Below are 142622 nucleotides of genomic sequence, written 5' to 3' on the forward strand. Positions count from 1 at the left end.
AAATGTTTAACATTATTATTTTTCATACAAACATAGCTCTGCTGTCGGGAAAACACCTAACTCCAAAATTTATTTTTTTCATGAAATGTTTTAGCAGACAGTTTGAGGGTCCAATGGAGTTAAGAGGTTTTGTCCGAATAACTTTTACTTTTCATTAGTTCAATATAATTTTAACCAACACACAGACGTAAAGGGTGTTCAATAGCATTGATATAATAATAATCAAAAACCTCAAAAATGGAGTTAGGTGGTTTCTCCACGACACCAAGGAATGCATTTTTGTAAATAAAAACACCCATCAATCAATTAGTGTTCGCAGGAATGAATCAGATCTGTAAGGCCTTTACGACAACACTGTTGCTAAAAGATTATAAACACATACTAGTAGTTAAGAATCATACAGGAGTGGGGCACGCCCGTGGGAGAACTACTACACAAGAAGAAAATAAACTATTGCAGTCAAATTGGATACGGTACAAGGACAATTTAAATCACAACTCGCATACACAAAATGATTAGGTCTTTAATACAAGCAACTCAACGACAACTTATTTCTACGCTGCCTCCCTCTCGTCTCGATTTCAAAGGATGCAGAGCAGTTCAATGTTCTTTCACTGACAGTTACTTCTCGCATGAAAATGGATTTCTTTAGAAATCTACTTATAAGGAACAGAGATTGTACAGAGATGATTCTTCTAGACTTATTGATCAGGGGGGCGTGAAAAAGCCTGATATCTCTGGACGGTGTGAAATCGATATTGCTAAGCCATCTCATATTGCTCCAGTATAATGCCTCCGGTTATCCAATCCTTCCAGTTTAGAGGTCAAGTTAAGAGTTGGCCGACTCTCCAAACAATTTAGCTGTACAATCCGGCGCCATCTTACATTTTATGACTATAGATGCTTCATAAGAAGGGAAGCACGTATAACGTACAGCAGGCAGGCCCCAACCCCCCTGCCAGTATGGCCGGGGGGTTGGGGGTTATTGATTAGGCCAAATTGAAAGACAGATAAGTTCTGCCTCCTGGCTGAATCAGAAAAAAAGGCTTGACATTATTTGAGCGGAAAAGCATTTCTCTAGCCTGATTATCAGACTGTAGCTTTCTTGAAGCTTCAGTCTGACATTGTCTCCTGTCTGAGCGATTTCAAGGGGGAGGGGATTAGAATTTCCCTCAACCAGTAGCCATTGGTGTTGTTTTTCCCTCCTTCCTCTGTGTGTTGCGCTGCGTGATGACGCTGAAAACGGGACTCGGCGCTGATTGGTTGTTTGTTAGACCCACCCCCACCACCGATTCTCATTGGATAATACATTTTTGTACCGCAGAAATTATAGGTTCACAGTGCAACACCAGACCAAGAGACTCAGTCCACTCAGAGGAGCTTGGGCTGGATCCAGGCTAGCATTTCTCTGCACTGCAGCAAACTTCACATAAACCAAGCAAAAACAAAAACTGAAAATACATATCCTTTTTGTTTATGTTTTCTTTCGGTCACCTATTCCTGTTTAGAGGTCAGTTGGGCCCACTAACAATGTAGCTACAATTCCACACAGATTGTGTTTTATAACTGCTAATAATAGATTTTTTTGTCAGGTGAAACCTGACATAACAGCTCATGACATGTAAGCGACCTAGTCATCAATGGGAGTCTGCCCCCATGCTCTGAAACGCCGCCTAAGCCAATGGGAGTCTGACCCCATACTCTGAAACGCCGCCAGAAACGCCACCAGCCAAACGCGTAGTTAGTCATGATTGGCTGCCTCCTAAGCTATGACATATGCGCACCGTGGAAGTCTTCTGCACCCAGACCACACTCTGCAACCATAGACATATACAGTATAAACACCACAGTGCGGAGCGGAGATGCACAACAGACACAGCGCTCGTTTCACCTGACAAATATGACTGTCATAATTTCTTGTATATTAACTACTTTCCACCTAACCTACTTTCAAAGTAAAAAAGGTCAATAATAGCCTACAAGCTCACAGTAGATCAGCTATTTTTAAATGTTCTATTGTTCTATTGTTTCTCAATTGCTTAGTGTTAAATTTCATCGACGGGCTAAGACTCGAGAAATTAGGATGGGACCAACAGATCTGGACCAGTCTGGGCTCCACAGCAAATGGAATGGTTTGTTAATTAGGCAAATCCATTAGGCAAGGCACTGCAGGGAAAACAGGCATGGTCCCACAGTGTGAGATTATTGACAGGGTGGTAATTGAAAGGGGGGGAGTGAGTTCTGGGACATCTGTGTTTGCGTAAAAGACTCTCGAGTCTCTCGCTGATCCAACCAACAGAGGACAGACAGCTATATTGTCCGTCCACCAGATGTCCGCCAGTTGCTTTTCCATGGTTTTGTGTGCGGGGGGATTATCGCCGCAGGGCCTGGCGTCCCACGGCACGCAGGACTCGGCGGGTGATGAGCAGTGTTTGTGATGTGTGCCGCAGGGGGCCCGGGAGACGGCCCCACCCCCGATCCAGGCAGAACTAATGAAGCACGGGACCCCCGACAGACCAGAAGATGCGCAGTGCTCCGATTCTAATGCAGTCTTCAGCTCGCTATACCTTATTACCTTTTATACATGGGTGATGCCTTTCGATGAGGCTTCAACGTGATTTTTGGGAGCACTTAATCTCGCATTTCCTTTTGGTTTCTCATTCTGGAAATGATGATAATCAGGCAAATTCACAAAAATCACCGTCCTAAAGCGTTGATATCCTCACAAGTAGGGCTATATAGAAATACGTGTGTGTGTGTGTGTGTGTGTGTGTGTGTGTGTGTGTGTGTGTGTGTGTGTGTGTGTGTGTGTGTGTGTGTTCGTACGCTGTTAGGGCATGGTTTATGCAAATGATATATATAGTTCACCAAAAGGCTCTTAATCCAGCAGTGCATCATACGAATGTGATCTTTGAGCTTGCATGCACCGCTGCTCTCATTGGTCTTTCGCCTCCCGCAGTTGCAGTCAATCTGTGCTGTGCACTCATGCTAAGGAGACTGCTGTGGCGTGAGCCCTGCTGCACCTGCTTGCACCTAGAACACTCACGACAGGATTTCCCTTTAACCCATTTAGACCTTAAAAATTTTAAGTTATTATTTCTAAATCCTAATAGAGAGTATGCGCATGCTTAAAGTGAATGGCACATCGAGTGGCAAATCGAGTGGCAAAGCAACAGGCAAAGTGAGTTTAACATCGTTTAATGTTGTTTAATGCAATCAGATATGACTTTTCTGTGTGGATGTATGGGCTGTCGAGGCCAGAAAGTAGTTTTTTGCCACTCAGTAGGCGTTCCTGCATAACTTCCTGGTTTGATGATGATGTCACGCGCATACCCTCTATAGTTTTCTGAAAAACTATTGCTATATATATCGTCAGTCATAAACCACCTCCATATTTTAACTTTTTGTGCGTTATTTATTTTTTAGTAAATTAACAGCCAAAAAGCATCTCAAGTAGCAGATCTGCAAGCTCGAAACATGGTGCGAAGCAGTTTTGGAAATAACCACCCGACAGACGATATTCAACAAAACTTATAAATGACACTGACGCTTTCCCGGTTTTAACGGGTTAAGAAAATAAGTCCCTCGTTGGCTTTTGTCTGCCAACCTTCTGAATACATATATCGGCTTAATTTCATGCTTGACCTGGTTTGTCATATATGGAAATGGCAAAAGGAGCAATACGTTTCGCCAGGAAGTTCAAAAAGGGTTCAGTCTCTTGGCCTCATTCTGAATAAACAACATTTGTTTAGGTTACGGTTTGCCAATGGGATTCTCAGGTTGGGTTACGGTTGTTTCAAACTATGTGGAAATATGGATCATTAAAAATATATACAATAATAAAAGAACATTCTGTTCATAACATCAACATTGCCGCGGTCAGGCAGGAACCTTGCAACTAATATAATGCAAGTAAATAATGAATGCCCTCTTTCGTCACAAAGAGTGGCAAAAGTTGAGGAAAATATCCTATCTACAACATGTCAGCATCTGCTATTTTCATTATATTTGGATAGTGAAATTGTGAAACAAGTTTTATTTCCTGAAAAGTAACTGTTTTGGACATAAAAGGCATAAAGCAACAATATGCAGTAGACTATTCTTTCAAAAGCAGTGAAGTGAATTCTCTGCTGCACTTTCCGATTGTATCCTTTAGTTGACCCCTTCAAAACAGCTAGAAACAAATTAAAGATGTTATCGTTGCTAAGATTATCGACAGGAGCCCCACTAACAAACATTAGGCCCGTTTACAACCATAGACACCCCCAACACGAGGCTCATTCAAATTCCCGTTGCACATAGGACATGCAAATGCACTCGCTGGGAGTTACAGCAACAGTAGTGCAATAAACAAAGTAATTGGATTAAGTGAATTACCGTTTGTAATGTCAGTTCAATATCAACTGCAAGGCAATGTTCTGATCTGACGGGCATCAAGGAGCGCTAACTGGCCAACGTTAGTGGGGTGGAGAAAGCAAATGCCCTAAACGATCTTTCCCCGGGATCAAGTATCACCTGCCTTGGAGCGCAAATACTAAAATATTCATCAATTGCATTCTTAAGTTATATTACAAAATATGTCTTGCATTGGATCTGTCCAGGCACCGGCAATTAAATGGGCAATAATGTCACTGGGTGTTTTGATTGAATTCTGTAAGTGAGACATCACAGATAAACAGATGCAGTGAGAAGCGGTACTATAATAACAAAAAGAAATTAAAAACATCTCACAGTCACACATTTGTGAAACAACATAAAAGGAGCCCCCCACATTAGCATTCAGGTTCCAAAACTATTAGCAAAATGTACAAAATGATGATGTTTTGGATTACCATTCAAAACGTACAGTACGTATGTACTGTACCTGCTGCTCTACCAGTTGAAGAATTCACAGATTAAGACTTTTATGTATTATACTGTACGAGACCATTAGGGATTTACAGGAGATGCTTCTAGAATCTAGAACATTGTATTCTATTGCTATTTTTGACAAATTCAAATACTCTTACATCTTAACCACGCCCCCTCCCTCACTTCCTTCAAAAGCACACTCAAAACCCAGCTCATCAGGATAGCCTTTCCCAGTTAGTTGAGGTCTAGTTAAGTTAGGATGGATTCCCAACCCATGCTTAACTTTTGATCGATTTTAATCGAATGTATTTTAGTTTTTTCTTATTCAAATAAATTGGTTCCTCCTTATGTAAAGAGATTTTTTTGAACAGCCAATCGACAAGCTTACATAAGCTTGTTGATCTGCTCTTTTCCGGGAAAGCTTTCCCAAAAATGTGGATCCTAGGGTTTAAGTGGTTGAAGTTACAAGCCAAGAGAATGGCATGCTGGGTTCTATGGAATTCAAACACGACTGAAATCAATCATCATGGCGACGTTTTAATCCATGCGTTATGAAGAGCAAATGTGACAAGAAATGGTGTTTCACTGGAGCATGAGGAGGAGAGCTGAGGCAACCAGAGGCAACAGCAGTCCTGAGGACACCTTACTGGTCCCGGACGTCAGATCAGAGCCAAACTGCTCTAAGATCTGGAGGGCCACACCGTTCGTCCAACCGAAGCCCAGCTGAAACACAGCCCACACAGACAGTACATAGCACAGGCTAGAGGTCAGTGGGGGGGGGGGGGGGGGGGGGGGGGGCACTCAACTATTGATTATTGCAGTCATTCGCAAACTCTTTGCGAATGACTCCCAGTTACGCATTAGGCCAAGGACCCCCATTTGATAACATTTTCTATCTATGGCGCATCAATATACATTATAAAACCCTAACTCTGAGAGATACTTAATTACACGACAGTGTCGCATAAATTAAGGGATGATTCAGACACATGAGACCAAACTCCAGGCAAGTAATTAGCACATCAGATTCATCAACCAGAGAAGATGGGAATGAATTTGCCAAATTACCTAGTGTGATTATTACAATGGAAACCTGAACAAACACACAGCTCTCTGTGGTAAGTATGCACGGTACTTGGATATGATTGCAGGTGTGCAACTAGGGTTGCCAACCATCCCTTGAAATAAGGAATTGTCTCTAATTAAGGACACTAAGACGTGTCCTTCTTGAACTGATTAGGGCCACACTTCAATATATGGCACACATATTACAATTAAGTTCAAAATACTCATATACTGTATACCGTATACTATAATACAGGTTGTACTTGTAACTACTTAAATCTCTTTGCCAAAACTAGCCGATCTACAATTATGTTGATTGGCTATGTTTTGGCTAATGTTTCCCCCAGAACATGGACGCTGGGGTTCAAGTGGTTAATATAACATACACAAGCTATACAGTGAGCTTGTCTTTTTCTTGGACAGTCGTAGTAGGAAGTAGTGCAGGTAGGCCTGAATTTCACATAGTTGGCAACCTTAGGTGCAATCTTTTGTTGCACATTTTGTTCATGAAAAATATAGAAAATATCAGATCCACAAGGTGTTGTGAGCAGATCAGCAGATCTGCTATATCTGCTATGTTTGCAAGACACTGTATGATGAGGAAGTATGAAATAATCAAAAAAGGAGCTGCAAGATCATTCTGTTAGATGAAAAGAATCAGCGATAGAATAACCAAAGAAAATTGAGTGATTGGCGTGGATGATTATTTGCATACAAATAGAAGAGAGCGATTTTGGCCGATCGATCAATGCATGTTTTTAATAGAAACATACCTGAACTTCATACTCCCCTCCCCCACCGGGCTTACCATCTCCATTCACATCATACTGTCGAAGAAACAAACTCATAAGGCTCATTGCAGTTTCCTTTGTCAAGCGACCACAAAGTACTTATTTTAATTATTTATTTTAATTACTTATTAAACAACTTAGTTCCGACCAAGCAATATGATTGGCTGAAATACTCTCCAGCTCTGTGTGTGTGTGTGTGTGTGTGTGTGTGTGTGTGTGTGTGTGTGTGTGTGTGTGCGCGCGTGCGTGTGCGTGTCTACCTTTTCAAACATGGCTTCATATTTGGCGAACGCCCGCCAGTTTGTCCTGATCCACTTCTGAGCTAAGTCCAATGCCATCCGTTTGGTCTCATCTGACGGCAGTTTGGACAAACCTGCAAATAAAAACAAGAAACAATGATTTCTCCTCCACATACACATGTCTTAGAACCCTGACAGACAGACAGACAGACAGACAGACAGACAGACAGACAGATAAAATTACTGTGACGCTGTAATGCATTTAGCTGGGGACCCCCTGGAATCCCCCTCCCCTGGGGCTCACTTTGAGAACCACTGCTCTACCCATTCAGCTATGGCTGCCTTACAATCATTTTCAAAATGTTCAAAATCGTCCAAACATTTTTTAAATTAGCTGATCTACAAGCTCACGGCTGAGCACTTTTGAATACTAGTCATTCTTATACGTTCCCTAAATACTAATAGTGAACTTATACTGAGAAAAAGAGGAACTAACCAGGTGCTCAACGGAGATAGCAAAACGTGATAAGTGAACAGTGAACTTATACTGTTCCTTATTTTGCTGGGGACCCTCTGGAACCCACTCACGGCCCCCTGGGCGTCCACAGATCACACTTTTAGAGTTCTCAACCTTTTTGGCTGGGGCACCCCGGAAATGCTTTAGCTATGTCTCGTGACGTTCAATCAGAAGTGTGACAAGCTGAACTCCACTGCCAACGGAGAAGAATTATCCATTCTGGATACTGTATCAGGATACAGCCTACAATTGCAGCTGGAAGGCTATTACAAACAGTTTCATTACTGCAATGTCCTAACCCCTTCAGAATTCATGAAATCATTGGGCAGCGCTTTGGCATTAGTAATCCATTATTAATTAAAAATGAACATGGACACTGGTCGCCCTGGCTACTGAAGAGCCCTTACTAGGCCTGCTGTCACAATTATTACACAATCAGCTCATCACGATTACGTGTGCCAATTATTTTTGCTTTCATCTGTATAAAAATAGCTGGATGAAATTAACAGAAATTCTGTACTTCAACCACTATTTTGTCATTGGCGTCCAGCAGAAACCTTGCATATTTAACCTTTTTATATTTTCCAATAAATTAAACCCCTACTTCGTCATACAAGAGTGTCGCACAAAAGTAGTGAGAAATGTCAGTATTTTTAAAACCATAATAACAGCGACGATGTCCATGTTTTGCGTCCATGATCTTTCAACCTGCCTATTTCGGGTATTTAGGTGATATTAAAAACGTTTTGAAAAATGTTCAGAAATAGCAAAGATATCTCGATGTTAATTAAATGTCAATTTTTTATTTATTTTTTACTTTTTGAAATTATACAATGATTAAGATCATTAAGATGTGACCTATATTTTCATTACGGGTCATTGTCAGTCACTTCTTTGTTGCCATCCATAGCCTAAGTGTGCAGACTGTGCACACAATGTTTTAATGTTGTTACATTAAGGCTATTGAGTTCCATTACCTGCCACCGCATGACAGCCTCTCAACTTTCGCTACTCACCAATACAAAGAGAATGTGATGAAAAAAAGCTTACTTTCTCCGGTGGACACATTCTGAGTCCCCCACCACACGTATAAAATGCACTTTGGCCAGAAAATGATTTTCTTTCAAGTGATTTTTGATTACCTGACTTTTACTTGTAACTGTGAGTGTTTCTACATTGATTGCAGTATTGATACTTTTACCCAAGTAAAAAGTAGTGGTGGGCATAGATTAATGTTTTAATCCAGATCCTGGAGTTAATATAGATTAAAATGGCTCATTTGAACTCCGCTGAAGGCGTTCAAAATATGTGTGCGCTACCTAAATAATGACCAGACTTTGACCCAGTCTTTGAAAATGGGTTTCTCAGGCCAGGTGGCCCATTATAGACCAAGAGCCCCAATTATGGATACCGTATAGTAGCCCGGGCTGTTAATATGCAAAATCGATTCGGACCCCGTGCGTTTAAAAGGAACCAACTAATTTCTAGTCATGGTGCAGTGGGGGAGAGGAGAGCGGGCTTATAGTGGCTGTCCCAGTGGCCGTATAGGGCTAGTCTCCCATTGGCGCGTTTTGACCTTTCTAGCGATGAAAAAAGCGCATCGGCGCGTTTTGACCTTTCTAGCGATGAAAAAAGCGCATCGGCGCGTTTTGACCATTCTAGCGATGAAAAAAGCGCATCGTCGCGTTTTGACCTTTCTAGCGATGAAAAAAGCTTTTGACCTTTCTAGCGATGAAAAAAGCGCATCGTCGCGTTTTGACCATTCTAGCGATGAAAAAAGCGCATCGTCGCGTTTTGACCTTTCTAGCGATGAAAAAAGCTTTTGACCTTTCTAGCGATGAAAAAAGCGCATCGGCGCGTTTTGACCTTTCTAGCGATGAAAAAAGCGCATCGTGGCGTTTTGACCTTTCTAGCGATGAAAAAAGCGCATCGTCGCGTTTTGACCTTTCTAGCGATGAAAAAAGCGCATCGTGGCGTTTTGACCTTTCTAGCGATGAAAAAAGCGCATCGTCGCGTTTTGACCTTTCTAGCGATGAAAAAAGCGCATCGTCGCCTATTGACCTTTCTAGCGATGAAAAAAGCGCATCGTGGCGTTTTGACCTTTCTAGCGATGAAAAAAGCGCATCGTGGCGTTTTGACCTTTCTAGCGATGAAAAAAGCGCATCGTGGCGTTTTGACCTTTCTAGCGATGAAAAAAGCGCATCGTGGCGTTTTGACCTTTCTAGCGATGAAAAAAGCGCATCGTGGCGTTTTGACCTTTCTAGCGATGAAAAAAGCGCATCGTGGCGCTTTGACCTTTCTAGCGATGAAAAAAGCGCATCGTGGCGTTTTGACCATTCTAGCGATGAAAAAAGCGCATCGTCGCGTTTTGACCTTTCTAGCGATGAAAAAAGCGCATCGTGGCGTTTCGACCTTTCTAGCGATGAAAAAAGCGCATCGTGGCGTTTTGACCTTTCTAGCGATGAAAAAAGCGCATCGTGGCGTATTGACCTTTCTAGCGATGAAAAAAGCGCATCGTGGGGTTTTGACCTTTCTAGCGATGAAAAAAGCGCATCGTGGCGTTTTGACCTTTCTAGCGATGAAAAAAGCGCATCGTGGCGTTTTGACCTTTCTAGCGAAAAATGATGAAAAAAGCGCATCGTGGCGTTTTGACCTTTCTAGCGAAAAATGATGAAAAAAGCGCATTGTGGCGTTTTGACCTTTCTAGCGAAAAATGATGAAAAAAGCGCATCGTGGCGTTTTGACCTTTCTAGCGAAAAATGATGAAAAAAGCGCATCGTGGCGTTTTGACCTTTCTAGCGAAAAATGATGAAAAAGGCGCATCGTGGCGTTTTGACCTTTCTAGCGAAAAATGATGAAAAAAGCGCATCGTGGCGTTTTGACCTTTCTAGCGAAAAATGATGAAAAAAGCGCATCGTGGCGTTTTGACCTTTCTAGCGAAAAATGATGAAAAAGGCGCATCGTGGCGTTTTGACCTTTCTAGCGAAAAATGATGAAAAAAGCGCATCGTGGCGTTTTGACCTTTCTAGCGAAAAATGATGAAAAATGCGCATCGTGGCGTTTTGACCTTTCTAGCGAAAAATTATGAAAAAAGCGCATCGTGGCGTTTTGACCTTTCTAGCGATGAAAAAAGCGCATCGTGGCGTATTGACCTTTCTAGCGATGAAAAAAGCGCATCGTGGGGTTTTGACCTTTCTAGCGATGAAAAAAGCGCATCGTGGCGTTTTGACCTTTCTAGCGATGAAAAAAGCGCATCGTGGCGTTTTGACCTTTCTAGCGAAAAATGATGAAAAAAGCGCATCGTGGCGTTTTGACCTTTCTAGCGAAAAATGATGAAAAAAGCGCATCGTGGCGTTTTGACCTTTCTAGCGAAAAATGATGAAAAAAGCGCATCGTGGCGTTTTGACCTTTCTAGCGAAAAATGATGAAAAAAGCGCATCGTGGCGTTTTGACCTTTCTAGCGAAAAATGATGAAAAAAGCGCATCGTGGCATTTTGACCTTTCTAGCGAAAAATGATGAAAAAAGCGCATCGTGGCGTTTTGACCTTTCTAGCGAAAAATGATGAAAACAGTTTTGACCTTTCTAGCGATGAAAGGTCAAAGGTCAAAAGGTGAAAGGTCAAAAGGTAAAAGGTCAAAAGGTGAAAGGTCAAAAGGTCAAAGGTCAAAAGGTGAAAAAAGCGCATCGTGGCGTTTTGACCTTTCTAGCGATGAAAAAAGCGCATCGTGGCGTTTTGACCTTTCTAGCGAAAAATTATGAAAAAAGCGCATCGTGGCGTTTTGACCTTTCTAGCGAAAAATGATGAAAAAAGCGCATCGTGGCGTTTTGACCTTTCTAGCGAAAAATGATGAAAAAAGCGCATCGTGGCGTTTTGACCTTTCTAGCGAAAAATGATGAAAAAGGCGCATCGTGGCGTTTTGACCTTTCTAGCGAAAAATGATGAAAAAAGCGCATCGTGGCGTTTTGACCTTTCTAGCGAAAAATGATGAAAAAAGCGCATCGTGGCATTTTGACCTTTCTAGCGAAAAATGATGAAAAAAGCGCATCGTGGCGTTTTGACCTTTCTAGCGAAAAATTATGAAAAAAGCGCATCGTGGCGTTTTGACCTTTCTAGCGAAAAATGATGAAAAAAGCGCATCGTGGCGTTTTGACCTTTCTAGCGAAAAATGATGAAAAAAGCGCATCGTGGTGTTTTGACCTTTCTAGCGAAAAATGATGAAAAAGGCGCATCGTGGCGTTTTGACCTTTCTAGCGAAAAATGATGAAAAAAGCGCATCGTGGCGTTTTGACCTTTCTAGCGAAAAATGATGAAAAAAGCGCATCGTGGCATTTTGACCTTTCTAGCGAAAAATGATGAAAAAAGCGCATCGTGGCGTTTTGACCTTTCTAGCGAAAAATGATGAAAACAGTTTTGACCTTTCTAGCGATGAAAGGTCAAAGGTCAAAAGGTGAAAGGTCAAAAGGTCAAAAGGTGAAAGGTCAAAAGGTCAAAGGTCAAAAGGTGAAAAAAGCGCATCGTGGCGTTTTGACCTTTCTAGCGATGAAAAAAGCGCATCGTGGCGTTTTGACCTTTCTAGCGAAAAATGATGAAAAAAGCGCATCGTGGCGTTTTGACCTTTCTAGCGAAAAATGATGAAAAAAGCGCATCGTGGCGTTTTGACCTTTCTAGCGAAAAATGATGAAAAAAGCGCATCGTGGCGTTTTGACCTTTCTAGCGAAAAATGATGAAAAAAGCGCATCGTGGCGTTTTGACCTTTCTAGCGAAAAATGATGAAAAAAGCGCATCGTGGCGTTTTGACCTTTCTAGCGAAAAATGATGAAAACAGTTTTGACCTTTCTAGCGATGAAAGGTCAAAGGTCAAAAGGTCAAAGGTCAAAAGGTGAAAGGTCAAAAGGTCAAAGGTCAAAAGGTGAAAGGTCAAAGGTCAAAAGGTGAAAAAGCGCATCGTGGCGTTTTGACCTTTCGAGCGATGAAAAAAGCGCATCGTGGCGTTTTGACCTTTCTAGCGAAAAATGATGAAAAAAGCGCATCGTGGCGTTTTGACCTTTCTAGCGAAAAATGATGAAAAAAGCGCATCGTGGCGTTTTGACCTTTCTAGCGAAAAATGATGAAAAATGCGCATCGTGGCGTTTTGACCTTTCTAGCGAAAAATTATGAAAAAAGCGCATCGTGGCGTTTTGACCTTTCTAGCGATGAAAAAAGCGCATCGTGGCGTATTGACCTTTCTAGCGATGAAAAAAGCGCATCGTGGGGTTTTGACCTTTCTAGCGATGAAAAAAGCGCATCGTGGCGTTTTGACCTTTCTAGCGATGAAAAAAGCGCATCGTGGCGTTTTGACCTTTCTAGCGAAAAATGATGAAAAAAGCGCATCGTGGCGTTTTGACCTTTCTAGCGAAAAATTATGAAAAAAGCGCATCGTGGCGTTTTGACCTTTCTAGCGAAAAATGATGAAAAAAGCGCATCGTGGCGTTTTGACCTTTCTAGCGAAAAATGATGAAAACAGTTTTGACCTTTCTAGCGATGAAAGGTCAAAGGTCAAAAGGTGAAAGGTCAAAAGGTCAAAGGTCAAAAGGTCAAAAGGTCAAAGGTCAAGGTGAAAAAAAGCGCATCGTGGCGTTTTGACCTTTCTAGCGAAAAATGATGAAAAAAGCGCATCGTGGCGTTTTGACCTTTCTAGCGAAAAATGATGAAAAAAGCGCATCGTGGCGTTTTGACCTTTCTAGCGAAAAATGATGAAAAAAGCGCATCGTGGCGTTTTGACCTTTCTAGCGAAAAATGTTGAAAAATGCGCATCGTGGCGTTTTGACCTTTCTAGCGATGAAAAAAGCGCATCGTGGCGTATTGACCTTTCTAGCGATGAAAAAAGCGCATCGTGGGGTTTTGACCTTTCTAGCGATGAAAAAAGCGCATCGTGGCGTTTTGACCTTTCTAGCGATGAAAAAAGCGCATCGTGGCGTTTTGACCTTTCTAGCGATGAAAAAAGCGCATCGTGGCGTTTTGACCTTTCTAGCGAAAAATGATGAAAAAAGCGCATCGTGGCGTTTTGACCTTTCTAGCGAAAAATGATGAAAAAAGCGCATCGTGGCGTTTTGACCTTTCTAGCGAAAAATGATGAAAAAAGCGCATCGTGGCGTTTTGACCTTTCTAGCGAAAAATGATGAAAAAAGCGCATCGTGGCGTTTTGACCTTTCTAGCGAAAAATGATGAAAAAAGCACATTGTGGCGTTTTGACCTTTCTAGCGAAAAATGATGAAAAAAGCGCATCGTGGCGTTTTGACCTTTCTAGCGAAAAATGTTGAAAAATGTGCATCGTGGCGTTTTGACCTTTCTAGCGAAAAATGATGAAAAAAGCGCATCGTGGCGTTTTGACCTTTCTAGCGATGAAAAAAGCGCATCGTGGCGTATTGACCTTTCTAGCGATGAAAAAAGCGCATCGTGGGGTTTTGACCTTTCTAGCGATGAAAAAAGCGCATCGTGGCGTTTTGACCTTTCTAGCGATGAAAAAAGCGCATCGTGGCGTTTTGACCTTTCTAGCGAAAAATGATGAAAAAAGCGCATCGTGGCGTTTTGACCTTTCTAGCGAAAAATGATGAAAAAAGCGCATCGTGGCGTTTTGACCTTTCTAGCGAAAAATGATGAAAAAAGCGCATCGTGGCGTTTTGACCTTTCTAGCGAAAAATGATGAAAAAAGCGCATCGTGGCGTTTTGACCTTTCTAGCGAAAAATTATGAAAAAAGCGCATCGTGGCGTTTTGACCTTTCTAGCGAAAAATGATGAAAAAAGCGCATCGTGGCGTTTTGACCTTTCTAGCGAAAAATGATGAAAAAAGCGCATTGTGGCGTTTTGACCTTTCTAGCGAAAAATGATGAAAAAAGCGCATCGTGGCGTTTTGACCTTTCTAGCGAAAAATGTTGAAAAATGCGCATCGTGGCGTTTTGACCTTTCTAGCGAAAAATGATGAAAACAGTTTTGACCTTTCTAGCGATGAAAGGTCAAAGGTCAAAAGGTGAAAGGTCAAAAGGTCAAAGGTCAAAAGGTGAAAGGTCAAAAGGTCAAAGGTCAAAAGGTGAAAAAAGCGCATCGTGGCGTATTGACCTTTCTAGCGATGAAAAAAGCGCATCGTGGGGTTTTGACCTTTCTAGCGATGAAAAAAGCGCATCGTGGCGTTTTGACCTTTCTAGCGATGAAAAAAGCGCATCGTGGCGTTTTGACCTTTCTAGCGAAAAATGATGAAAAAAGCGCATCGTGGCGTTTTGACCTTTCTAGCGAAAAATTATGAAAAAAGCGCATCGTGGCGTTTTGACCTTTCTAGCGAAAAATGATGAAAAAAGCGCATCGTGGCGTTTTGACCTTTCTAGCGAAAAATGATGAAAACAGTTTTGACCTTTCTAGCGATGAAAGGTCAAAGGTCAAAAGGTGAAAGGTCAAAAGGTCAAAGGTCAAAAGGTCAAAAGGTCAAAGGTCAAGGTGAAAAAAAGCGCATCGTGGCGTTTTGACCTTTCTAGCGAAAAATGATGAAAAAAGCGCATCGTGGCGTTTTGACCTTTCTAGCGAAAAATGATGAAAAAAGCGCATCGTGGCGTTTTGACCTTTCTAGCGAAAAATGATGAAAAAAGCGCATCGTGGCGTTTTGACCTTTCTAGCGAAAAATGTTGAAAAATGCGCATCGTGGCGTTTTGACCTTTCTAGCGATGAAAAAAGCGCATCGTGGCGTATTGACCTTTCTAGCGATGAAAAAAGCGCATCGTGGGGTTTTGACCTTTCTAGCGATGAAAAAAGCGCATCGTGGCGTTTTGACCTTTCTAGCGATGAAAAAAGCGCATCGTGGCGTTTTGACCTTTCTAGCGATGAAAAAAGCGCATCGTGGCGTTTTGACCTTTCTAGCGAAAAATGATGAAAAAAGCGCATCGTGGCGTTTTGACCTTTCTAGCGAAAAATGATGAAAAAAGCGCATCGTGGCGTTTTGACCTTTCTAGCGAAAAATGATGAAAAAAGCGCATCGTGGCGTTTTGACCTTTCTAGCGAAAAATGATGAAAAAAGCGCATCGTGGCGTTTTGACCTTTCTAGCGAAAAATGATGAAAAAAGCACATTGTGGCGTTTTGACCTTTCTAGCGAAAAATGATGAAAAAAGCGCATCGTGGCGTTTTGACCTTTCTAGCGAAAAATGTTGAAAAATGTGCATCGTGGCGTTTTGACCTTTCTAGCGAAAAATGATGAAAAAAGCGCATCGTGGCGTTTTGACCTTTCTAGCGATGAAAAAAGCGCATCGTGGCGTATTGACCTTTCTAGCGATGAAAAAAGCGCATCGTGGGGTTTTGACCTTTCTAGCGATGAAAAAAGCGCATCGTGGCGTTTTGACCTTTCTAGCGATGAAAAAAGCGCATCGTGGCGTTTTGACCTTTCTAGCGAAAAATGATGAAAAAAGCGCATCGTGGCGTTTTGACCTTTCTAGCGAAAAATGATGAAAAAAGCGCATCGTGGCGTTTTGACCTTTCTAGCGAAAAATGATGAAAAAAGCGCATCGTGGCGTTTTGACCTTTCTAGCGAAAAATGATGAAAAAAGCGCATCGTGGCGTTTTGACCTTTCTAGCGAAAAATTATGAAAAAAGCGCATCGTGGCGTTTTGACCTTTCTAGCGAAAAATGATGAAAAAAGCGCATCGTGGCGTTTTGACCTTTCTAGCGAAAAATGATGAAAAAAGCGCATTGTGGCGTTTTGACCTTTCTAGCGAAAAATGATGAAAAAAGCGCATCGTGGCGTTTTGACCTTTCTAGCGAAAAATGTTGAAAAATGCGCATCGTGGCGTTTTGACCTTTCTAGCGAAAAATGATGAAAACAGTTTTGACCTTTCTAGCGATGAAAGGTCAAAGGTCAAAAGGTGAAAGGTCAAAAGGTCAAAGGTCAAAAGGTGAAAGGTCAAAAGGTCAAAGGTCAAAAGGTGAAAAAAGCGCATCGTGGCCTATTGACCTTTCTAGCGATGAAAAAAGCGCATCGTGGCGTTTTGACCTTTCTAGCGAAAAATGATGAAAAAAGCGCATCGTGGCGTTTTGACCTTTCTAGCGAAAAATGATGAAAAAAGCGTATCGTGGCGTTTTGACCTTTCTAGCGAAAAATGATGAAAAAAGCGCATCGTGGCGTTTTGACCTTTCTAGCGAAAAATGATGAAAAAAGCGCATCGTGGCGTTTTGACCTTTCTAGCGAAAAATGATGAAAAAAAGCGCATCGTGGCGTTTTGACCTTTCTAGCGATGAAAAAAGCGCATCGTGGCGTTTTGACCTTTCTAGCGAAAAATGATGAAAAAAGCGCATCGTGGCGTTTTGACCTTTCTAGCGAGAAATGATGAAAAAAGCGCATCGTGGCGTTTTGACCTTTCTAGCGAAAAATGATGAAAAAAGCGCATCGTGGCGTTTTGACCTTTCTAGCGAAAAATGATGAAAAAAGCGCATCGTGGCGTTTTGACCTTTCTAGCGAAAAATGATGAAAAAAGCGCATCGTGGCGTTTTGACCTTTCTAGCGAAAAATGATGAAAAAAGCGCATCGTGGCGTTTTGACCTTTCTAGCGAAAAATGATGAAAAAAGCGCATCGTGGCGTTTTGACCTTTCTAGCGAAAAATGATGAAAAAAGCGCATCGTGGCGTTTTGACCTTTCTAGCGAAAAATGATGAAAAAAGCGCATCGTGGCGTTTTGACCTTTCTAGCGAAAAATTATGAAAAAAGCGCATCGTGGCGTTTTGACCTTTCTAGCGAAAAATGATGAAAAAAGCGCATCGTGGCGTTTTGACCTTTCTAGCGAAAAATGATGAAAAAAGCGCATCGTGGCGTTTTGACCTTTCTAGCGAAAAATTATGAAAAAAGCGCATCGTGGCGTTTTGACCTTTCTAGCGAAAAATGATGAAAACAGTTTTGACCTTTCTAGCGATGAAAGGTCAAAGGTCAAAAGGTGAAAGGTCAAAAGGTCAAAGGTCAAAAGGTGAAAGGTCAAAAGGTCAAAGGTCAAAAGGTGAAAAAAGCGCATCGTGGCCTATTGACCTTTCTAGCGATGAAAAAAGCGCATCGTGGCGTTTTGACCTTTCTAGCGAAAAATGATGAAAAAAGCGCATCGTGGCGTTTTGACCTTTCTAGCGAAAAATGATGAAAAAAGCGCATCGTGGCGTTTTGACCTTTCTAGCGAAAAATGATGAAAAAAGCGCATCGTGGCGTTTTGACCTTTCTAGCGAAAAATGATGAAAAAAGCGCATCGTGGCGTTTTGACCTTTCTAGCGAAAAATGATGAAAAAAGCGCATCGTGGCGTTTTGACCTTTCTAGCGAAAAATGATGAAAAAAGCGCATCGTGGCGTTTTGACCTTTCTAGCGAAAAATGATGAAAAATGCGCATCGTGGCGTTTTGACCTTTCTAGCGAAAAATTATGAAAAAAGCGCATCGTGGCGTTTTGACCTTTCTAGCGATGAAAAAAGCGCATCGTGGCGTATTGACCTTTCTAGCGATGAAAAAAGCGCATCGTGGGGTTTTGACCTTTCTAGCGATGAAAAAAGCGCATCGTGGCGTTTTGACCTTTCTAGCGATGAAAAAAGCGCATCGTGGCGTTTTGACCTTTCTAGCGAAAAATGATGAAAAAAGCGCATCGTGGCGTTTTGACCTTTCTAGCGAAAAATTATGAAAAAAGCGCATCGTGGCGTTTTGACCTTTCTAGCGAAAAATTATGAAAAAAGCGCATCGTGGCGTTTTGACCTTTCTAGCGAAAAATGATGAAAAAAGCGCATCGTGGCGTTTTGACCTTTCTAGCGAAAAATGATGAAAAAAGCGCATCGTGGCGTTTTGACCTTTCTAGCGAAAAATGATGAAAAAAGCGCATCGTGGCGTTTTGACCTTTCTAGCGAAAAATGATGAAAAAAGCGCATCGTGGCGTTTTGACCTTTCTAGCGAAAAATGATGAAAAAAGCGCATCGTGGCGTTTTGACCTTTCTAGCGAAAAATGTTGAAAAATGCGCATCGTGGCGTTTTGACCTTTCTAGCGAAAAATGATGAAAAAAGCGCATCGTGGCGTTTTGACCTTTCTAGCGATGAAAAAAGCGCATCGTGGCGTATTGACCTTTCTAGCGATGAAAAAAGCGCATCGTGGGGTTTTGACCTTTCTAGCGATGAAAAAAGCGCATCGTGGCGTTTTGACCTTTCTAGCGATGAAAAAAGCGCATCGTGGCGTTTTGACCTTTCTAGCGAAAAATTATGAAAAAAGCGCATCGTGGCGTTTTGACCTTTCTAGCGAAAAATGATGAAAAAAGCGCATCGTGGCGTTTTGACCTTTCTAGCGAAAAATGATGAAAAAAGCGCATCGTGGCGTTTTGACCTTTCTAGCGAAAAATTATGAAAAAAGCGCATCGTGGCGTTTTGACCTTTCTAGCGAAAAATTATGAAAAAAGCGCATCGTGGCGTTTTGACCTTTCTAGCGAAAAATGATGAAAACAGTTTTGACCTTTCTAGCGATGAAAGGTCAAAGGTCAAAAGGTGAAAGGTCAAAAGGTCAAAGGTCAAAAGGTCAAAGGTCAAAAGGTGAAAAAAGCGCATCGTGGCCTATTGACCTTTTTCTAGCGATGAAAAAAGCGCATCGTGGCGTTTTGACCTTTCTAGCGAAAAATGATGAAAAAAGCGCATCGTGGCGTTTTGACCTTTCTAGCGAAAAATGATGAAAAAAGCGCATCGTGGCGTTTTGACCTTTCTAGCGAAAAATGATGAAAAAAGCGCATCGTGGCGTTTTGACCTTTCTAGCGAAAAATGATGAAAAAAGCGCATCGTGGCGTTTTGACCTTTCTAGCGAAAAATGATGAAAAAAGCGCATCGTGGCGTTTTGACCTTTCTAGCGAAAAATGATGAAAAAAGCGCATCGTGGCATTTTGACCTTTCTAGCGAAAAATGATGAAAAAAGCGCATCGTGGCGTTTTGACCTTTCTAGCGAAAAATGATGAAAAAAGCGCATCGTGGCGTTTTGACCTTTCTAGCGAAAAATGATGAAAAAAGCGCATTGTGGCGTTTTGACCTTTCTAGCGAAAAATGATGAAAAAAGCGCATCGTGGCGTTTTGACCTTTCTAGCGAAAAATGATGAAAAAAGCGCATCGTGGCGTTTTGACCTTTCTAGCGAAAAATGATGAAAAAAGCGCATCGTGGCGTTTTGACCTTTCTAGCGAAAAATGATGAAAAAAGCGCATCGTGGCGTTTTGACCTTTCTAGCGAAAAATGATGAAAAAAGCGCATCGTGGCGTTTTGACCTTTCTAGCGAAAAATGATGAAAAAAGCGCATTGTGGCGTTTTGACCTTTCTAGCGAAAAATGATGAAAAAAGCGCATCGTGGCGTTTTGACCTTTCTAGCGAAAAATGATGAAAAAAGCGCATCGTGGCGTTTTGACCTTTCTAGCGAAAAATGATGAAAAAAGCGCATCGTGGCGTTTTGACCTTTCTAGCGAAAAATTATGAAAACAGTTTTGACCTTTCTAGCGATGAAAGGTCAAAGGTCAAAAGGTGAAAGGTCAAAAGGTCAAAGGTCAAAAGGTGAAAGGTCAAAAGGTCAAAGGTCAAAAGGTGAAAAAAGCGCATCGTGGCGTATTGACCTTTCTAGCGATGAAAAAAGCGCATCGTGGGGTTTTGACCTTTCTAGCGATGAAAGAAGCGCATCGTGGCGTTTTGACCTTTCTAGCGATGAAAAAAGCGCATCGTGGCGTTTTGACCTTTCTAGCGAAAAATTATGAAAAAAGCGCATCGTGGCGTTTTGACCTTTCTAGCGAAAAATGATGAAAAAAGCGCATCGTGGCGTTTTGACCTTTCTAGCGAAAAATGATGAAAAAGCGCATCGTGGCGTTTTGACCTTTCTAGCGAAAAATGATGAAAAAAGCGCATTGTGGCGTTTTGACCTTTCTAGCGAAAAATGATGAAAAAAGCGCATCGTGGCGTTTTGACCTTTCTAGCGAAAAATGTTGAAAAAAGCGCATCGTGGCGTTTTGACCTTTCTAGCGAAAAATGATGAAAACAGTTTTGACCTTTCTAGCGATGAAAGGTCAAAGGTCAAAAGGTGAAAGGTCAAAAGGTCAAAGGTCAAAAGGTGAAAGGTCAAAAGGTCAAAGGTCAAAAGGTGAAAAAAGCGCATCGTGGCCTATTGACCTTTCTAGCGATGAAAAAAGCGCATCGTGGCGTTTTGACCTTTCTAGCGAAAAATGATGAAAAAAGCGTATCGTGGCGTTTTGACCTTTCTAGCGAAAAATTATGAAAAAAGCGCATCGTGGCGTTTTGACCTTTCTAGCGAAAAATGATGAAAAAAGCGCATCGTGGCGTTTTGACCTTTCTAGCGAAAAATGATGAAAAAAGCGCATCGTGGCGTTTTGACCTTTCTAGCGAAAAATGATGAAAAAAAGCGCATCGTGGCGTTTTGACCTTTCTAGCGATGAAAAAAGCGCATCGTGGCGTATTGACCTTTCTAGCGATGAAAAAAGCGCATCGTGGGGTTTTGACCTTTCTAGCGATGAAAAAAGCGCATCGTGGCGTTTTGACCTTTCTAGCGAAAAATGATGAAAAAAGCGCATCGTGGCGTTTTGACCTTTCTAGCGAAAAATGATGAAAAAAGCGCATCGTGGCGTTTTGACCTTTCTAGCGAAAAATGATGAAAAAAGCGCATCGTGGCGTTTTGACCTTTCTAGCGAAAAATGATGAAAAAAGCGCATCGTGGCGTTTTGACCTTTCTAGCGAAAAATGATGAAAAAAGCGCATCGTGGCGTTTTGACCTTTCTAGCGAAAAATGATGAAAAAAGCGCATCGTGGCGTTTTGACCTTTCTAGCGAAAAATGATGAAAAAAGCGCATCGTGGCGTTTTGACCTTTCTAGCGAAAAATGATGAAAAAAGCGCATTGTGGCGTTTTGACCTTTCTAGCGAAAAATGATGAAAAAAGCGCATCGTGGCGTTTTGACCTTTCTAGCGAAAAATGTTGAAAAATGCGCATCGTGGCGTTTTGACCTTTCTCGCGAAAAATGATGAAAAAAGCGCATCGTGGCGTTTTGACCTTTCTAGCGATGAAAAAAGCGCATCGTGGCGTATTGACCTTTCTAGCGATGAAAAAAGCGCATCGTGGGGTTTTGACCTTTCTAGCGATGAAAAAAGCGCATCGTGGCGTTTTGACCTTTCTAGCGATGAAAAAAGCGCATCGTGGCGTTTTGACCTTTCTAGCGATGAAAAAAGCGCATCGTGGCGTTTTGACCTTTCTAGCGAAAAATTATGAAAAAAGCGCATCGTGGCGTTTTGACCTTTCTAGCGAAAAATGATGAAAAAAGCGCATCGTGGCGTTTTGACCTTTCTAGCGAAAAATGATGAAAAAAGCGCATCGTGGCGTTTTGACCTTTCTAGCGAAAAATGATGAAAACAGTTTTGACCTTTCTAGCGATGAAAGGTCAAAGGTCAAAAGGTGAAAGGTCAAAAGGTCAAAAGGTCAAAGGTCAAAAGGTGAAAGGTCAAAAGGTCAAAGGTCAAAAGGTGAAAAAAGCGCATCGTGGCGTTTTGACCTTTCTAGCGATGAAAAAAGCGCATCGTGGCGTTTTGACCTTTCTAGCGAAAAATTATGAAAAAAGCGCATCGTGGCGTTTTGACCTTTCTAGCGAAAAATGATGAAAAAAGCGCATCGTGGCGTTTTGACCTTTCTAGCGAAAAATGATGAAAAAAGCGCATCGTGGCGTTTTGACCTTTCTAGCGAAAAATGATGAAAAAAGCGCATCGTGGCGTTTTGACCTTTCTAGCGAAAAATTATGAAAAAAGCGCATCGTGGCGTTTTGACCTTTCTAGCGAAAAATGATGAAAACAGTTTTGACCTTTCTAGCGATGAAAGGTCAAAGGTCAAAAGGTGAAAGGTCAAAAGGTCAAAGGTCAAAAGGTGAAAGGTCAAAAGGTCAAAGGTCAAAAGGTGAAAAAAGCGCATCGTGGCCTATTGACCTTTCTAGCGATGAAAAAAGCGCATCGTGGCGTTTTGACCTTTCTAGCGAAAAATGATGAAAAAAGCGCATCGTGGCGTTTTGACCTTTCTAGCGAAAAATGATGAAAAAAGCGTATCGTGGCGTTTTGACCTTTCTAGCGAAAAATGATGAAAAAAGCGCATCGTGGCGTTTTTACCTTTCTAGCGAAAAATGATGAAAAAAGCGCATCGTGGCGTTTTGACCTTTCTAGCGAAAAATGATGAAAAAAGCGCATCGTGGCGTTTTGACCTTTCTAGCGAAAAATTATGAAAAAAGCGCATCGTGGCGTTTTGACCTTTCTAGCGATGAAAAAAGCGCATCGTGGCGTATTGACCTTTCTAGCGATGAAAAAAGCGCATCGTGGGGTTTTGACCTTTCTAGCGATGAAAAAAGCGCATCGTGGCGTTTTGACCTTTCTAGCGAAAAATGATGAAAAAAGCGCATCGTGGCGTTTTGACCTTTCTAGCGAAAAATGATGAAAAAAGCGCATCGTGGCGTTTTGACCTTTCTAGCGAAAAATGATGAAAAAAGCGCATCGTGGCGTTTTGACCTTTCTAGCGAAAAATGATGAAAAAAGCGCATCGTGGCGTTTTGACCTTTCTAGCGAAAAATGATGAAAAAAGCGCATCGTGGCGTTTTGACCTTTCTAGCGAAAAATGATGAAAAAAGCACATCGTGGCGTTTTGACCTTTCTAGCGAAAAATGATGAAAAAAGCGCATCGTGGCGTTTTGACCTTTCTAGCGAAAAATGATGAAAAAAGCGCATCGTGGCGTTTTGACCTTTCTAGCGAAAATTGATGAAAAAAGCGCATTGTGGCGTTTTGACCTTTCTAGCGAAAAATGATGAAAAAAGCGCATCGTGGCGTTTTGACCTTTCTAGCGAAAAATGATGAAAAAAGCGCATCGTGGCGTTTTGACCTTTCTAGCGAAAAATGATGAAAAAAGCGCATCGTGGCGTTTTGACCTTTCTAGCGAAAAATTATGAAAACAGTTTTGACCTTTCTAGCGATGAAAGGTCAAAGGTCAAAAGGTGAAAGGTCAAAAGGTCAAAGGTCAAAAGGTGAAAGGTCAAAAGGTCAAAGGTCAAAAGGTGAAAAAAGCGCATCGTGGCGTTTTGACCTTTCTAGCGATGAAAAAAGCGCATCGTGGCGTATTGACCTTTCTAGCGATGAAAAAAGCGCATCGTGGGGTTTTGACCTTTCTAGCGATGAAAGAAGCGCATCGTGGCGTTTTGACCTTTCTAGCGATGAAAAAAGCGCATCGTGGCGTTTTGACCTTTCTAGCGAAAAATTATGAAAAAAGCGCATCGTGGCGTTTTGACCTTTCTAGCGAAAAATGATGAAAAAAGCGCATCGTGGCGTTTTGACCTTTCTAGCGAAAAATGATGAAAAAGCGCATCGTGGCGTTTTGACCTTTCTAGCGAAAAATGATGAAAAAAGCGCATTGTGGCGTTTTGACCTTTCTAGCGAAAAATGATGAAAAAAGCGCATCGTGGCGTTTTGACCTTTCTAGCGAAAAATGTTGAAAAAAGCGCATCGTGGCGTTTTGACCTTTCTAGCGAAAAATGATGAAAACAGTTTTGACCTTTCTAGCGATGAAAGGTCAAAGGTCAAAAGGTGAAAGGTCAAAAGGTCAAAGGTCAAAAGGTGAAAGGTCAAAAGGTCAAAGGTCAAAAGGTGAAAAAAGCGCATCGTGGCCTATTGACCTTTCTAGCGATGAAAAAAGCGCATCGTGGCGTTTTGACCTTTCTAGCGAAAAATGATGAAAAAAGCGTATCGTGGCGTTTTGACCTTTCTAGCGAAAAATTATGAAAAAAGCGCATCGTGGCGTTTTGACCTTTCTAGCGAAAAATGATGAAAAAAGCGCATCGTGGCGTTTTGACCTTTCTAGCGAAAAATGATGAAAAAAGCGCATCGTGGCGTTTTGACCTTTCTAGCGAAAAATGATGAAAAAAGCGCATCGTGGCGTTTTGACCTTTCTAGCGAAAAATGATGAAAAAAAGCGCATCGTGGCGTTTTGACCTTTCTAGCGATGAAAAAAGCGCATCGTGGCGTATTGACCTTTCTAGCGATGAAAAAAGCGCATCGTGGGGTTTTGACCTTTCTAGCGATGAAAAAAGCGCATCGTGGCGTTTTGACCTTTCTAGCGAAAAATGATGAAAAAAGCGCATCGTGGCGTTTTGACCTTTCTAGCGAAAAATGATGAAAAAAGCGCATCGTGGCGTTTTGACCTTTCTAGCGAAAAATGATGAAAAAAGCGCATCGTGGCGTTTTGACCTTTCTAGCGAAAAATGATGAAAAAAGCGCATCGTGGCGTTTTGACCTTTCTAGCGAAAAATGATGAAAAAAGCGCATCGTGGCGTTTTGACCTTTCTAGCGAAAAATGATGAAAAAAGCGCATCGTGGCGTTTTGACCTTTCTAGCGAAAAATGATGAAAAAAGCGCATCGTGGCGTTTTGACCTTTCTAGCGAAAAATGATGAAAAAAAGCGCATCGTGGCGTTTTGACCTTTCTAGCGATGAAAAAAGCGCATCGTGGCGTATTGACCTTTCTAGCGATGAAAAAAGCGCATCGTGGGGTTTTGACCTTTCTAGCGATGAAAAAAGCGCATCGTGGCGTTTTGACCTTTCTAGCGAAAAATGATGAAAAAAGCGCATCGTGGCGTTTTGACCTTTCTAGCGAAAAATGATGAAAAAAGCGCATCGTGGCGTTTTGACCTTTCTAGCGAAAAATGATGAAAAAAGCGCATCGTGGCGTTTTGACCTTTCTAGCGAAAAATGATGAAAAAAGCGCATCGTGGCGTTTTGACCTTTCTAGCGAAAAATGATGAAAAAAAGCGCATCGTGGCGTTTTGACCTTTCTAGCGATGAAAAAAGCGCATCGTGGCGTATTGACCTTTCTAGCGATGAAAAAAGCGCATCGTGGGGTTTTGACCTTTCTAGCGATGAAAAAAGCGCATCGTGGCGTTTTGACCTTTCTAGCGAAAAATGATGAAAAAAGCGCATCGTGGCGTTTTGACCTTTCTAGCGAAAAATGATGAAAAAAGCGCATCGTGGCGTTTTGACCTTTCTAGCGAAAAATGATGAAAAAAGCGCATCGTGGCGTTTTGACCTTTCTAGCGAAAAATGATGAAAAAAGCGCATCGTGGCGTTTTGACCTTTCTAGCGAAAAATGATGAAAAAAGCGCATCGTGGCGTTTTGACCTTTCTAGCGAAAAATGATGAAAAAAGCGCATCGTGGCGTTTTGACCTTTCTAGCGAAAAATGATGAAAAAAGCGCATCGTGGCGTTTTGACCTTTCTAGCGAAAAATGATGAAAAAAGCGCATCGTGGCGTTTTGACCTTTCTAGCGAAAAATGATGAAAAAAGCGCATCGTGGCGTTTTGACCTTTCTAGCGAAAAATGATGAAAAAAGCGCATTGTGGCGTTTTGACCTTTCTAGCGAAAAATGATGAAAAAAGCGCATCGTGGCGTTTTGACCTTTCTAGCGAAAAATGTTGAAAAATGCGCATCGTGGCGTTTTGACCTTTCTCGCGAAAAATGATGAAAAAAGCGCATCGTGGCGTTTTGACCTTTCTAGCGATGAAAAAAGCGCATCGTGGCGTATTGACCTTTCTAGCGATGAAAAAAGCGCATCGTGGGGTTTTGACCTTTCTAGCGATGAAAAAAGCGCATCGTGGCGTTTTGACCTTTCTAGCGATGAAAAAAGCGCATCGTGGCGTTTTGACCTTTCTAGCGATGAAAAAAGCGCATCGTGGCGTTTTGACCTTTCTAGCGAAAAATTATGAAAAAAGCGCATCGTGGCGTTTTGACCTTTCTAGCGAAAAATGATGAAAAAAGCGCATCGTGGCGTTTTGACCTTTCTAGCGAAAAATGATGAAAAAAGCGCATCGTGGCGTTTTGACCTTTCTAGCGAAAAATTATGAAAACAGTTTTGACCTTTCTAGCGATGAAAGGTCAAAGGTCAAAAGGTGAAAGGTCAAAAGGTCAAAAGGTCAAAGGTCAAAAGGTGAAAGGTCAAAAGGTCAAAGGTCAAAAGGTGAAAAAAGCGCATCGTGGCGTTTTGACCTTTCTAGCGATGAAAAAAGCGCATCGTGGCGTTTTGACCTTTCTAGCGAAAAATTATGAAAAAAGCGCATCGTGGCGTTTTGACCTTTCTAGCGAAAAATGATGAAAACAGTTTTGACCTTTCTAGCGATGAAAGGTCAAAGGTCAAAAGGTGAAAGGTCAAAAGGTCAAAGGTCAAAAGGTCAAAGGTCAAGGTGAAAAAAAGCGCATCGTGGCGTTTTGACCTTTCTAGCGAAAAATGATGAAAAAAGCGCATCGTGGCGTTTTGACCTTTCTAGCGAAAAATGATGAAAAAAGCGCATCGTGGCGTTTTGACCTTTCTAGCGAAAAATGATGAAAAAAGCGCATCGTGGCGTTTTGACCTTTCTAGCGAAAAATGTTGAAAAATGCGCATCGTGGCGTTTTGACCTTTCTAGCGATGAAAAAAGCGCATCGTGGCGTATTGACCTTTCTAGCGATGAAAAAAGCGCATTGTGGGGTTTTGACCTTTCTAGCGATGAAAAAAGCGCATCGTGGCGTTTTGACCTTTCTAGCGATGAAAAAAGCGCATCGTGGCGTTTTGACCTTTCTAGCGATGAAAAAAGCGCATCGTGGCGTTTTGACCTTTCTAGCGAAAAATGATGAAAAAAGCGCATCGTGGCGTTTTGACCTTTCTAGCGAAAAATGATGAAAAAAGCGCATCGTGGCGTTTTGACCTTTCTAGCGAAAAATGATGAAAAAAGCGCATCGTGGCGTTTTGACCTTTCTAGCGAAAAATGATGAAAAAAGCGCATCGTGGCGTTTTGACCTTTCTAGCGAAAAATGATGAAAAAAGCGCATTGTGGCGTTTTGACCTTTCTAGCGAAAAATGATGAAAAAAGCGCATCGTGGCGTTTTGACCTTTCTAGCGAAAAATGTTGAAAAATGCGCATCGTGGCGTTTTGACCTTTCTAGCGAAAAATGATGAAAAAAGCGCATCGTGGCATTTTGACCTTTCTAGCGATGAAAAAAGCGCATCGTGGCGTATTGACCTTTCTAGCGATGAAAAAAGCGCATCGTGGGGTTTTGACCTTTCTAGCGATGAAAAAAGCGCATCGTGGCGTTTTGACCTTTCTAGCGATGAAAAAAGCGCATCGTGGCGTTTTGACCTTTCTAGCGAAAAATGATGAAAAAAGCGCATCGTGGCGTTTTGACCTTTCTAGCGAAAAATGATGAAAAAAGCGCATCGTGGCGTTTTGACCTTTCTAGCGAAAAATGATGAAAAAAGCGCATCGTGGCGTTTTGACCTTTCTAGCGAAAAATGATGAAAAAAGCGCATCGTGGCGTTTTGACCTTTCTAGCGAAAAATGATGAAAAAAGCGCATTGTGGCGTTTTGACCTTTCTAGCGAAAAATTATGAAAAAAGCGCATCGTGGCGTTTTGACCTTTCTAGCGAAAAATGTTGAAAAATGTGCATCGTGGCGTTTTGACCTTTCTAGCGAAAAATGATGAAAAAAGCGCATCGTGGCGTTTTGACCTTTCTAGCGATGAAAAAAGCGCATCGTGGCGTATTGACCTTTCTAGCGATAAAAAAAGCGCATCGTGGGGTTTTGACCTTTCTAGCGATGAAAAAAGCGCATCGTGGCGTTTTGACCTTTCTAGCGATGAAAAAAGCGCATCGTGGCGTTTTGACCTTTCTAGCGAAAAATGATGAAAAAAGCGCATCGTGGCGTTTTGACCTTTCTAGCGAAAAATGATGAAAAAAGCGCATCGTGGCGTTTTGACCTTTCTAGCGAAAAATGATGAAAAAAGCGCATCGTGGCGTTTTGACCTTTCTAGCGAAAAATGATGAAAAAAGCGCATCGTGGCGTTTTGACCTTTCTAGCGAAAAATGATGAAAAAAGCGCATCGTGGCGTTTTGACCTTTCTAGCGAAAAATGTTGAAAAATGCGCATCGTGGCGTTTTGACCTTTCTAGCGATGAAAAAAGCGCATCGTGGCGTATTGACCTTTCTAGCGATGAAAAAAGCGCATCGTGGGGTTTTGACCTTTCTAGCGATGAAAAAAGCGCATCGTGGCGTTTTGACCTTTCTAGCGATGAAAAAAGCGCATCGTGGCGTTTTGACCTTTCTAGCGATGAAAAAAGCGCATCGTGGCGTTTTGACCTTTCTAGCGAAAAATGATGAAAAAAGCGCATCGTGGCGTTTTGACCTTTCTAGCGAAAAATGATGAAAAAAGCGCATCGTGGCGTTTTGACCTTTCTAGCGAAAAATGATGAAAAAAGCGCATCGTGGCGTTTTGACCTTTCTAGCGAAAAATGATGAAAAAAGCGCATCGTGGCGTTTTGACCTTTCTAGCGAAAAATGATGAAAAAAGCGCATCGTGGCGTTTTGACCTTTCTAGCGAAAAATGTTGAAAAATGTGCATCGTGGCGTTTTGACCTTTCTAGCGAAAAATGATGAAAAAAGCGCATCGTGGCGTTTTGACCTTTCTAGCGATGAAAAAAGCGCATCGTGGCGTATTGACCTTTCTAGCGATGAAAAAAGCGCATCGTGGGGTTTTGACCTTTCTAGCGATGAAAAAAGCGCATCGTGGCGTTTTGACCTTTCTAGCGATGAAAAAAGCGCATCGTGGCGTTTTGACCTTTCTAGCGAAAAATGATGAAAAAAGCGCATCGTGGCGTTTTGACCTTTCTAGCGAAAAATGATGAAAAAAGCGCATCGTGGCGTTTTGACCTTTCTAGCGAAAAATGATGAAAAAAGCGCATCGTGGCGTTTTGACCTTTCTAGCGAAAAATGATGAAAAAAGCGCATCGTGGCGTTTTGACCTTTCTAGCGAAAAATTATGAAAAAAGCGCATCGTGGCGTTTTGACCTTTCTAGCGAAAAATGATGAAAAAAGCGCATTGTGGCGTTTTGACCTTTCTAGCGAAAAATGATGAAAAAAGCGCATCGTGGCGTTTTGACCTTTCTAGCGAAAAATGTTGAAAAATGCGCATCGTGGCGTTTTGACCTTTCTAGCGAAAAATGATGAAAAAAGCGCATCGTGGCGTTTTGACCTTTCTAGCGATGAAAAAAGCGCATCGTGGCGTATTGACCTTTCTAGAGATGAAAAAAGCGCATCGTGGGGTTTTGACCTTTCTAGCGATGAAAAAAGCGCATCGTGGCGTTTTGACCTTTCTAGCGATGAAAAAAGCGCATCGTGGCGTTTTGACCTTTCTAGCGAAAAATTATGAAAAAAGCGCATCGTGGCGTTTTGACCTTTCTAGCGAAAAATGATGAAAAAAGCGCATCGTGGCGTTTTGACCTTTCTAGCGAAAAATGATGAAAAAAGCGCATCGTGGCGTTTTGACCTTTCTAGCGAAAAATGATGAAAAAAGCGCATCGTGGCGTTTTGACCTTTCTAGCGAAAAATTATGAAAAAAGCGCATCGTGGCGTTTTGACCTTTCTAGCGAAAAATGATGAAAACAGTTTTGACCTTTCTAGCGATGAAAGGTCAAAGGTCAAAAGGTGAAAGGTCAAAAGGTCAAAGGTCAAAAGGTGAAAGGTCAAAAGGTCAAAGGTCAAAAGGTGAAAAAAGCGCATCGTGGCCTATTGACCTTTCTAGCGATGAAAAAAGCGCATCGTGGCGTTTTGACCTTTCTAGCGAAAAATGATGAAAAAAGCGCATCGTGGCGTTTTGACCTTTCTAGCGAAAAATGATGAAAAAAGCGTATCGTGGCGTTTTGACCTTTCTAGCGAAAAATGATGAAAAAAGCGCATCATGGCGTTTTTACCTTTCTAGCGAAAAATGATGAAAAAAGCGCATCGTGGCGTTTTGACCTTTCTAGCGAAAAATGATGAAAAAAGCGCATCGTGGCGTTTTGACCTTTCTAGCGAAAAATGATGAAAAAAGCGCATCGTGGCGTTTTGACCTTTCTAGCGAAAAATGATGAAAAAAAGCGCATCGTGGCGTTTTGACCTTTCTAGCGATGAAAAAAGCGCATCGTGGCGTATTGACCTTTCTAGCGATGAAAAAAGCGCATCGTGGGGTTTTGACCTTTCTAGCGATGAAAAAAGCGCATCGTGGCGTTTTGACCTTTCTAGCGAAAAATGATGAAAAAAGCGCATCGTGGCGTTTTGACCTTTCTAGCGAAAAATGATGAAAAAAGCGCATCGTGGCGTTTTGACCTTTCTAGCGAAAAATGATGAAAAAAGCGCATCGTGGCGTTTTGACCTTTCTAGCGAAAAATGATGAAAAAAGCGCATCGTGGCGTTTTGACCTTTCTAGCGAAAAATGATGAAAAAAGCGCATCGTGGCGTTTTGACCTTTCTAGCGAAAAATGATGAAAAAAGCGCATCGTGGCGTTTTGACCTTTCTAGCGAAAAATGATGAAAAAAGCACATCGTGGCGTTTTGACCTTTCTAGCGAAAAATGATGAAAAAAGCGCATCGTGGCGTTTTGACCTTTCTAGCGAAAAATGATGAAAAAAGCGCATCGTGGCGTTTTGACCTTTCTAGCGAAAAATGATGAAAAAAGCGCATTGTGGCGTTTTGACCTTTCTAGCGAAAAATGATGAAAAAAGCGCATCGTGGCGTTTTGACCTTTCTAGCGAAAAATGATGAAAAAAGCGCATCGTGGCGTTTTGACCTTTCTAGCGAAAAATGATGAAAAAAGCGCATCGTGGCGTTTTGACCTTTCTAGCGAAAAATGATGAAAAAAGCGCATCGTGGCGTTTTGACCTTTCTAGCGAAAAATGATGAAAAAAGCGCATTGTGGCGTTTTGACCTTTCTAGCGAAAAATGATGAAAAAAGCGCATCGTGGCGTTTTGACCTTTCTAGCGATGAAAAAAGCGCATCGTGGCGTTTTGACCTTTCTAGCGAAAAATGATGAAAAAAGCGCATCGTGGCGTTTTGACCTTTCTAGCGAAAAATGATGAAAAAAGCGCATCGTGGCGTTTTGACCTTTCTAGCGAAAAATGATGAAAAAAGCGCATCGTGGCGTTTTGACCTTTCTAGCGAAAAATGATGAAAAAAGCGCATCGTGGCGTTTTGACCTTTCTAGCGAAAAATGATGAAAAAAGCGCATCGTGGCGTTTTGACCTTTCTAGCGAAAAATGATGAAAAAAGCGCATCGTGGCGTTTTGACCTTTCTAGCGAAAAATGATGAAAAAAGCGCATCGTGGCGTTTTGACCTTTCTAGCGAAAAATGATGAAAAAAGCGCATTGTGGCGTTTTGACCTTTCTAGCGAAAAATGATGAAAAAAGCGCATCGTGGCGTTTTGACCTTTCTAGCGAAAAATGATGAAAAAAGCGCATTGTGGCGTTTTGACCTTTCTAGCGAAAAATGATGAAAAAAGCGCATCGTGGCGTTTTGACCTTTCTAGCGAAAAATGATGAAAAAAGCGCATCGTGGCGTTTTGACCTTTCTAGCGAAAAATGATGAAAAAAGCGCATCGTGGCGTTTTGACCTTTCTAGCGAAAAATGATGAAAAAAGCGCATCGTGGCGTTTTGACCTTTCTAGCGAAAAATGATGAAAAAAGCGCATTGTGGCGTTTTGACCTTTCTAGCGAAAAATGATGAAAAAAGCGCATCGTGGCGTTTTGACCTTTCTAGCGAAAAATGTTGAAAAATGCGCATCGTGGCGTTTTGACCTTTCTAGCGAAAAATGATGAAAAAAGCGCATCGTGGCGTTTTGACCTTTCTAGCGATGAAAAAAGCGCATCGTGGCGTATTGACCTTTCTAGCGATGAAAAAAGCGCATCGTGGGGTTTTGACCTTTCTAGCGATGAAAAAAGCGCATCGTGGCGTTTTGACCTTTCTAGCGATGAAAAAAGCGCATCGTGGCGTTTTGACCTTTCTAGCGAAAAATGATGAAAAAAGCGCATCGTGGCGTTTTGACCTTTCTAGCGAAAAATGATGAAAAAAGCGCATCGTGGCGTTTTGACCTTTCTAGCGAAAAATGATGAAAAAAGCGCATCGTGGCGTTTTGACCTTTCTAGCGAAAAATGATGAAAAAAAGCGCATCGTGGCGTTTTGACCTTTCTAGCGATGAAAAAAGCGCATCGTGGCGTATTGACCTTTCTAGCGATGAAAAAAGCGCATCGTGGGGTTTTGACCTTTCTAGCGATGAAAAAAGCGCATCGTGGCGTTTTGACCTTTCTAGCGAAAAATGATGAAAAAAGCGCATCGTGGCGTTTTGACCTTTCTAGCGAAAAATGATGAAAAAAGCGCATCGTGGCGTTTTGACCTTTCTAGCGAAAAATGATGAAAAAAGCGCATCGTGGCGTTTTGACCTTTCTAGCGAAAAATGATGAAAAAAGCGCATCGTGGCGTTTTGACCTTTCTAGCGAAAAATGATGAAAAAAGCGCATCGTGGCGTTTTGACCTTTCTAGCGAAAAATGATGAAAAAAGCGCATCGTGGCGTTTTGACCTTTCTAGCGAAAAATGATGAAAAAAGCGCATCGTGGCGTTTTGACCTTTCTAGCGAAAAATGATGAAAAAAAGCGCATCGTGGCGTTTTGACCTTTCTAGCGAAAAATGATGAAAAAAAGCGCATCGTGGCGTTTTGACCTTTCTAGCGATGAAAAAAGCGCATCGTGGCGTATTGACCTTTCTAGCGATGAAAAAAGCGCATCGTGGGGTTTTGACCTTTCTAGTGATGAAAAAAGCGCATCGTGGCGTTTTGACCTTTCTAGCGAAAAATTATGAAAAAAGCGCATCGTGGCGTTTTGACCTTTCTAGCGAAAAATGATGAAAAAAGCGCATCGTGGCGTTTTGACCTTTCTAGCGAAAAATGATGAAAAAAGCGCATCGTGGCGTTTTGACCTTTCTAGCGAAAAATGATGAAAAAAGCGCATCGTGGCGTTTTGACCTTTCTAGCGAAAAATTATGAAAAAAGCGCATCGTGGCGTTTTGACCTTTCTAGCGAAAAATGATGAAAAAAGCGCATCGTGGCGTTTTGACCTTTCTAGCGAAAAATGATGAAAAAAGCGCATCGTGGCGTTTTGACCTTTCTAGCGAAAAATGATGAAAAAAGCGCATTGTGGCGTTTTGACCTTTCTAGCGAAAAATGATGAAAAAAGCGCATCGTGGCGTTTTGACCTTTCTAGCGAAAAATGATGAAAAAAGCGCATCGTGGCGTTTTGACCTTTCTAGCGAAAAATGATGAAAAAAGCGCATCGTGGCGTTTTGACCTTTCTAGCGAAAAATGATGAAAAAAGCGCATCGTGGCGTTTTGACCTTTCTAGCGAAAAATGATGAAAAAAGCGCATTGTGGCGTTTTGACCTTTCTAGCGAAAAATGATGAAAAAAGCGCATCGTGGCGTTTTGACCTTTCTAGCGAAAAATGTTGAAAAATGCGCATCGTGGCGTTTTGACCTTTCTAGCGAAAAATGATGAAAAAAGCGCATCGTGGCGTTTTGACCTTTCTAGCGATGAAAAAAGCGCATCGTGGCGTATTGACCTTTCTAGCGATGAAAAAAGCGCATCGTGGGGTTTTGACCTTTCTAGCGATGAAAAAAGCGCATCGTGGCGTTTTGACCTTTCTAGCGATGAAAAAAGCGCATCGTGGCGTTTTGACCTTTCTAGCGAAAAATGATGAAAAAAGCGCATCGTGGCGTTTTGACCTTTCTAGCGAAAAATGATGAAAAAAGCGCATCGTGGCGTTTTGACCTTTCTAGCGAAAAATGATGAAAAAAGCGCATCGTGGCGTTTTGACCTTTCTAGCGAAAAATGATGAAAAAAGCGCATCGTGGCGTTTTGACCTTTCTAGCGAAAAATGATGAAAAAAGCGCATTGTGGCGTTTTGACCTTTCTAGCGAAAAATGATGAAAAAAGCGCATCGTGGCGTTTTGACCTTTCTAGCGAAAAATGTTGAAAAATGCGCATCGTGGCGTTTTGACCTTTCTAGCGAAAAATGATGAAAAAAGCGCATCGTGGCGTTTTGACCTTTCTAGCGATGAAAAAAGCGCATCGTGGCGTATTGACCTTTCTAGCGATGAAAAAAGCGCATCGTGGGGTTTTGACCTTTCTAGCGATGAAAAAAGCGCATCGTGGCGTTTTGACCTTTCTAGCGATGAAAAAAGCGCATCGTGGCGTTTTGACCTTTCTAGCGAAAAATGATGAAAAAAGCGCATCGTGGCGTTTTGACCTTTCTAGCGAAAAATGATGAAAAAAGCGCATCGTGGCGTTTTGACCTTTCTAGCGAAAAATGATGAAAAAAGCGCATCGTGGCGTTTTGACCTTTCTAGCGAAAAATGATGAAAAAAGCGCATCGTGGCGTTTTGACCTTTCTAGCGAAAAATTATGAAAAAAGCGCATCGTGGCGTTTTGACCTTTCTAGCGAAAAATGATGAAAAAAGCGCATCGTGGCGTTTTGACCTTTCTAGCGAAAAATGATGAAAAAAGCGCATTGTGGCGTTTTGACCTTTCTAGCGAAAAATGATGAAAAAAGCGCATCGTGGCGTTTTGACCTTTCTAGCGAAAAATGTTGAAAAATGCGCATCGTGGCGTTTTGACCTTTCTAGCGAAAAATGATGAAAAAAGCGCATCGTGGCGTTTTGACCTTTCTAGCGATGAAAAAAGCGCATCGTGGCGTATTGACCTTTCTAGCGATGAAAAAAGCGCATCGTGGGGTTTTGACCTTTCTAGCGATGAAAAAAGCGCATCGTGGCGTTTTGACCTTTCTAGCGATGAAAAAAGCGCATCGTGGCGTTTTGACCTTTCTAGCGAAAAATGATGAAAAAAGCGCATCGTGGCGTTTTGACCTTTCTAGCGAAAAATGATGAAAAAAGCGCATCGTGGCGTTTTGACCTTTCTAGCGAAAAATGATGAAAAAAGCGCATCGTGGCGTTTTGACCTTTCTAGCGAAAAATGATGAAAAAAGCGCATCGTGGCGTTTTGACCTTTCTAGCGAAAAATGATGAAAAAAGCGCATCGTGGCGTTTTGACCTTTCTAGCGAAAAATGATGAAAAAAGCGCATCGTGGCGTTTTGACCTTTCTAGCGAAAAATGATGAAAAAAGCGCATCGTGGCGTTTTGACCTTTCTAGCGAAAAATGATGAAAAAAGCGCATTGTGGCGTTTTGACCTTTCTAGCGAAAAATGATGAAAAAAGCGCATCGTGGCGTTTTGACCTTTCTAGCGAAAAATGATGAAAAAAGCGCATCGTGGCGTTTTGACCTTTCTAGCGAAAAATGATGAAAAAAGCGCATCGTGGCGTTTTGACCTTTCTAGCGAAAAATGATGAAAAAAGCGCATCGTGGCGTTTTGACCTTTCTAGCGAAAAATGATGAAAAAAGCGCATTGTGGCGTTTTGACCTTTCTAGCGAAAAATGATGAAAAAAGCGCATCGTGGCGTTTTGACCTTTCTAGCGAAAAATGTTGAAAAATGCGCATCGTGGCGTTTTGACCTTTCTAGCGAAAAATGATGAAAAAAGCGCATCGTGGCGTTTTGACCTTTCTAGCGATGAAAAAAGCGCATCGTGGCGTATTGACCTTTCTAGCGATGAAAAAAGCGCATCGTGGGGTTTTGACCTTTCTAGCGATGAAAAAAGCGCATCGTGGCGTTTTGACCTTTCTAGCGATGAAAAAAGCGCATCGTGGCGTTTTGACCTTTCTAGCGAAAAATGATGAAAAAAGCGCATCGTGGCGTTTTGACCTTTCTAGCGAAAAATGATGAAAAAAGCGCATCGTGGCGTTTTGACCTTTCTAGCGAAAAATGATGAAAAAAGCGCATCGTGGCGTTTTGACCTTTCTAGCGAAAAATGATGAAAAAAGCGCATCGTGGCGTTTTGACCTTTCTAGCGAAAAATGATGAAAAAAGCGCATCGTGGCGTTTTGACCTTTCTAGCGAAAAATGATGAAAAAAGCGCATCGTGGCGTTTTGACGTTTCTAGCGAAAAATGATGAAAAAAGCGCATCGTGGCGTTTTGACCTTTCTAGCGAAAAATGATGAAAAAAAGCGCATCGTGGCGTTTTGACCTTTCTAGCGATGAAAAAAGCGCATCGTGGCGTATTGACCTTTCTAGCGATGAAAAAAGCGCATCGTGGGGTTTTGACCTTTCTAGCGAAAAATTATGAAAAAAGCGCATCGTGGCGTTTTGACCTTTCTAGCGAAAAATGATGAAAAAAGCGCATCGTGGCGTTTTGACCTTTCTAGCGAAAAATGATGAAAAAAGCGCATCGTGGCGTTTTGACCTTTCTAGCGAAAAATGATGAAAAAAGCGCATCGTGGCGTTTTGACCTTTCTAGCGAAAAATGATGAAAAAAGCGCATCGTGGCGTTTTGACCTTTCTAGCGAAAAATGATGAAAAAAGCGCATCGTGGCGTTTTGACCTTTCTAGCGAAAAATGATGAAAAAAGCGCATCGTGGCGTTTTGACCTTTCTAGCGAAAAATGATGAAAAAAGCGCATCGTGGCGTTTTGACCTTTCTAGCGAAAAATGATGAAAAAAGCGCATCGTGGCGTTTTGACCTTTCTAGCGAAAAATGATGAAAAAAGCGCATTGTGGCGTTTTGACCTTTCTAGCGAAAAATGATGAAAAAAGCGCATCGTGGCGTTTTGACCTTTCTAGCGAAAAATGTTGAAAAATGCGCATCGTGGCGTTTTGACCTTTCTAGCGAAAAATGATGAAAAAAGCGCATCGTGGCATTTTGACCTTTCTAGCGATGAAAAAAGCGCATCGTGGCGTATTGACCTTTCTAGCGATGAAAAAAGCGCATCGTGGGGTTTTGACCTTTCTAGCGATGAAAAAAGCGCATCGTGGCGTTTTGACCTTTCTAGCGATGAAAAAAGCGCATCGTGGCGTTTTGACCTTTCTAGCGAAAAATGATGAAAAAAGCGCATCGTGGCGTTTTGACCTTTCTAGCGAAAAATGATGAAAAAAGCGCATCGTGGCGTTTTGACCTTTCTAGCGAAAAATGATGAAAAAAGCGCATCGTGGCGTTTTGACCTTTCTAGCGAAAAATGATGAAAAAAGCGCATCGTGGCGTTTTGACCTTTCTAGCGAAAAATGATGAAAAAAGCGCATCGTGGCGTTTTGACCTTTCTAGCGAAAAATTATGAAAAAAGCGCATCGTGGCGTTTTGACCTTTCTAGCGAAAAATTATGAAAAAAGCGCATCGTGGCGTTTTGACCTTTCTAGCGAAAAATGATGAAAAAAGCGCATCGTGGCGTTTTGACCTTTCTAGCGAAAAATGATGAAAAAAGCGCATCGTGGCGTTTTGACCTTTCTAGCGAAAAATGATGAAAAAAGCGCATCGTGGCGTTTTGACCTTTCTAGCGAAAAATTATGAAAAAAGCGCATCGTGGCGTTTTGACCTTTCTAGCGAAAAATGATGAAAACAGTTTTGACCTTTCTAGCGATGAAAGGTCAAAGGTCAAAAGGTGAAAGGTCAAAAGGTCAAAGGTCAAAAGGTGAAAGGTCAAAAGGTCAAAGGTCAAAAGGTGAAAAAAGCGCATCGTGGCCTATTGACCTTTCTAGCGATGAAAAAAGCGCATCGTGGCGTTTTGACCTTTCTAGCGAAAAATGATGAAAAAAGCGCATCGTGGCGTTTTGACCTTTCTAGCGAAAAATGATGAAAAAAGCGCATCGTGGCGTTTTGACCTTTCTAGCGAAAAATGATGAAAAAAGCGCATCGTGGCGTTTTGACCTTTCTAGCGAAAAATGATGAAAAAAGCGCATCGTGGCGTTTTGACCTTTCTAGCGAAAAATGATGAAAAAAGCGCATCGTGGCGTTTTGACCTTTCTAGCGAAAAATGATGAAAAAAGCGCATCGTGGCGTTTTGACCTTTCTAGCGAAAAATGATGAAAAATGCGCATCGTGGCGTTTTGACCTTTCTAGCGAAAAATTATGAAAAAAGCGCATCGTGGCGTTTTGACCTTTCTAGCGATGAAAAAAGCGCATCGTGGCGTATTGACCTTTCTAGCGATGAAAAAAGCGCATCGTGGGGTTTTGACCTTTCTAGCGATGAAAAAAGCGCATCGTGGCGTTTTGACCTTTCTAGCGATGAAAAAAGCGCATCGTGGCGTTTTGACCTTTCTAGCGAAAAATGATGAAAAAAGCGCATCGTGGCGTTTTGACCTTTCTAGCGAAAAATGATGAAAAAAGCGCATCGTGGCGTTTTGACCTTTCTAGCGAAAAATGATGAAAAAAGCGCATCGTGGCGTTTTGACCTTTCTAGCGAAAAATGATGAAAAAAGCGCATCGTGGCGTTTTGACGTTTCTAGCGAAAAATGATGAAAAAAGCGCATCGTGGCGTTTTGACCTTTCTAGCGAAAAATGATGAAAAAAAGCGCATCGTGGCGTTTTGACCTTTCTAGCGATGAAAAAAGCGCATCGTGGCGTATTGACCTTTCTAGCGATGAAAAAAGCGCATCGTGGGGTTTTGACCTTTCTAGCGAAAAATTATGAAAAAAGCGCATCGTGGCGTTTTGACCTTTCTAGCGAAAAATGATGAAAAAAGCGCATCGTGGCGTTTTGACCTTTCTAGCGAAAAATGATGAAAAAAGCGCATCGTGGCGTTTTGACCTTTCTAGCGAAAAATGATGAAAAAAGCGCATCGTGGCGTTTTGACCTTTCTAGCGAAAAATGATGAAAAAAGCGCATCGTGGCGTTTTGACCTTTCTAGCGAAAAATGATGAAAAAAGCGCATCGTGGCGTTTTGACCTTTCTAGCGAAAAATGATGAAAAAAGCGCATCGTGGCGTTTTGACCTTTCTAGCGAAAAATGATGAAAAAAGCGCATCGTGGCGTTTTGACCTTTCTAGCGAAAAATGATGAAAAAAGCGCATCGTGGCGTTTTGACCTTTCTAGCGAAAAATGATGAAAAAAGCGCATTGTGGCGTTTTGACCTTTCTAGCGAAAAATGATGAAAAAAGCGCATCGTGGCGTTTTGACCTTTCTAGCGAAAAATGTTGAAAAATGCGCATCGTGGCGTTTTGACCTTTCTAGCGAAAAATGATGAAAAAAGCGCATCGTGGCATTTTGACCTTTCTAGCGATGAAAAAAGCGCATCGTGGCGTATTGACCTTTCTAGCGATGAAAAAAGCGCATCGTGGGGTTTTGACCTTTCTAGCGATGAAAAAAGCGCATCGTGGCGTTTTGACCTTTCTAGCGATGAAAAAAGCGCATCGTGGCGTTTTGACCTTTCTAGCGAAAAATGATGAAAAAAGCGCATCGTGGCGTTTTGACCTTTCTAGCGAAAAATGATGAAAAAAGCGCATCGTGGCGTTTTGACCTTTCTAGCGAAAAATGATGAAAAAAGCGCATCGTGGCGTTTTGACCTTTCTAGCGAAAAATGATGAAAAAAGCGCATCGTGGCGTTTTGACCTTTCTAGCGAAAAATGATGAAAAAAGCGCATCGTGGCGTTTTGACCTTTCTAGCGATGAAAAAAGCGCATCGTGGCGTTTTGACCTTTCTAGCGAAAAATTATGAAAAAAGCGCATCGTGGCGTTTTGACCTTTCTAGCGAAAAATGATGAAAAAAGCGCATCGTGGCGTTTTGACCTTTCTAGCGAAAAATGATGAAAAAAGCGCATCGTGGCGTTTTGACCTTTCTAGCGAAAAATGATGAAAAAAGCGCATCGTGGCGTTTTGACCTTTCTAGCGAAAAATTATGAAAAAAGCGCATCGTGGCGTTTTGACCTTTCTAGCGAAAAATGATGAAAACAGTTTTGACCTTTCTAGCGATGAAAGGTCAAAGGTCAAAAGGTGAAAGGTCAAAAGGTCAAAGGTCAAAAGGTGAAAGGTCAAAAGGTCAAAGGTCAAAAGGTGAAAAAAGCGCATCGTGGCCTATTGACCTTTCTAGCGATGAAAAAAGCGCATCGTGGCGTTTTGACCTTTCTAGCGAAAAATGATGAAAAAAGCGCATCGTGGCGTTTTGACCTTTCTAGCGAAAAATGATGAAAAAAGCGCATCGTGGCGTTTTGACCTTTCTAGCGAAAAATGATGAAAAAAGCGCATCGTGGCGTTTTGACCTTTCTAGCGAAAAATGATGAAAAAAGCGCATCGTGGCGTTTTGACCTTTCTAGCGAAAAATGATGAAAAAAGCGCATCGTGGCGTTTTGACCTTTCTAGCGAAAAATGATGAAAAAAGCGCATCGTGGCGTTTTGACCTTTCTAGCGAAAAATGATGAAAAATGCGCATCGTGGCGTTTTGACCTTTCTAGCGAAAAATTATGAAAAAAGCGCATCGTGGCGTTTTGACCTTTCTAGCGATGAAAAAAGCGCATCGTGGCGTATTGACCTTTCTAGCGATGAAAAAAGCGCATCGTGGGGTTTTGACCTTTCTAGCGATGAAAAAAGCGCATCGTGGCGTTTTGACCTTTCTAGCGATGAAAAAAGCGCATCGTGGCGTTTTGACCTTTCTAGCGAAAAATGATGAAAAAAGCGCATCGTGGCGTTTTGACCTTTCTAGCGAAAAATGATGAAAAAAGCGCATCGTGGCGTTTTGACCTTTCTAGCGAAAAATGATGAAAAAAGCGCATCGTGGCGTTTTGACCTTTCTAGCGAAAAATGATGAAAAAAGCGCATCGTGGCGTTTTGACCTTTCTAGCGAAAAATGATGAAAAAAGCGCATCGTGGCGTTTTGACCTTTCTAGCGAAAAATGATGAAAAAAGCGCATCGTGGCGTTTTGACCTTTCTAGCGAAAAATGATGAAAAAAGCGCATCGTGGCGTTTTGACCTTTCTAGCGAAAAATGATGAAAAAAGCGCATCGTGGCGTTTTGACCTTTCTAGCGAAAAATGTTGAAAAATGCGCATCGTGGCGTTTTGACCTTTCTAGCGAAAAATGATGAAAAAAGCGCATCGTGGCGTTTTGACCTTTCTAGCGATGAAAAAAGCGCATCGTGGCGTATTGACCTTTCTAGCGATGAAAAAAGCGCATCGTGGGGTTTTGACCTTTCTAGCGATGAAAAAAGCGCATCGTGGCGTTTTGACCTTTCTAGCGATGAAAAAAGCGCATCGTGGCGTTTTGACCTTTCTAGCGAAAAATTATGAAAAAAGCGCATCGTGGCGTTTTGACCTTTCTAGCGAAAAATGATGAAAAAAGCGCATCGTGGCGTTTTGACCTTTCTAGCGAAAAATGATGAAAAAAGCGCATCGTGGCGTTTTGACCTTTCTAGCGAAAAATGATGAAAAAAGCGCATCGTGGCGTTTTGACCTTTCTAGCGAAAAATTATGAAAAAAGCGCATCGTGGCGTTTTGACCTTTCTAGCGAAAAATGATGAAAACAGTTTTGACCTTTCTAGCGATGAAAGGTCAAAGGTCAAAAGGTGAAAGGTCAAAAGGTCAAAGGTCAAAAGGTCAAAGGTCAAAAGGTGAAAAAAGCGCATCGTGGCCTATTGACCTTTCTAGCGATGAAAAAAGCGCATCGTGGCGTTTTGACCTTTCTAGCGAAAAATGATGAAAAAAGCGCATCGTGGCGTTTTGACCTTTCTAGCGAAAAATGATGAAAAAAGCGCATCGTGGCGTTTTGACCTTTCTAGCGAAAAATGATGAAAAAAGCGCATCGTGGCGTTTTGACCTTTCTAGCGAAAAATGATGAAAAAAGCGCATCGTGGCGTTTTGACCTTTCTAGCGAAAAATGATGAAAAAAGCGCATCGTGGCGTTTTGACCTTTCTAGCGAAAAATTATGAAAAAAGCGCATCGTGGCGTTTTGACCTTTCTAGCGAAAAATGATGAAAAAAGCGCATCGTGGCGTTTTGACCTTTCTAGCGAAAAATGATGAAAAAAGCGCATCGTGGCGTTTTGACCTTTCTAGCGAAAAATGATGAAAAAAGCGCATCGTGGCGTTTTGACCTTTCTAGCGAAAAATGATGAAAAAAGCGCATCGTGGCGTTTTGACCTTTCTAGCGAAAAATGATGAAAAAAGCGCATCGTGGCGTTTTGACCTTTCTAGCGAAAAATGATGAAAAAAGCGCATCGTGGCGTTTTGACCTTTCTAGCGAAAAATGATGAAAAAAGCGCATCGTGGCGTTTTGACCTTTCTAGCGAAAAATTATGAAAAAAGCGCATCGTGGCGTTTTGACCTTTCTAGCGAAAAATGATGAAAAAAGCGCATCGTGGCGTTTTGACCTTTCTAGCGAAAAATGATGAAAAAAGCGCATCGTGGCGTTTTGACCTTTCTAGCGAAAAATGATGAAAAAAGCGCATCGTGGCGTTTTGACCTTTCTAGCGAAAAATGATGAAAAAAGCGCATCGTGGCGTTTTGACCTTTCTAGCGAAAAATGATGAAAAAAGCGCATCGTGGCGTTTTGACCTTTCTAGCGAAAAATGTTGAAAAATGTGCATCGTGGCGTTTTGACCTTTCTAGCGAAAAATGATGAAAAAAGCGCATCGTGGCGTTTTGACCTTTCTAGCGATGAAAAAAGCGCATCGTGGCGTATTGACCTTTCTAGCGATGAAAAAAGCGCATCGTGGCGTTTTGACCTTTCTAGCGATGAAAAAAGCGCATCGTGGCGTATTGACCTTTCTAGAGATGAAAAAAGCGCATCGTGGGGTTTTGACCTTTCTAGCGATGAAAAAAGCGCATCGTGGCGTTTTGACCTTTCTAGCGATGAAAAAAGCGCATCGTGGCGTTTTGACCTTTCTAGCGAAAAATTATGAAAAAAGCGCATCGTGGCGTTTTGACCTTTCTAGCGAAAAATGATGAAAAAAGCGCATCGTGGCGTTTTGACCTTTCTAGCGAAAAATGATGAAAAAAGCGCATCGTGGCGTTTTGACCTTTCTAGCGAAAAATGATGAAAAAAGCGCATCGTGGCGTTTTGACCTTTCTAGCGATGAAAAAAGCGCATCGTGGGGTTTTGACCTTTCTAGCGATGAAAAAAGCGCATCGTGGCGTTTTGACCTTTCTAGCGATGAAAAAAGCGCATCGTGGCGTTTTGACCTTTCTAGCGATGAAAAAAGCGCATCGTGGCGTTTTGACCTTTCTAGCGAAAAATGATGAAAAAAGCGCATCGTGGCGTTTTGACCTTTCTAGCGAAAAATTATGAAAACAGTTTTGACCTTTCTAGCGATGAAAGGTCAAAGGTCAAAAGGTGAAAGGTCAAAAGGTCAAAGGTCAAAAGGTGAAAGGTCAAAAGGTCAAAGGTCAAAAGGTGAAAAAAGCGCATCGTGGCGTTTTGACCTTTCTAGCGATGAAAAAAGCGCATCGTGGCGTATTGACCTTTCTAGCGATGAAAAAAGCGCATCGTGGGGTTTTGACCTTTCTAGCGATGAAAGAAGCGCATCGTGGCGTTTTGACCTTTCTAGCGATGAAAAAAGCGCATCGTGGCGTTTTGACCTTTCTAGCGAAAAATTATGAAAAAAGCGCATCGTGGCGTTTTGACCTTTCTAGCGAAAAATGATGAAAAAAGCGCATCGTGGCGTTTTGACCTTTCTAGCGAAAAATGATGAAAAAGCGCATCGTGGCGTTTTGACCTTTCTAGCGAAAAATGATGAAAAAAGCGCATCGTGGCGTTTTGACCTTTCTAGCGAAAAATGATGAAAAAAAGCGCATCGTGGCGTTTTGACCTTTCTAGCGATGAAAAAAGCGCATCGTGGGGTTTTGACCTTTCTAGCGATGAAAAAAGCGCATCGTGGCGTATTGACCTTTCTAGCGATGAAAAAAGCGCATCGTGGGGTTTTGACCTTTCTAGCGATGAAAAAAGCGCATCGTGGCGTTTTGACCTTTCTAGCGAAAAATGATGAAAAAAGCGCATCGTGGCGTTTTGACCTTTCTAGCGAAAAATGATGAAAAAAGCGCATCGTGGCGTTTTGACCTTTCTAGCGAAAAATGATGAAAAAAGCGCATCGTGGCGTTTTGACCTTTCTAGCGAAAAATGATGAAAAAAGCGCATCGTGGCGTTTTGACCTTTCTAGCGAAAAATGATGAAAAAAGCGCATCGTGGCGTTTTGACCTTTCTAGCGAAAAATGATGAAAAAAGCGCATCGTGGCGTTTTGACCTTTCTAGCGAAAAATGATGAAAAAAGCGCATCGTGGCGTTTTGACCTTTCTAGCGAAAAATGATGAAAAAAGCGCATCGTGGCGTTTTGACCTTTCTAGCGAAAAATGATGAAAAAAGCGCATCGTGGCGTTTTGACCTTTCTAGCGAAAAATGAAAAAAGCGCATTGTGGCGTTTTGACCTTTCTAGCGAAAAATGATGAAAAAAGCGCATCGTGGCGTTTTGACCTTTCTAGCGAAAAATGTTGAAAAATGCGCATCGTGGCGTTTTGACCTTTCTCGCGAAAAATGATGAAAAAAGCGCATCGTGGCGTTTTGACCTTTCTAGCGAAAAATGTTGAAAAATGCGCATCGTGGCGTTTTGACCTTTCTCGCGAAAAATGATGAAAAAAGCGCATCGTGGCGTTTTGACCTTTCTAGCGATGAAAAAAGCGCATCGTGGCGTATTGACCTTTCTAGCGATGAAAAAAGCGCATCGTGGGGTTTTGACCTTTCTAGCGATGAAAAAAGCGCATCGTGGCGTTTTGACCTTTCTAGCGATGAAAAAAGCGCATCGTGGCGTTTTGACCTTTCTAGCGATGAAAAAAGCGCATCGTGGCGTTTTGACCTTTCTAGCGAAAAATTATGAAAAAAGCGCATCGTGGCGTTTTGACCTTTCTAGCGAAAAATGATGAAAAAAGCGCATCGTGGCGTTTTGACCTTTCTAGCGAAAAATGATGAAAAAAGCGCATCGTGGCGTTTTGACCTTTCTAGCGAAAAATTATGAAAACAGTTTTGACCTTTCTAGCGATGAAAGGTCAAAGGTCAAAAGGTGAAAGGTCAAAAGGTCAAAAGGTCAAAGGTCAAAAGGTGAAAGGTCAAAAGGTCAAAGGTCAAAAGGTGAAAAAAGCGCATCGTGGCGTTTTGACCTTTCTAGCGATGAAAAAAGCGCATCGTGGCGTTTTGACCTTTCTAGCGAAAAATTATGAAAAAAGCGCATCGTGGCGTTTTGACCTTTCTAGCGAAAAATGATGAAAACAGTTTTGACCTTTCTAGCGATGAAAGGTCAAAGGTCAAAAGGTGAAAGGTCAAAAGGTCAAAGGTCAAAAGGTCAAAGGTCAAGGTGAAAAAAAGCGCATCGTGGCGTTTTGACCTTTCTAGCGAAAAATGATGAAAAAAGCGCATCGTGGCGTTTTGACCTTTCTAGCGAAAAATGATGAAAAAAGCGCATCGTGGCGTTTTGACCTTTCTAGCGAAAAATGATGAAAAAAGCGCATCGTGGCGTTTTGACCTTTCTAGCGAAAAATGTTGAAAAATGCGCATCGTGGCGTTTTGACCTTTCTAGCGATGAAAAAAGCGCATCGTGGCGTATTGACCTTTCTAGCGATGAAAAAAGCGCATTGTGGGGTTTTGACCTTTCTAGCGATGAAAAAAGCGCATCGTGGCGTTTTGACCTTTCTAGCGATGAAAAAAGCGCATCGTGGCGTTTTGACCTTTCTAGCGATGAAAAAAGCGCATCGTGGCGTTTTGACCTTTCTAGCGAAAAATGATGAAAAAAGCGCATCGTGGCGTTTTGACCTTTCTAGCGAAAAATGATGAAAAAAGCGCATCGTGGCGTTTTGACCTTTCTAGCGAAAAATGATGAAAAAAGCGCATCGTGGCGTTTTGACCTTTCTAGCGAAAAATGATGAAAAAAGCGCATCGTGGCGTTTTGACCTTTCTAGCGAAAAATTATGAAAAAAGCGCATTGTGGCGTTTTGACCTTTCTAGCGAAAAATGATGAAAAAAGCGCATCGTGGCGTTTTGACATTTCTAGCGAAAAATGTTGAAAAATGTGCATCGTGGCGTTTTGACCTTTCTAGCGAAAAATGATGAAAAAAGCGCATCGTGGCGTTTTGACCTTTCTAGCGATGAAAAAAGCGCATCGTGGCGTATTGACCTTTCTAGCGATAAAAAAAGCGCATCGTGGGGTTTTGACCTTTCTAGCGATGAAAAAAGCGCATCGTGGCGTTTTGACCTTTCTAGCGATGAAAAAAGCGCATCGTGGCGTTTTGACCTTTCTAGCGAAAAATGATGAAAAAAGCGCATCGTGGCGTTTTGACCTTTCTAGCGAAAAATGATGAAAAAAGCGCATCGTGGCGTTTTGACCTTTCTAGCGAAAAATGATGAAAAAAGCGCATCGTGGCGTTTTGACCTTTCTAGCGAAAAATGATGAAAAAAGCGCATCGTGGCGTTTTGACCTTTCTAGCGAAAAATGATGAAAAAAGCGCATCGTGGCGTTTTGACCTTTCTAGCGAAAAATGTTGAAAAATGCGCATCGTGGCGTTTTGACCTTTCTAGCGATGAAAAAAGCGCATCGTGGCGTATTGACCTTTCTAGCGATGAAAAAAGCGCATCGTGGGGTTTTGACCTTTCTAGCGATGAAAAAAGCGCATCGTGGCGTTTTGACCTTTCTAGCGATGAAAAAAGCGCATCGTGGCGTTTTGACCTTTCTAGCGATGAAAAAAGCGCATCGTGGCGTTTTGACCTTTCTAGCGAAAAATGATGAAAAAAGCGCATCGTGGCGTTTTGACCTTTCTAGCGAAAAATGATGAAAAAAGCGCATCGTGGCGTTTTGACCTTTCTAGCGAAAAATGATGAAAAAAGCGCATCGTGGCGTTTTGACCTTTCTAGCGAAAAATGATGAAAAAAGCGCATCGTGGCGTTTTGACCTTTCTAGCGAAAAATGATGAAAAAAGCGCATCGTGGCGTTTTGACCTTTCTAGCGAAAAATGTTGAAAAATGTGCATCGTGGCGTTTTGACCTTTCTAGCGAAAAATGATGAAAAAAGCGCATCGTGGCGTTTTGACCTTTCTAGCGATGAAAAAAGCGCATCGTGGCGTATTGACCTTTCTAGCGATGAAAAAAGCGCATCGTGGGGTTTTGACCTTTCTAGCAATGAAAAAAGCGCATCGTGGCGTTTTGACCTTTCTAGCGATGAAAAAAGCGCATCGTGGCGTTTTGACCTTTCTAGCGAAAAATGATGAAAAAAGCGCATCGTGGCGTTTTGACCTTTCTAGCGAAAAATGATGAAAAAAGCGCATCGTGGCGTTTTGACCTTTCTAGCGAAAAATGATGAAAAAAGCGCATCGTGGCGTTTTGACCTTTCTAGCGAAAAATGATGAAAAAAGCGCATCGTGGCGTTTTGACCTTTCTAGCGAAAAATTATGAAAAAAGCGCATCGTGGCGTTTTGACCTTTCTAGCGAAAAATGATGAAAAAAGCGCATCGTGGCGTTTTGACCTTTCTAGCGAAAAATGATGAAAAAAGCGCATTGTGGCGTTTTGACCTTTCTAGCGAAAAATGATGAAAAAAGCGCATCGTGGCGTTTTGACCTTTCTAGCGAAAAATGTTGAAAAATGCGCATCGTGGCGTTTTGACCTTTCTAGCGAAAAATGATGAAAAAAGCGCATCGTGGCGTTTTGACCTTTCTAGCGATGAAAAAAGCGCATCGTGGCGTATTGACCTTTCTAGAGATGAAAAAAGCGCATCGTGGGGTTTTGACCTTTCTAGCGATGAAAAAAGCGCATCGTGGCGTTTTGACCTTTCTAGCGATGAAAAAAGCGCATCGTGGCGTTTTGACCTTTCTAGCGAAAAATTATGAAAAAAGCGCATCGTGGCGTTTTGACCTTTCTAGCGAAAAATGATGAAAAAAGCGCATCGTGGCGTTTTGACCTTTCTAGCGAAAAATGATGAAAAAAGCGCATCGTGGCGTTTTGACCTTTCTAGCGAAAAATGATGAAAAAAGCGCATCGTGGCGTTTTGACCTTTCTAGCGAAAAATTATGAAAAAAGCGCATCGTGGCGTTTTGACCTTTCTAGCGAAAAATGATGAAAAAAGCGCATTGTGGCGTTTTGACCTTTCTAGCGAAAAATGATGAAAAAAGCGCATCGTGGCGTTTTGACCTTTCTAGCGAAAAATGTTGAAAAATGCGCATCGTGGCGTTTTGACCTTTCTAGCGAAAAATGATGAAAAAAGCGCATCGTGGCATTTTGACCTTTCTAGCGATGAAAAAAGCGCATCGTGGCGTATTGACCTTTCTAGCGATGAAAAAAGCGCATCGTGGGGTTTTGACCTTTCTAGCGATGAAAAAAGCGCATCGTGGCGTTTTGACCTTTCTAGCGATGAAAAAAGCGCATCGTGGCGTTTTGACCTTTCTAGCGATGAAAAAAGCGCATCGTGGCGTTTTGACCTTTCTAGCGAAAAATTATGAAAAAAGCGCATCGTGGCGTTTTGACCTTTCTAGCGAAAAATGATGAAAAAAGCGCATCGTGGCGTTTTGACCTTTCTAGCGAAAAATGATGAAAAAAGCGCATCGTGGCGTTTTGACCTTTCTAGCGAAAAATTATGAAAACAGTTTTGACCTTTCTAGCGATGAAAGGTCAAAGGTCAAAAGGTGAAAGGTCAAAAGGTCAAAAGGTCAAAGGTCAAAAGGTGAAAGGTCAAAAGGTCAAAGGTCAAAAGGTGAAAAAAGCGCATCGTGGCGTTTTGACCTTTCTAGCGATGAAAAAAGCGCATCGTGGCGTTTTGACCTTTCTAGCGAAAAATTATGAAAAAAGCGCATCGTGGCGTTTTGACCTTTCTAGCGAAAAATGATGAAAACAGTTTTGACCTTTCTAGCGATGAAAGGTCAAAGGTCAAAAGGTGAAAGGTCAAAAGGTCAAAGGTCAAAAGGTCAAAGGTCAAGGTGAAAAAAAGCGCATCGTGGCGTTTTGACCTTTCTAGCGAAAAATGATGAAAAAAGCGCATCGTGGCGTTTTGACCTTTCTAGCGAAAAATGATGAAAAAAGCGCATCGTGGCGTTTTGACCTTTCTAGCGAAAAATGATGAAAAAAGCGCATCGTGGCGTTTTGACCTTTCTAGCGAAAAATGTTGAAAAATGCGCATCGTGGCGTTTTGACCTTTCTAGCGATGAAAAAAGCGCATCGTGGCGTATTGACCTTTCTAGCGATGAAAAAAGCGCATTGTGGGGTTTTGACCTTTCTAGCGATGAAAAAAGCGCATCGTGGCGTTTTGACCTTTCTAGCGATGAAAAAAGCGCATCGTGGCGTTTTGACCTTTCTAGCGATGAAAAAAGCGCATCGTGGCGTTTTGACCTTTCTAGCGAAAAATGATGAAAAAAGCGCATCGTGGCGTTTTGACCTTTCTAGCGAAAAATGATGAAAAAAGCGCATCGTGGCGTTTTGACCTTTCTAGCGAAAAATGATGAAAAAAGCGCATCGTGGCGTTTTGACCTTTCTAGCGAAAAATGATGAAAAAAGCGCATCGTGGCGTTTTGACCTTTCTAGCGAAAAATTATGAAAAAAGCGCATTGTGGCGTTTTGACCTTTCTAGCGAAAAATGATGAAAAAAGCGCATCGTGGCGTTTTGACATTTCTAGCGAAAAATGTTGAAAAATGTGCATCGTGGCGTTTTGACCTTTCTAGCGAAAAATGATGAAAAAAGCGCATCGTGGCGTTTTGACCTTTCTAGCGATGAAAAAAGCGCATCGTGGCGTATTGACCTTTCTAGCGATAAAAAAAGCGCATCGTGGGGTTTTGACCTTTCTAGCGATGAAAAAAGCGCATCGTGGCGTTTTGACCTTTCTAGCGATGAAAAAAGCGCATCGTGGCGTTTTGACCTTTCTAGCGAAAAATGATGAAAAAAGCGCATCGTGGCGTTTTGACCTTTCTAGCGAAAAATGATGAAAAAAGCGCATCGTGGCGTTTTTACCTTTCTAGCGAAAAATGATGAAAAAAGCGCATCGTGGCGTTTTGACCTTTCTAGCGAAAAATGATGAAAAAAGCGCATCGTGGCGTTTTGACCTTTCTAGCGAAAAATGATGAAAAAAGCGCATCGTGGCGTTTTGACCTTTCTAGCGAAAAATGTTGAAAAATGCGCATCGTGGCGTTTTGACCTTTCTAGCGATGAAAAAAGCGCATCGTGGCGTATTGACCTTTCTAGCGATGAAAAAAGCGCATCGTGGGGTTTTGACCTTTCTAGCGATGAAAAAAGCGCATCGTGGCGTTTTGACCTTTCTAGCGATGAAAAAAGCGCATCGTGGCGTTTTGACCTTTCTAGCGATGAAAAAAGCGCATCGTGGCGTTTTGACCTTTCTAGCGAAAAATGATGAAAAAAGCGCATCGTGGCGTTTTGACCTTTCTAGCGAAAAATGATGAAAAAAGCGCATCGTGGCGTTTTGACCTTTCTAGCGAAAAATGATGAAAAAAGCGCATCGTGGCGTTTTGACCTTTCTAGCGAAAAATGATGAAAAAAGCGCATCGTGGCGTTTTGACCTTTCTAGCGAAAAATGATGAAAAAAGCGCATCGTGGCGTTTTGACCTTTCTAGCGAAAAATGTTGAAAAATGTGCATCGTGGCGTTTTGACCTTTCTAGCGAAAAATGATGAAAAAAGCGCATCGTGGCGTTTTGACCTTTCTAGCGATGAAAAAAGCGCATCGTGGCGTATTGACCTTTCTAGCGATGAAAAAAGCGCATCGTGGGGTTTTGACCTTTCTAGCAATGAAAAAAGCGCATCGTGGCGTTTTGACCTTTCTAGCGATGAAAAAAGCGCATCGTGGCGTTTTGACCTTTCTAGCGAAAAATGATGAAAAAAGCGCATCGTGGCGTTTTGACCTTTCTAGCGAAAAATGATGAAAAAAGCGCATCGTGGCGTTTTGACCTTTCTAGCGAAAAATGATGAAAAAAGCGCATCGTGGCGTTTTGACCTTTCTAGCGAAAAATGATGAAAAAAGCGCATCGTGGCGTTTTGACCTTTCTAGCGAAAAATTATGAAAAAAGCGCATCGTGGCGTTTTGACCTTTCTAGCGAAAAATGATGAAAAAAGCGCATCGTGGCGTTTTGACCTTTCTAGCGAAAAATGATGAAAAAAGCGCATTGTGGCGTTTTGACCTTTCTAGCGAAAAATGATGAAAAAAGCGCATCGTGGCGTTTTGACCTTTCTAGCGAAAAATGTTGAAAAATGCGCATCGTGGCGTTTTGACCTTTCTAGCGAAAAATGATGAAAAAAGCGCATCGTGGCGTTTTGACCTTTCTAGCGATGAAAAAAGCGCATCGTGGCGTATTGACCTTTCTAGAGATGAAAAAAGCGCATCGTGGGGTTTTGACCTTTCTAGCGATGAAAAAAGCGCATCGTGGCGTTTTGACCTTTCTAGCGATGAAAAAAGCGCATCGTGGCGTTTTGACCTTTCTAGCGAAAAATTATGAAAAAAGCGCATCGTGGCGTTTTGACCTTTCTAGCGAAAAATGATGAAAAAAGCGCATCGTGGCGTTTTGACCTTTCTAGCGAAAAATGATGAAAAAAGCGCATCGTGGCGTTTTGACCTTTCTAGCGAAAAATGATGAAAAAAGCGCATCGTGGCGTTTTGACCTTTCTAGCGAAAAATTATGAAAAAAGCGCATCGTGGCGTTTTGACCTTTCTAGCGAAAAATGATGAAAAAAGCGCATTGTGGCGTTTTGACCTTTCTAGCGAAAAATGATGAAAAAAGCGCATCGTGGCGTTTTGACCTTTCTAGCGAAAAATGTTGAAAAATGCGCATCGTGGCGTTTTGACCTTTCTAGCGAAAAATGATGAAAAAAGCGCATCGTGGCATTTTGACCTTTCTAGCGATGAAAAAAGCGCATCGTGGCGTATTGACCTTTCTAGCGATGAAAAAAGCGCATCGTGGGGTTTTGACCTTTCTAGCGATGAAAAAAGCGCATCGTGGCGTTTTGACCTTTCTAGCGATGAAAAAAGCGCATCGTGGCGTTTTGACCTTTCTAGCGAAAAATGATGAAAAAAGCGCATCGTGGCGTTTTGACCTTTCTAGCGAAAAATGATGAAAAAAGCGCATCGTGGCGTTTTGACCTTTCTAGCGAAAAATGATGAAAAAAGCGCATCGTGGCGTTTTGACCTTTCTAGCGAAAAATGATGAAAAAAGCGCATCGTGGCGTTTTGACCTTTCTAGCGAAAAATGATGAAAAAAGCGCATCGTGGCGTTTTGACCTTTCTAGCGATGAAAAAAGCGCATCGTGGCGTTTTGACCTTTCTAGCGAAAAATTATGAAAAAAGCGCATCGTGGCGTTTTGACCTTTCTAGCGAAAAATGATGAAAAAAGCGCATCGTGGCGTTTTGACCTTTCTAGCGAAAAATTATGAAAAAAGCGCATCGTGGCGTTTTGACCTTTCTAGCGAAAAATGATGAAAACAGTTTTGACCTTTCTAGCGATGAAAGGTCAAAGGTCAAAAGGTGAAAGGTCAAAAGGTCAAAGGTCAAAAGGTGAAAGGTCAAAAGGTCAAAGGTCAAAAGGTGAAAAAAGCGCATCGTGGCCTATTGACCTTTCTAGCGATGAAAAAAGCGCATCGTGGCGTTTTGACCTTTCTAGCGAAAAATGATGAAAAAAGCGCATCGTGGCGTTTTGACCTTTCTAGCGAAAAATGATGAAAAAAGCGCATCGTGGCGTTTTGACCTTTCTAGCGAAAAATGATGAAAAAAGCGCATCGTGGCGTTTTGACCTTTCTAGCGAAAAATGATGAAAAAAGCGCATCGTGGCGTTTTGACCTTTCTAGCGAAAAATGATGAAAAAAGCGCATCGTGGCGTTTTGACCTTTCTAGCGAAAAATGATGAAAAAAGCGCATCGTGGCGTTTTGACCTTTCTAGCGAAAAATGATGAAAAATGCGCATCGTGGCGTTTTGACCTTTCTAGCGAAAAATTATGAAAAAAGCGCATCGTGGCGTTTTGACCTTTCTAGCGATGAAAAAAGCGCATCGTGGCGTATTGACCTTTCTAGCGATGAAAAAAGCGCATCGTGGGGTTTTGACCTTTCTAGCGATGAAAAAAGCGCATCGTGGCGTTTTGACCTTTCTAGCGATGAAAAAAGCGCATCGTGGCGTTTTGACCTTTCTAGCGAAAAATGATGAAAAAAGCGCATCGTGGCGTTTTGACCTTTCTAGCGAAAAATGATGAAAAAAGCGCATCGTGGCGTTTTGACCTTTCTAGCGAAAAATTATGAAAAAAGCGCATCGTGGCGTTTTGACCTTTCTAGCGAAAAATGATGAAAAAAGCGCATCGTGGCGTTTTGACCTTTCTAGCGAAAAATGATGAAAAAAGCGCATCGTGGCGTTTTGACCTTTCTAGCGAAAAATGATGAAAAAAGCGCATCGTGGCGTTTTGACCTTTCTAGCGAAAAATGATGAAAAAAGCGCATCGTGGCGTTTTGACCTTTCTAGCGAAAAATGATGAAAAAAGCGCATCGTGGCGTTTTGACCTTTCTAGCGAAAAATGTTGAAAAATGCGCATCGTGGCGTTTTGACCTTTCTAGCGAAAAATGATGAAAAAAGCGCATCGTGGCGTTTTGACCTTTCTAGCGATGAAAAAAGCGCATCGTGGCGTATTGACCTTTCTAGCGATGAAAAAAGCGCATCGTGGGGTTTTGACCTTTCTAGCGATGAAAAAAGCGCATCGTGGCGTTTTGACCTTTCTAGCGAAAAATGATGAAAAAAGCGCATCGTGGCGTTTTGACCTTTCTAGCGAAAAATGATGAAAAAAGCGCATCGTGGCGTTTTGACCTTTCTAGCGAAAAATGATGAAAAAAGCGCATCGTGGCGTTTTGACCTTTCTAGCGAAAAATGATGAAAAAAGCGCATCGTGGCGTTTTGACCTTTCTAGCGAAAAATTATGAAAAAAGCGCATCGTGGCGTTTTGACCTTTCTAGCGAAAAATGATGAAAACAGTTTTGACCTTTCTAGCGATGAAAGGTCAAAGGTCAAAAGGTGAAAGGTCAAAAGGTCAAAGGTCAAAAGGTCAAAGGTCAAAAGGTGAAAAAAGCGCATCGTGGCGTTTTGACCTTTCTAGCGAAAAATGATGAAAAAAGCGCATCGTGGCGTTTTGACCTTTCTAGCGAAAAATGATGAAAAAAGCGCATCGTGGCGTTTTGACCTTTCTAGCGAAAAATGATGAAAAAAGCGCATCGTGGCGTTTTGACCTTTCTAGCGAAAAATGATGAAAAAAGCGCATCGTGGCGTTTTGACCTTTCTAGCGAAAAATGATGAAAAAAGCGCATCGTGGCGTTTTGACCTTTCTAGCGAAAAATGATGAAAAAAGCGCATCGTGGCGTTTTGACCTTTCTAGCGAAAAATGATGAAAAAAGCGCATCGTGGCGTTTTGACCTTTCTAGCGAAAAATGATGAAAAAAGCGCATCGTGGCGTTTTGACCTTTCTAGCGAAAAATGATGAAAAAAGCGCATCGTGGCGTTTTGACCTTTCTAGCGAAAAATTATGAAAAAAGCGCATCGTGGCGTTTTGACCTTTCTAGCGAAAAATGATGAAAAAAGCGCATCGTGGCGTTTTGACCTTTCTAGCGAAAAATGATGAAAAAAGCGCATCGTGGCGTTTTGACCTTTCTAGCGAAAAATGATGAAAAAAGCGCATCGTGGCGTTTTGACCTTTCTAGCGAAAAATTATGAAAAAAGCGCATCGTGGCGTTTTGACCTTTCTAGCGAAAAATGATGAAAAAAGTGCATCGTGGCGTTTTGACCTTTCTAGCGAAAAATGATGAAAAAAGCGCATCGTGGCGTTTTGACCTTTCTAGCGAAAAATGATGAAAAAAGCGCATTGTGGCGTTTTGACCTTTCTAGCGAAAAATGATGAAAAAAGCGCATCGTGGCGTTTTGACCTTTCTAGCGATGAAAAAAGCGCATCGTGGGGTTTTGACCTTTCTAGCGATGAAAAAAGCGCATCGTGGCGTTTTGACCTTTCTAGCGATGAAAAAAGCGCATCGTGGCGTTTTGACCTTTCTAGCGATGAAAAAAGCGCATCGTGGCGTTTTGACCTTTCTAGCGAAAAATGATGAAAAAAGCGCATCGTGGCGTTTTGACCTTTCTAGCGAAAAATTATGAAAACAGTTTTGACCTTTCTAGCGATGAAAGGTCAAAGGTCAAAAGGTGAAAGGTCAAAAGGTCAAAGGTCAAAAGGTGAAAGGTCAAAAGGTCAAAGGTCAAAAGGTGAAAAAAGCGCATCGTGGCGTTTTGACCTTTCTAGCGATGAAAAAAGCGCATCGTGGCGTATTGACCTTTCTAGCGATGAAAAAAGCGCATCGTGGGGTTTTGACCTTTCTAGCGATGAAAGAAGCGCATCGTGGCGTTTTGACCTTTCTAGCGATGAAAAAAGCGCATCGTGGCGTTTTGACCTTTCTAGCGAAAAATTATGAAAAAAGCGCATCGTGGCGTTTTGACCTTTCTAGCGAAAAATGATGAAAAAAGCGCATCGTGGCGTTTTGACCTTTCTAGCGAAAAATGATGAAAAAGCGCATCGTGGCGTTTTGACCTTTCTAGCGAAAAATGATGAAAAAAGCGCATCGTGGCGTTTTGACCTTTCTAGCGAAAAATGATGAAAAAAAGCGCATCGTGGCGTTTTGACCTTTCTAGCGATGAAAAAAGCGCATCGTGGGGTTTTGACCTTTCTAGCGATGAAAAAAGCGCATCGTGGCGTATTGACCTTTCTAGCGATGAAAAAAGCGCATCGTGGGGTTTTGACCTTTCTAGCGATGAAAAAAGCGCATCGTGGCGTTTTGACCTTTCTAGCGAAAAATGATGAAAAAAGCGCATCGTGGCGTTTTGACCTTTCTAGCGAAAAATGATGAAAAAAGCGCATCGTGGCGTTTTGACCTTTCTAGCGAAAAATGATGAAAAAAGCGCATCGTGGCGTTTTGACCTTTCTAGCGAAAAATGATGAAAAAAGCGCATCGTGGCGTTTTGACCTTTCTAGCGAAAAATGATGAAAAAAGCGCATCGTGGCGTTTTGACCTTTCTAGCGAAAAATGATGAAAAAAGCGCATCGTGGCGTTTTGACCTTTCTAGCGAAAAATGATGAAAAAAGCGCATCGTGGCGTTTTGACCTTTCTAGCGAAAAATGATGAAAAAAGCGCATCGTGGCGTTTTGACCTTTCTAGCGAAAAATTATGAAAAAAGCGCATCGTGGCGTTTTGACCTTTCTAGCGAAAAATGAAAAAAGCGCATTGTGGCGTTTTGACCTTTCTAGCGAAAAATGATGAAAAAAGCGCATCGTGGCGTTTTGACCTTTCTAGCGAAAAATGTTGAAAAATGCGCATCGTGGCGTTTTGACCTTTCTCGCGAAAAATGATGAAAAAAGCGCATCGTGGCGTTTTGACCTTTCTAGCGATGAAAAAAGCGCATCGTGGCGTATTGACCTTTCTAGCGATGAAAAAAGCGCATCGTGGGGTTTTGACCTTTCTAGCGATGAAAAAAGCGCATCGTGGCGTTTTGACCTTTCTAGCGATGAAAAAAGCGCATCGTGGCGTTTTGACCTTTCTAGCGATGAAAAAAGCGCATCGTGGCGTTTTGACCTTTCTAGCGAAAAATTATGAAAAAAGCGCATCGTGGCGTTTTGACCTTTCTAGCGAAAAATGATGAAAAAAGCGCATCGTGGCGTTTTGACCTTTCTAGCGAAAAATGATGAAAAAAGCGCATCGTGGCGTTTTGACCTTTCTAGCGAAAAATTATGAAAACAGTTTTGACCTTTCTAGCGATGAAAGGTCAAAGGTCAAAAGGTGAAAGGTCAAAAGGTCAAAAGGTCAAAGGTCAAAAGGTGAAAGGTCAAAAGGTCAAAGGTCAAAAGGTGAAAAAAGCGCATCGTGGCGTTTTGACCTTTCTAGCGATGAAAAAAGCGCATCGTGGCGTTTTGACCTTTCTAGCGAAAAATTATGAAAAAAGCGCATCGTGGCGTTTTGACCTTTCTAGCGAAAAATGATGAAAACAGTTTTGACCTTTCTAGCGATGAAAGGTCAAAGGTCAAAAGGTGAAAGGTCAAAAGGTCAAAGGTCAAAAGGTCAAAGGTCAAGGTGAAAAAAAGCGCATCGTGGCGTTTTGACCTTTCTAGCGAAAAATGATGAAAAAAGCGCATCGTGGCGTTTTGACCTTTCTAGCGAAAAATGATGAAAAAAGCGCATCGTGGCGTTTTGACCTTTCTAGCGAAAAATGATGAAAAAAGCGCATCGTGGCGTTTTGACCTTTCTAGCGAAAAATGTTGAAAAATGCGCATCGTGGCGTTTTGACCTTTCTAGCGATGAAAAAAGCGCATCGTGGCGTATTGACCTTTCTAGCGATGAAAAAAGCGCATTGTGGGGTTTTGACCTTTCTAGCGATGAAAAAAGCGCATCGTGGCGTTTTGACCTTTCTAGCGATGAAAAAAGCGCATCGTGGCGTTTTGACCTTTCTAGCGATGAAAAAAGCGCATCGTGGCGTTTTGACCTTTCTAGCGAAAAATGATGAAAAAAGCGCATCGTGGCGTTTTGACCTTTCTAGCGAAAAATGATGAAAAAAGCGCATCGTGGCGTTTTGACCTTTCTAGCGAAAAATGATGAAAAAAGCGCATCGTGGCGTTTTGACCTTTCTAGCGAAAAATGATGAAAAAAGCGCATCGTGGCGTTTTGACCTTTCTAGCGAAAAATTATGAAAAAAGCGCATTGTGGCGTTTTGACCTTTCTAGCGAAAAATGATGAAAAAAGCGCATCGTGGCGTTTTGACCTTTCTAGCGAAAAATGTTGAAAAATGTGCATCGTGGCGTTTTGACCTTTCTAGCGAAAAATGATGAAAAAAGCGCATCGTGGCGTTTTGACCTTTCTAGCGATGAAAAAAGCGCATCGTGGCGTATTGACCTTTCTAGCGATAAAAAAAGCGCATCGTGGGGTTTTGACCTTTCTAGCGATGAAAAAAGCGCATCGTGGCGTTTTGACCTTTCTAGCGATGAAAAAAGCGCATCGTGGCGTTTTGACCTTTCTAGCGAAAAATGATGAAAAAAGCGCATCGTGGCGTTTTGACCTTTCTAGCGAAAAATGATGAAAAAAGCGCATCGTGGCGTTTTGACCTTTCTAGCGAAAAATGATGAAAAAAGCGCATCGTGGCGTTTTGACCTTTCTAGCGAAAAATGATGAAAAAAGCGCATCGTGGCGTTTTGACCTTTCTAGCGAAAAATGATGAAAAAAGCGCATCGTGGCGTTTTGACCTTTCTAGCGAAAAATGTTGAAAAATGCGCATCGTGGCGTTTTGACCTTTCTAGCGATGAAAAAAGCGCATCGTGGCGTATTGACCTTTCTAGCGATGAAAAAAGCGCATCGTGGGGTTTTGACCTTTCTAGCGATGAAAAAAGCGCATCGTGGCGTTTTGACCTTTCTAGCGATGAAAAAAGCGCATCGTGGCGTTTTGACCTTTCTAGCGATGAAAAAAGCGCATCGTGGCGTTTTGACCTTTCTAGCGAAAAATGATGAAAAAAGCGCATCGTGGCGTTTTGACCTTTCTAGCGAAAAATGATGAAAAAAGCGCATCGTGGCGTTTTGACCTTTCTAGCGAAAAATGATGAAAAAAGCGCATCGTGGCGTTTTGACCTTTCTAGCGAAAAATGATGAAAAAAGCGCATCGTGGCGTTTTGACCTTTCTAGCGAAAAATGATGAAAAAAGCGCATCGTGGCGTTTTGACCTTTCTAGCGAAAAATGTTGAAAAATGTGCATCGTGGCGTTTTGACCTTTCTAGCGAAAAATGATGAAAAAAGCGCATCGTGGCGTTTTGACCTTTCTAGCGATGAAAAAAGCGCATCGTGGCGTATTGACCTTTCTAGCGATGAAAAAAGCGCATCGTGGGGTTTTGACCTTTCTAGCAATGAAAAAAGCGCATCGTGGCGTTTTGACCTTTCTAGCGATGAAAAAAGCGCATCGTGGCGTTTTGACCTTTCTAGCGAAAAATGATGAAAAAAGCGCATCGTGGCGTTTTGACCTTTCTAGCGAAAAATGATGAAAAAAGCGCATCGTGGCGTTTTGACCTTTCTAGCGAAAAATGATGAAAAAAGCGCATCGTGGCGTTTTGACCTTTCTAGCGAAAAATGATGAAAAAAGCGCATCGTGGCGTTTTGACCTTTCTAGCGAAAAATTATGAAAAAAGCGCATCGTGGCGTTTTGACCTTTCTAGCGAAAAATGATGAAAAAAGCGCATCGTGGCGTTTTGACCTTTCTAGCGAAAAATGATGAAAAAAGCGCATTGTGGCGTTTTGACCTTTCTAGCGAAAAATGATGAAAAAAGCGCATCGTGGCGTTTTGACCTTTCTAGCGAAAAATGTTGAAAAATGCGCATCGTGGCGTTTTGACCTTTCTAGCGAAAAATGATGAAAAAAGCGCATCGTGGCGTTTTGACCTTTCTAGCGATGAAAAAAGCGCATCGTGGCGTATTGACCTTTCTAGAGATGAAAAAAGCGCATCGTGGGGTTTTGACCTTTCTAGCGATGAAAAAAGCGCATCGTGGCGTTTTGACCTTTCTAGCGATGAAAAAAGCGCATCGTGGCGTTTTGACCTTTCTAGCGAAAAATTATGAAAAAAGCGCATCGTGGCGTTTTGACCTTTCTAGCGAAAAATGATGAAAAAAGCGCATCGTGGCGTTTTGACCTTTCTAGCGAAAAATGATGAAAAAAGCGCATCGTGGCGTTTTGACCTTTCTAGCGAAAAATGATGAAAAAAGCGCATCGTGGCGTTTTGACCTTTCTAGCGAAAAATGTTGAAAAATGTGCATCGTGGCGTTTTGACCTTTCTAGCGAAAAATGATGAAAAAAGCGCATCGTGGCGTTTTGACCTTTCTAGCGATGAAAAAAGCGCATCGTGGCGTATTGACCTTTCTAGCGATAAAAAAAGCGCATCGTGGGGTTTTGACCTTTCTAGCGATGAAAAAAGCGCATCGTGGCGTTTTGACCTTTCTAGCGATGAAAAAAGCGCATCGTGGCGTTTTGACCTTTCTAGCGAAAAATGATGAAAAAAGCGCATCGTGGCGTTTTGACCTTTCTAGCGAAAAATGATGAAAAAAGCGCATCGTGGCGTTTTGACCTTTCTAGCGAAAAATGATGAAAAAAGCGCATCGTGGCGTTTTGACCTTTCTAGCGAAAAATGATGAAAAAAGCGCATCGTGGCGTTTTGACCTTTCTAGCGAAAAATGATGAAAAAAGCGCATCGTGGCGTTTTGACCTTTCTAGCGAAAAATGTTGAAAAATGCGCATCGTGGCGTTTTGACCTTTCTAGCGATGAAAAAAGCGCATCGTGGCGTATTGACCTTTCTAGCGATGAAAAAAGCGCATCGTGGGGTTTTGACCTTTCTAGCGATGAAAAAAGCGCATCGTGGCGTTTTGACCTTTCTAGCGATGAAAAAAGCGCATCGTGGCGTTTTGACCTTTCTAGCGATGAAAAAAGCGCATCGTGGCGTTTTGACCTTTCTAGCGAAAAATGATGAAAAAAGCGCATCGTGGCGTTTTGACCTTTCTAGCGAAAAATGATGAAAAAAGCGCATCGTGGCGTTTTGACCTTTCTAGCGAAAAATGATGAAAAAAGCGCATCGTGGCGTTTTGACCTTTCTAGCGAAAAATGATGAAAAAAGCGCATCGTGGCGTTTTGACCTTTCTAGCGAAAAATGATGAAAAAAGCGCATCGTGGCGTTTTGACCTTTCTAGCGAAAAATGTTGAAAAATGTGCATCGTGGCGTTTTGACCTTTCTAGCGAAAAATGATGAAAAAAGCGCATCGTGGCGTTTTGACCTTTCTAGCGATGAAAAAAGCGCATCGTGGCGTATTGACCTTTCTAGCGATGAAAAAAGCGCATCGTGGGGTTTTGACCTTTCTAGCAATGAAAAAAGCGCATCGTGGCGTTTTGACCTTTCTAGCGATGAAAAAAGCGCATCGTGGCGTTTTGACCTTTCTAGCGAAAAATGATGAAAAAAGCGCATCGTGGCGTTTTGACCTTTCTAGCGAAAAATGATGAAAAAAGCGCATCGTGGCGTTTTGACCTTTCTAGCGAAAAATGATGAAAAAAGCGCATCGTGGCGTTTTGACCTTTCTAGCGAAAAATGATGAAAAAAGCGCATCGTGGCGTTTTGACCTTTCTAGCGAAAAATTATGAAAAAAGCGCATCGTGGCGTTTTGACCTTTCTAGCGAAAAATGATGAAAAAAGCGCATCGTGGCGTTTTGACCTTTCTAGCGAAAAATGATGAAAAAAGCGCATTGTGGCGTTTTGACCTTTCTAGCGAAAAATGATGAAAAAAGCGCATCGTGGCGTTTTGACCTTTCTAGCGAAAAATGTTGAAAAATGCGCATCGTGGCGTTTTGACCTTTCTAGCGAAAAATGATGAAAAAAGCGCATCGTGGCGTTTTGACCTTTCTAGCGATGAAAAAAGCGCATCGTGGCGTATTGACCTTTCTAGAGATGAAAAAAGCGCATCGTGGGGTTTTGACCTTTCTAGCGATGAAAAAAGCGCATCGTGGCGTTTTGACCTTTCTAGCGATGAAAAAAGCGCATCGTGGCGTTTTGACCTTTCTAGCGAAAAATTATGAAAAAAGCGCATCGTGGCGTTTTGACCTTTCTAGCGAAAAATGATGAAAAAAGCGCATCGTGGCGTTTTGACCTTTCTAGCGAAAAATGATGAAAAAAGCGCATCGTGGCGTTTTGACCTTTCTAGCGAAAAATGATGAAAAAAGCGCATCGTGGCGTTTTGACCTTTCTAGCGAAAAATTATGAAAAAAGCGCATCGTGGCGTTTTGACCTTTCTAGCGAAAAATGATGAAAACAGTTTTGACCTTTCTAGCGATGAAAGGTCAAAGGTCAAAAGGTGAAAGGTCAAAAGGTCAAAGGTCAAAAGGTGAAAGGTCAAAAGGTCAAAGGTCAAAAGGTGAAAAAAGCGCATCGTGGCCTATTGACCTTTCTAGCGATGAAAAAAGCGCATCGTGGCGTTTTGACCTTTCTAGCGAAAAATGATGAAAAAAGCGCATCGTGGCGTTTTGACCTTTCTAGCGAAAAATGATGAAAAAAGCGCATCGTGGCGTTTTGACCTTTCTAGCGAAAAATGATGAAAAAAGCGCATCGTGGCGTTTTTACCTTTCTAGCGAAAAATGATGAAAAAAGCGCATCGTGGCGTTTTGACCTTTCTAGCGAAAAATGATGAAAAAAGCGCATCGTGGCGTTTTGACCTTTCTAGCGAAAAATGATGAAAAAAGCGCATCGTGGCGTTTTGACCTTTCTAGCGAAAAATGATGAAAAAAAGCGCATCGTGGCGTTTTGACCTTTCTAGCGATGAAAAAAGCGCATCGTGGCGTATTGACCTTTCTAGCGATGAAAAAAGCGCATCGTGGGGTTTTGACCTTTCTAGCGATGAAAAAAGCGCATCGTGGCGTTTTGACCTTTCTAGCGAAAAATGATGAAAAAAGCGCATCGTGGCGTTTTGACCTTTCTAGCGAAAAATGATGAAAAAAGCGCATCGTGGCGTTTTGACCTTTCTAGCGAAAAATGATGAAAAAAGCGCATCGTGGCGTTTTGACCTTTCTAGCGAAAAATGATGAAAAAAGCGCATCGTGGCGTTTTGACCTTTCTAGCGAAAAATGATGAAAAAAGCGCATCGTGGCGTTTTGACCTTTCTAGCGAAAAATGATGAAAAAAGCACATCGTGGCGTTTTGACCTTTCTAGCGAAAAATGATGAAAAAAGCGCATCGTGGCGTTTTGACCTTTCTAGCGAAAAATGATGAAAAAAGCGCATCGTGGCGTTTTGACCTTTCTAGCGAAAAATGATGAAAAAAGCGCATTGTGGCGTTTTGACCTTTCTAGCGAAAAATGATGAAAAAAGCGCATCGTGGCGTTTTGACCTTTCTAGCGAAAAATGATGAAAAAAGCGCATCGTGGCGTTTTGACCTTTCTAGCGAAAAATGATGAAAAAAGCGCATCGTGGCGTTTTGACCTTTCTAGCGAAAAATGATGAAAAAAGCGCATCGTGGCGTTTTGACCTTTCTAGCGAAAAATGATGAAAAAAGCGCATTGTGGCGTTTTGACCTTTCTAGCGAAAAATGATGAAAAAAGCGCATCGTGGCGTTTTGACCTTTCTAGCGATGAAAAAAGCGCATCGTGGCGTTTTGACCTTTCTAGCGAAAAATGATGAAAAAAGCGCATCGTGGCGTTTTGACCTTTCTAGCGAAAAATGATGAAAAAAGCGCATCGTGGCGTTTTGACCTTTCTAGCGAAAAATGATGAAAAAAGCGCATCGTGGCGTTTTGACCTTTCTAGCGAAAAATGATGAAAAAAGCGCATCGTGGCGTTTTGACCTTTCTAGCGAAAAATGATGAAAAAAGCGCATCGTGGCGTTTTGACCTTTCTAGCGAAAAATGATGAAAAAAGCGCATCGTGGCGTTTTGACCTTTCTAGCGAAAAATGATGAAAAAAGCGCATCGTGGCGTTTTGACCTTTCTAGCGAAAAATGATGAAAAAAGCGCATTGTGGCGTTTTGACCTTTCTAGCGAAAAATGATGAAAAAAGCGCATCGTGGCGTTTTGACCTTTCTAGCGAAAAATGATGAAAAAAGCGCATTGTGGCGTTTTGACCTTTCTAGCGAAAAATGATGAAAAAAGCGCATCGTGGCGTTTTGACCTTTCTAGCGAAAAATGATGAAAAAAGCGCATCGTGGCGTTTTGACCTTTCTAGCGAAAAATGATGAAAAAAGCGCATCGTGGCGTTTTGACCTTTCTAGCGAAAAATGATGAAAAAAGCGCATCGTGGCGTTTTGACCTTTCTAGCGAAAAATGATGAAAAAAGCGCATTGTGGCGTTTTGACCTTTCTAGCGAAAAATGATGAAAAAAGCGCATCGTGGCGTTTTGACCTTTCTAGCGAAAAATGTTGAAAAATGCGCATCGTGGCGTTTTGACCTTTCTAGCGAAAAATGATGAAAAAAGCGCATCGTGGCGTTTTGACCTTTCTAGCGATGAAAAAAGCGCATCGTGGCGTATTGACCTTTCTAGCGATGAAAAAAGCGCATCGTGGGGTTTTGACCTTTCTAGCGATGAAAAAAGCGCATCGTGGCGTTTTGACCTTTCTAGCGATGAAAAAAGCGCATCGTGGCGTTTTGACCTTTCTAGCGAAAAATGATGAAAAAAGCGCATCGTGGCGTTTTGACCTTTCTAGCGAAAAATGATGAAAAAAGCGCATCGTGGCGTTTTGACCTTTCTAGCGAAAAATGATGAAAAAAAGCGCATCGTGGCGTTTTGACCTTTCTAGCGATGAAAAAAGCGCATCGTGGCGTATTGACCTTTCTAGCGATGAAAAAAGCGCATCGTGGGGTTTTGACCTTTCTAGCGATGAAAAAAGCGCATCGTGGCGTTTTGACCTTTCTAGCGAAAAATTATGAAAAAAGCGCATCGTGGCGTTTTGACCTTTCTAGCGAAAAATGATGAAAAAAGCGCATCGTGGCGTTTTGACCTTTCTAGCGAAAAATGATGAAAAAAGCGCATCGTGGCGTTTTGACCTTTCTAGCGAAAAATGATGAAAAAAGCGCATCGTGGCGTTTTGACCTTTCTAGCGAAAAATGATGAAAAAAGCGCATCGTGGCGTTTTGACCTTTCTAGCGAAAAATGATGAAAAAAGCGCATCGTGGCGTTTTGACCTTTCTAGCGAAAAATGATGAAAAAAGCGCATCGTGGCGTTTTGACCTTTCTAGCGAAAAATGATGAAAAAAGCGCATCGTGGCGTTTTGACCTTTCTAGCGAAAAATGATGAAAAAAGCGCATCGTGGCGTTTTGACCTTTCTAGCGAAAAATGATGAAAAAAGCGCATTGTGGCGTTTTGACCTTTCTAGCGAAAAATGATGAAAAAAGCGCATCGTGGCGTTTTGACCTTTCTAGCGAAAAATGTTGAAAAATGCGCATCGTGGCGTTTTGACCTTTCTAGCGAAAAATGATGAAAAAAGCGCATCGTGGCGTTTTGACCTTTCTAGCGATGAAAAAAGCGCATCGTGGCGTATTGACCTTTCTAGCGATGAAAAAAGCGCATCGTGGGGTTTTGACCTTTCTAGCGATGAAAAAAGCGCATCGTGGCGTTTTGACCTTTCTAGCGATGAAAAAAGCGCATCGTGGCGTTTTGACCTTTCTAGCGAAAAATGATGAAAAAAGCGCATCGTGGCGTTTTGACCTTTCTAGCGAAAAATGATGAAAAAAGCGCATCGTGGCGTTTTGACCTTTCTAGCGAAAAATGATGAAAAAAGCGCATCGTGGCGTTTTGACCTTTCTAGCGAAAAATGATGAAAAAAGCGCATCGTGGCGTTTTGACCTTTCTAGCGAAAAATGATGAAAAAAAGCGCATCGTGGCGTTTTGACCTTTCTAGCGATGAAAAAAGCGCATCGTGGCGTATTGACCTTTCTAGCGATGAAAAAAGCGCATCGTGGGGTTTTGACCTTTCTAGTGATGAAAAAAGCGCATCGTGGCGTTTTGACCTTTCTAGCGAAAAATTATGAAAAAAGCGCATCGTGGCGTTTTGACCTTTCTAGCGAAAAATGATGAAAAAAGCGCATCGTGGCGTTTTGACCTTTCTAGCGAAAAATGATGAAAAAAGCGCATCGTGGCGTTTTGACCTTTCTAGCGAAAAATGATGAAAAAAGCGCATCGTGGCGTTTTGACCTTTCTAGCGAAAAATGATGAAAAAAGCGCATCGTGGCGTTTTGACCTTTCTAGCGAAAAATGATGAAAAAAGCGCATTGTGGCGTTTTGACCTTTCTAGCGAAAAATGATGAAAAAAGCGCATCGTGGCGTTTTGACCTTTCTAGCGAAAAATGTTGAAAAATGCGCATCGTGGCGTTTTGACCTTTCTAGCGAAAAATGATGAAAAAAGCGCATCGTGGCGTTTTGACCTTTCTAGCGATGAAAAAAGCGCATCGTGGCGTATTGACCTTTCTAGCGATGAAAAAAGCGCATCGTGGGGTTTTGACCTTTCTAGCGATGAAAAAAGCGCATCGTGGCGTTTTGACCTTTCTAGCGATGAAAAAAGCGCATCGTGGCGTTTTGACCTTTCTAGCGAAAAATGATGAAAAAAGCGCATCGTGGCGTTTTGACCTTTCTAGCGAAAAATGATGAAAAAAGCGCATCGTGGCGTTTTGACCTTTCTAGCGAAAAATGATGAAAAAAGCGCATCGTGGCGTTTTGACCTTTCTAGCGATGAAAAAAGCGCATCGTGGCGTTTTGACCTTTCTAGCGAAAAATGATGAAAAAAGCGCATCGTGGCGTTTTGACCTTTCTAGCGAAAAATGATGAAAAAAGCGCATCGTGGCGTTTTGACCTTTCTAGCGAAAAATTATGAAAAAAGCGCATCGTGGCGTTTTGACCTTTCTAGCGAAAAATGATGAAAACAGTTTTGACCTTTCTAGCGATGAAAGGTCAAAGGTCAAAAGGTGAAAGGTCAAAAGGTCAAAGGTCAAAAGGTGAAAGGTCAAAAGGTCAAAGGTCAAAAGGTGAAAAAAGCGCATCGTGGCCTATTGACCTTTCTAGCGATGAAAAAAGCGCATCGTGGCGTTTTGACCTTTCTAGCGAAAAATGATGAAAAAAGCGCATCGTGGCGTTTTGACCTTTCTAGCGAAAAATTATGAAAAAAGCGCATCGTGGCGTTTTGACCTTTCTAGCGAAAAATGATGAAAAAAGCGCATCGTGGCGTTTTTACCTTTCTAGCGAAAAATGATGAAAAAAGCGCATCGTGGCGTTTTGACCTTTCTAGCGAAAAATGATGAAAAAAGCGCATCGTGGCGTTTTGACCTTTCTAGCGAAAAATGATGAAAAAAGCGCATCGTGGCGTTTTGACCTTTCTAGCGAAAAATGATGAAAAAAAGCGCATCGTGGCGTTTTGACCTTTCTAGCGATGAAAAAAGCGCATCGTGGCGTATTGACCTTTCTAGCGATGAAAAAAGCGCATCGTGGGGTTTTGACCTTTCTAGCGATGAAAAAAGCGCATCGTGGCGTTTTGACCTTTCTAGCGAAAAATGATGAAAAAAGCGCATCGTGGCGTTTTGACCTTTCTAGCGAAAAATGATGAAAAAAGCGCATCGTGGCGTTTTGACCTTTCTAGCGAAAAATGATGAAAAAAGCGCATCGTGGCGTTTTGACCTTTCTAGCGAAAAATGATGAAAAAAGCGCATCGTGGCGTTTTGACCTTTCTAGCGAAAAATGATGAAAAAAGCGCATCGTGGCGTTTTGACCTTTCTAGCGAAAAATGATGAAAAAAGCACATCGTGGCGTTTTGACCTTTCTAGCGAAAAATGATGAAAAAAGCGCATCGTGGCGTTTTGACCTTTCTAGCGAAAAATGATGAAAAAAGCGCATCGTGGCGTTTTGACCTTTCTAGCGAAAAATGATGAAAAAAGCGCATTGTGGCGTTTTGACCTTTCTAGCGAAAAATGATGAAAAAAGCGCATCGTGGCGTTTTGACCTTTCTAGCGAAAAATGATGAAAAAAGCGCATCGTGGCGTTTTGACCTTTCTAGCGAAAAATGATGAAAAAAGCGCATCGTGGCGTTTTGACCTTTCTAGCGAAAAATGATGAAAAAAGCGCATCGTGGCGTTTTGACCTTTCTAGCGAAAAATGATGAAAAAAGCGCATTGTGGCGTTTTGACCTTTCTAGCGAAAAATGATGAAAAAAGCGCATCGTGGCGTTTTGACCTTTCTAGCGATGAAAAAAGCGCATCGTGGCGTTTTGACCTTTCTAGCGAAAAATGATGAAAAAAGCGCATCGTGGCGTTTTGACCTTTCTAGCGAAAAATGATGAAAAAAGCGCATCGTGGCGTTTTGACCTTTCTAGCGAAAAATGATGAAAAAAGCGCATCGTGGCGTTTTGACCTTTCTAGCGAAAAATGATGAAAAAAGCGCATCGTGGCGTTTTGACCTTTCTAGCGAAAAATGATGAAAAAAGCGCATCGTGGCGTTTTGACCTTTCTAGCGAAAAATGATGAAAAAAGCGCATCGTGGCGTTTTGACCTTTCTAGCGAAAAATGATGAAAAAAGCGCATCGTGGCGTTTTGACCTTTCTAGCGAAAAATGATGAAAAAAGCGCATCGTGGCGTTTTGACCTTTCTAGCGAAAAATGATGAAAAAAAGCGCATCGTGGCGTTTTGACCTTTCTAGCGATGAAAAAAGCGCATCGTGGGGTTTTGACCTTTCTAGCGATGAAAAAAGCGCATCGTGGCGTATTGACCTTTCTAGCGATGAAAAAAGCGCATCGTGGGGTTTTGACCTTTCTAGCGATGAAAAAAGCGCATCGTGGCGTTTTGACCTTTCTAGCGAAAAATGATGAAAAAAGCGCATCGTGGCGTTTTGACCTTTCTAGCGAAAAATGATGAAAAAAGCGCATCGTGGCGTTTTGACCTTTCTAGCGAAAAATGATGAAAAAAGCGCATCGTGGCGTTTTGACCTTTCTAGCGAAAAATGATGAAAAAAGCGCATCGTGGCGTTTTGACCTTTCTAGCGAAAAATGATGAAAAAAGCGCATCGTGGCGTTTTGACCTTTCTAGCGAAAAATGATGAAAAAAGCGCATCGTGGCGTTTTGACCTTTCTAGCGAAAAATGATGAAAAAAGCGCATCGTGGCGTTTTGACCTTTCTAGCGAAAAATGATGAAAAAAGCGCATCGTGGCGTTTTGACCTTTCTAGCGAAAAATTATGAAAAAAGCGCATCGTGGCGTTTTGACCTTTCTAGCGAAAAATGAAAAAAGCGCATTGTGGCGTTTTGACCTTTCTAGCGAAAAATGATGAAAAAAGCGCATCGTGGCGTTTTGACCTTTCTAGCGAAAAATGTTGAAAAATGCGCATCGTGGCGTTTTGACCTTTCTCGCGAAAAATGATGAAAAAAGCGCATCGTGGCGTTTTGACCTTTCTAGCGATGAAAAAAGCGCATCGTGGCGTATTGACCTTTCTAGCGATGAAAAAAGCGCATCGTGGGGTTTTGACCTTTCTAGCGATGAAAAAAGCGCATCGTGGCGTTTTGACCTTTCTAGCGATGAAAAAAGCGCATCGTGGCGTTTTGACCTTTCTAGCGATGAAAAAAGCGCATCGTGGCGTTTTGACCTTTCTAGCGAAAAATTATGAAAAAAGCGCATCGTGGCGTTTTGACCTTTCTAGCGAAAAATGATGAAAAAAGCGCATCGTGGCGTTTTGACCTTTCTAGCGAAAAATGATGAAAAAAGCGCATCGTGGCGTTTTGACCTTTCTAGCGAAAAATTATGAAAACAGTTTTGACCTTTCTAGCGATGAAAGGTCAAAGGTCAAAAGGTGAAAGGTCAAAAGGTCAAAAGGTCAAAGGTCAAAAGGTGAAAGGTCAAAAGGTCAAAGGTCAAAAGGTGAAAAAAGCGCATCGTGGCGTTTTGACCTTTCTAGCGATGAAAAAAGCGCATCGTGGCGTTTTGACCTTTCTAGCGAAAAATTATGAAAAAAGCGCATCGTGGCGTTTTGACCTTTCTAGCGAAAAATGATGAAAACAGTTTTGACCTTTCTAGCGATGAAAGGTCAAAGGTCAAAAGGTGAAAGGTCAAAAGGTCAAAGGTCAAAAGGTCAAAGGTCAAGGTGAAAAAAAGCGCATCGTGGCGTTTTGACCTTTCTAGCGAAAAATGATGAAAAAAGCGCATCGTGGCGTTTTGACCTTTCTAGCGAAAAATGATGAAAAAAGCGCATCGTGGCGTTTTGACCTTTCTAGCGAAAAATGATGAAAAAAGCGCATCGTGGCGTTTTGACCTTTCTAGCGAAAAATGTTGAAAAATGCGCATCGTGGCGTTTTGACCTTTCTAGCGATGAAAAAAGCGCATCGTGGCGTATTGACCTTTCTAGCGATGAAAAAAGCGCATTGTGGGGTTTTGACCTTTCTAGCGATGAAAAAAGCGCATCGTGGCGTTTTGACCTTTCTAGCGATGAAAAAAGCGCATCGTGGCGTTTTGACCTTTCTAGCGATGAAAAAAGCGCATCGTGGCGTTTTGACCTTTCTAGCGAAAAATGATGAAAAAAGCGCATCGTGGCGTTTTGACCTTTCTAGCGAAAAATGATGAAAAAAGCGCATCGTGGCGTTTTGACCTTTCTAGCGAAAAATGATGAAAAAAGCGCATCGTGGCGTTTTGACCTTTCTAGCGAAAAATGATGAAAAAAGCGCATCGTGGCGTTTTGACCTTTCTAGCGAAAAATTATGAAAAAAGCGCATTGTGGCGTTTTGACCTTTCTAGCGAAAAATGATGAAAAAAGCGCATCGTGGCGTTTTGACCTTTCTAGCGAAAAATGTTGAAAAATGTGCATCGTGGCGTTTTGACCTTTCTAGCGAAAAATGATGAAAAAAGCGCATCGTGGCGTTTTGACCTTTCTAGCGATGAAAAAAGCGCATCGTGGCGTATTGACCTTTCTAGCGATAAAAAAAGCGCATCGTGGGGTTTTGACCTTTCTAGCGATGAAAAAAGCGCATCGTGGCGTTTTGACCTTTCTAGCGATGAAAAAAGCGCATCGTGGCGTTTTGACCTTTCTAGCGAAAAATGATGAAAAAAGCGCATCGTGGCGTTTTGACCTTTCTAGCGAAAAATGATGAAAAAAGCGCATCGTGGCGTTTTGACCTTTCTAGCGAAAAATGATGAAAAAAGCGCATCGTGGCGTTTTGACCTTTCTAGCGAAAAATGATGAAAAAAGCGCATCGTGGCGTTTTGACCTTTCTAGCGAAAAATGATGAAAAAAGCGCATCGTGGCGTTTTGACCTTTCTAGCGAAAAATGTTGAAAAATGCGCATCGTGGCGTTTTGACCTTTCTAGCGATGAAAAAAGCGCATCGTGGCGTATTGACCTTTCTAGCGATGAAAAAAGCGCATCGTGGGGTTTTGACCTTTCTAGCGATGAAAAAAGCGCATCGTGGCGTTTTGACCTTTCTAGCGATGAAAAAAGCGCATCGTGGCGTTTTGACCTTTCTAGCGATGAAAAAAGCGCATCGTGGCGTTTTGACCTTTCTAGCGAAAAATGATGAAAAAAGCGCATCGTGGCGTTTTGACCTTTCTAGCGAAAAATGATGAAAAAAGCGCATCGTGGCGTTTTGACCTTTCTAGCGAAAAATGATGAAAAAAGCGCATCGTGGCGTTTTGACCTTTCTAGCGAAAAATGATGAAAAAAGCGCATCGTGGCGTTTTGACCTTTCTAGCGAAAAATGATGAAAAAAGCGCATCGTGGCGTTTTGACCTTTCTAGCGAAAAATGTTGAAAAATGTGCATCGTGGCGTTTTGACCTTTCTAGCGAAAAATGATGAAAAAAGCGCATCGTGGCGTTTTGACCTTTCTAGCGATGAAAAAAGCGCATCGTGGCGTATTGACCTTTCTAGCGATGAAAAAAGCGCATCGTGGGGTTTTGACCTTTCTAGCAATGAAAAAAGCGCATCGTGGCGTTTTGACCTTTCTAGCGATGAAAAAAGCGCATCGTGGCGTTTTGACCTTTCTAGCGAAAAATGATGAAAAAAGCGCATCGTGGCGTTTTGACCTTTCTAGCGAAAAATGATGAAAAAAGCGCATCGTGGCGTTTTGACCTTTCTAGCGAAAAATGATGAAAAAAGCGCATCGTGGCGTTTTGACCTTTCTAGCGAAAAATGATGAAAAAAGCGCATCGTGGCGTTTTGACCTTTCTAGCGAAAAATTATGAAAAAAGCGCATCGTGGCGTTTTGACCTTTCTAGCGAAAAATGATGAAAAAAGCGCATCGTGGCGTTTTGACCTTTCTAGCGAAAAATGATGAAAAAAGCGCATTGTGGCGTTTTGACCTTTCTAGCGAAAAATGATGAAAAAAGCGCATCGTGGCGTTTTGACCTTTCTAGCGAAAAATGTTGAAAAATGCGCATCGTGGCGTTTTGACCTTTCTAGCGAAAAATGATGAAAAAAGCGCATCGTGGCGTTTTGACCTTTCTAGCGATGAAAAAAGCGCATCGTGGCGTATTGACCTTTCTAGAGATGAAAAAAGCGCATCGTGGGGTTTTGACCTTTCTAGCGATGAAAAAAGCGCATCGTGGCGTTTTGACCTTTCTAGCGATGAAAAAAGCGCATCGTGGCGTTTTGACCTTTCTAGCGAAAAATTATGAAAAAAGCGCATCGTGGCGTTTTGACCTTTCTAGCGAAAAATGATGAAAAAAGCGCATCGTGGCGTTTTGACCTTTCTAGCGAAAAATGATGAAAAAAGCGCATCGTGGCGTTTTGACCTTTCTAGCGAAAAATGATGAAAAAAGCGCATCGTGGCGTTTTGACCTTTCTAGCGAAAAATGTTGAAAAATGTGCATCGTGGCGTTTTGACCTTTCTAGCGAAAAATGATGAAAAAAGCGCATCGTGGCGTTTTGACCTTTCTAGCGATGAAAAAAGCGCATCGTGGCGTATTGACCTTTCTAGCGATAAAAAAAGCGCATCGTGGGGTTTTGACCTTTCTAGCGATGAAAAAAGCGCATCGTGGCGTTTTGACCTTTCTAGCGATGAAAAAAGCGCATCGTGGCGTTTTGACCTTTCTAGCGAAAAATGATGAAAAAAGCGCATCGTGGCGTTTTGACCTTTCTAGCGAAAAATGATGAAAAAAGCGCATCGTGGCGTTTTGACCTTTCTAGCGAAAAATGATGAAAAAAGCGCATCGTGGCGTTTTGACCTTTCTAGCGAAAAATGATGAAAAAAGCGCATCGTGGCGTTTTGACCTTTCTAGCGAAAAATGATGAAAAAAGCGCATCGTGGCGTTTTGACCTTTCTAGCGAAAAATGTTGAAAAATGCGCATCGTGGCGTTTTGACCTTTCTAGCGATGAAAAAAGCGCATCGTGGCGTATTGACCTTTCTAGCGATGAAAAAAGCGCATCGTGGGGTTTTGACCTTTCTAGCGATGAAAAAAGCGCATCGTGGCGTTTTGACCTTTCTAGCGATGAAAAAAGCGCATCGTGGCGTTTTGACCTTTCTAGCGATGAAAAAAGCGCATCGTGGCGTTTTGACCTTTCTAGCGAAAAATGATGAAAAAAGCGCATCGTGGCGTTTTGACCTTTCTAGCGAAAAATGATGAAAAAAGCGCATCGTGGCGTTTTGACCTTTCTAGCGAAAAATGATGAAAAAAGCGCATCGTGGCGTTTTGACCTTTCTAGCGAAAAATGATGAAAAAAGCGCATCGTGGCGTTTTGACCTTTCTAGCGAAAAATGATGAAAAAAGCGCATCGTGGCGTTTTGACCTTTCTAGCGAAAAATGTTGAAAAATGTGCATCGTGGCGTTTTGACCTTTCTAGCGAAAAATGATGAAAAAAGCGCATCGTGGCGTTTTGACCTTTCTAGCGATGAAAAAAGCGCATCGTGGCGTATTGACCTTTCTAGCGATGAAAAAAGCGCATCGTGGGGTTTTGACCTTTCTAGCAATGAAAAAAGCGCATCGTGGCGTTTTGACCTTTCTAGCGATGAAAAAAGCGCATCGTGGCGTTTTGACCTTTCTAGCGAAAAATGATGAAAAAAGCGCATCGTGGCGTTTTGACCTTTCTAGCGAAAAATGATGAAAAAAGCGCATCGTGGCGTTTTGACCTTTCTAGCGAAAAATGATGAAAAAAGCGCATCGTGGCGTTTTGACCTTTCTAGCGAAAAATGATGAAAAAAGCGCATCGTGGCGTTTTGACCTTTCTAGCGAAAAATTATGAAAAAAGCGCATCGTGGCGTTTTGACCTTTCTAGCGAAAAATGATGAAAAAAGCGCATCGTGGCGTTTTGACCTTTCTAGCGAAAAATGATGAAAAAAGCGCATTGTGGCGTTTTGACCTTTCTAGCGAAAAATGATGAAAAAAGCGCATCGTGGCGTTTTGACCTTTCTAGCGAAAAATGTTGAAAAATGCGCATCGTGGCGTTTTGACCTTTCTAGCGAAAAATGATGAAAAAAGCGCATCGTGGCGTTTTGACCTTTCTAGCGATGAAAAAAGCGCATCGTGGCGTATTGACCTTTCTAGAGATGAAAAAAGCGCATCGTGGGGTTTTGACCTTTCTAGCGATGAAAAAAGCGCATCGTGGCGTTTTGACCTTTCTAGCGATGAAAAAAGCGCATCGTGGCGTTTTGACCTTTCTAGCGAAAAATTATGAAAAAAGCGCATCGTGGCGTTTTGACCTTTCTAGCGAAAAATGATGAAAAAAGCGCATCGTGGCGTTTTGACCTTTCTAGCGAAAAATGATGAAAAAAGCGCATCGTGGCGTTTTGACCTTTCTAGCGAAAAATGATGAAAAAAGCGCATCGTGGCGTTTTGACCTTTCTAGCGAAAAATTATGAAAAAAGCGCATCGTGGCGTTTTGACCTTTCTAGCGAAAAATGATGAAAACAGTTTTGACCTTTCTAGCGATGAAAGGTCAAAGGTCAAAAGGTGAAAGGTCAAAAGGTCAAAGGTCAAAAGGTGAAAGGTCAAAAGGTCAAAGGTCAAAAGGTGAAAAAAGCGCATCGTGGCCTATTGACCTTTCTAGCGATGAAAAAAGCGCATCGTGGCGTTTTGACCTTTCTAGCGAAAAATGATGAAAAAAGCGCATCGTGGCGTTTTGACCTTTCTAGCGAAAAATGATGAAAAAAGCGCATCGTGGCGTTTTGACCTTTCTAGCGAAAAATGATGAAAAAAGCGCATCGTGGCGTTTTTACCTTTCTAGCGAAAAATGATGAAAAAAGCGCATCGTGGCGTTTTGACCTTTCTAGCGAAAAATGATGAAAAAAGCGCATCGTGGCGTTTTGACCTTTCTAGCGAAAAATGATGAAAAAAGCGCATCGTGGCGTTTTGACCTTTCTAGCGAAAAATGATGAAAAAAAGCGCATCGTGGCGTTTTGACCTTTCTAGCGATGAAAAAAGCGCATCGTGGCGTATTGACCTTTCTAGCGATGAAAAAAGCGCATCGTGGGGTTTTGACCTTTCTAGCGATGAAAAAAGCGCATCGTGGCGTTTTGACCTTTCTAGCGAAAAATGATGAAAAAAGCGCATCGTGGCGTTTTGACCTTTCTAGCGAAAAATGATGAAAAAAGCGCATCGTGGCGTTTTGACCTTTCTAGCGAAAAATGATGAAAAAAGCGCATCGTGGCGTTTTGACCTTTCTAGCGAAAAATGATGAAAAAAGCGCATCGTGGCGTTTTGACCTTTCTAGCGAAAAATGATGAAAAAAGCGCATCGTGGCGTTTTGACCTTTCTAGCGAAAAATGATGAAAAAAGCACATCGTGGCGTTTTGACCTTTCTAGCGAAAAATGATGAAAAAAGCGCATCGTGGCGTTTTGACCTTTCTAGCGAAAAATGATGAAAAAAGCGCATCGTGGCGTTTTGACCTTTCTAGCGAAAAATGATGAAAAAAGCGCATTGTGGCGTTTTGACCTTTCTAGCGAAAAATGATGAAAAAAGCGCATCGTGGCGTTTTGACCTTTCTAGCGAAAAATGATGAAAAAAGCGCATCGTGGCGTTTTGACCTTTCTAGCGAAAAATGATGAAAAAAGCGCATCGTGGCGTTTTGACCTTTCTAGCGAAAAATGATGAAAAAAGCGCATCGTGGCGTTTTGACCTTTCTAGCGAAAAATGATGAAAAAAGCGCATTGTGGCGTTTTGACCTTTCTAGCGAAAAATGATGAAAAAAGCGCATCGTGGCGTTTTGACCTTTCTAGCGATGAAAAAAGCGCATCGTGGCGTTTTGACCTTTCTAGCGAAAAATGATGAAAAAAGCGCATCGTGGCGTTTTGACCTTTCTAGCGAAAAATGATGAAAAAAGCGCATCGTGGCGTTTTGACCTTTCTAGCGAAAAATGATGAAAAAAGCGCATCGTGGCGTTTTGACCTTTCTAGCGAAAAATGATGAAAAAAGCGCATCGTGGCGTTTTGACCTTTCTAGCGAAAAATGATGAAAAAAGCGCATCGTGGCGTTTTGACCTTTCTAGCGAAAAATGATGAAAAAAGCGCATCGTGGCGTTTTGACCTTTCTAGCGAAAAATGATGAAAAAAGCGCATCGTGGCGTTTTGACCTTTCTAGCGAAAAATGATGAAAAAAGCGCATTGTGGCGTTTTGACCTTTCTAGCGAAAAATGATGAAAAAAGCGCATCGTGGCGTTTTGACCTTTCTAGCGAAAAATGATGAAAAAAGCGCATTGTGGCGTTTTGACCTTTCTAGCGAAAAATGATGAAAAAAGCGCATCGTGGCGTTTTGACCTTTCTAGCGAAAAATGATGAAAAAAGCGCATCGTGGCGTTTTGACCTTTCTAGCGAAAAATGATGAAAAAAGCGCATCGTGGCGTTTTGACCTTTCTAGCGAAAAATGATGAAAAAAGCGCATCGTGGCGTTTTGACCTTTCTAGCGAAAAATGATGAAAAAAGCGCATCGTGGCGTTTTGACCTTTCTAGCGAAAAATGATGAAAAAAGCGCATTGTGGCGTTTTGACCTTTCTAGCGAAAAATGATGAAAAAAGCGCATCGTGGCGTTTTGACCTTTCTAGCGAAAAATGTTGAAAAATGCGCATCGTGGCGTTTTGACCTTTCTAGCGAAAAATGATGAAAAAAGCGCATCGTGGCGTTTTGACCTTTCTAGCGATGAAAAAAGCGCATCGTGGCGTATTGACCTTTCTAGCGATGAAAAAAGCGCATCGTGGGGTTTTGACCTTTCTAGCGATGAAAAAAGCGCATCGTGGCGTTTTGACCTTTCTAGCGATGAAAAAAGCGCATCGTGGCGTTTTGACCTTTCTAGCGAAAAATGATGAAAAAAGCGCATCGTGGCGTTTTGACCTTTCTAGCGAAAAATGATGAAAAAAGCGCATCGTGGCGTTTTGACCTTTCTAGCGAAAAATGATGAAAAAAAGCGCATCGTGGCGTTTTGACCTTTCTAGCGATGAAAAAAGCGCATCGTGGCGTATTGACCTTTCTAGCGATGAAAAAAGCGCATCGTGGGGTTTTGACCTTTCTAGCGATGAAAAAAGCGCATCGTGGCGTTTTGACCTTTCTAGCGAAAAATTATGAAAAAAGCGCATCGTGGCGTTTTGACCTTTCTAGCGAAAAATGATGAAAAAAGCGCATCGTGGCGTTTTGACCTTTCTAGCGAAAAATGATGAAAAAAGCGCATCGTGGCGTTTTGACCTTTCTAGCGAAAAATGATGAAAAAAGCGCATCGTGGCGTTTTGACCTTTCTAGCGAAAAATGATGAAAAAAGCGCATCGTGGCGTTTTGACCTTTCTAGCGAAAAATGATGAAAAAAGCGCATCGTGGCGTTTTGACCTTTCTAGCGAAAAATGATGAAAAAAGCGCATCGTGGCGTTTTGACCTTTCTAGCGAAAAATGATGAAAAAAGCGCATCGTGGCGTTTTGACCTTTCTAGCGAAAAATGATGAAAAAAGCGCATCGTGGCGTTTTGACCTTTCTAGCGAAAAATGATGAAAAAAGCGCATTGTGGCGTTTTGACCTTTCTAGCGAAAAATGATGAAAAAAGCGCATCGTGGCGTTTTGACCTTTCTAGCGAAAAATGTTGAAAAATGCGCATCGTGGCGTTTTGACCTTTCTAGCAAAAAATGATGAAAAAAGCGCATCGTGGCGTTTTGACCTTTCTAGCGATGAAAAAAGCGCATCGTGGCGTATTGACCTTTCTAGCGATGAAAAAAGCGCATCGTGGGGTTTTGACCTTTCTAGCGATGAAAAAAGCGCATCGTGGCGTTTTGACCTTTCTAGCGATGAAAAAAGCGCATCGTGGCGTTTTGACCTTTCTAGCGAAAAATGATGAAAAAAGCGCATCGTGGCGTTTTGACCTTTCTAGCGAAAAATGATGAAAAAAGCGCATCGTGGCGTTTTGACCTTTCTAGCGAAAAATGATGAAAAAAGCGCATCGTGGCGTTTTGACCTTTCTAGCGAAAAATGATGAAAAAAGCGCATCGTGGCGTTTTGACCTTTCTAGCGAAAAATGATGAAAAAAAGCGCATCGTGGCGTTTTGACCTTTCTAGCGATGAAAAAAGCGCATCGTGGCGTATTGACCTTTCTAGCGATGAAAAAAGCGCATCGTGGGGTTTTGACCTTTCTAGTGATGAAAAAAGCGCATCGTGGCGTTTTGACCTTTCTAGCGAAAAATTATGAAAAAAGCGCATCGTGGCGTTTTGACCTTTCTAGCGAAAAATGATGAAAAAAGCGCATCGTGGCGTTTTGACCTTTCTAGCGAAAAATGATGAAAAAAGCGCATCGTGGCGTTTTGACCTTTCTAGCGAAAAATGATGAAAAAAGCGCATCGTGGCGTTTTGACCTTTCTAGCGAAAAATGATGAAAAAAGCGCATCGTGGCGTTTTGACCTTTCTAGCGAAAAATGATGAAAAAAGCGCATTGTGGCGTTTTGACCTTTCTAGCGAAAAATGATGAAAAAAGCGCATCGTGGCGTTTTGACCTTTCTAGCGAAAAATGTTGAAAAATGCGCATCGTGGCGTTTTGACCTTTCTAGCGAAAAATGATGAAAAAAGCGCATCGTGGCGTTTTGACCTTTCTAGCGATGAAAAAAGCGCATCGTGGCGTATTGACCTTTCTAGCGATGAAAAAAGCGCATCGTGGGGTTTTGACCTTTCTAGCGATGAAAAAAGCGCATCGTGGCGTTTTGACCTTTCTAGCGATGAAAAAAGCGCATCGTGGCGTTTTGACCTTTCTAGCGAAAAATGATGAAAAAAGCGCATCGTGGCGTTTTGACCTTTCTAGCGAAAAATGATGAAAAAAGCGCATCGTGGCGTTTTGACCTTTCTAGCGAAAAATGATGAAAAAAGCGCATCGTGGCGTTTTGACCTTTCTAGCGATGAAAAAAGCGCATCGTGGCGTTTTGACCTTTCTAGCGAAAAATGATGAAAAAAGCGCATCGTGGCGTTTTGACCTTTCTAGCGAAAAATGATGAAAAAAGCGCATCGTGGCGTTTTGACCTTTCTAGCGAAAAATTATGAAAAAAGCGCATCGTGGCGTTTTGACCTTTCTAGCGAAAAATGATGAAAACAGTTTTGACCTTTCTAGCGATGAAAGGTCAAAGGTCAAAAGGTGAAAGGTCAAAAGGTCAAAGGTCAAAAGGTGAAAGGTCAAAAGGTCAAAGGTCAAAAGGTGAAAAAAGCGCATCGTGGCCTATTGACCTTTCTAGCGATGAAAAAAGCGCATCGTGGCGTTTTGACCTTTCTAGCGAAAAATGATGAAAAAAGCGCATCGTGGCGTTTTGACCTTTCTAGCGAAAAATGATGAAAAAAGCGCATCGTGGCGTTTTGACCTTTCTAGCGAAAAATGATGAAAAAAGCGCATCGTGGCGTTTTTACCTTTCTAGCGAAAAATGATGAAAAAAGCGCATCGTGGCGTTTTGACCTTTCTAGCGAAAAATGATGAAAAAAGCGCATCGTGGCGTTTTGACCTTTCTAGCGAAAAATGATGAAAAAAGCGCATCGTGGCGTTTTGACCTTTCTAGCGAAAAATGATGAAAAAAAGCGCATCGTGGCGTTTTGACCTTTCTAGCGATGAAAAAAGCGCATCGTGGCGTATTGACCTTTCTAGCGATGAAAAAAGCGCATCGTGGGGTTTTGACCTTTCTAGCGATGAAAAAAGCGCATCGTGGCGTTTTGACCTTTCTAGCGAAAAATGATGAAAAAAGCGCATCGTGGCGTTTTGACCTTTCTAGCGAAAAATGATGAAAAAAGCGCATCGTGGCGTTTTGACCTTTCTAGCGAAAAATGATGAAAAAAGCGCATCGTGGCGTTTTGACCTTTCTAGCGAAAAATGATGAAAAAAGCGCATCGTGGCGTTTTGACCTTTCTAGCGAAAAATGATGAAAAAAGCGCATCGTGGCGTTTTGACCTTTCTAGCGAAAAATGATGAAAAAAGCACATCGTGGCGTTTTGACCTTTCTAGCGAAAAATGATGAAAAAAGCGCATCGTGGCGTTTTGACCTTTCTAGCGAAAAATGATGAAAAAAGCGCATCGTGGCGTTTTGACCTTTCTAGCGAAAAATGATGAAAAAAGCGCATTGTGGCGTTTTGACCTTTCTAGCGAAAAATGATGAAAAAAGCGCATCGTGGCGTTTTGACCTTTCTAGCGAAAAATGATGAAAAAAGCGCATCGTGGCGTTTTGACCTTTCTAGCGAAAAATGATGAAAAAAGCGCATCGTGGCGTTTTGACCTTTCTAGCGAAAAATGATGAAAAAAGCGCATCGTGGCGTTTTGACCTTTCTAGCGAAAAATGATGAAAAAAGCGCATTGTGGCGTTTTGACCTTTCTAGCGAAAAATGATGAAAAAAGCGCATCGTGGCGTTTTGACCTTTCTAGCGATGAAAAAAGCGCATCGTGGCGTTTTGACCTTTCTAGCGAAAAATGATGAAAAAAGCGCATCGTGGCGTTTTGACCTTTCTAGCGAAAAATGATGAAAAAAGCGCATCGTGGCGTTTTGACCTTTCTAGCGAAAAATGATGAAAAAAGCGCATCGTGGCGTTTTGACCTTTCTAGCGAAAAATGATGAAAAAAGCGCATCGTGGCGTTTTGACCTTTCTAGCGAAAAATGATGAAAAAAGCGCATCGTGGCGTTTTGACCTTTCTAGCGAAAAATGATGAAAAAAGCGCATCGTGGCGTTTTGACCTTTCTAGCGAAAAATGATGAAAAAAGCGCATCGTGGCGTTTTGACCTTTCTAGCGAAAAATGATGAAAAAAGCGCATTGTGGCGTTTTGACCTTTCTAGCGAAAAATGATGAAAAAAGCGCATCGTGGCGTTTTGACCTTTCTAGCGAAAAATGATGAAAAAAGCGCATTGTGGCGTTTTGACCTTTCTAGCGAAAAATGATGAAAAAAGCGCATCGTGGCGTTTTGACCTTTCTAGCGAAAAATGATGAAAAAAGCGCATCGTGGCGTTTTGACCTTTCTAGCGAAAAATGATGAAAAAAGCGCATCGTGGCGTTTTGACCTTTCTAGCGAAAAATGATGAAAAAAGCGCATCGTGGCGTTTTGACCTTTCTAGCGAAAAATGATGAAAAAAGCGCATTGTGGCGTTTTGACCTTTCTAGCGAAAAATGATGAAAAAAGCGCATCGTGGCGTTTTGACCTTTCTAGCGAAAAATGTTGAAAAATGCGCATCGTGGCGTTTTGACCTTTCTAGCGAAAAATGATGAAAAAAGCGCATCGTGGCGTTTTGACCTTTCTAGCGATGAAAAAAGCGCATCGTGGCGTATTGACCTTTCTAGCGATGAAAAAAGCGCATCGTGGGGTTTTGACCTTTCTAGCGATGAAAAAAGCGCATCGTGGCGTTTTGACCTTTCTAGCGATGAAAAAAGCGCATCGTGGCGTTTTGACCTTTCTAGCGAAAAATGATGAAAAAAGCGCATCGTGGCGTTTTGACCTTTCTAGCGAAAAATGATGAAAAAAGCGCATCGTGGCGTTTTGACCTTTCTAGCGAAAAATGATGAAAAAAAGCGCATCGTGGCGTTTTGACCTTTCTAGCGATGAAAAAAGCGCATCGTGGCGTATTGACCTTTCTAGCGATGAAAAAAGCGCATCGTGGGGTTTTGACCTTTCTAGCGATGAAAAAAGCGCATCGTGGCGTTTTGACCTTTCTAGCGAAAAATTATGAAAAAAGCGCATCGTGGCGTTTTGACCTTTCTAGCGAAAAATGATGAAAAAAGCGCATCGTGGCGTTTTGACCTTTCTAGCGAAAAATGATGAAAAAAGCGCATCGTGGCGTTTTGACCTTTCTAGCGAAAAATGATGAAAAAAGCGCATCGTGGCGTTTTGACCTTTCTAGCGAAAAATGATGAAAAAAGCGCATCGTGGCGTTTTGACCTTTCTAGCGAAAAATGATGAAAAAAGCGCATCGTGGCGTTTTGACCTTTCTAGCGAAAAATGATGAAAAAAGCGCATCGTGGCGTTTTGACCTTTCTAGCGAAAAATGATGAAAAAAGCGCATCGTGGCGTTTTGACCTTTCTAGCGAAAAATGATGAAAAAAGCGCATCGTGGCGTTTTGACCTTTCTAGCGAAAAATGATGAAAAAAGCGCATTGTGGCGTTTTGACCTTTCTAGCGAAAAATGATGAAAAAAGCGCATCGTGGCGTTTTGACCTTTCTAGCGAAAAATGTTGAAAAATGCGCATCGTGGCGTTTTGACCTTTCTAGCGAAAAATGATGAAAAAAGCGCATCGTGGCGTTTTGACCTTTCTAGCGATGAAAAAAGCGCATCGTGGCGTATTGACCTTTCTAGCGATGAAAAAAGCGCATCGTGGGGTTTTGACCTTTCTAGCGATGAAAAAAGCGCATCGTGGCGTTTTGACCTTTCTAGCGATGAAAAAAGCGCATCGTGGCGTTTTGACCTTTCTAGCGAAAAATGATGAAAAAAGCGCATCGTGGCGTTTTGACCTTTCTAGCGAAAAATGATGAAAAAAGCGCATCGTGGCGTTTTGACCTTTCTAGCGAAAAATGATGAAAAAAGCGCATCGTGGCGTTTTGACCTTTCTAGCGAAAAATGATGAAAAAAGCGCATCGTGGCGTTTTGACCTTTCTAGCGAAAAATGATGAAAAAAAGCGCATCGTGGCGTTTTGACCTTTCTAGCGATGAAAAAAGCGCATCGTGGCGTATTGACCTTTCTAGCGATGAAAAAAGCGCATCGTGGGGTTTTGACCTTTCTAGTGATGAAAAAAGCGCATCGTGGCGTTTTGACCTTTCTAGCGAAAAATTATGAAAAAAGCGCATCGTGGCGTTTTGACCTTTCTAGCGAAAAATGATGAAAAAAGCGCATCGTGGCGTTTTGACCTTTCTAGCGAAAAATGATGAAAAAAGCGCATCGTGGCGTTTTGACCTTTCTAGCGAAAAATGATGAAAAAAGCGCATCGTGGCGTTTTGACCTTTCTAGCGAAAAATTATGAAAAAAGCGCATCGTGGCGTTTTGACCTTTCTAGCGAAAAATGATGAAAAAAGCGCATTGTGGCGTTTTGACCTTTCTAGCGAAAAATGATGAAAAAAGCGCATCGTGGCGTTTTGACCTTTCTAGCGAAAAATGTTGAAAAATGCGCATCGTGGCGTTTTGACCTTTCTAGCGAAAAATGATGAAAAAAGCGCATCGTGGCGTTTTGACCTTTCTAGCGATGAAAAAAGCGCATCGTGGCGTATTGACCTTTCTAGCGATGAAAAAAGCGCATCGTGGGGTTTTGACCTTTCTAGCGATGAAAAAAGCGCATCGTGGCGTTTTGACCTTTCTAGCGATGAAAAAAGCGCATCGTGGCGTTTTGACCTTTCTAGCGAAAAATGATGAAAAAAGCGCATCGTGGCGTTTTGACCTTTCTAGCGAAAAATGATGAAAAAAGCGCATCGTGGCGTTTTGACCTTTCTAGCGAAAAATGATGAAAAAAGCGCATCGTGGCGTTTTGACCTTTCTAGCGAAAAATGATGAAAAAAGCGCATCGTGGCGTTTTGACCTTTCTAGCGAAAAATGATGAAAAAAGCGCATTGTGGCGTTTTGACCTTTCTAGCGAAAAATGATGAAAAAAGCGCATCGTGGCGTTTTGACCTTTCTAGCGAAAAATGTTGAAAAATGCGCATCGTGGCGTTTTGACCTTTCTAGCGAAAAATGATGAAAAAAGCGCATCGTGGCGTTTTGACCTTTCTAGCGATGAAAAAAGCGCATCGTGGCGTATTGACCTTTCTAGCGATGAAAAAAGCGCATCGTGGGGTTTTGACCTTTCTAGCGATGAAAAAAGCGCATCGTGGCGTTTTGACCTTTCTAGCGATGAAAAAAGCGCATCGTGGCGTTTTGACCTTTCTAGCGAAAAATGATGAAAAAAGCGCATCGTGGCGTTTTGACCTTTCTAGCGAAAAATGATGAAAAAAGCGCATCGTGGCGTTTTGACCTTTCTAGCGAAAAATGATGAAAAAAGCGCATCGTGGCGTTTTGACCTTTCTAGCGAAAAATGATGAAAAAAGCGCATCGTGGCGTTTTGACCTTTCTAGCGAAAAATGATGAAAAAAGCGCATTGTGGCGTTTTGACCTTTCTAGCGAAAAATGATGAAAAAAGCGCATCGTGGCGTTTTGACCTTTCTAGCGAAAAATGTTGAAAAATGCGCATCGTGGCGTTTTGACCTTTCTAGCGAAAAATGATGAAAAAAGCGCATCGTGGCGTTTTGACCTTTCTAGCGATGAAAAAAGCGCATCGTGGCGTATTGACCTTTCTAGCGATGAAAAAAGCGCATCGTGGGGTTTTGACCTTTCTAGCGATGAAAAAAGCGCATCGTGGCGTTTTGACCTTTCTAGCGATGAAAAAAGCGCATCGTGGCGTTTTGACCTTTCTAGCGAAAAATGATGAAAAAAGCGCATCGTGGCGTTTTGACCTTTCTAGCGAAAAATGATGAAAAAAGCGCATCGTGGCGTTTTGACCTTTCTAGCGAAAAATGATGAAAAAAGCGCATCGTGGCGTTTTGACCTTTCTAGCGAAAAATGATGAAAAAAGCGCATCGTGGCGTTTTGACCTTTCTAGCGAAAAATTATGAAAAAAGCGCATCGTGGCGTTTTGACCTTTCTAGCGAAAAATGATGAAAAAAGCGCATCGTGGCGTTTTGACCTTTCTAGCGAAAAATGATGAAAAAAGCGCATTGTGGCGTTTTGACCTTTCTAGCGAAAAATTATGAAAAAAGCGCATCGTGGCGTTTTGACCTTTCTAGCGAAAAATGATGAAAAAAGCGCATCGTGGCGTTTTGACCTTTCTAGCGAAAAATGATGAAAAAAGCGCATTGTGGCGTTTTGACCTTTCTAGCGAAAAATGATGAAAAAAGCGCATCGTGGCGTTTTGACCTTTCTAGCGAAAAATGTTGAAAAATGCGCATCGTGGCGTTTTGACCTTTCTAGCGAAAAATGATGAAAAAAGCGCATCGTGGCGTTTTGACCTTTCTAGCGATGAAAAAAGCGCATCGTGGCGTATTGACCTTTCTAGCGATGAAAAAAGCGCATCGTGGGGTTTTGACCTTTCTAGCGATGAAAAAAGCGCATCGTGGCGTTTTGACCTTTCTAGCGAAAAATGATGAAAAAAGCGCATCGTGGCGTATTGACCTTTCTAGCGATGAAAAAAGCGCATCGTGGGGTTTTGACCTTTCTAGCGATGAAAAAAGCGCATCGTGGCGTTTTGACCTTTCTAGCGATGAAAAAAGCGCATCGTGGCGTTTTGACCTTTCTAGCGAAAAATGATGAAAAAAGCGCATCGTGGCGTTTTGACCTTTCTAGCGAAAAATGATGAAAAAAGCGCATCGTGGCGTTTTGACCTTTCTAGCGAAAAATGATGAAAAAAGCGCATCGTGGCGTTTTGACCTTTCTAGCGAAAAATGATGAAAAAAGCGCATCGTGGCGTTTTGACCTTTCTAGCGAAAAATGTTGAAAAATGCGCATCGTGGCGTTTTGACCTTTCTAGCGAAAAATGATGAAAAAAGCGCATCGTGGCGTTTTGACCTTTCTAGCGATGAAAAAAGCGCATCGTGGCGTATTGACCTTTCTAGCGATGAAAAAAGCGCATCGTGGGGTTTTGACCTTTCTAGCGATGAAAAAAGCGCATCGTGGCGTTTTGACCTTTCTAGCGATGAAAAAAGCGCATCGTGGCGTTTTGACCTTTCTAGCGAAAAATGATGAAAAAAGCGCATCGTGGCGTTTTGACCTTTCTAGCGAAAAATGATGAAAAAAGCGCATCGTGGCGTTTTGACCTTTCTAGCGAAAAATGATGAAAAAAGCGCATCGTGGCGTTTTGACCTTTCTAGCGAAAAATGATGAAAAAAGCGCATCGTGGCGTTTTGACCTTTCTAGCGAAAAATGATGAAAAAAGCGCATCGTGGCGTTTTGACCTTTCTAGCGAAAAATTATGAAAAAAGCGCATCGTGGCGTTTTGACCTTTCTAGCGAAAAATGATGAAAAAAGCGCATCGTGGCGTTTTGACCTTTCTAGCGAAAAATGATGAAAAAAGCGCATTGTGGCGTTTTGACCTTTCTAGCGAAAAATGATGAAAAAAGCGCATCGTGGCGTTTTGACCTTTCTAGCGAAAAATGTTGAAAAATGCGCATCGTGGCGTTTTGACCTTTCTAGCGAAAAATGATGAAAAAAGCGCATCGTGGCGTTTTGACCTTTCTAGCGATGAAAAAAGCGCATCGTGGCGTATTGACCTTTCTAGCGATGAAAAAAGCGCATCGTGGGGTTTTGACCTTTCTAGCGATGAAAAAAGCGCATCGTGGCGTTTTGACCTTTCTAGCGATGAAAAAAGCGCATCGTGGCGTTTTGACCTTTCTAGCGAAAAATGATGAAAAAAGCGCATCGTGGCGTTTTGACCTTTCTAGCGAAAAATGATGAAAAAAGCGCATCGTGGCGTTTTGACCTTTCTAGCGAAAAATGATGAAAAAAGCGCATCGTGGCGTTTTGACCTTTCTAGCGAAAAATGATGAAAAAAGCGCATCGTGGCGTTTTGACCTTTCTAGCGAAAAATGATGAAAAAAGCGCATCGTGGCGTTTTGACCTTTCTAGCGAAAAATGATGAAAAAAGCGCATCGTGGCGTTTTGACCTTTCTAGCGAAAAATGATGAAAAAAGCGCATCGTGGCGTTTTGACCTTTCTAGCGAAAAATGATGAAAAAAGCGCATTGTGGCGTTTTGACCTTTCTAGCGAAAAATGATGAAAAAAGCGCATCGTGGCGTTTTGACCTTTCTAGCGAAAAATGATGAAAAAAGCGCATCGTGGCGTTTTGACCTTTCTAGCGAAAAATGATGAAAAAAGCGCATCGTGGCGTTTTGACCTTTCTAGCGAAAAATGATGAAAAAAGCGCATCGTGGCGTTTTGACCTTTCTAGCGAAAAATGATGAAAAAAGCGCATTGTGGCGTTTTGACCTTTCTAGCGAAAAATGATGAAAAAAGCGCATCGTGGCGTTTTGACCTTTCTAGCGAAAAATGTTGAAAAATGCGCATCGTGGCGTTTTGACCTTTCTAGCGAAAAATGATGAAAAAAGCGCATCGTGGCGTTTTGACCTTTCTAGCGATGAAAAAAGCGCATCGTGGCGTATTGACCTTTCTAGCGATGAAAAAAGCGCATCGTGGGGTTTTGACCTTTCTAGCGATGAAAAAAGCGCATCGTGGCGTTTTGACCTTTCTAGCGATGAAAAAAGCGCATCGTGGCGTTTTGACCTTTCTAGCGAAAAATGATGAAAAAAGCGCATCGTGGCGTTTTGACCTTTCTAGCGAAAAATGATGAAAAAAGCGCATCGTGGCGTTTTGACCTTTCTAGCGAAAAATGATGAAAAAAGCGCATCGTGGCGTTTTGACGTTTCTAGCGAAAAATGATGAAAAAAGCGCATCGTGGCGTTTTGACCTTTCTAGCGAAAAATGATGAAAAAAAGCGCATCGTGGCGTTTTGACCTTTCTAGCGATGAAAAAAGCGCATCGTGGCGTATTGACCTTTCTAGCGATGAAAAAAGCGCATCGTGGGGTTTTGACCTTTCTAGCGATGAAAAAAGCGCATCGTGGCGTTTTGACCTTTCTAGCGAAAAATGATGAAAAAAGCGCATCGTGGCGTTTTGACCTTTCTAGCGAAAAATGATGAAAAAAGCGCATCGTGGCGTTTTGACCTTTCTAGCGAAAAATGATGAAAAAAGCGCATCGTGGCGTTTTGACCTTTCTAGCGAAAAATGATGAAAAAAGCGCATCGTGGCGTTTTGACCTTTCTAGCGAAAAATGATGAAAAAAGCGCATCGTGGCGTTTTGACCTTTCTAGCGAAAAATGATGAAAAAAGCGCATCGTGGCGTTTTGACCTTTCTAGCGAAAAATGATGAAAAAAGCGCATCGTGGCGTTTTGACCTTTCTAGCGAAAAATGATGAAAAAAGCGCATCGTGGCGTTTTGACCTTTCTAGCGAAAAATGATGAAAAAAGCGCATCGTGGCGTTTTGACCTTTCTAGCGAAAAATGATGAAAAAAGCGCATCGTGGCGTTTTGACCTTTCTAGCGAAAAATGATGAAAAAAGCGCATCGTGGCGTTTTGACCTTTCTAGCGAAAAATGATGAAAAAAGCGCATCGTGGCGTTTTGACCTTTCTAGCGAAAAATGATGAAAAAAGCGCATTGTGGCGTTTTGACCTTTCTAGCGAAAAATGATGAAAAAAGCGCATCGTGGCGTTTTGACCTTTCTAGCGAAAAATGTTGAAAAATGCGCATCGTGGCGTTTTGACCTTTCTAGCGAAAAATGATGAAAAAAGCGCATCGTGGCGTTTTGACCTTTCTAGCGATGAAAAAAGCGCATCGTGGCGTATTGACCTTTCTAGCGATGAAAAAAGCGCATCGTGGGGTTTTGACCTTTCTAGCGATGAAAAAAGCGCATCGTGGCGTTTTGACCTTTCTAGCGATGAAAAAAGCGCATCGTGGCGTTTTGACCTTTCTAGCGAAAAATGATGAAAAAAGCGCATCGTGGCGTTTTGACCTTTCTAGCGAAAAATGATGAAAAAAGCGCATCGTGGCGTTTTGACCTTTCTAGCGAAAAATGATGAAAAAAGCGCATCGTGGCGTTTTGACCTTTCTAGCGAAAAATGATGAAAAAAGCGCATCGTGGCGTTTTGACCTTTCTAGCGAAAAATGATGAAAAAAGCGCATTGTGGCGTTTTGACCTTTCTAGCGAAAAATGATGAAAAAAGCGCATCGTGGCGTTTTGACCTTTCTAGCGAAAAATGTTGAAAAATGCGCATCGTGGCGTTTTGACCTTTCTAGCGAAAAATGATGAAAAAAGCGCATCGTGGCGTTTTGACCTTTCTAGCGATGAAAAAAGCGCATCGTGGCGTATTGACCTTTCTAGCGATGAAAAAAGCGCATCGTGGGGTTTTGACCTTTCTAGCGATGAAAAAAGCGCATCGTGGCGTTTTGACCTTTCTAGCGATGAAAAAAGCGCATCGTGGCGTTTTGACCTTTCTAGCGAAAAATGATGAAAAAAGCGCATCGTGGCGTTTTGACCTTTCTAGCGAAAAATGATGAAAAAAGCGCATCGTGGCGTTTTGACCTTTCTAGCGAAAAATGATGAAAAAAGCGCATCGTGGCGTTTTGACCTTTCTAGCGAAAAATGATGAAAAAAGCGCATCGTGGCGTTTTGACCTTTCTAGCGAAAAATTATGAAAAAAGCGCATCGTGGCGTTTTGACCTTTCTAGCGAAAAATGATGAAAAAAGCGCATCGTGGCGTTTTGACCTTTCTAGCGAAAAATGATGAAAAAAGCGCATCGTGGCGTTTTGACCTTTCTAGCGAAAAATTATGAAAAAAGCGCATCGTGGCGTTTTGACCTTTCTAGCGAAAAATGATGAAAACAGTTTTGACCTTTCTAGCGATGAAAGGTCAAAGGTCAAAAGGTGAAAGGTCAAAAGGTCAAAGGTCAAAAGGTGAAAGGTGAAAGGTCAAAAGGTCAAAGGTCAAAAGGTGAAAAAAGCGCATCGTGGCCTATTGACCTTTCTAGCGATGAAAAAAGCGCATCGTGGCGTTTTGACCTTTCTAGCGAAAAATGATGAAAAAAGCGCATCGTGGCGTTTTGACCTTTCTAGCGAAAAATGATGAAAAAAGCGTATCGTGGCGTTTTGACCTTTCTAGCGAAAAATGATGAAAAAAGCGCATCGTGGCGTTTTGACCTTTCTAGCGAAAAATGATGAAAAAAGCGCATCGTGGCGTTTTGACCTTTCTAGCGAAAAATGATGAAAAAAGCGCATCGTGGCGTTTTGACCTTTCTAGCGAAAAATGATGAAAAAAGCGCATCGTGGCGTTTTGACCTTTCTAGCGAAAAATGATGAAAAAAGCGCATCGTGGCGTTTTGACCTTTCTAGCGAAAAATGATGAAAAAAGCGCATCGTGGCGTTTTGACCTTTCTAGCGAAAAATTATGAAAAAAGCGCATCGTGGCGTTTTGACCTTTCTAGCGAAAAATTATGAAAAAAGCGCATCGTGGCGTTTTGACCTTTCTAGCGAAAAATGATGAAAAAAGCGCATCGTGGCGTTTTGACCTTTCTAGCGAAAAATGATGAAAAAAGCGCATCGTGGCGTTTTGACCTTTCTAGCGAAAAATGATGAAAAAAGCGCATCGTGGCGTTTTGACCTTTCTAGCGAAAAATTATGAAAAAAGCGCATCGTGGCGTTTTGACCTTTCTAGCGAAAAATTATGAAAAAAGCGCATTGTGGCGTTTTGACCTTTCTAGCGAAAAATGATGAAAAAAGCGCATCGTGGCGTTTTGACCTTTCTAGCGAAAAATGATGAAAAAAGCGCATCGTGGCGTTTTGACCTTTCTAGCGAAAAATGATGAAAAAAGCGCATCGTGGCGTTTTGACCTTTCTAGCGAAAAATGATGAAAAAAGCGCATCGTGGCGTTTTGACCTTTCTAGCGAAAAATGATGAAAAAAGCGCATTGTGGCGTTTTGACCTTTCTAGCGAAAAATGATGAAAAAAGCGCATCGTGGCGTTTTGACCTTTCTAGCGAAAAATGTTGAAAAATGCGCATCGTGGCGTTTTGACCTTTCTAGCGAAAAATGATGAAAAAAGCGCATCGTGGCGTTTTGACCTTTCTAGCGATGAAAAAAGCGCATCGTGGCGTATTGACCTTTCTAGCGATGAAAAAAGCGCATCGTGGGGTTTTGACCTTTCTAGCGATGAAAAAAGCGCATCGTGGCGTTTTGACCTTTCTAGCGATGAAAAAAGCGCATCGTGGCGTTTTGACCTTTCTAGCGATGAAAAAAGCGCATCGTGGCGTTTTGACCTTTCTAGCGAAAAATTATGAAAAAAGCGCATCGTGGCGTTTTGACCTTTCTAGCGAAAAATGATGAAAAAAGCGCATCGTGGCGTTTTGACCTTTCTAGCGAAAAATGATGAAAAAAGCGCATCGTGGCGTTATCACCTTTCTAGCGAAAAATTATGAAAACAGTTTTGACCTTTCTAGCGATGAAAGGTCAAAGGTCAAAAGGTGAAAGGTCAAAAGGTCAAAAGGTGAAAGGTCAAAAGGTCAAAGGTCAAAAGGTGAAAAAAGCGCATCGTGGCGTTTTGACCTTTCTAGCGATGAAAAAAGCGCATCGTGGCGTATTGACCTTTCTAGCGATGAAAAAAGCGCATCGTGGGGTTTTGACCTTTCTAGCGATGAAAAAAGCGCATCGTGGCGTTTTGACCTTTCTAGCGATGAAAAAAGCGCATCGTGGCGTTTTGACCTTTCTAGCGAAAAATTATGAAAAAAGCGCATCGTGGCGTTTTGACCTTTCTAGCGAAAAATGATGAAAAAAGCGCATCGTGGCGTTTTGACCTTTCTAGCGAAAAATGATGAAAAAAGCGCATCGTGGCGTTTTGACCTTTCTAGCGAAAAATGATGAAAAAAGCGCATCGTGGCGTTTTGACCTTTCTAGCGAAAAATTATGAAAAAAGCGCATCGTGGCGTTTTGACCTTTCTAGCGAAAAATGATGAAAACAGTTTTGACCTTTCTAGCGATGAAAGGTCAAAGGTCAAAAGGTGAAAGGTCAAAAGGTCAAAGGTCAAAAGGTGAAAGGTCAAAAGGTCAAAGGTCAAAAGGTGAAAAAAGCGCATCGTGGCCTATTGACCTTTCTAGCGATGAAAAAAGCGCATCGTGGCGTTTTGACCTTTCTAGCGAAAAATGATGAAAAAAGCGCATCGTGGCGTTTTGACCTTTCTAGCGAAAAATGATGAAAAAAGCGTATCGTGGCGTTTTGACCTTTCTAGCGAAAAATGATGAAAAAAGCGCATCGTGGCGTTTTGACCTTTCTAGCGAAAAATGATGAAAAAAGCGCATCGTGGCGTTTTGACCTTTCTAGCGAAAAATGATGAAAAAAGCGCATCGTGGCGTTTTGACCTTTCTAGCGAAAAATGATGAAAAAAGCGCATCGTGGCGTTTTGACCTTTCTAGCGAAAAATGATGAAAAAAAGCGCATCGTGGCGTTTTGACCTTTCTAGCGATGAAAAAAGCGCATCGTGGCGTATTGACCTTTCTAGCGATGAAAAAAGCGCATCGTGGGGTTTTGACCTTTCTAGCGATGAAAAAAGCGCATCGTGGCGTTTTGACCTTTCTAGCGAAAAATGATGAAAAAAGCGCATCGTGGCGTTTTGACCTTTCTAGCGAAAAATGATGAAAAAAGCGCATCGTGGCGTTTTGACCTTTCTAGCGAAAAATGATGAAAAAAGCGCATCGTGGCGTTTTGACCTTTCTAGCGAAAAATGATGAAAAAAGCGCATCGTGGCGTTTTGACCTTTCTAGCGAAAAATGATGAAAAAAGCGCATCGTGGCGTTTTGACCTTTCTAGCGAAAAATTATGAAAAAAAGCGCATCGTGGCGTTTTGACCTTTCTAGCGAAAAATTATGAAAAAAGCGCATCGTGGCGTTTTGACCTTTCTAGCGAAAAATTATGAAAAAAGCGCATCGTGGCGTTTTGACCTTTCTAGCGAAAAATGATGAAAAAAGCGCATCGTGGCGTTTTGACCTTTCTAGCGAAAAATGATGAAAAAAGCGCATCGTGGCGTTTTGACCTTTCTAGCGAAAAATGATGAAAAAAGCGCATCGTGGCGTTTTGACCTTTCTAGCGAAAAATGATGAAAAAAGCGCATCGTGGCGTTTTGACCTTTCTAGCGAAAAATGATGAAAAAAGCGCATCGTGGCGTTTTGACCTTTCTAGCGAAAAATGATGAAAAAAGCGCATCGTGGCGTTTTGACCTTTCTAGCGAAAAATGATGAAAAAAGCGCATTGTGGCGTTTTGACCTTTCTAGCGAAAAATGATGAAAAAAGCGCATCGTGGCGTTTTGACCTTTCTAGCGAAAAATGTTGAAAAATGCGCATCGTGGCGTTTTGACCTTTCTAGCGAAAAATGATGAAAAAAGCGCATCGTGGCGTTTTGACCTTTCTAGCGATGAAAAAAGCGCATCGTGGCGTATTGACCTTTCTAGCGATGAAAAAAGCGCATCGTGGGGTTTTGACCTTTCTAGCGATGAAAAAAGCGCATCGTGGCGTTTTGACCTTTCTAGCGATGAAAAAAGCGCATCGTGGCGTTTTGACCTTTCTAGCGATGAAAAAAGCGCATCGTGGCGTTTTGACCTTTCTAGCGAAAAATTATGAAAAAAGCGCATCGTGGCGTTTTGACCTTTCTAGCGAAAAATGATGAAAAAAGCGCATCGTGGCGTTTTGACCTTTCTAGCGAAAAATGATGAAAAAAGCGCATCGTGGCGTTATCACCTTTCTAGCGAAAAATTATGAAAACAGTTTTGACCTTTCTAGCGATGAAAGGTCAAAGGTCAAAAGGTGAAAGGTCAAAAGGTCAAAAGGTGAAAGGTCAAAAGGTCAAAGGTCAAAAGGTGAAAAAAGCGCATCGTGGCGTTTTGACCTTTCTAGCGATGAAAAAAGCGCATCGTGGCGTATTGACCTTTCTAGCGATGAAAAAAGCGCATCGTGGGGTTTTGACCTTTCTAGCGATGAAAAAAGCGCATCGTGGCGTTTTGACCTTTCTAGCGATGAAAAAAGCGCATCGTGGCGTTTTGACCTTTCTAGCGAAAAATTATGAAAAAAGCGCATCGTGGCGTTTTTACCTTTCTAGCGAAAAATGATGAAAAAAGCGCATCGTGGCGTTTTGACCTTTCTAGCGAAAAATGATGAAAAAAGCGCATCGTGGCGTTTTGACCTTTCTAGCGAAAAATGATGAAAAAAGCGCATCGTGGCGTTTTGACCTTTCTAGCGAAAAATTATGAAAAAAGCGCATCGTGGCGTTTTGACCTTTCTAGCGAAAAATGATGAAAACAGTTTTGACCTTTCTAGCGATGAAAGGTCAAAGGTCAAAAGGTGAAAGGTCAAAAGGTCAAAGGTCAAAAGGTCAAAGGTCAAAAGGTGAAAAAAGCGCATCGTGGCCTATTGACCTTTCTAGCGATGAAAAAAGCGCATCGTGGCGTTTTGACCTTTCTAGCGAAAAATGATGAAAAAAGCGCATCGTGGCGTTTTGACCTTTCTAGCGAAAAATGATGAAAAAAGCGTATCGTGGCGTTTTGACCTTTCTAGCGAAAAATGATGAAAAAAGCGCATCGTGGCGTTTTGACCTTTCTAGCGAAAAATGATGAAAAAAGCGCATCGTGGCGTTTTGACCTTTCTAGCGAAAAATGATGAAAAAAGCGCATCGTGGCGTTTTGACCTTTCTAGCGAAAAATGATGAAAAAAGCGCATCGTGGCGTTTTGACCTTTCTAGCGAAAAATGATGAAAAAAAGCGCATCGTGGCGTTTTGACCTTTCTAGCGATGAAAAAAGCGCATCGTGGCGTATTGACCTTTCTAGCGATGAAAAAAGCGCATCGTGGGGTTTTGACCTTTCTAGCGATGAAAAAAGCGCATCGTGGCGTTTTGACCTTTCTAGCGAAAAATGATGAAAAAAGCGCATCGTGGCGTTTTGACCTTTCTAGCGAAAAATGATGAAAAAAGCGCATCGTGGCGTTTTGACCTTTCTAGCGAAAAATGATGAAAAAAGCGCATCGTGGCGTTTTGACCTTTCTAGCGAAAAATGATGAAAAAAGCGCATCGTGGCGTTTTGACCTTTCTAGCGAAAAATGATGAAAAAAGCGCATCGTGGCGTTTTGACCTTTCTAGCGAAAAATGATGAAAAAAGCGCATCGTGGCGTTTTGACCTTTCTAGCGAAAAATGATGAAAAAAGCGCATCGTGGCGTTTTGACCTTTCTAGCGAAAAATGATGAAAAAAGCGCATCGTGGCGTTTTGACCTTTCTAGCGAAAAATGATGAAAAAAGCGCATCGTGGCGTTTTGACCTTTCTAGCGAAAAATGATGAAAAAAGCGCATTGTGGCGTTTTGACCTTTCTAGCGAAAAATGATGAAAAAAGCGCATCGTGGCGTTTTGACCTTTCTAGCGAAAAATTTTGAAAAATGCGCATCGTGGCGTTTTGACCTTTCTAGCGAAAAATGATGAAAAAAGCGCATCGTGGCGTTTTGACCTTTCTAGCGATGAAAAAAGCGCATCGTGGCGTATTGACCTTTCTAGCGATGAAAAAAGCGCATCGTGGGGTTTTGACCTTTCTAGCGATGAAAAAAGCGCATCGTGGCGTTTTGACCTTTCTAGCGATGAAAAAAGCGCATCGTGGCGTTTTGACCTTTCTAGCGATGAAAAAAGCGCATCGTGGCGTTTTGACCTTTCTAGCGAAAAATTATGAAAAAAGCGCATCGTGGCGTTTTGACCTTTCTAGCGAAAAATGATGAAAAAAGCGCATCGTGGCGTTTTGACCTTTCTAGCGAAAAATGATGAAAAAAGCGCATCGTGGCGTTTTGACCTTTCTAGCGAAAAATTATGAAAACAGTTTTGACCTTTCTAGCGATGAAAGGTCAAAGGTCAAAAGGTGAAAGGTCAAAAGGTCAAAGGTCAAAAGGTGAAAGGTCAAAAGGTCAAAAGGTCAAAAGGTGAAAAAAGCGCATCGTGGCGTTTTGACCTTTCTAGCGATGAAAAAAGCGCATCGTGGCGTTTTGACCTTTCTAGCGAAAAATGATGAAAAAAGCGCATCGTGGTGTTTTGACCTTTCTAGCGAAAAATGATGAAAAAAGCGTATCGTGGCGTTTTGACCTTTCTAGCGAAAAATGATGAAAAAAGCGCATCGTGGCGTTTTGACCTTTCTAGCGAAAAATGATGAAAAAAGCGCATCGTGGCGTTTTGACCTTTCTAGCGAAAAATGATGAAAAAAGCGCATCGTGGCGTTTTGACCTTTCTAGCGAAAAATGATGAAAAAAGCGCATCGTGGCGTTTTGACCTTTCTAGCGAAAAATGATGAAAAAAGCGCATCGTGGCGTTTTGACCTTTCTAGCGATGAAAAAAGCGCATCGTGGCGTATTGACCTTTCTAGCGATGAAAAAAGCGCATCGTGGGGTTTTGACCTTTCTAGCGATGAAAAAAGCGCATCGTGGCGTTTTGACCTTTCTAGCGATGAAAAAAGCGCATCGTGGCGTTTTGACCTTTCTAGCGAAAAATGATGAAAAAAGCGCATCGTGGCGTTTTGACCTTTCTAGCGAAAAATTATGAAAAAAGCGCATCGTGGCGTTTTGACCTTTCTAGCGAAAAATGATGAAAAAAGCGCATCGTGGCGTTTTGACCTTTCTAGCGAAAAATGATGAAAAAAGCGCATCGTGGCGTTTTGACCTTTCTAGCGAAAAATGATGAAAAAAGCGCATCGTGGCGTTTTGACCTTTCTAGCGAAAAATGTTGAAAAATGCGCATCGTGGCGTTTTGACCTTTCTAGCGAAAAATGATGAAAAAAGCGCATCGTGGCGTTTTGACCTTTCTAGCGATGAAAAAAGCGCATCGTGGCGTATTGACCTTTCTAGCGATGAAAAAAGCGCATCGTGGGGTTTTGACCTTTCTAGCGATGAAAAAAGCGCATCGTGGCGTTTTGACCTTTCTAGCGATGAAAAAAGCGCATCGTGGCGTTTTGACCTTTCTAGCGATGAAAAAAGCGCATCGTGGCGTTTTGACCTTTCTAGCGAAAAATTATGAAAAAAGCGCATCGTGGCGTTTTGACCTTTCTAGCGAAAAATGATGAAAAAAGCGCATCGTGGCGTTTTGACCTTTCTAGCGAAAAATGATGAAAAAAGCGCATCGTGGCGTTATCACCTTTCTAGCGAAAAATTATGAAAACAGTTTTGACCTTTCTAGCGATGAAAGGTCAAAGGTCAAAAGGTGAAAGGTCAAAAGGTCAAAAGGTGAAAGGTCAAAAGGTCAAAGGTCAAAAGGTGAAAAAAGCGCATCGTGGCGTTTTGACCTTTCTAGCGATGAAAAAAGCGCATCGTGGCGTATTGACCTTTCTAGCGATGAAAAAAGCGCATCGTGGGGTTTTGACCTTTCTAGCGATGAAAAAAGCGCATCGTGGCGTTTTGACCTTTCTAGCGATGAAAAAAGCGCATCGTGGCGTTTTGACCTTTCTAGCGAAAAATTATGAAAAAAGCGCATCGTGGCGTTTTTACCTTTCTAGCGAAAAATGATGAAAAAAGCGCATCGTGGCGTTTTGACCTTTCTAGCGAAAAATGATGAAAAAAGCGCATCGTGGCGTTTTGACCTTTCTAGCGAAAAATGATGAAAAAAGCGCATCGTGGCGTTTTGACCTTTCTAGCGAAAAATTATGAAAAAAGCGCATCGTGGCGTTTTGACCTTTCTAGCGAAAAATGATGAAAACAGTTTTGACCTTTCTAGCGATGAAAGGTCAAAGGTCAAAAGGTGAAAGGTCAAAAGGTCAAAGGTCAAAAGGTCAAAGGTCAAAAGGTGAAAAAAGCGCATCGTGGCCTATTGACCTTTCTAGCGATGAAAAAAGCGCATCGTGGCGTTTTGACCTTTCTAGCGAAAAATGATGAAAAAAGCGCATCGTGGCGTTTTGACCTTTCTAGCGAAAAATGATGAAAAAAGCGTATCGTGGCGTTTTGACCTTTCTAGCGAAAAATGATGAAAAAAGCGCATCGTGGCGTTTTGACCTTTCTAGCGAAAAATGATGAAAAAAGCGCATCGTGGCGTTTTGACCTTTCTAGCGAAAAATGATGAAAAAAGCGCATCGTGGCGTTTTGACCTTTCTAGCGAAAAATGATGAAAAAAGCGCATCGTGGCGTTTTGACCTTTCTAGCGAAAAATGATGAAAAAAAGCGCATCGTGGCGTTTTGACCTTTCTAGCGATGAAAAAAGCGCATCGTGGCGTATTGACCTTTCTAGCGATGAAAAAAGCGCATCGTGGGGTTTTGACCTTTCTAGCGATGAAAAAAGCGCATCGTGGCGTTTTGACCTTTCTAGCGAAAAATGATGAAAAAAGCGCATCGTGGCGTTTTGACCTTTCTAGCGAAAAATGATGAAAAAAGCGCATCGTGGCGTTTTGACCTTTCTAGCGAAAAATGATGAAAAAAGCGCATCGTGGCGTTTTGACCTTTCTAGCGAAAAATGATGAAAAAAGCGCATCGTGGCGTTTTGACCTTTCTAGCGAAAAATGATGAAAAAAGCGCATCGTGGCGTTTTGACCTTTCTAGCGAAAAATGATGAAAAAAGCGCATCGTGGCGTTTTGACCTTTCTAGCGAAAAATGATGAAAAAAGCGCATCGTGGCGTTTTGACCTTTCTAGCGAAAAATGATGAAAAAAGCGCATCGTGGCGTTTTGACCTTTCTAGCGAAAAATGATGAAAAAAGCGCATCGTGGCGTTTTGACCTTTCTAGCGAAAAATGATGAAAAAAGCGCATTGTGGCGTTTTGACCTTTCTAGCGAAAAATGATGAAAAAAGCGCATCGTGGCGTTTTGACCTTTCTAGCGAAAAATTTTGAAAAATGCGCATCGTGGCGTTTTGACCTTTCTAGCGAAAAATGATGAAAAAAGCGCATCGTGGCGTTTTGACCTTTCTAGCGATGAAAAAAGCGCATCGTGGCGTATTGACCTTTCTAGCGATGAAAAAAGCGCATCGTGGGGTTTTGACCTTTCTAGCGATGAAAAAAGCGCATCGTGGCGTTTTGACCTTTCTAGCGATGAAAAAAGCGCATCGTGGCGTTTTGACCTTTCTAGCGATGAAAAAAGCGCATCGTGGCGTTTTGACCTTTCTAGCGAAAAATTATGAAAAAAGCGCATCGTGGCGTTTTGACCTTTCTAGCGAAAAATGATGAAAAAAGCGCATCGTGGCGTTTTGACCTTTCTAGCGAAAAATGATGAAAAAAGCGCATCGTGGCGTTTTGACCTTTCTAGCGAAAAATTATGAAAACAGTTTTGACCTTTCTAGCGATGAAAGGTCAAAGGTCAAAAGGTGAAAGGTCAAAAGGTCAAAGGTCAAAAGGTGAAAGGTCAAAAGGTCAAAAGGTCAAAAGGTGAAAAAAGCGCATCGTGGCGTTTTGACCTTTCTAGCGATGAAAAAAGCGCATCGTGGCGTTTTGACCTTTCTAGCGAAAAATGATGAAAAAAGCGCATCGTGGTGTTTTGACCTTTCTAGCGAAAAATGATGAAAAAAGCGTATCGTGGCGTTTTGACCTTTCTAGCGAAAAATGATGAAAAAAGCGCATCGTGGCGTTTTGACCTTTCTAGCGAAAAATGATGAAAAAAGCGCATCGTGGCGTTTTGACCTTTCTAGCGAAAAATGATGAAAAAAGCGCATCGTGGCGTTTTGACCTTTCTAGCGAAAAATGATGAAAAAAGCGCATCGTGGCGTTTTGACCTTTCTAGCGAAAAATGATGAAAAAAGCGCATCGTGGCGTTTTGACCTTTCTAGCGATGAAAAAAGCGCATCGTGGCGTATTGACCTTTCTAGCGATGAAAAAAGCGCATCGTGGGGTTTTGACCTTTCTAGCGATGAAAAAAGCGCATCGTGGCGTTTTGACCTTTCTAGCGATGAAAAAAGCGCATCGTGGCGTTTTGACCTTTCTAGCGAAAAATGATGAAAAAAGCGCATCGTGGCGTTTTGACCTTTCTAGCGAAAAATTATGAAAAAAGCGCATCGTGGCGTTTTGACCTTTCTAGCGAAAAATGATGAAAAAAGCGCATCGTGGCGTTTTGACCTTTCTAGCGAAAAATGATGAAAAAAGCGCATCGTGGCGTTTTGACCTTTCTAGCGAAAAATGATGAAAAAAGCGCATCGTGGCGTTTTGACCTTTCTAGCGAAAAATGATGAAAACAGTTTTGACCTTTCTAGCGATGAAAGGTCAAAGGTCAAAAGGTGAAAGGTCAAAAGGTCAAAGGTCAAAAGGTCAAAGGTCAGAAGGTCAAAGGTCAAAAGGTGAAAAAAGCGCATCGTGGCGTTTTGACCTTTCTAGCGATGAAAAAAGCGCATCGTGGCGTTTTGACCTTTCTAGCGAAAAATGATGAAAAAAGCGCATCGTGGCATTTTGACCTTTCTAGCGAAAAATGATGAAAAAAGCGCATCGTGGCGTTTTGACCTTTCTAGCGAAAAATTATGAAAAAAGCGCATCGTGGCGTTTTGACCTTTCTAGCGAAAAATGATGAAAAAAGCGCATCGTGGCGTTTTGACCTTTCTAGCGAAAAATGATGAAAAAAGCGCATCGTGGCGTTTTGACCTTTCTAGCGATGAAAAAAGCGCATCGTGGCGTATTGACCTTTCTAGCGATGAAAAAAGCGCATCGTGGGGTTTTGACCTTTCTAGCGATGAAAAAAGCGCATCGTGGCGTTTTGACCTTTCTAGCGATGAAAAAAGCGCATCGTGGCGTTTTGACCTTTCTAGCGAAAAATGATGAAAAAAGCGCATCGTGGCGTTTTGACCTTTCTAGCGAAAAATGATGAAAAAAGCGCATCGTGGCGTTTTGACCTTTCTAGCGAAAAATTATGAAAAAAGCGCATCGTGGCGTTTTGACCTTTCTAGCGAAAAATGATGAAAAAAGCGCATCGTGGCGTTTTGACCTTTCTAGCGAAAAATTATAAACAGTTTTGACCTTTCTAGCGATGAAAGGTCAAAGGTCAAAAGGTGAAAGGTCAAAAGGTCAAAGGTCAAAAGGTGAAAGGTCAAAAGGTCAAAGGTCAAAAGGTGAAAAAAGCGCATCGTGGCGTTTTGACCTTTCTAGCGATGAAAAAAGCGCATCGTGGCGTTTTGACCTTTCTAGCGAAAAATGATGAAAAAAGCGCATCGTGGCGTTTTGACCTTTCTAGCGAAAAATGATGAAAAAAGCGCATCGTGGCGTTTTGACCTTTCTAGCGAAAAATGATGAAAACAGTTTTGACCTTTCTAGCGATGAAAGGTCAAAGGTCAAAAGGTGAAAGGTCAAAAGGTCAAAGGTCAAAAGGTGAAAGGTCAAAAGGTCAAAGGTCAAGGTGAAAAAAGCGCATCGTGGCGTTTTGACCTTTCTAGCGTTAAAAAAAGCGCATCGTGGCGTTTTGACCTTTCTAGCGAAAAATGATGAAAAAAGCGCATCGTGGCGTTTTGACCTTTCTAGCGAAAAATGATGAAAAAAGCGCATCGTGGCGTTTTGACCTTTCTAGCGAAAAATGATGAAAACAGTTTTGACCTTTCTAGCGATGAAAGGTCAAAGGTCAAAAGGTGAAAGGTCAAAAGGTGAAAGGTCAAAATGTCAAAGGTCAAAAGGTCAAAGGTCAAAAGGTGAAAAAAGCGCATCGTGGCGTTTTGACCTTTCTAGCGATGAAAAAAGCGCATCGTGGCGTTTTGACCTTTCTAGCGAAAAATGATGAAAAAAGCGCATCGTGGCGTTTTGACCTTTCGGATCATTGATCAGCTCTGCAAGCAGATAAAAACACCAGTGTTTGTTTTACCTTGGATCAACATGTGCTGCAGTGGTGGCCAGGCGTTGGGGTTTTACCTTGGATCAACATGTGCTGCAGTGGTGGCCAGGCGTTGTTTTACCTTGGATCAACATGTGCTGCAGTGGTGGCCAGGCGTTGGGGTTTTACCTTGGATCAACATGTGCTGCAGTGGAGGCCAGGCGTTGGGGTTTTACCTTGGATCAACATGTGCTGCAGTGGTGGCCAGGCGTTGGGGTTTTACCTTGGATCAACATGTGCTGCAGTGGTGGGCAGGCGTTGTTTTACCTTGGATCAACATGTGCTGCAGTGGTGGCCAGGCGTTGGGGGTTTACCTTGGATCAACATGTGCTGCAGTGGAGGCCAGGCGTTGGGGTTTTACCTTGGATCAACATGTGCTGCAGTGGTGGCCAGGCGTTGTTTTACCTTGGATCAACATGTGCTGCAGTGGAGGCCAGGCGTTGTTGTTTTACCTTGGATCAACATGTGCTGCAGTGGTGGCCAGGCGTTGGGGGTTTACCTTGGATCAACATGTGCTGCAGTGGTGGCCAGGCGTTGGGGGTTTACCTTGGATCAACATGTGCTGCAGTGGAGGCCAGGCGTTGGGGTTTTACCTTGGATCAACATGTGCTGCAGTGGAGGCCAGGCGTTGGGGGTTTACCTTGGATCAACATGTGCTGCAGTGGAGGCCAGGCGTTGGGGGTTTACCTTGGATCAACATGTGCTGCAGTGGTGGCCAGGCGTTGGGGTTTTACCTTGGATCAACATGTGCTGCAGTGGTGGCCAGGCGTTGGGGTTTTACCTTGGATCAATATGTGCTGCAGTGGTGGCCAGGCGTTGGGGTTTTACCTTGGATCAACATGTGCTGCAGTGGTGGCCAGGCATTGGGGTTTTACCTTGGATCAGCATGTGCTGCAGTGGTGGCCAGGCGTTGGGGTTTTACCTTGGATCAACATGTGCTGCAGTGGTGGCCAGGCGTTGTTTTACCTTGGATCAACATGTGCTGCAGTGGTGGCCAGGCGTTGGGGTTTTACCTTGGATCAACATGTGCTGCAGTGGTGGCCAGGCGTTGGGGTTTTACCTTGGATCAGCATGTGCTGCAGTGGTGGCCAGGCGTTGGGGTTTTACCTTGGATCAGCATGTGCTGCAGTGGTGGCCAGGCGTTGGGGTTTTACCTTGGATCAGCATGTGCTGCAGTGGAGGCCAGGCGTTGGGGTTTTACCTTGGATCAACATGTGCTGCAGTGGAGGCCAGGCGTTGGGGTTTTACCTTGGATCAGAATGAGCTGCAGTGGAGGCCAGGCGTTGGGGTTTTACCTTGGATCAGAATGAGCTGCAGTGGTGGCCAGGCGTTGGGGTTTTACCTTGGATCAGAATGAGCTGCAGTGGAGGCCAGGCGTTGGGGTTTTACCTTGGATCAACATGTGCTGCAGTGGTGGCCAGGCGTTGGGGTTTTACCTTGGATCAACATGTGCTGCAGTGGTGGCCAGGCGTTGGGGTTTTACCTTGGATCAGCATGTGCTGCAGTGGTGGCCAGGCGTTGGGGTAGTCCCACTGCTGAGAGCTCTCTGTCAGGGAGGTAGGCACGCCGTTGGGGAACACAAGAGCACCGCTGTCCTGTGTGCAGTGGTGGAAACAAGTAACTAAGTACATTTACTTACTTATTTAGAGGGAGTGCCAATATTTTTCCAGTTTTTCATGTGTCTATGAGGTGACAGTACTTCATTAGACACCCTGGAGTCGTTTTTATGTGCAATGGTGTATTAACTTTGTATTTAGGGTTTCTTCCTGGAGGCTGAACCCTTGACAGTCAAACGGGCCAATTAAATAAACAGTAATATAGTGACATCACACTATCAGCCCCTCCCCTAACCCCTCCCCCTTTATCATACAACTACAGCTGTGGGTGTGGCTTCAGTGCAGGTGGATCACCACCCATCACCACCCACCAGGCAAACCAGGCATACTTAATGAACTGGTGGGCGTGCCCATATAAAAACAACATTTTAACAAATACTGTACACTTTTTTGAAAAAAAAGTATACCTCCTTATATAACAATAAGACCTGATGAACATGTTTTAGGGTGGAAAAAAATCACGGCACTCCATCTTTAAATATTGTACTTAAGTACTTTTTTAATTATTTTTACTCTAGAGTATTTCCAATTTCCAATACTTCTACTTCTACTCCACCACATCTCGGATACAAATATTGTACTTTTACTCCACTACATTTATTTGGAAACTTTAGTTACTAGTTACTAGAGATGTCCCGATACTGTATTGGTATCAGAAAAGTATCGGATCGGCCCTTATTTGGTCATATCGGTATCGGCAAATATGCCAGTCTAACCACATATCCAACACAGGGGTAAGGGGTTGACACTATGGCAGGTAAATAAAATGTTAGGGCATGTGGAGTTTGCTTTTGAGTTGCCCAAACTGCAAGTGCACATTTGAGTGAGGAGTATAGATGCCAATACTTTTGTACTTTTACTCAAGTATTTGTTTTCCGGATGATTACTTACTTGTAACGGAGTGTTTCTTCATTGAAGTAGTGATACTTTTATTTAAGTACAAAATGTGAGTAGTTTTTCCACCACTGCCTGCGCACGTGAGTGTGTGTAGACTGTAGACCCCACACAGGACAAGTAAACACAGAGAACATTTCCATGGGGAAAGGGCTCCATCTGCTGGCGCAATGGAGAACTGCTATAACACCTGTGATGTGTGTGTGTGCACTGATTCAACACTAATCACTTATTTTCTTAATCAATTGTAATATAATTTACAACTTCATAACTCCCCCCCCCATCATTTCTTACCATTACATTACTAGCAAAAACAACAGTTATACAAGATAACAACCGTATCATGAATTAAATAAATGTGTAAAATGAATTGAACTGGGTCAAAATGTAAAACATAAACTCCCTGAATAACCATGTAGCTACCATTGTAGCATTCTAAGTGTTTGGTGCTGACTAGAGATGTCCCGATGTCTCTGTCTCTGAGAAAATTCTAATAAACAGTTCCCATAACCCGAGGAGAAAATTCTAATAAACAGTTCCCATAACCCGAGGAGAAAATGCTAATAAACAGCGTAAATATCCTGGAAATATAAAGATCAACAATGATGTCTGGAGAGACTGACCTTCAGGTACAGGACTGCCCTTTCCGCCATGGCAGGGTGGGAGTAACACTCTGCCCAAATGGGCGCCAGGTTGGAGGGATAAAACGCAGAGTGCCTGGAGTGAGTCCTCAGGCTGTAGTCGAACCAGACGCCCCTCTCAGCGTCCCACAGCACGGCCTCCATGGCTTCCAGTCTGCGGACCGCAGCACGGTCGTAGTACTCAGCCCGGTCCCCGTCACCTTGACACAGAGGCAGTGGTGGAAAACAGTACTCACATGTTTTACTGAAGTAAAAGTACTAATATACTGCAATGTAACTCTGTTACAAGTAAAAGTCCGGAATTCAAAATGTACTTGAGTAAAAGTACAGAAGTGTTGGCATTAAAATGTACTTAAAGCACCAAAAGCAGAAAGCACTCATTATGCAGAATGTCCAATTTCATGTTTACAAATGTATCAAATATTGCGATATATATGCGAATAGCAGATCTACAAGCTCACAATGCGTCGCACCATGACACATTGTGAGCTTGTAGATCAGCTATTTTCAAATGGCCGAAATGTGTACAGCGCTGAAGTGCTTAATGTATGTTTTGTAATAATAATGAAAATCTACAAAGTAATTAGTAACTATTGTAGTGGAGTAAAAGTACAATATTTGCCTCTGAGATGTAGTGGAGTAGAAGTAAAAGTACTGAAAATGTTACATACTCAAGCAAAGTAAATTCCTCAAAATTGTACTCAAGTACAGTACTTAAGTAAATGTACTTAGTTGCTTTCCACCCCTGGAGAACAGTGACGGTACATGAGAAGAGGGTTGGTGCTTCTAGCAGGCTCTGTGCATGACTTCCGTTTCCTGATGCGGTTTCCTGATAATTTTCTCCATTGCTTGTAGAATGCCCAGGATTCGAACCTGGGTTTCCCCAGAGCCATAGAGTAAGACGGAGTTACGACATCTCCGTTTCCTTCATGGGACCCAGAGCCATAGAGTAAGACATTGAGGGGGCAGCCCTCAATGTCTTACTCTATGGCTCTGGGTCTCCCGTGCCGTGCGGGAAGGGACACTAAAGCCAAACCATCTAATCCAGTAGCCTAAAGGAGAATCACTCTTGGCTCTATGGCTCTGGGGAGATCCAGGTTCTATATGTGCTACTTTTATTTTAATCCTGAAACATAACAGTTTTGGATTTCAGCCGACAGAGACGATATGCGTTTCTGGCTCAATTTTGCTGCTGAGCCAATCAAACAATGGGAAACTGATCCGGAACTGGAAACAGGCATGCCACCTTCACCCAAGATTACAGTCTGCACAGAACCTATTCCCGGAGACCATTCGCAGGCAGGGAAAACCGATGTAGTAGAAGCAGGATTATCAGGGGTCATCAATGTGTCAAATAGGCTACTTGGTCTTGTATGTGGCAAATGTTTGATTTTCTTTTTTTACACACCATTATAATGTTCTTATTTTGATCATAAGACACAATTACTGAATGTCTAGCCTCGGAAACCCAGACGTTTTTATTTCCAGGGAGAAAGAAAATTCTGGGACGAGTCCACTTCAATTCGGCATAGAGTAGCGCAAACGTCGATCACGCTCTGCTGATTTCTGATCGTCTGCACCTTTGTTAAACACACGCTCTAATTAATTAGTCTCATGTCGCGCAGCTGTGTCTAGATTCTCCCGGCAGGAGAAGGGCTACTGAATGTCAGTCTCCAGGTTTTCTTCAGAATATGTATGACACTTATTTACTATGGCACATTGTTGTTTTTTCCTATGATGATATTGAATTATGTTATTGTTCATGTCATGTCTATGAATTGATTGCATAGGGCCCAAATGGAAACAAGACCGCAAGGACTTTTTTGGTGCTGCTATCCCTTTAGGACCGAGTGTTTGACTGTACTGTGTTGCTGTTTATACATTCTGTCTAATAAAATATTCAATCAATCAATCAAAAACATTAGGAGTCCATTAGTACTAGACTAGTCGTTCTCAAATGTTTTATTTGCTAAAACCACCTTAACTATGAGAGTGTACAATTGTAACCTTAATGTCCATTTGGTTCCATTTGAACACTTTCAGAGTTAGAGACCTGTTATGGTCGTTCAGGGCCAGCTCTTTATGTGTTAATGTTATTGTCCACACATGTTGTATGTCTGTGGCAAAAAATATTTTTTTGACATAAATGTGCAGCACAAGCCGGCATGGTGAAGACCCCTGCTGATTAACGCCTGGGGATATAGAACTCATTTGAATTTCAATGTCTTTACCCAGGATCCTGTGGAAGGAGGCGAGCAGCCTCTCGTTGGTACACAGCAGAGCGTTGAGGTCGACGGGAAGGATATGACTGGTGCGCGTGTCCCCGAGGGCGCCGGCGTTGTCTCCTTGCCCGTCCACGAACCAGCGGGACGAGAAGTCCCAACCGGACTCTGCACCCGCCTTCAGGTCCGCCCACAGCTGCTCCTGAGCATCTGAGAACAGACCACGTGTTTTTTTTTTCGTCGTGACATGATTTCAAAACTATGGAGTATTGTTTGGATCATTTATTACTCAGAAATGTAAACAGCACAGAAGTGTAGTAAGACAGACTAAAAGGATAACAAAAACAAAATCCTGGGGGACTTTCCATTGTACGGTATTAATTAATTAAATAATTGTAAGCATTTGGTTAGCTATTCTGGTTTCACCCCTATAGGTTGTCTTTGCCCACTTCTTTATGTACTGTCTGTGGCACTTTGAGTTTCAAATGTAAAGTGCAATATTAATAAAACGTGTTGTTATTGTTGTTGTTGTGGGTGGGTGTAGTGAGTGGGTCTATAATGACTCAATACATTATTAGTATTGTCAAATCACAATGACTCAAGAAACATATGTCATATTCATAATCATTTCAATAATTTCCGCAATGGAACTAAGTCCCACGACTTTGTTGTGCTTGTATCCTTGACATTTCTCCAATAAACATGTGATTTTCTTTTATGACGTCCAATAAAAAGCAAACGTTTCGGTCCTAGGACCTTCGTCAGTGCTATAGTCCTAGGACCGAAACGTTTGCTTTTTAATTGCACTTTGAGCACGAGCACTTTATGAGCATGTTAAAATAAAGAAAAAATATTTAAGTCTCAGTTTAAGGAGTTTTACTTCTATTTTCTATACGGTGAGCGAGTCTTTTCCTGTCAAAGTTTCCCTTATGTTTTTCTCAGTGGTCCAAGAAAATCAATCATGTCACAAACCTTCATTTTTTTAATATTATATTATTATCTTAAAATAAGTGAATGAGTAAGTGTTTAACAGTGTAAATGTTAAACAGTCCTGTCTCTCCAGCCCCTTACTAGAATACAAGAATGCTTGCCCTAAAACACACTCGCCCCGGGTCAAATCCGGCAACCTCGGAAGAAATGGGGACAGGCGTGTTTTGGGGTGAGAGTTCTGGTTTACTCAAACAGACAATAACCAGGAGAGAGAACTCATGCTGGATACAGGATAAACAAATTATGTTGGAAGTGATGAAAAACAAAAAACATCTCTCTCTACTGATCAGATGGTGACCCAACTGAGAATGCATTTTCAGTTTATTAAATAACTAGAGGGAACGGGAGACACCTGCTACTACACAAACACTTTATGGCAAGAATTACGATCAGGATAGAGCTTTAACCTTTAAACTAAAAACTAAAAAAAAGTTGTTTGTTTTAACAAAAGCAATCACTTACAACATCTTTAATATCTTATGTTATTACCATTTGTGAGTCCTTCAGCTAACTCAACATCATCTGTGTAGGACTCTGGCCTGCAGGAATAGGGACATGTATGGTTCACTTACAGTAAACATCCTAATCATTCAGCTTTGGCAGGTTTATGTTCTTCATCATGGCATCTCTATAGAGGGTATGCGTGTGACATCATCGTACTTGGAAGTTATGCAGGAACGCCCACTGAGTGGCAAAAAACTACTTTCTGGCCTTGACAGCCCATTCATCCAAACAGAAAAGTCCTGTCTGATTGCATTAAACAATGTTAAACTCACCAACATTGCAGCTGTACGAAAAGCTTGAATTATCTTCTTTCTATCTGCAAAGTTTTTGTTTCATAAAAATCCACCATAGAAACGTTATGAGCTACTTTCTGTCAAGAAATGCCCTGCATTTGATTATTTTTCTAAGTGTCAGAGTTTGGAAGTGCTCGTTTTCTATAACACAACATTTTGTGGTACGCAGGACGGTTGAGCGCTTCCAAACTCCAACACTCCATGCTGCTCAATGTTTTGCCACTCAGTCTAGATGAGGGGGGCGTGTCCTGATGGGAAAATCATGCATGTGCATACTCTCTATTGGGTGAAGATGTCCGGAAAACTGTTACTTTTCAGGATTCAAATTCAAAAGGCTTGAGGATATACAACCTTTGATACTTTTGTGTGACGCTGTAGTATGAAACTATGATCAATTAGGAGATTAATTTACGAAAAAACACAAAATGTTAGAACATCGAGTTAATCAGATATTTCACAGTTTTTAAGTTACTAGATTCAGTATTTAGATATTAGATTTTCCTTTTGCTGCCCCGCCCCCTTCCTATACAAACCCATTATAACGTCAAACTCCATTTTAACCATGATAGATTCATCAAAAACACCCAACCTTTTTTCTGGTGACTAATATTGTCCTTCTAATACGTGAGGGGTCAGTTTTAATAATTGTTTAGGAAAATAACCTCCTCCAGGAGGAGGCCGGAGGAGACTTAAACGTCAAAAATAATTATTATAAATAAGTGAAAACAGAAAATGAAAAAAAAAAACACGGCCCCTCGTGTATTAGAAGGACAATATCAGTCAACAGAAAAAAGGACGGGTGTTTTCGATGAATCTATCATGGCTAAAATGGAGTTTGACGTTAAAATGGGTTTGTATAGGAAGGGGGCGGGGCAGCAAAAATGAATATCAATCTAAATACTGAATCAAGCAACTTAAAAACTGTCTGGGGTGTTCACATAAGCCTGAGTAGACGGTAAAATGACCAAAAGGTTGTTGTTGTTTTTTTAAAGTGAAATATCCCTTTCTGCCCAACAGCAACAATGTACACACCTGGGCAAGCCCACCTCCACATTGTAGCGGTTCAGTTGATGCTCCGTGCCGTTGACTTCCAGCGTGACAGATCGGTTTTGCATCCAGAAGTGGTACTCCCGCTCCAGAGCTGGCAACGCTGTACTGCATCATTAAAAACGATTAAAAAAAAGAGTTTAGATGTGGAAAAACAACAGGGGGCGTATGTATGTATGTACAGTTTCATCAGAAAGACTTCACGGCACATAATAATGCAGGCTTTTTCTAGGGAGTCTTTCAAATCACGTAGATGTGAGATCTGCATCAAAGGAAAAATGATGCAACACTGGGAGGCCAGAAATATGCAGAAAATAATGATGAATTACTCAGGTAAAAGTAGCAATACCACAATGTAGAAATACACACACTTTAAGTACAAAAGTATTGCCATCAAAAGTACCAAAACTAAAAGTACTCATGCAGAATGTCCAATTTCATGTTATATATTGAAAATATTCTTTAAAAAAAAGTTGATCTACAAGCCACAACGTATTGTGAGCTTGTAAATCATCTATTTTCGAATAGTATAACATAGGGCTAAATGGTTTTGTAGTAATAATAAATCATCACCAGTTTTCAAAAATTGCAGTGGAGTAAAAAGTACATTCTCCTCTGAAATGTATAGCATACTGTACTTAAGTACAGTACTTGAGTAAATGTACTTTCCACCTCTGGAGATATGCAGGCAAAAACAAAAGAAAAGAAAAAAGGCAAGTTGAACAGGTCTATTTCATCAATGCAATGAAGTGTGGAGGGGCTAGAGAATTACAGTGCATTTGTCTGGGAAGAAACATCAGACGATTAAATATCACCTGAGGAAGCCTTTCTCCTTGGTGGCTTGATAGTAGCTGTCCAACATGAGTGTGAGGAATGGTGGCTGACTGCGCCGCTCATAGTAAATCCGCCCCCCGTTCGGAATGAAGCCATATCTGTTGGAGAGGATGATACAATGTAAATCTGTTGTTCAAAACGGCTGAATCCCCTTCACCTACCGACTCTATTTCCAGGTTATTATTACAGGTTAACCCATTTTGACCTGAGATCAGATTCTAAAAATGTCTGTTTGAAAATGACTGAAAAAGCTATGTTTCTATGTCAGTCGTTCTTCGATTTTTCAAAAATAGCAGACCTACAAGCTCGTAGCGCGCCACTCGGTGGCACGCTATGAGCTTGTAGATCTGCTATTTTTCAATAGCTAAAGCATAACATAATGCTAACACCAAAAGGGGTTCCCGCCCAAAATCAATGCGACGCTTCTTTGTTTAACCCATTAAGACCCGATTTAAAAAAAAAATCTAAAATAGCAGATGTCCAAGCTCACAGCTCTGACATTTTGGGAGCTTGTAGATTTCCAGATTTTTTTGCAGCACACTTTTCAAGATGAAATATAGAATAGAGCTTCACAATTATTCAATTAAGCGAAAAAGTACTCGATAGGATGATCGCCAAAAAAACCAAACATATTTGAAGCCCGACAAATTATACGGAAATGATTTTTGCTAGATGACCTTGCCATCCATCCAGTGTGAGTCAGCTGAACAGGCCGCAGTGGGGGGGCAGAACTCAGCTGGAGGAGGATGTGGGGGTAACAGGGGTTGCTAGAGGTGTGTGTGGGGGGGGGCTCACCTGTTGACGAGGTAGAGGAAGTTGAGGATCATACCGCGGGCGGTGTCTGTCATCTCTGACAGGAGGAGGCCGTTGATGATCCAGTAAGAGTCCCTGTCAGGAGCAAAACAGAAATGTGTCACAGCATGCATCCACCCACCCGGCCGGGGAAAGGCTTCCCAGCGCAGGGGAGACACTCAGCGGGGTCTGCCTGCTTGCTGCTGTGATCTCTCAAGTGGCTCCTGCCCCTGTTGAGAGTCTAGTCTGGTTTATTTTGAGACACAGACAGACTGTAGCATCATTCACTCACCAGTAGTACAGCTCCCTGAAGCGCCCCCCTGGCACTATGAAGGGATGGGGGGTGTAGATCTGTGAGTAGAGCTCCGGGTGGTCCTTCACGTCGGCGCGGATCTGGGAGAGAGGAAACTCTGTTGTGAATTTTAATTTCCCATCAGGAGTACAATAGAAGTGATGAACACTATGTAACAAAGTTACAACATTTTCCCATAAACATCAGATTATATACAGTATACCCATCATCTTTGCTTTTAAATACAGCATGGTTAAGACATTATATATGGCATACAGTATATACTATAGGTCAGGATATGTCACAGGATTATTTAGCTTTAGATACTGTATTATCACAGGTATATGACAGGTAAAGACTACCATGGACCAGATAAATGGAATATACTACAGTGGACCGTGAAATTAGAGTGTTTTAGAGTTTAAAGACCATCTGAAATGTCTTTTTGTGAAGTTTATTGTGACATAATTCCATGTGAGAGGAGATCTGCACCGTTTTAAAAGCTACCCAAATAATGTATTGACAACAAGGGGCCTTCGTCAGGTATACTTGAGTATACCTCTCTCTGCAAAACTCTGCACTGCACACAGCAAGTTTATGTCACTACGTCTATTTCTTTATTCTATTTCTTTAGTCTATTATTTACCTCAAGTAAGGATATTGCAGGTGTCTACAGTAAGTGGATATGATGAAGTAGACTGAACCAAATACCGTTTCAAATAAGATGAGCAACTACAATAAATGCATTTAAAAATTAAGAGAAACCAATGAAATTGCCTTCTTGATTTATGCTGCAACCAATTTTATTGACCGATGTGTTTTTCTCCATTTTGTTTGGCATCTATTGCTATTCTCCATAATGACCACGCAAATGCATGCTCTAGAAGTGGGGAGGAGAAAACAATACTTTGATCTTTGACAATAAGTTCGACTCCGTTTGTTTACGCAGTACGCACACAGGTCTTGAAAAGGTTACCTCAATTGGTGCAGTTAATCGAAGCAATCGATTATACAATAAATTAAAAGAAAATTATTAAAATAATCAGTTTTTTTACGGACAACAAAGGTCAAAAATAGTGACACTGTTGTATGAAAAGTATAAAACAGGGCTTAAGTGATCAGACTACCATAATTGATTTAATTGACTATAATCATCATTTCACTGATAAAATAAAAATGTATCAATATAAAAATTGACAGAAAATATTTGATATCAATCTCAATGAGACTAACCGATGAATAAAGGTATAAATAATTAAAACAAAAACATATCACCTTTCTTCCAAGGGATTTCCATAACTGATGCAACTTTTCTGCCCAGCGGCGCAGTTCTGGGTCTGCTATTTTTAGCAGGAACTGTGGCCTGTGTGTCAAAACACAACAAAACAAGCTTCAGTGAAAGACACTTCATATCTACATGTACGGCAACATTTGGGGTTGGATCAAATCCACAGCTTCATTAATTTAATATTGATCAGTACTGGTACATTTCCCAGCCCTAGATCTGAATCTGCTTTAACTTGTTCTCACTTGTCATGCCAGTCTGGAGGGCTCCACGGCTCAAATTCAGTTCCCGGTTCTTCAAAATACGCAGCGAGGAACTCTTGCAGCTCGGCTGTCGGGAGCGTCGCGTTCGGCCATTCCTTTGACAGATTGTGAAAAGCTGACAAAACAAACTCTGTGAAAAGAGACGGGGGGGAGAATATAAACACCCACGGTGCTGGCAGGTAAACATAAAGTTACAAATAGATTCTTCTTCTCACCAGGGGCTGCCTTCAGCTTCATGTCCACAAAGTACTTGTCATCATCGAACAGTTTGGCCATTTGTACCTGCTGAAGGATGTCCCCCGAACAATAGATTTCACTTAAATGAAGAAAAGTAAGAAGAAGTTAAACAGTGGTGGAAGAAGTACTGAAATACTTAAGTAAAAGTATCAATACCACAATGTAGACTACTCTGTTACAAGTAAAAGTCTGGTGTTCCAAATTGTCTTAAAAAAAAAAAAAAAAAAAAAAGTACAAAATACAAATGTATTGGCATCAAAATATAAGCTACTTAAAAGTACCATAAGTAAAATAACTCATTATGAAGAATGGCCCTTTGTCATGATGTATTAAAAAAGTGGTGAAACTCTGTGTGGGGGTCCTCGGAACTTTCAGACCCACAGGAACGCATCCAGGGTGCCGGCCCGGTTCCAGCGACCAGAGCTAGGAGTCTAGGACAGACCCAGCCAGGGCCACACATAGCTCCGCAATGGAGTGGCTGAACCACTCAAAAAAGTTAAATACAAGCTAACAATGCAAAGCTTGTAGATCAGCTATTTTCAAGTAGCCAAAGGCGTATAGGGTTTAAGTTGTTTTGTAATAATATTCTAAATATACAAAAAAAGTTTTGAAATAATTGTGACAATACTCTAAATGTATTGTATAGTGGAGTAGAAGTTAAAGTACTGAAAATTGGAAATACTCCAGTAAAGAAAACACCACAAAATTCTACTTAAGTACAATAACATGCCGTAAGTAGGCCTACTTACTTCACATCACACTGACGACCGTTATATTATTTATAAACATAATTGCACATGTATAATTCAAATTATTCAAATTAGACGCTCTGGATTAAGAGCGTCTGCTAAATGCCTAAATTGTAAATTGTAAATTAAATGAAGGACAAAAAGACTAAGGACAGTGGTGGGTAGGCCTATTGATTACAGACGTAAACAGACGTGATTAGTCATCTCATTAGGTCAGGTGTTTATAATCATCTAAGGTTTATAGGTCTTTTTTTCAAAGAAAATCGAAAGCGTGCATATTTGTGTCACGTTTACTCGTTCAAATGTGTATCATGACAGTGACACCTGCTATACAGTTTTGTGTTATAGGCCTATGCGTCATTACTCATTATGGATGATGGTTATTTTTTTATTAAGAACTTTGGCCTGCAAAGTTTATTACATTATGGAAAATGATGAATGGGGGAATCATGCCATATAGGCTACATACCTGTCACATGGTGGTGGAAAAGAAGCCTGCACACAGTTAAGAGACACAAGCAGGTACAACACTGACTTGTCCATTTCTTGCTGTATTAAAAGATAAACGCCAGCGTGACCAAACTACAAAAATAAAGTGGACTCGCCTCGGTGCCTTTCCTTTCGTTATCTCCAGCCTCAGGGTCACAGTTCGCAAGACAATAAATTATCCGTCTGAGCTCAACAAATCGGCACCACCTAGTGGAACATTGACTTTACTTAAAACTAGTGTCCATGAAAATTAGTAGCCTGGTTTCCAGCCCATAGACACTGCCCTGCCCACTCCAAAATAGCCAAATACAAAAATCTACAAGCTCACGTGTCCCAACTCTCAAGTTCTCCAACACTTTGTGAGCTTGTAGATTAGCCATTTTTTTTTAAAGTAGGCAATTAAATAGAGCTTAATAAGATAAGATAAGACTAAGTAAGTACTAAGAGTATTACTAGAGTTCAAGCTGTGGTGGGCACTGGGCAGTATCTGCCTAGGGCAGCAGGTATGCAGTGTCCATCAGTGCAAATCAGGGGTCCCCAAATTATCTTTTTGGGGCCCCCAGGTGATTGGCTTAATGTGCAACATTGTTTTTTCACTCAACCGTAAACAAACATACAATATGAGTGTATAATACAGGGTATCTGCACATTTGTAAAGTTAAAGCGTAATGACTTTTAGGACCTTTTTAATACCAAATTGGCCAAATATTGCATAAGAAAGAGGCAAACATGGTCAAAATAGCCGATCTACAAGCGGCATTGTGAGCTTGTAGTTGAGCTATTTTCACTATTTGTATGTGGCCAGACTCAAATCACACTGTCGTGCCAGCAGGCAATTTCTTTTTTGCAAACGTCTGATTCGGTCTGGCTTTAGCAAGGCTATGTGAAACTAGCCTCGTTCCAGGCCTTACTCATCTGCGAATAGAAAAGGCAGAGAGTGCTGTGGAACCGATTCAAACTGGGGGGGGGGGGGTGAGGGGGTAGCAGCCTGAAAAAGGTTGGTAAACCTTGTAGTCAACGATTTGAGTATGTCAGACCAGAAGTCCATCAGTGAGGAGAGGTTGAGGGGGAGACTGAAACTCCCAACACGCTGATAGACGAGCTGATAAAAGAAAACATTCATTCATACACACACACACACATGGATTTCAGTGAGCTTTATTTTCCAACAAAAACATTCACTTCATATTGTGACATGTTTTGGCACACACGTCAATTCTGCAAACTGCTCCACTGAAAAGAGTCCAAATGACAATTCAAAGTGTCAATAAATTTGGTGTAATTTTCCATTAACATCCCTGCTGAAACCACATTAATTGAATAACCAAAAGAAATCCCAATTTGAGGGGCCATTTGTACCCCAAGCCTTTACTTTTGGATTTTAAGATTGGTCAGCCCGACTTCATTAATGAGTCCCCACCCCGTTTCAAATTTACTGATGCATTCATCTATACTGCAAAACCCCATGTTAATATAACGGTGTGCAAATGGCACACAGTTACATTAACACTCCAAATTTGACAGTTGAGAGAAATCCCCAGTGAATCCTTCTTGACAGGAGAAATGTTGGAATGCACCAAAGACATGGCCTGGTATACCATCCTGGTCGTGGAATTCACATTTCCAAATGAGAAATGTGAATTCTGCGACGGGATGGTTTACCAGGCTACTAAAGATGCACACAACATATGTGTTGAATATCAAGGAGGATTCACATTTGCATCAGGGCAGCATACATCAAAACAAACATCCCTCCCCGAAAATAAAATCATAGACCTTGAAGAATGAGTCAATTTCAATATTTGCACAAAATCCAATCAAGTGGTCACCCAAATAGACGACGAGATGCTCTCGTCTCATTCTTCAAGATAAAACAACGCCTTAGCCACTGGAAGTGACGCCCATTTAAAAAAAAAAAGACAAGCGTCGTCACAGTATCGTAAGTGATCAAAAATCTGAATGGATAATTGATGACTGATGTTACTTCTGCCAGTGACAGGCAAACAGACAGCTGCCATGTGCCTGTGACGGAGTCCCGTTCGATTGTCTACTGTTGCATTTCTTAATGTTTAACCCCAGACCACCCCCCACCCCCCAACATAAAAAAACATCCAAATGAGAAATGCAAGTATGAAGGGCCTTACAGTAGACATGAGTGAACGCGGACCCCTAGTCCTAGCCAATGAGAGTCTATGAAAAAACATCAATTTAAGTGATTTAAGTGTGCAATACTTCTCATTGACTAGAACCTATTAAAAAAAAAAGAGCATCTCAACATTTTAGTGAATCCTGATTTGCAGAAAGGCCCCAGAATTTATGCTCCGTTGCATGCAGGTGTCGCGCGCCTAAAATAGCCAATACACAAGCTCACAAGTGGCCGGTGACTTGGAGTCATACCAGTGGAAAGATGCGGCGATCGATTAGCCATTATATTAATATCTTTGATTACGTTTAATTATGTATGTATCAAATCAATTTGAATTGTTTTTTTTAAATAATGAGTCCGATGCCCCATTTTTTTATATAATCGATTAACTCGTTTAACAGTTGCACCTTTTGTGGCTAAAATGGATGTCCGTCTGGCCACGTAAAATGGTTGTTGTGAGCTTGTATAATCGGCAATGTTTAGCACACAGCACTCACTCAACACAGTATAAATCAGGCTTCAACAAAACCAACCATAGGACCGTAAAGCTAAAAAAGGTTAGTTTTGCATAAGTATACCACAACTATTTCTAACCCAATCCCCAAAATATTCCATACAGGGCAACAAATTAAGCATACACACTCAGAGCAGTCTGAGGTGCAAAGATTTTTTTGTAGTTTTTTTTCTATCAAGCAGTCCCATGAATGGAAATTGTTTTATCATTATCCCTCATGCCAATCTTCCCAGCCTCCTGACCATTATGTCCCACACCACTGCCATACACCCCCCGTGGCCAGGTGTACAAAATGCAGTGCAGTCAGTATTATTATTGCCTGAACCCATTATCTCTGTACATGCTTTAAATTTGTGCACGTTTGTAAACTGGTTTTCCCACCACTTTTCAATCTGGCATCCCTCTTTTTTTCCAAGGCCAATTACAGAATTAACAAAAACAGCTCAGCTATTTCCACAATTTCTGAAAGCGGTGGTTAAGAAAAGCCAGCTGACTTGCAATGCACCGAGACATCAATTCCTGCTACGTGTTGGGTCAGACATTTCATTTTGATATATTAGGCCAACATTCTTAAAAAGAGGGGGGGGGGGGGGGGGGATAAGAGCATCTTTCTCCCAAATATTTGCAAATAATGTACCAGTGCTCAAACACCACACAGATCCTATGTAACAGCTAAACACCTCCCCAGGACAGCTAAAAACCTCCCCAGGAATCGACAGAAATTCTCCTTCTGCCAATTCAGCTGCACTGCAGCAAGTAGTATTACTACAGGTTATGAATATATTTTTTTGACTCTTCTCAACACAGACTCACTATTGCTGAATGTTCCAGTGAGTGTTCACGAGTCACGACAACAAGCCAAGGCTGCTGACAACAGAAAGAAATTATTCAAACACACAAGGGCTTAACAAAGCCATCTGTCTAGAATTGAGTCTTTTCAACACTGGTGAAACGCAAATATGATAATCAAAGCGCAATAATTTGGAGGCAACATTAATAAGTGTGCAGCTTTGAAAAATTGCACATGCGCCATCAAATTTGGGGTAATAAACACATGGTGAATTGCCTCCAAAGGATTTCATGCAATCCAAATGTGGAATCTAAAAAGAAAAAGAAGTAGGTTGGGCGTGGCTTATTGTCAGTATCAGCCGGCAACACGGGGAGTCTGTCCCCGTTACAATGCGCTAGACCCCTGGGAGATGGATTGCTGAGGTGGAGCGCCACACCTACCATCAGCTCCCAGTACTTCCCGCACGACTTGCCACACCCAAGCCGTGCTACTCATACGCCGAGTTGGCGGTGCCCGGGATCGAACCCATGAACTTGTGGTCCAAAGGCAAGAGCTCTAGACTACCGACTGAACAAAATGTGTCAATTTCTCACAAAAAAGGAAAACAAAAAGGAAATCATAAATAAATTCACAGACCAATGTTGCTGTTCAATAAGATTAACTGGCAGTTATGGGAAAAGTCTCTCCAGTGATAACTAGATCCAAATCCAAAAAAACAAAAAAAAGATTCTTGCTCTGTCAGCCAGCCTTTCAAACTTGTTTAAAACAACCTTTAAAAGGAAATAAAGTATATACAAGGTATACAGGTGTGCCCGACACATTTGGGCCACACAGCTAGCAGATTAGAGTTATGGCCATCCGTAGGAAGGTGAAGACACGGGACAAAAATAAAATAGCTTTTTTTTTTCTCCTCACACTTCACCGAGACAGGAATCGCTGTGACTCAGGGTGTCTGTCAATGGGCTGCAGAGTTCTCATCAACTGTTAGTGTTCTGGTGTTGAAGACGGTGGGAGGGATAGCTTGGGGTCATTTTTTTTAGAAGCACACGCTTCTCCACATGCAAGCGGACAGTCTCTGGCTGTCTCTTATCCAGCATCCCTGTCCGTGGAAAATCCAAGTTCGTTTTCATATAGCAGTCAGACTCATGCACAGCTCAGTCAGTCAGAATGACGAGTCAGACCGCTTGATCCCTGTGGTTAACGGATAGATGGACAGATTATGAATTCACCTAGTTTAGAAGTGAATTAACGAGTCACGTGATTTTCTGGGATGAAGTGAGCAACATGGCGGAAAAAGGGGGGTTATTACTTCAGAACAAGTTAAGCTTCTTGTTAAGGCACTTGATACAAATCCATAAAAACAGAATCGTGGCGGGGGGGTGAGATAAGGGTCTGTCTGTGCTGTCGTGCCGGTGACAGGTGGACAATATGAATCAACTTGGTCCCCTGCGTTCCCTCCACTCCCAGTGCTGATGTCTTCTGGATGTAGTGGTGCAACGAAACGAACAGCCCCTTGTGGAAACAGACTCCAGTTCATCCTAAACGGATCCATCCATATACATTCCTTGTGGTGGAACCCAAAACAGGAAGACAGATGGAAGCTATACATAAAATAATAAAAAATAAAAATCCCAAGACACAATTGAAAGGGTGGGGGGGGGATGGCGGGGGGAAGGGGTGGGGATGACGTGAAGGATGGATTGATCTGTGGAGAGAAATGGGAGAGAGTATTTTATATTTCTGTTATACTGTCAACCCCACATTCAAGTTCTCAATTCTTACATTTCATTGCCAAATACAATATTTATCAAATTGATTTTGCATGTTGATTGATTAATGCAATGTATTGTCACCTACTCTTGCTAAAGGCAAGAGTATGTGCCTCCCACCATGCACTATAATGACTTACAGAATGAAAGCAGCTTTTCTCCTATCCAGGTGGGAATCAGATTATTTTGTATAAATCTGAACAGCACACAAAAAAATAAAATGGTTTTCAAATCAGATTTGAACCACTCTTCTAGCTGGTTTGAAAAAAAGGTTCTCTAGATCAAAAAGAGGATGAAATAGTTTGGAATGTCAATTTCCCAAGATTATGGTCATCACCTGCTCAGGGATTGAGAAGCTCCCCGGTCTCGCTGTGGAACTCTGCCACATATAGACTCTTGTCGATGATGCCGGGGATGGGTTTAATCTCTGTTCCTAGCTGCTCCTCGATGCCCTTCAGGTTGAAGCGGTCGTCATACGTGATCAGGTTGATGGCAAGACCCAAATGTCCAAAACGGCCTGGGTGGGTGGGGGGAACGAACACCATGAAACCATAGTACCGTAAAACCATACTTTGTGACATTCATTTTAGCAGTCCGTTTGGTGACACCTCTGGTCTGTCTATGCTCTGTGGTCCGTTAGAACTGCAATCCCAGAATTCAGTTAAAACAAAACCACCTTAGTACCGCTCCGAAACTAATGCTGCAGGGTTTTAGCGGATGTTTTGGAAAGCAATGCAAATGTGGATATATGTATGTTGTATTGTGTGAGCATCATATTTCCTGCCGTCCTTTGCATGTAATATACTGTATACATTTTATTTACTTTTTTTTTTTAAGCAAAAAAATAAACGGTACTCAGACTTTTGTTGCTCACCAGATCGGCCGATACGATGAAGGTACGTTTCCCCCAGCTTGGGAAAGTCAAAGTTGATGACGACGTTGACAGCTTGAATGTCAATTCCTCTTGTGAAGAGATCTGGGTGGAAGGACAGGTCAAATGAGCATTAAGAAATGGCTGAAACAAAAATTTGAGAAACAAACTGGACTTTCCTTCAGTCGGAACATAAACCAATATACTGGTACCCGGCTCTGTCACTTACCAGTGCAGACAAGATTCCGGCAGAGGCCATTTCTGAAGTCGTGGAACACACGATTGCGGTGCTCCTGTAGAGATATAATATGAAAGACTAATATGAAGGTTACAACAACAATTTAGGCATTTAGCAGGTGCTCTTAATTCAGAGCCACTTACAGTAAGCAAGATAGCATTAATATTACCAGGAGGTAGCAACGATTTGGTAATGAGCCGCTAACATCCCGTTTTTTATCAAACACTTTGTGTGAGAAAAGGCGTTTTAAGATCGGTCATCACAGGAGTCTATGGCCGCAGCCATCTTGGTCCAGGCACGGGCCTGTTTACCACTAGCTATAGCAACCCCAAGCTCATCGGATGATACAAAAATTCCTTTCTGAATTATTATTTTTTAAATCACGCATGTGTGAACTTGAGTGGTGCAACTCTGTGTGGGTGTTCCAGACCCACAGGAACGCGGCCAGGGTTCCGGCCCGGTTCGGAACAATTTTGCTGGGGAACCCCTGGAATCCCTTAAAGGACCCCTGGGGTCACTGGACCCCACTTTGAGGAGCACTGTGCTGGACAGCTACATTGTAAATGTCTAACAGGTGCTGGTGAGCTGACCTGTCTCATCTTGGCATGGATGTAGAAACACGAGTAGCCCAGCTGGGAGATCTTCTTGGCCAAAAGCTCTACTCTCTGAGAGGAGTTGCAGAAGATAATCGACTGGTTGATCTGGAGCTGGAATGGAAAAACAAAGGTGGATAATGACATGCATTAAGAGATATGAGCTTCTGACGCTTTGTGAGCTTGCAGATTGGCAATTTCACCGAAGATAATTGGTGTAGAGCAGGGGTCTTCAACGTTTTTTTCAGCCCAAGGACCCCTTAGCTGAGAGAGATCTGAAGCAGGGACCCACACTACATTGTATAAAATTGTATTGCACATCAAAAAATGTCATAGCTTTCATAGATAGCTTTATAGACTTGTTTGACAGTACCATCATCTGTGTTGTTTATAACACACTATGTTTTCTATTAATATATTGGATTCATGTAAGCGAATAAGCACTTACCCTGGAGAACAAGGTGTTAAGGCAATGAACCTTTTGCCTTTCAGTCACGTAGGCGTAATACTGAGTCACTCCTTTCAAGGTGAGTTCCTCCATCAGGTTAATCTCATACGGCTTCTGCAAGTAAGCATTCTGCAAAGGACAGCAAGGTGAGAATTAGCTTGTTTAGAATAAAAGCTCAGGTCCTAACCCGACTTTCATATCTGGTATTTGGCAAATATTAACAGCTTGTTTAGGAAGATGCCAGATATTGTATTTTCTTCCATAAAAAAAACAAAGAAATGATCTTTCTTCTTTCAATATATTGCGTAGTTCCTGCCCCATCTGTGCCATATACTGTACAACAAAACAAGGTATAGGTGGACAGATTCCAACATTTGTGAAACAAAGGAAACGAAACCTCAAAACCTACCATAAACTTCTGCACGCTGAGTGGGAAAGTTGCAGAGTAAAGTAGGATCTGCCTTTGTTTAGCCATGTAGCCCAGAAGCTCCTCCATCATTGCCATAAAGTCCTGAGACAGGAGCTTGTCAGCCTGATGGCAGGGAGACAGACAGACAATATTCAATAGACTGGCCTGGCGTTGCAAACTGTAAAACATAGTGGCTCAAGTAGGGCTGCAAATAGCGATTATATTCCTATAAGCGATTATCATTCCAGATGTCTGTCTGATCAGGGCCCAAGTTAGAACTGTAAAACCAGGTAGTGTATAACTGTACTCACGCTGGGCAAGACCTACGCTGTAGAGTGTATAATGTTTTTGCGGCGGTAGTTGCGGGATTTTGGCGGAAGTACTGCTCAGGGAAATGACGTGGACGCTTTACAAATCAGTTTACATTCTCCGTGAATGAAACAAGTTTTGCGATTGGTCAAAAAAATATCTTATCCAGGGGAAATACATCTGACGGATGTTCCGGCCCGACGCTTCCGCCGATACAGTCTCTGCCTTAGGTTGTGACCAGGCTTCTAGATACAGTCTCTGCCTTAGGTTGTGACCAGGCTTCTAGATACAGTCTCTGCCTTAGGTTGTGACCAGGCTTCACAGTCTCTGCCTTAGGTTGTGACCAGGCTTCTAGATACAGTCTCTGCCTTAGGTTGTGACCAGGCTTCTAGATACAGTCTCTGCCTTAGGTTGTGACCAGGCTTCTAGATACAGTCTCTGCCTTAGGTTGTGACCAGGCTTCTAGATACAGTCTCTGCCTTAGGTTGTGACCAGGCTTCTAGATACAGTCTCTGCCTTAGGTTGTGACCAGGCTTCTAGATACAGTCTCTGCCTTAGGTTGTGACCAGGCTTCACAGTCTCTGCCTTAGGTTGTGACCAGGCTTCACAGTCTCTGCCTTAGGTTGTGACCAGGCTTCACAGTCTCTGCCTTAGGTTGTGACCAGGCTTCACAGTCTCTGCCTTAGGTTGTGACCAGGCTTCTCTCTGCCTTAGGTTGTGACCAGGCTTCACAGATGAGTAAGGCTGGGACCGAGGCTACTCTGTACTTGGATCGCTTTACTTATTGTCTCACTGATGAAGTACTACTTAGTGTTTACAAGTGGTTTCTTCTCCTTAATACCGGAAAACATTAACAAATTGATTGCCTGCAGCTATCAGTTAATGATTATTACTTTTTGTAACCATTTTTTTTTACTTTAGGCTTGCCCAAAACGGGTGTGACAGCAGCTGTTAAAGCGGTTAAAAAAAAACTCACCTCATCCAACACGATCATTTGCACCTGGTTGACCTTTGCCACTCCCTTCTTGATGAGGTCCAAAATCCTCCCTGGAGTGGCGATGACCACGTGTACTAGAAAGAGACCATGCACAAATGGTCAGTGGTGGACAGTAACAAAGTACATTTACTTCAGTAATGTAGTTGACTTTACATTTTAACCATATACACTCATGTCTCCCAGGGGCCTGTAGGAGTAGGGATGGAGACTGAAACAGTGGCGAATGGACCTGGCAATGGGCCCCGGTGCAAATATTTTGTTTAGGCTGAATTATGTTTTATTTACAGCTAGGTAGAGTAGTGGGGCGAGATGGAAAATGGGCGACCGTACCAGTTACCCTTCTGATAATGCTGACATGACATAATAATCCCATCTAGTGTGTTTCATTAGACAGGCAGCGCATGAACACAGTAACGTGTTGAAACAAGGTGGTAAAGATACCAAGAAGGAGTGGACAGTGATGTCACTGACACTGTTATGCAACACAGAAGTAGTATGGACTTGAAGCTTTTTATAAACCAGTCAGTGACATGACATCACTGACTTTTTTTTTTTCTTCATTTCCCTTCATGGGCCCCTTGGGGGCGCTGGGCCCCGGTGCATTGCACCGGTTGCACCGTCGATATATTCGCCACTGGCCTGAAGATCAAGAGCATCTTCTAATACCTTTGCATGTCTGCGACGAGTCACGGTCGCCGTCAGCTGCTGCAGTGGGACAACCATCCTATGTGTGGTATGTGGTGCTTGCAGCCCAGCAGGTCTCCATTGCCATTATTTTGTATTCGAAAATAGTCGATTTGACTTTTTTTTCCACATCCCTAGTGTCGCCTAGCCGTGACGTAATCAATGCATGACTTCTTAGTTTACCGTTGCAGAAAAAAGCAGGACAACCCCATGTGAGAAGACGCGTGACACCTTCGTACGATACATTGCGCTTTTAAAGTGACGGTAGACAAATTATCAGTTTCTCTGTCTGTTAGAAAATGTAGTGCAAGATATTTTTTGGTTAAAAGAAAAAAAGGATAGAAATTATTCCTTCTAAATCTGTGTATATAAAATATAGCTAACTCGTAAAATCTTAGTTACGTCAATATTGTTCTTATAAAATAGTTGGTTTGTACCCAAGTATTAAGATTATAAAGATCGCTTTTGTTATTTTGAATGCCAGGGACTTCACATCCACTTCCCATGATCGTGTGGTTTGACTCATATGGATATAAAGAATCAACCGACAGAGAAAACACTAATGTTACTGCTGCCGAATTATTACAAATTAAGCTATAAACAGACGCTATCAAATATCGCTATAAACAGACGCTATCAAATATCACTTACTGACTGTTGTGACGACACAGACAACTCCCTGACAATATTGCTGAGACCGTTTATTTTTGGACCACAATGCTTATGAGACAATTTAAAATGAAACTTCTACGGCCCTGGACCAGGGGATGAGTGAGTGACATCAGAACTCGGTAGAGATTTAACCATCTGTTCGCTCCGCTGTAGTGCCGACATAATGAAGTGACATTATTCCGGTAGAGTGTCTCAGCCCTGTGGTCGCTCCTTGCCTTTAAGGTGTCTTACAGGTAGTAATTACAGTACTATTCATAAATATAAAGTAATTTAACATTTATTGCACATTAATGAATGGTTGTTTTCAGGCCTGGAATTTCATCCTTTTAGGGGCAAGGCCACTTGGCCTTTAGTGTGGTCAACTTTTTGAGGGCACAAGGCCAAGTGCCAGGGCATGAAGGCCATCAATTAAAACAATGATTTTAAGTCCCCGGTCATCATTATTTTAGCTTAAAGGTTAAGGATGATTACATTTTTTTTAATTTAAAGGCGAACATTGGTTCAGAATAGTTCTTCTTAAATAGGCTACATTCATTTTTATAGCCCTATGTTTCTGTTCTGCCTTGTTTGTTTTTCTTCTGCTATAGTCACAACTGTGTGATATGTTCCTTGTTTTTAATTTTCTTCTATTGTTTATACTGTGCAAATTGTTCAGCACCTTCTAACTTTGTTTCAAAAGGTGCTTTATAAATAACATTTACTTAATTACTTACATAACTTTTGAATGAGGGCTTGGTTTAGAAAAGCCTATATTTTGTGCTAAAGTAATATATTGAATAACATATAAATGTAGATGTTAAGGCTAGACTGGCATATGGCATTGTGGGGCTGCAGGACTGAGGACTCTGGAGATAAGTCAAGTGTAAAAAGCATTTTGTACAATTGTGTGCTTATGAACATGTACCACGTTATGTCCGCATTGATACAGAAATGAATGATTATTAAGCGAGCGACGCGTGGTGTACAGTGAGCGCGCTCTGGTGCTTGGCTACTAGCGTTTGGCTAGCGATATTAGCCGTGTAGTGGCCAGCGTTGGCTGTTTAAACAATTTACTCTGTCAACTAACGTAGCAGACGATAGCGTGGTAAATGGTGGAGGAGTCCTGCAGTCTATGCTGTTGCGTGGTGTTGTTTTGTGAGTTTATATGTCCATGAAGACGAGTCACGTTGGTCTTAACACACGGGCTCTGTGTGATAATAATCCTGAAGCGCTGAGTGTCAGTGTGAGTGAGAGCTGTCAGTGCGTGTATGCGTGCATGGAGCGGAGGAGGAGGAGGGAGGAGGCAAAGTAACGCGAAAGAATCAAACCACTTGGCAAATGGCAACACAACTACAATAGCCTACAGACAATACAAGTCTGCGCGAGACGTTTGGGGAAGGTTACCGTAATGACTGGAACATTGCGCAGAGGACAAACGGTAAAATGAACTGCTGTGGGCGCCGGTCGGGGCACATGGGCACCGCGGCCACTGTGGCCGTCTGGGCATATACTTTTTCGAGGGGCACAAGGCCAAAGAGAGGGGCAACGACGGCCATGGCCGCCGTGGCCGCCGTGAAATTCCTGCCCTGGTTGTTTTACAATATTAAAATGTGTTCATATTTTGTCTTTCCACAAAATAGAAAAGGCTCAATGGTGGACTGCTGGGCTTGATAAAAGCCTGATTGATAAGGTACTCATTATCCATAAAACCATAACGAGCATACCTCCATGTATATATGCACAAGGCCCCCATGATATTGTATTACTCGACGACACTGAAAATGAGTTTAATTACTTAAGAGAAAAAATAAAACTTGAATGAACTTGAGTGGCAGCGTGACGTGGTGTGCCTTGTTCCGCCCATCCTTCAACACACATGGCTCCAACGAACTGCAGCGGCCAATGAGGCATCTATTTTTTATAGATGCCTATGGTTGTGAGCTTGTAGATCAGCTATTTTCACAGAATCTTTGCCCCAGAATAGTGACGCTAGTGTTTATGTGGTCGCAGTTCAATTATCTTGTCTTTTGATAAAGGGATTTATTTTCATGAGAACCCTAACAAACACAGTTCCAAGTATGTGTGAACAGATCTATGGGGGTTAGGTAACAAACCAAATGTACAGTTAATCCTCAAGATTACATTACATACTGTAGCATCTTACCTGTTTCGTCAAGTCTCATGATGTCATCACGAAGGTTGGTTCCGCCTGTGGTTGCCATGACCTTTACCCCGCCCATATGTTTGCTGACCTGGATACAGATTTGGCTCACCTGCAGAGCCAGTTCTCTGGTAGGCACGATGCCCAGAGCTGGAGGCACAGACAGAGGAAGACACATTTATTTATGACAGAAAAACACATCTTTCATCTTTCTGATGACTACAACCCAGTGACCACTAGGTTCTTTACGCTCCCGACTGGATCAGAAACCTGAAAATGGTATGCTTCCCTAGCAGAAAACCTTTCAGATGGGGGTCCGCAGCCCGATACCCCAATTTGGGCGATCTTGACAATGAGAAGCACTGACATAAATAATTCATAAATAGGATTTATCATTTACCGTCTGTCAGTGGTTGCTTGTTAAGACAAGACAGTGAAGAGACAAGAGGCTGAGGGCACAGAGCGAGCAGAAAACCAAACTGGGGACATCGCAATTATTTGGCTGACACCGTCAGCTCAGCTAGACAAGAAAGAATTTAATTAAGGCTTTAACCTGGTTTAGCCACATGACCCTAGTGTCCCAATTAAATGGGCTTCTTGTTCATAACTGTAACCCCAGGTTTCTGTCGGGCAGAAACCTCTATTCGAACTGTGTTTTTTTGGAAATTAATGTAAAACTTGATCAAGTGTCACACAAACGCATCAAAAGTAGAAGCTCTACAAGCTCGAAACGCGGCACGAAGAGACACGTTTTGAGCTTGTAGATTGCTACTTTTGCTAGTTTTGAATTTGAATCCTGAAAAAGTAACATATGGACATATGAGGTTTCCATCCGACAGATGATACGTTTCAGATTCAAATTTGCTACAGATCCAATCGACGCAGAGCCAATTGGGGCTTTGTTGCAAATTCTAAACATGATGGGTGCAGCTGCAGAACTAGTGGTGCTGAATGCAGTCAATGCACAGTTGCGCTCTCCTGTCAACTGAAGAAAAATAAATCGATCGACACGTCAGTAAATGCTGTTGACTCGCCACATACAGAGTCGTTCAGATCCCTAGACTATACAGTCATGCACAGAAAATATTCTGGCGCAAATGTTAAGCGGATATAGCTAATCTACAAGCTCCCAACACATTGTAAGCTTCTCTTTCTACATTTCCTCAGGTGAGCCCTCCATTGGCGTCTCCTGTCATCCCAATTCTCCATACACCGGGATGACTGGAGCTTGTAAATCAGCCATTTTCAGCCAGGAACTCAATTAAGTAAATAGGGTTTAAACTAAGGGTTTAAGTGGTAAACAGAGTCACGTCTCACCTTGTATGCAGTCCCTCTTCAGGTCGATGCGTTCAAGTAAGGGGATGAGGTAGGCTCCACTCTTTCCTGTGCCGTTCTTGGCTCTGGCCAAGATGTCCCTTCCTGACAGTGCAATGGGAATGCTCTCCTCCTGGGGACCAACATGAAATCCAAGTTATGGCTGCAAGTTAGCGTTTATCTTTTTAACTCACAATCACAACATGGCACGTTGTGAAGTTGTAGATCTGCTATTTTGCTACATTTGACAATCATTTATCGATTTTCTTTTCTTCATTTTCACAATCAACTGTTGCATCCCTGATTTGAGTGTCAGTCCTGGTCTGACAACTGAAAATCCAAATGCGTACCTGGATCGGAGATGGTTTTTCCCAGCCCATCTCAAAGATTCCCATGAGAAGCTCCCTCTTTAAGCAATAATCTTCAAATTCGTTGCCTTTAGTCGCAGTCACATCCTGTATAGCAGTAAAAACAATTCATCAAGTTAAAGTAAATAGACAGTCAGTTTTAAACCAGAAAACTGATTATTTGATAACCTTTTGATGATCATGACAGTCAGTCATGTAGCGACATGTTGACAAGTAAAATATCCATTGTCGTTTTATGCTGCATTGCATTCGTACAGCACTATAGTAGCCTAAACAAACATTTATCACCTACTGTAAATTGATTAGTGATTTGTATAGCAGATCTCCAAGGTGGTGATCATGATGATCACTGGGATCATCATTCCACATGTAAGCCCTTTGCAGAGACGCTCATTTTAATGCACACAAATGATATGATATAGTAACACCAACAGTAGGATTATGTTAGATAGTGTCAACCGAGCCGTTTTGGGTCTTTTATAACGAGGTACCAAATGGACGCGCTGTTTTCCAAAATCTGGCCGCCAGAATCTATTAACACCCCCCGGTGACCCCTGCTACAGAACACGCTATCAGTCAAATGAGGACTTACATTACAGGAGACATTCAAGAGCTTTAATTATTTGTATTATTATTTATTTATTTGTATCTACTATTATGCTATTAAGCTGGGAAACTATTTCAATTTCTCATGGGAATCACCAGCGTGACTGGAAGGTTTGTAATCAAAGAAACTATCTTCTACACTTAAACCCCAGCATCCTTACTGTGGAGAAAGAAGGCTTGGAGATAACCGATAAACAAGCTGTTTTTATCTGACATTTGCTGCGAAAGCTTTCCCCACAACAGAAGATACACTAGTATAGAGTAGAGGGCAGCACGGGTCCATACAATTGGACCCGGTCCGAAACAGAGCTTAGGATATTTGGACAGAACCAAACAGAGCCGAGAAACATTCTAATTTACCGCTCCCTGCCGGAAACAGCAGAGGAGGATTGGATCCAGTCCGAAACGGAGCCGAGAAGGTTTGGATCCCGTCGGAAACGGAGCAAATTGGATCGAATAGATTTGGACCCATAGTGTGTCCAATGTTATATTGCTTATTTTCACCATGACATGAGACTGATGAGCGTCACCCCACCTCTCCGACACAGCGGAGGGTTGCATAATATTAGTGCATTTAGCGGCACCGACATTCTTACCGGAGTCGTCGACACAGCAAAAATGTCTCACAGCTGACTTTCCTTTCGGGGCTCAAGAGAGCCTCCATGATGTAGCCGGTGTGACTGTGCGTGCACATGCGCACTGTGTGCTTCGGAGTCAGACACACCCACCTTGAGGTTGGATGCGTTCCATTCCAAATTGCCGTGGCATGAATTTAGAACATGCATTTTAGAATGTAATAATTACAACGCAATGAACGCACGCATGTCTATTTTTTAAACTTATTTTCACACACACACACACACACACACACACACACACACACACACACACACACACACACACACACACACACACACACACACACACACACACACACACACACACACACACACACACACACACACACACACACACACACACACACACACACACACACACACACACACACACACACACACACACACTTAACGCAACGCGCAGTAAAGTTTGAAAGAGCGGTTGAGAGACATGCACGCACCACGATAGCCCCGCCTCTCTCTCTCACTCCGCTGAGTCTGCTCCTCAGTCATTCAGCAAGCAGTGCACGAAGCAGGCAGGCTGCTCTGTGCTCATAGTTGAGCTAGTTGTCAGAGCGGCCGTTATGTTCATTATTAATTAATTTTCTCCACGTGTAAGATCAGACGCTCTTTGAAGTGGGCATTGATCAAAAAAAACCTCAGACAGTTTTGTTTGACAAAGATAGCAGTTAGTTAGCCGCCCGAGCGGCAAGGACGGAGTTCTCCGTTCAATCAATTAGTAACGCCCAGCGCTAAGGACAGAGATTGATAAGAGGACGGAGATTTATTGATATCAAAACCGGAAAAAAGATTCCGGTGGGACGTCATCGAAAATGTTCCCCCACATTTTGGCCGATGAGACCGAAAATCTTAAAACATGAATAACTTTTTTTTTTTTTTAGACATTTCTTTGCGGCTTACGCCTTTTATTGGTTTTTGAAGGGACAGACAGTAGGCTGACAGGAAACGGGAGAGAGATGGGGGAAGACATGCAGTAAAGGCCGTGTCGGGCTCGGGAGTCGAACCCGCGGCACACTGCGACTGGATTACCAGTCGGGTGCCCAGACGGTTACGCCACCGCCTGGGCACATGAATAACTCTTGATCTAAATCATAACGTCCAATTCTAAGCAAAGATTGTGTTAGATGGCCCATAGCGGTCCCGTCAATAGTCGCGTTGAGAGTGTGTGTGTGTGTGTGTGTGTTGGTGTATTAAAAACGTAACTATCTGTTCAAGATAGCCGAGATTTGGGGTATTGGAATTTGGCTTTATAGATCTTTAACTCTTGAGTGTAAAATTAAACCAAGTGAAGTGGACCCTTATGGGTCCATTTCAAGAGTTTAATTATTGTTAAACATCTGCATTACTTAAGTTAATTTACAAGAAGTCTACACAATTAGAGGATGTAGAATAATTATTATTTTGATCAACATTTGTCCGTTATCTTTCCTATGCTATTCCTACAAGCGTGTACAAGTGCCATTTTGGAAGGGATGTCAGGGTTGAAGTGGCTAGTTTTATAATGGAAAGTGAGAAATTGAGCCATTTATGTGTTGAATGAGGCAAATATATCTTACAACCGGGAACTGCATATGAGCATAAAGGTATCAAATATGTTATGGACCTACCGAAGTTTTCATCCTTGTGTCTTTCGGGGGGAGTGTCAAATTTTTCTTCCAGTCATCTCCAGGCCTGTTGAACGGAGTGGAAATAAGCACACAAGTCAAAATGTAAGATGGGTATACAGTACGCTGTAGATCATGTGTACACACACACACACAAACAAAACCCTCATGTCCAAAACATACTTTTCAGGATTAAAAGAAAATAGCAAAAGTAGCAGATCTATAAGCTCCCCACCACGTTTCAAGGTTTGGAAGATGATCAAGTAGGGCATTAATTTACTATAGAGTTTAAATATGGATATAGGATGTTTCTGCCCGACAGCAACAATATAAAAACAAACACACTTCAATACTATTCCAATACATTGAAAAAGTAATTTGATAAAATAATCGGATAATAATAATGCATAGTCGTAGACATATTTAACTTGAACTCACTTGATGACAGTGTTGGCTGTGGGGGCTGACTGGGAGCTACCATTGTTGATTGTGCTGGAGCCTTTTATCTGGCTTAGTTGCTGTTGTTGCGGGCCTCCTCCTCCTCCTCCACCTGGTCCTCCAACAGGCTTAACGGAACCTCGGAGCTGTCCATTCTGGTTGGACAGGCCCAAAATCACTGGGGTCTCTGTTCTGACGGTGCTCATATTTACTCAATTTGTCTGCTTCAAAAAGCAGAGAAATGTCTACAAGTGTTCGAGTAAAAGAGTCTAGTCCTCCTCAGGGGGATCTTATGCAAGGTTTGAGGATTGTCCTTCCCTCGGATAACAATTGTCCAAAAAGGCAATTTATTCAAATCATTGAAACCGAGGAGTCTTCAATAAACTGTTTTCGCTGTGAACATTGCACAGAGTCTCAAAAGACTAAATAGATTTTGCAGGCTAAAGAAATGGGACTATAAGCACATATCCCTTTAGCAAATGTGGGCTTAGACTTGCAGGTCTCACGGGCAAAGTTGGCCGGATGGCATCCAAGTACTGGCCAACCATTTAGCTAGCCATCTTGTTTAGCCCAGAGCCGTCCTTTTTCTCTCAGGTTGTCGTCGTTTTCGTACCCTGAAAATACACAGCAGTGTTAGAAACGCTCATTACAAATTGATCTTAGTGTGAGTCAACACAGATGATAACAATGGTAGAAGACAGAAAACAAGAATGACTCCGTCATAACTGCCAGGTGCAGCAAGCTCTCATTTATGAACATTTTAATCAGTTTGTTCACGTTGCTGTGTTCAGAGTATGGGTTTTATGCCATTCAGATTATGGGTTTTATGGGTAAGTGTAAGTCTCCCATTGGCTTAGAGGCAGCCTAGAGGCAGCCAATCAAAAGTGTCTACTAAGGTTGGCTGGGTTTCCCAAAGGAAATACGCATAGTGAGTATGCGTGTGGTTCTTCTCAACAACACGCCCTTTCACTGTGAACATAGATATTCCGTGCATAGATGTGCCACGCAATGAGGCTGGTATGGTAGGCCTGCGGCCTATGGTAGGCCCGAGGCCTATATTGGTAGGCCTGAGGCCTACCATACCGGCCTGACCGGTCAATAAAATAATGCTGAATTAACTAGCTTGTATTGGTAACTTTGACTGCACAATAGCCTCCCATTTAACCACCTTGTCTAGGCCTATATGTATTAACCCACAATCGAATGTTATTCAATTGAATTCACTTGCACAACAGTAGTGATTTCATATATGCCTACATTTACCTTGCCGACACACACACACACACACACACACACACACACACACACACACACACACACACACACACGTTTGATTCATTTCAACGTTTTTATACTTAAATTAGATGAAGAAAGTCATCACTGACGTCACACATTTCTCTGCGAATGGTTTTACTACTGCCACATGTCGACAGGTGTGTGTAGGCTAAAGAGGCTTTAGGGAAAGGGTTTGCTTCTAAATGTATTCATGCAGGAGGCCTTACATGCGCAATGAGGACAGGTATGGCTGTGCTCTAATCTAAGTAATCTATGTTGTTGTGTTTGACAGTGTTTCCCAAAAAAGGACATAGTGTCTGATTGGCTGCCATGCAGCCAATTAGGCCGCACACAGGCTTCTGTTTGCGGCCTAGAGGGGTGTGTTCAAGCTACGTGCAACACAACATTTCTTTAGGAAACCCAGCCGTTCTTTACGGTAGCTAGTAGAGAAGTAGCAAATACAACCAACTACAAAGTGAATTGATCCTAGTCGATCAAAATCCTGAGATCATTTGTACAAATTTGGTGAATTAATGTTTCTGTAGTCTCGCAAGCCAGACAGTTGCCTCCCACAAATCTTAAATGCTTCCCGTCATATGGTCTGGAGCACGGAAGCGCTGAAAATGAGCAAGCGAAAAAGCGGATGCGACGCCTCCTCGCCACTTCATCTTTACAGTAGTGCAAATTTGTCCCAATATTATAAATGTAAATCATCCAAGCTTTTATAGAGTGCTGCTTGGCAGAAATTGAAATTCAAAATCTGTGAGTGGTGAAACTCTGTGTGGGGGTCCGCAGAACTTCCAGACGCACAGGAACTAGACCAGGGTGCCAGCCCGGTTCCGGCGAGCTGCCCCACGTCCAAAACGGTCGAGAAGTTACCGTGTGGGGGTACCCAGGGGGTCCCACTACTGTACTGTAGTGTCACTCTACTTTACTGTCACACCCAAAATCATCATATATACAGTTAATATGTGTATGTATTAGGCTGCACAAGTGACACTTGGTGATGAAAACCAACCAAACGCTATTTCCGTGCTCGGACAGAGGGACACAGCCAGCCAGCGACACACAAAGCTCCGTATAGGAGTGGTTGCACCTCTCAAAAATCAGACCCGTCTGAAGTGAGTGGTAACTGTACTGTACAAGCCCTCCTCCCTGGCCTGTGTGTGTCTGTGCAACAGTGACACTTGGTGAACAAACTCTATAACACTATTTTCAAGCTGGGACACAGGGACACAGGGACCGACACAGCCACACACATAGCTGTCTATCACTCAAAAATAAAAAGTTATAATCTTGTGTTTCTGCAACAGTGGCATTATAGCAGCATCTGTGGAGCTAGCCGCAATTTGCAACTCTAGATTTTTTTATAATGGGATGAATCTAGAGTTGCAATACCCTCCATTGACTCCCCACTCATCATTTTGCGTTTGCGATCTGCTTGTCTTAAACAACGTTAAACTCACCAACATTGCAGCTGTAGTCCAAGCTTGAACTAGAAAAAGTGCCCTTCTGGGCACAGGTCTCCACCAGGAGGATAGGACTGTGTGAGATGTTTGGCAAAATGTTTAAGAGTAATATAAACATGTTTTTTTGTTTGTTATTTTTTTTGCAACAATTTTCTTCATTTTGTTGAGGAAATGCAGAGCCAGATCACTCATAGCATGAGGATAGAATTCTGGATGAGCAGGACATGTGCAGCATTTCGTACAAAACGGGCCACTCCTGAAAACTTTGGAAGGCAATGTTAGCCAATCAGTGTAGAATCTGAGAAATCCAACAGACTCGTCTTGATCACATGACTACAGAGATCATGTGTACCGATTTGCGTGACATTTGGATGAAATCTGTGCGACTAACATAAGCAATGTGTTTTGCAGAAATCGGCCTCATGGTGGCGCTATAACCGGCAGATGTGGAGGGATGCAGGGACAATGTTTTTCCATGGCCTCTAGGGAGTGCGCATACATAAGTTGTATACAGATTGATGCAGTTATAGCTAAAAACAGGACCTTGAGGCTGATTTGGGGAAGAAATGAGTGGCATGTCCACCATTTTGTTCGAAACGGACCAATCATGTGAGCTTTGGAAGGCAATCTTAGCCAATCAGGATGGAAGATGGGAAATGGTGCAGATCCGTGTTGATCACATGATACACTAGATAGTGTATACCGAATTGTGTGATGTATGGATAAAATGTGTACGAGTAATCTACAGAAATGTGTTTTGTCTAAATGGGCCTCATGGTGGCGCTATAACAGGCCGTTGAGGAATATTTGGGGCAGAGGTTCGTCGTTGGCATCCAGGGAGTGTGTGTGCAAAGTTTGGCATGGATCGGGCCAACGGTGGCAGAGATTAGCTGGTAACGGACGGAAGGATGGACGCACGCGCGCGCGCATGCGCGCGCACACGCACACACGCACACACGCACACGCACACACACACACACACACACGGAGTGCAAAACATACTCTCTCCCCATGCCTTCGGCCTGGTGGAGACAATTATTCTCTTTCAATCTGCCGAGCTTGTTTTTCATAAAAATCCCCCGTAGACATGTTATGAGCTACTTTCTGTCAAGAAGAAGAAATGTTGGAGTTTGGAAGCGCTCGTTTGTATTAAGGGGTCGCGCTTCTGCCTCCTGCATTATGTGCAAATGCGAAACAGATGCCTGCAGGGACGTTCAGTGACTTACGACGAGCGCTTCCAAACTCCAGCACTTAGAAAAATAATCACTTGCACAGAATTTCTTGACAGAAAGTAGCTCATAACATGTCTACGGGGGATTTTTATGAAAAACAAGCTCGGCAGATTGAAAGAGAATAATTCAAGCTTGGACTACAGCTGCAATGTTGGTGAGTTTAACGTCGTTTAAGACAAGCAGATCGCAAACGCAAAATGATGAGTGGGGAGTCAATGGAGGGTATTGCAACTCTAGATTCATCCCATTATAAAAAAATCTAGAGTTGCAAATTGCGGCTACTGTGGAGCCCCCTGTGGGTTGTGTGTAGATGCCTCTCAATAAGTGATTCAAATTCAGGGTAGATTGGTTGATGAGTCTATGATTTTTGGCAGGGTACAGTGGGCACCTGATAACTCTGGGGCTGGGCACCATTTTTTCTTACATTTGTTTTATACATGGGGCAAAATACAAATAATCTTGTATACTTCAATAATTGGCACAACATATGTCATTTAGTATGATACAAGAATTTGAAGGCTACATTCTGAAAATGATGGCCCGATACATTTATGATGCAGGCTACTTACTGTTCAATGTGCAATTGTGCATGCAGTTAAAATCATGTATACTTTAACAGGGGCACTAGGGACATATGTGTAGCCCATATTTTGTCATGTAAAGTATGCACGGTACATCGTTATCAGGTCTATTTATCCTTCACCTTCTTGTTTATGTCATGTATACATTATATATTTTGTATTTATTTTTTTGCATTTTGAGAAGAGAAAAATGGCAATTTTACACCGAGGTGCTCAATCTTCCTTGGTACTACAGTTACCCATACTTGCACCAATTTAAGTACCGTGCCCACTCAACCTGTATGCTCTCAGGGCTTCGGTTAGTGATATTGTGTCAAGTGACCGCAGACCAGCAGCCAGTTCATTTAATGTCAACCTTTTAAGCCCGGTTTATACCTTATCATACGACGTTGTCGTCGCACGCCAAACATAACCGATAAAGATCTGACCTTTTGTGTAAAAGTAGATGGGCTATTTTCGACCACCATCGTAGGACGGAGCATCAACTAAATTAAATGCCTAAAGTGTATAGTTAGCAACAATTAAGCTACGAGGAAGCAGCCTTTCGGCACGACGTTGAACTTGACACGTAAAATATTGTATGTAGCGTCAGCGTGTCGCGTGACAAATACGTGATGTGATGGTGGTTCAACTACAATTGAAAACAAATGTGTTGACAATAATCGTGTTCCAAATGCGACGGAATACACGTTATCCCTTTGGGTTTTTTTTAATGCCTGTGCGTTAGCATTACATGCCAACACCGCGTCAGTGCAAAGGCTGACGTTAACGACACACAAACGCGACACTTTTAATGTCAACGTCCAGTCTGTCACTTCACTGGTCAACCTAGGACTGGTCCATAGCGTTAGAAGGCCGTTCTCCTAACACTATATTACCCACTGGTTATATGTATTTCAAACTCCAGCTTACCATAGAAGTGTCTTACTCTATGGTTCTGGTTAGCATTACCCAAGTTAGCAGCTAACGCTAGCTCCGCTGTAGCATTATTAACCAAGCTAGCTAAACAACAACATTCCGGTATTCCAATGCTGGGTTCCAGTTGTTCGACCAGCTCACTGGTCAACGAACTGGAAACCATTATGGCATGGTGTTGTTGTTGTTATTATAAGTAGCAGCTGCTACGCTAACGTTAACCTAGGCTTGAGCATCAGCCAAGTTCGCTAGCTAGATGGAAAACAGAGCCCAGATACTCGGGATGAGTCGGGAGCTAAAAGGTTAATTCACATAACGAGTGTCTTTTCTATTCGTTTCTGTTGAAGATGGCGGAGAAATAAATTGTCATTTACCTTAGAATGCTGGAATATTTAACTTCGCTTAGTGATGTTTTGTTTGTATGAGCAGTTGTTGTTTTAGCTGACAATAAATTCTGTGTCGAACTAAAAGCAACGATCAAGATGGCTTCCACTCTGATTTGAGCCCTCCCACAATCATCATCACACTGGTCAGCTGGTTTCACATATTAAATCAGGAATCATCTTGAAAAACAAATTCATGTCAATTGATATGTATTTTGGCCACAGACAGACCCTCATCTGAAAATATTTTGTGCCAGGGACCCCCATAAGAGATTTGTTGAACTACAGTAGGCCTATCTGCTATACAAGGTCACCGGTTCTGCGGTAGCCTGGCTAATAAGCCAGACTCAAATCACTGTCGTGTGGCAAGGCATTTTTTTCTGCCACCAGCTGATTCGGTCTGGCTTATTAGCTTTGATTGATTGATTGAAATATTTATTAACAGTTTGCAGAATTACAGTACATTACAAGCACAAACTCAATACAAAGACTGTTAACTGTGGCAGCGGTGGCCGAACGGATAGCGGCGCGGTCTTGATACCGGAAGGTTCCCAGTTCGAATCAGCCGTCCGACACGTTAAAATTATCACCGCCGAAGTGCCCTTGAACAAGGCATTGAACCACTACGATGAAATGTGTTATATGAGCAGGGCCTGGCTGGAAACAAGTTCTTAGCCCAGATACCCTGGGTAAATATAGATTTCATTTCAACTGTGAGTGGACGACCCAATTAAGCATTACACTTGTTTACAAGAGGGTCCACCTTCAATTAATCAAAACATTTAGAGCCGTACAAATAGACACTTCTATATATAGTCAAAGAACAGAACAGGAATTCATCATAAAGGAGGTAAAAAAGGGAAAAGAAACATATACAGTGAGGGGCAGCGGTGGCCGAACGGTTTGCGGAGCGGTCTTGTTATCGGAAGGTCGCCAGTTCGTATCCCCGGACCGGCACGTTCAAATTACCACCGCTGAAGTGCCCTTGAGCAAGGCATTGAACCCCTACCATGAAATGTTCTATGAGCAGGGTCTGGCTGTAAACAAGTTCGTCGAGCTTAGTCCATTCACCCTGGGTAAACAAAGAACTTTGCTTTGCTTTGGGAAAAAGGGGTGGGGGGGGGCAAATCATTAAGATTTTATGGGGGCCAGTTTCGAATTGCAGCCGTCCGTAGGTGCCCTTTGAGAGCGGTTTTGAAGGAGTCAAGGGATTCGCATGTCTTAATGACTGTTGGTAGGGCGTTCCACATTTTGGTGGCATAGGAGCGAAAATAATTTTGTCCCTTGTTTGTGCCGAATCTGGGTTGACCATGGTTCGTTGCACTCCCTCTGGTGTTGTGGGTGTGGACTTCGTTAACATTAAGGAAGTATCTAGACAGGTGGGTATCTTGGTGGTGTATCGAATCTTGTGGACCAGACCCATTGCAAGATGCTGTACTCTGTCGTCGACCCTAAGCCATTCCAGCCTGTCAAAGTGGGCAGGGGTGAGGTGGGTGTGGGGGGTGAGGCCAAGTAGGAGCCTGACCAGTTTGTTTTGGGAAGTCTGGAGCCTTGTTTTTAGGGCCTTAGAGGTGCTGTGGTACCAGGAGGTGCAAGCGTAGTCGAAGAAACCTTGTACGAGGGCTCCTGAATGGATTCAGTTTTTCCCAGGTGTAAAGATAGTTTGTTATCAGCGAGCCAGGTGCAGATTCTACCAAGTTCAGAGCTGAGGGCCTTTTCAGCCTGCAGTTTGTTCCTGTCCGAGACCAGCAGTCTAGCTGAAAACTGAATTCCCCCTTGATAGTATACTACTGTATAAATAAATAAAAGTGTTTACGTTGTTCCTCATTTTGCTGGGGATTTTCCCTAGAGGCCCCTCCTCATAGCCTACCCCTGGGAGTCCCCAGACCTCACTTTGAGGACCACTGCAGGGCCGTGCAGGCTCACAATATTAAGGCAGTGAACCTGCCTCAAGGAAAATGGGGTTGAAACTGCATTAAGAACAAATAGCACCATGGCCAAGTTATATTATTTAGATCGATATGTTGCCAATGTTAAATTTGTTGTTAATAAAACCCCTTTGTCCTATCTTATCTGGGGATTAACTAATAGCCAATAAACAATCGTAAGCACAGGTGGAATGTAACTCATCACAACAATGAAGTATTTGAGTATTGAAATAGTAATGATCCTTTTCTGAATTATTTTAAAACGCTGACCTTGTGTGTTTGTACTCAGAAATCACAGAATTATTAATTCAATACCCGACAATTTGCGGTTTGAATTGACAAATACAGTATGTTATACAGTGCAGTAGTGGTGAGCTTCTCTTTTACTTAACACTTAAACCCTGGCCGATATGGTTGACTATGCTAGTGTATTTTCTGTTTTCTGTTATTGTGGGGAAAGCTATCACTGAAAATAGCAGATCGACAATGTTGGTACAAAAAGTGGTTACGTTTGTAAACGTGTTTGTACTGTAGCCACTCCTATCAAACTCCAGCAAGAACAAAAGCAGACAGACACAACCTTTATAGGAAGACGACAAGTTTCACTGCCACTCAACAAATCAAATGATAGGTTTAAAGATAAATACCAGCATGGATATAACAGAACATATAATATTTGATGAGGTAAGTTTTGTTCAGGTGACAGTACTTATATTAAATAATGAATTCATAATTACTACAATGATTTGGTCTTTGCATTCTTCTAAACTACCTTTATTTCTGACATTTCAAATTTGGATAGATGAACAGAGAGACATACAAGACAGACAGATTTAAAAAAATGTTTGCTATAACCATGGCTGAGGGAAGTTTGGGTGCTGGGTGGGGGGACTGGAGCACCCCCTCCCCCCAGGCACAGCTCCCCCTCGGACAGGAGGGGGAAAAAAAATAATAATTTTAATCAAAACAGATTTCTGTTACTACTAGGCCTAATAAATATGCTGTATCACAGTATTGGCGCCTTATCCTGGTTAATTGCCTGTGTCAGTTTGTTCATGCGTGTGGAGAGGGAAAGTAAAAGCCACTTTTCCGTGTGAAAATGTGCGTGTTTTCCCCTACTGAACGTTCAGCACCTCCCAGGGTAAACATCTTCCGCGGCCCTGGCTATAACGAGTTTTAGCTGCAGTATCCTGAATACACAACTATTGTGTGTGTGCGTGTGCGTGTGCGCGCGTGCGTGTGTGTGGGTAGGTGGGTGTACATGTAGGCCTATTGGAAAGACTATTGAGATTATTTCACAGGAGATACATAATTTGAAGAAAATGGCTAATAAATGTAGCCTAATTATAAAACTCATCACAACAGCTTTTGTAAAATTATGTTCTGATTGGGATAATGTAATCAGAATTACTTTTAGTATGTTGCAAACATAACTGTATCGGACTGTTTTATTTATGTTATTATGTAAAGCCCAAACCACACCAATATGATTTTATGATTTGCCATGCTCCTTGCAAACAAATGGCAGTTGCAAGGAGTTGCATTGGTGTGGCGTTTCCTTTAAACTGTTTTGTTGCAAGGAGTTGACTATAGTTGCAATGGTGTGATTCGGGTGTAACACAGCGATAGAGTTCTCAACAGGCCTGAAAATTAAGGCCCGGCCCTGGGTTCTGTATGAACGGCAGCTCGAGGGTGACAACTGACAAACGGTGCATGTGTGAGTACCAGGGCACTATTAATAGATAATTTGTGAAGAAGAAAAAAGGTTTGGAGCTATTAAAATACCCGCATTAGAATGAAGACAACTAGTTTTCTATAGGGTTGATCGGAAATTGGGGCTGATCACGTCATTTTATAATGATCGGGATCGGGAGCCAAAAACGTGATCGGGACATCCCTAGTATCAATACCAGTAAGACGCCTAAGGGCAAGAAGCCCCAAAGGGCGAGGTCGCGTGCATGGGTGAAAGCAGACTGCTAGCGCTGCTACTTTGGAATGGGGGGTCAGATCAACATATCCGCCTGGGTGACAGCAGACTGCTGGGCTTGCACTGGCGTTTTGGCATGGGGGTAATATATATTACTGTATGTTTTTTATTGTTTGCTAATTTAAAAAGCAGATCAAGTAGGCCTATACCAGTAAGCCAGCAGCATTGGCGGTAAATTCCTGTTCTGTCTATAGAAGTGTCTATTTGTACGTCTCTAAATGTTTTGATGATTTGAACATGGTGGACCCTATTGGAAACAAGTGTAATGCTTAATTGGGTCGTCCACTCACAGTTAACAGCCTTTGTATTGAGTTTGTGCTTGAAATGTACTGTAATTTTGCAAACTGTTAATAAATTCTTCAATCAATCAATCAATCAATCAATAAAAGCAAACAAATATGTCCTAGCATGAATAAATTATTTATTTTCCTTCAATAATGTGTTTTTGTGGTGTATAGGTGTCACAATAGGAAAATGTAAGATTAAGAATAACGCCTACTATTATTGCCTACTGCAATAATAAATTATGATTACATTGTAAAAATCACACCCGTGTGAAGTGAGGGGCGCTCTTATCATGCTATGATTAGGTGATGTAATGATGATGTAAAACAAATGGTGTCAAAACAAACATTCAATTCTCTTTATTGTTAATGGGATTTAATGTTTGTGTTAGGGACAAGATGACGTAAACATTCCCTTCGTTGTCAATGGCGTTTTTAAAACA

The 142622-nt window shown here is 42.1% G+C and overlaps 3 protein-coding genes across 3 annotated transcripts in view; 1 reads left to right on the forward strand and 2 right to left on the reverse strand.

Moving 5' to 3' along the window:
* Nucleotides 1–5433: 5433 nt before the first annotated feature.
* On the reverse strand, nucleotides 5434–114631 carry treh (trehalase (brush-border membrane glycoprotein); the record flags this gene model as incomplete). Its single annotated transcript, XM_079513823.1, has 15 exons — nucleotides 5434–5574; nucleotides 6690–6743; nucleotides 6968–7080; nucleotides 102913–103024; nucleotides 104563–104780; nucleotides 106812–107012; nucleotides 108282–108331; nucleotides 109622–109744; nucleotides 110452–110568; nucleotides 111266–111358; nucleotides 111555–111655; nucleotides 112830–112917; nucleotides 113085–113232; nucleotides 113318–113418; nucleotides 114558–114631. The coding sequence occupies 15 exons, from the start codon at nucleotides 114629–114631 to the stop codon at nucleotides 5434–5436; spliced, it is 1734 nt and encodes a 577-aa protein (XP_079369949.1).
* Nucleotides 114632–116270: 1639 nt separating this feature from the next.
* Nucleotides 116271–132331, reverse strand: ddx6 (DEAD (Asp-Glu-Ala-Asp) box helicase 6; the record flags this gene model as incomplete). The annotated part of the gene is made up of 13 exons (XM_079513598.1): nucleotides 116271–119732; nucleotides 120134–120313; nucleotides 120671–120772; nucleotides 120897–120960; nucleotides 121496–121612; nucleotides 121947–122075; nucleotides 122356–122478; nucleotides 123641–123735; nucleotides 127161–127307; nucleotides 128475–128604; nucleotides 128822–128926; nucleotides 131691–131754; nucleotides 132126–132331. 12 exons carry the CDS (start codon nucleotides 132329–132331, stop codon nucleotides 120138–120140), a joined length of 1458 nt encoding a protein of 485 aa, XP_079369724.1. The 3' UTR covers nucleotides 116271–119732; nucleotides 120134–120137.
* Nucleotides 132332–140559: 8228 nt separating this feature from the next.
* The window catches only part of cxcr5 (chemokine (C-X-C motif) receptor 5), a gene marked incomplete at both ends in the record, with an annotated part of 4574 nt that continues 2511 nt past the window's right edge, over nucleotides 140560–142622 (forward strand). Inside the window, one exon of the mRNA XM_079513824.1 lies at nucleotides 140560–140592. Within this exon, the coding sequence (XP_079369950.1) occupies nucleotides 140560–140592 (33 nt within the window). The remainder of the gene's footprint in view (nucleotides 140593–142622) is intronic.

Source organism: Electrona antarctica, assembly GCF_951216825.1.
Source record: "Electrona antarctica genome assembly, chromosome: 11".
Classification (NCBI taxonomy): domain Eukaryota; kingdom Metazoa; phylum Chordata; class Actinopteri; order Myctophiformes; family Myctophidae; genus Electrona; species Electrona antarctica.